At 48.3% G+C, this 137,640-nt stretch overlaps 8 protein-coding genes, 1 long non-coding RNA gene and 1 other non-coding gene across 58 annotated transcripts; 4 read left to right on the forward strand and 6 right to left on the reverse strand.

Moving 5' to 3' along the window:
• Positions 1-11,439: 11,439 nt before the first annotated feature.
• LOC106145515 (uncharacterized) lies at positions 11,440-22,728 on the reverse strand. Of its 5 annotated transcripts, XR_013431127.1 has the most exons (8): positions 22,201-22,728; positions 21,691-21,956; positions 21,398-21,529; positions 16,092-19,919; positions 15,780-15,996; positions 15,372-15,509; positions 15,127-15,221; positions 11,440-14,981 (listed from the first exon to the last, which is right to left on the reverse strand). It is a non-coding gene; the product is annotated as an uncharacterized LOC106145515 (long non-coding RNA). The 5 variants fall into 5 exon arrangements; XR_013431128.1 differs by lacking the exon at positions 15,780-15,996 and having other exon boundaries at positions 19,689-19,919; XR_013431126.1 differs by having other exon boundaries at positions 15,780-19,919.
• On the forward strand, positions 14,671-20,387 carry LOC144370981 (uncharacterized). The gene is made up of 4 exons (XM_078032965.1): positions 14,671-14,803; positions 16,114-16,240; positions 16,640-16,756; positions 17,564-20,387. Exons 1-4 carry the CDS (start codon positions 14,768-14,770, stop codon positions 18,976-18,978), a joined length of 1,695 nt encoding a protein of 564 aa, XP_077889091.1. The 5' UTR covers positions 14,671-14,767; the 3' UTR covers positions 18,979-20,387.
• Positions 22,526-33,991, forward strand: Znf446 (zinc finger protein 446). Of its 19 annotated transcripts, none has more exons than XM_078032991.1 (9): positions 22,526-22,582; positions 23,858-24,239; positions 24,312-24,557; positions 25,044-25,138; positions 27,280-27,364; positions 27,530-27,621; positions 29,140-29,267; positions 31,514-31,588; positions 31,886-33,128. In XM_078032991.1, the coding sequence occupies exons 1-9, from the start codon at positions 22,545-22,547 to the stop codon at positions 31,909-31,911; spliced, it is 1,167 nt and encodes a 388-aa protein (XP_077889117.1). In that variant the 5' UTR covers positions 22,526-22,544; the 3' UTR covers positions 31,912-33,128. The 19 variants fall into 19 exon arrangements, 14 of the variants coding, with proteins under 14 accessions (XP_077889117.1, XP_077889120.1, XP_077889118.1 ...); XM_078032994.1 differs by having other exon boundaries at positions 24,312-24,509; positions 27,527-27,621; XM_078032992.1 differs by lacking the exon at positions 31,886-33,128 and adding an exon at positions 33,376-33,517 and having other exon boundaries at positions 22,527-22,582; positions 27,527-27,621.
• Positions 33,992-40,901: 6,910 nt separating this feature from the next.
• Slc27a5 (solute carrier family 27 member 5) lies at positions 40,902-50,385 on the reverse strand. Of its 10 annotated transcripts, none has more exons than XM_040290844.2 (10): positions 48,207-50,385; positions 47,650-47,859; positions 47,117-47,275; positions 44,770-44,894; positions 42,687-42,881; positions 42,514-42,604; positions 41,778-41,976; positions 41,584-41,653; positions 41,281-41,424; positions 40,902-41,198 (listed from the first exon to the last, which is right to left on the reverse strand). In XM_040290844.2, exons 1-10 carry the CDS (start codon positions 48,892-48,894, stop codon positions 41,022-41,024), a joined length of 2,058 nt encoding a protein of 685 aa, XP_040146778.2. In that variant the 5' UTR covers positions 48,895-50,385; the 3' UTR covers positions 40,902-41,021. The 10 variants fall into 10 exon arrangements, with proteins under 10 accessions (XP_040146778.2, XP_005342457.2, XP_040146780.2 ...); XM_005342400.5 differs by having other exon boundaries at positions 41,281-41,411; positions 41,556-41,653; XM_040290846.2 differs by having other exon boundaries at positions 41,556-41,653.
• Positions 50,386-50,532: 147 nt separating this feature from the next.
• Zbtb45 (zinc finger and BTB domain containing 45) lies at positions 50,533-77,770 on the reverse strand. Of its 7 annotated transcripts, none has more exons than XM_040290848.2 (4): positions 77,632-77,770; positions 75,396-75,451; positions 53,356-54,622; positions 50,533-51,307 (listed from the first exon to the last, which is right to left on the reverse strand). In XM_040290848.2, the coding sequence occupies exons 2-4, from the start codon at positions 75,438-75,440 to the stop codon at positions 51,051-51,053; spliced, it is 1,569 nt and encodes a 522-aa protein (XP_040146782.2). In that variant the 5' UTR covers positions 75,441-75,451; positions 77,632-77,770; the 3' UTR covers positions 50,533-51,050. The 7 variants fall into 7 exon arrangements, with proteins under 7 accessions (XP_040146782.2, XP_040146783.2, XP_077889102.1 ...); XM_040290849.2 differs by lacking the exon at positions 77,632-77,770 and adding an exon at positions 77,333-77,488; XM_078032976.1 differs by lacking the exons at positions 75,396-75,451; positions 77,632-77,770 and adding an exon at positions 56,931-57,014.
• Positions 77,771-77,976: 206 nt separating this feature from the next.
• Positions 77,977-83,761, forward strand: Trim28 (tripartite motif containing 28). The gene is made up of 17 exons (XM_005342402.4): positions 77,977-78,319; positions 78,593-78,705; positions 78,891-79,023; positions 80,595-80,730; positions 80,808-80,924; positions 80,998-81,112; positions 81,188-81,334; positions 81,428-81,542; positions 81,622-81,728; positions 81,812-81,848; positions 81,939-81,984; positions 82,057-82,309; positions 82,401-82,720; positions 82,801-82,924; positions 83,010-83,096; positions 83,187-83,324; positions 83,416-83,761. Exons 1-17 carry the CDS (start codon positions 77,977-77,979, stop codon positions 83,590-83,592), a joined length of 2,508 nt encoding a protein of 835 aa, XP_005342459.2. The 3' UTR covers positions 83,593-83,761.
• Positions 83,762-84,233: 472 nt separating this feature from the next.
• Chmp2a (charged multivesicular body protein 2A) lies at positions 84,234-87,223 on the reverse strand. 4 transcript variants are annotated; one of them, XM_005342403.5, is made up of 6 exons: positions 87,065-87,223; positions 86,281-86,472; positions 84,870-85,049; positions 84,663-84,793; positions 84,514-84,575; positions 84,234-84,428 (listed from the first exon to the last, which is right to left on the reverse strand). In XM_005342403.5, the coding sequence occupies exons 1-6, from the start codon at positions 87,200-87,202 to the stop codon at positions 84,301-84,303; spliced, it is 831 nt and encodes a 276-aa protein (XP_005342460.2). In that variant the 5' UTR covers positions 87,203-87,223; the 3' UTR covers positions 84,234-84,300. The 4 variants fall into 4 exon arrangements, with proteins under 4 accessions (XP_005342460.2, XP_005342461.1, XP_077889144.1 ...); XM_005342404.4 differs by having other exon boundaries at positions 86,989-87,067; XM_078033018.1 differs by lacking the exon at positions 87,065-87,223 and adding an exon at positions 87,033-87,055.
• Positions 87,224-87,783: 560 nt separating this feature from the next.
• On the reverse strand, positions 87,784-91,002 carry Ube2m (ubiquitin conjugating enzyme E2 M). Of its 2 annotated transcripts, none has more exons than XM_005342406.3 (6): positions 90,290-91,002; positions 89,099-89,193; positions 88,952-88,990; positions 88,747-88,850; positions 88,384-88,447; positions 87,784-88,299 (listed from the first exon to the last, which is right to left on the reverse strand). In XM_005342406.3, exons 1-6 carry the CDS (start codon positions 90,396-90,398, stop codon positions 88,159-88,161), a joined length of 552 nt encoding a protein of 183 aa, XP_005342463.1. In that variant the 5' UTR covers positions 90,399-91,002; the 3' UTR covers positions 87,784-88,158. The 2 variants fall into 2 exon arrangements, with proteins under 2 accessions (XP_005342463.1, XP_040146793.1); XM_040290859.2 differs by lacking the exon at positions 90,290-91,002 and adding an exon at positions 90,106-90,236.
• A 3,759-nt stretch (positions 91,003-94,761) lies between these two features.
• Positions 94,762-106,278, reverse strand: Mzf1 (myeloid zinc finger 1). Of its 8 annotated transcripts, none has more exons than XM_078032929.1 (6): positions 106,259-106,278; positions 103,835-104,270; positions 103,228-103,411; positions 102,473-102,543; positions 102,237-102,357; positions 94,762-96,511 (listed from the first exon to the last, which is right to left on the reverse strand). In XM_078032929.1, the coding sequence occupies exons 2-6, from the start codon at positions 104,228-104,230 to the stop codon at positions 95,073-95,075; spliced, it is 2,211 nt and encodes a 736-aa protein (XP_077889055.1). In that variant the 5' UTR covers positions 104,231-104,270; positions 106,259-106,278; the 3' UTR covers positions 94,762-95,072. The 8 variants fall into 8 exon arrangements, with proteins under 8 accessions (XP_077889055.1, XP_021577113.1, XP_077889054.1 ...); XM_021721438.3 differs by lacking the exon at positions 106,259-106,278 and adding an exon at positions 105,792-106,242; XM_078032928.1 differs by lacking the exon at positions 106,259-106,278 and adding an exon at positions 105,206-105,781.
• Positions 99,314-99,417, forward strand: LOC120892143 (small nucleolar RNA U13). Its single transcript, XR_005736797.2, has one exon. It is a non-coding gene; the product is annotated as a small nucleolar RNA U13 (small nucleolar RNA).
• Positions 106,279-137,640: the final 31,362 nt, after the last annotated feature.

Genomic DNA, 137,640 nt, shown 5'->3' on the forward strand with positions numbered 1-137,640 from the left:
TTACTTATACATGGTGCTGAGAATTGAACCCAGTGCCTCATACATATCAGGCAAGCACTCTACCACTGAGCCACAATCCCAGCCCTGTTCTTTTAATTTTGAGTTGGCTATTCTGGGTATTTTCTCCCCACATAAACTTTAGATCAGAACATTGATATCCACGAGATAACTTGCTGAGGTGAGGCATGGTGGTGTACACCTGTAAGCCTAGTGATTTGGGAAGCTGAGGCAGGAGGATCACAAATTCCAGTCCAGCCTCAGCAACTTAGCAAAACCCTCTCTCAAAATAAAAGATAAAGCCAGGCAAGGCGGCACATGCCTGTAATCCCAGCAGCTCAGGAGGCTAAGGCAGGAGGATTGTGAGTTCAAAGCCAACCTCAATAAAAGCAAGGTGCTAAGCAACTCAATGAGAGCCTGTTTCTAAATAAAATACAAAATAGGGCTGGAGATGTGGCTCAGTGGTCAAGTGCCCCTGAGGTCAATCCCCAGCACTAAAAAAACAAAACAAAACAAAACAAACAAACAAACAAAAAACATGAAAAGGGCTTGGAATGTAGCTCAGTATCCCTGGGATCAAAACTTGTTGACATTTTTTATTGGGATTGCATTGACTCTATAGATCAAGCTTGGAATAACAATATCTTGACAATATCAAGTCTTTCTGTCTATACATAAACATGGAATGTCTCTTTTCATTCAATTCTTTGACTTTGTCCACCAGAACTTTGTAGTTTTTCTCATATATTTTATATGTTTTATCGATTTATACCTATTTCATCTTAGGATACTAATGTGACATTGTTTTTCAGTTTCAAATTGTACTTTGTTGGCACATAGGAAAGCAATAGACTTCTGTATATTTGTATCCTCCAACCTTGCTGTGATTGCTTATTAAATCCAGGAGTATTTTGCTGTTGTTTATTATTTCAGATTTTCTACATAAATGATCATGTCATCTGTAAACAAAAACAGTTTTATTTCTTTCTTCCCAACTTAGCAGTTATTATTTATTATCTCTAAATAAAAACAAAAAAGGTCAGGATATAATTCAGTAGTAGAGCATTTCTGGGTTCAATCTCCAGTGCCAAAAAAAAAAAAATACAATTAAAAATAAATTATTGGGCTAGGCAAGGTGGCGCATGCCTGTAATCCCAGCGGCTTACGAGGCTGAGGCAGGAGGATTGCAAGTTCAAAACCAGCCTCAGCAACAGTAAGGTGCTAAACAACTCAGTGAGGCTCTAACTCTAATTAAAAATATGAAATAACAGGGGCTGGTGTTATGGCTCGGTGGTACAGTGCTTGCCTAGCATGCAGGAGGCACTGGGTTCCATCCTCAGCACCACATAAAAATGAATAAATAAGGGCTGGGATTGTGACTCAGCTGTAGAGCAACCACCTAGCATGTGCAAGGCCCTGGGTTTGATACTCAGTCCCACATAAAAATGACTAAATAAAATAAAGGTATTGTGTCCAACTACAACTAAATATATATTGTAAATATGTCTACATATATATTTAATTCAAGGAACTGGAATAGCCAAAACAAATTTTAAAACTGAAGAACAAAGTTGAAGGACATCTGCCACCTGATTTCAATTATTTATTTATTTTATATTTTGGGGGTACCAGGGATTGAATTCAGGGACACTCAACCACTGAGCCTCATCCCCAGCCCTATTTTGTATTTTCTAAATATTTATATTTTTAGTTGTAGATAGACACAATACCTTTATTTTATATTTATTTTTTAGTTTTAGGTAGGCACAATATCTTTATTTTACATTTATGTGGTGCTGAGGATCGAACCCGGTGCCTTGTGCATGCTAGGCGAGTGCTGTATCACTGAGCCACAACCCCAGCCCTTATTTTTTTAATATTTTTTTTAGTTGTATTTGGACACAATACCTTTTATTTATTTTTTAAACATTTTTTTTTTTTAGGTGTAGATGGACACAACACAAAAAAACCTTTATTTCTTTGTGGTGCTGAGGATCGAACCTGGGTCCTGCCCATGCTCTACCACTGAGCCACAACCCCAGATCTCTTTTATTTATTTTTACGTGTTACTTAGGATCTAACCCAGGGCCTTGCATGTGCTACCCAAGCGCTCTACTACTGAGCTACAGCCCCAGCCCATGCCTTTATTTTATTATTATTTTTTTAATGTGGTGCTAAGAACCACATGTGCTAGGCAAGCACTCTGTCACTGAGCTACAGCCACAGCTCTGTTGTACAGCTTTCAGGTACAGGTGTTGTAGGTCTTGTGTGTGTGTGTGTGTGTGTGAAACATGCTGCTAAATATTCAAGTTTCATATTTTATTTTTGCGATATTGGGGTTTTAACCCAGTGGTGCTCTACCACTGAACAACATATTCAGCCCTTTTTTTTAGAGACAAGGCTAAATCGCTAAGGCTGACCTTGTGATCTTCCTGCCTCGGCCTCCCGAGTTGCTGGGTTTACAGACGTGCACCACTATGCCTGGTTTTATTTCATGCTACTTTAAATGACATATTTATTTCTGAATATAAATTTTTGATCATTCATTGATGGTAGTTAGGTATTCTGAGGTTTGCTTTCAAGCTGTTAGGGGGCACCTGAGCTGCCTTTCTCCACCAAGGCAGTATACATCTAACCCACAAATCACAAGCTTCCTTCCCTCCCTGATGAGAAAATGAAGAATCAAGTTCACACTCTGGAGACTGTCCCATCTGTCCCTCGTCACCTCACACGGACCTGCCAGCTCCTGGGCTCTGCGGCTCTCCTGCTGCAGCCGTCCACGGTGGGAATGAGGCTGCACGGCTTTCCTGGGCTCTCAGCCAGTCTCTTCAACTCCGCAGACCTCAGGTTCCATCTGCATCTTCTTCCTTATGCTGTGGCCTGAATGCTCTCTCTAGGCAGAAGCTAGAAGCCACCACAGAGCTCACTTCACCTCTTTTGTGAGGGATCATTGGTCTATGTTGTCTCCTATACAGTGTGTGGAAAACATTCTTATATCTCGTCTGGTTATTCCAGTGGAAGGGTAAGTCCTGCCTTTGCCACTTTTCCTGGACTGAAAGCGATGTGTATTTTGCGATTTCTTTTTTTAAAGGAATGCTTGTCTCTTTATTTCTTACAAGAGAAGGCATCTGTGTGTTTACTGCTCTACTAATGCAGTCCCCAGCACACAGTGGTTGCTTAGATGGCACTCATTAAATAAATGTCCTTAAGTGCCGAGGGATACAGTATGGGATATCATCAGGTGGCAAGGTACTCACTCTTTCTTTTCCTGTCATAATGCTCTTTCTCCCACTTTCCACAAAAAGCAATAGGTACGTTTGTAGGTGTGGAGGTGGCCGAAGCGGATTCTGTGGGGGGCCAACCAACCAATGTTTCCTGAACTGCTTCTGACTGCAGGCCCTTGGCTGGGGCCTGTGGTAAGCAGCTGAGGTGACGCAGTGGGTATGGTCTTCACTCCAGGTCCCTGAACGGAATGGGGAAAACAGAGATCTGACCAAGCAGAGAAGAAGCGAGGCGACTCCAGGCAGGGCTATTTCCATTAGAATTTTGAAGGAAAGGAAAGAGCCAGAAGTGACAGCAGGAATGAGCATCGTTTCAGACTGGGAATCAGAAAACCTTTCCCAGGAGGCAACTCCAGGCATAGTGTCCCACACAGAAGGAATCATGGTGTCCATGTCCTGTCAAGAATGAGCATGACGGGCTGGGGAGGTGGCTCAAGCGGTAGCGCGCTCGCCTGGCATGTGTGCGGCCCGGGTTCCATCCTCAGCACCACATACCAACAAAGATGTTGTGTCCACCGACAACTAAAAAAAAAAAAAAGTCTCTCTGTCTCTTGTGTGGTCATTCCGTGCAGCCCATTCCCCTGGAGTGACCCTGGGTGCTTTAGTCGTGAGGAACACAACAACAGAGGCCATCAGTCTGTCCCAGAAGGCCTCAGGCCTCAAGGAATTTGACTGCACTGAGAGCTGATGCTTACTGTGACGCTTCTTGAGCTAAATGAGCCACACGCCCCTAACAAAATCCTCCTCCTTTGCCCTGTTAGAGCCCAATTAACTTCAGTCTCTCCCCAAAGAGGGTGGAGCCTCCCAGATTAAACAAATGGTTTCAACAATAAGGACTTTATCACCACACTGTGAAGGATGGATGATACGGAGGCTGAACAAGTTTTTTTTTAAGACTTTTAAAAATACCTTTATTTTTATGTGGTGCTGAGGCTCGAATGCAGTGCCTTATACGTCCTAGGCAAGTGCTCTACCACTGAGCCGCAACCCCAGCCCCACAAAAGGAGTTTTGACCAGAACCAGGAAGGAAATTGCTCCTGGAGAGAACTAGGTCAGGGTGACGACTAAACACTGGGGACAGAAGAGATGGGAACTTTAGTGACCCTAAAGGGCCCCTATCATGCTCTTCAGGGATGGGAGCTCATGTTGCAGAGGCCGTCACCATCAAGGTGAGATGGTACCTGGTTGTGACATAAGCTGATGAAGAATCTGGACAGGTCACAGGGATCATAGCTCCTGAAACACTTCCCTAATATCTGACACTCATAAGCAATTTCTCCATGAGGGGCGTTGGGATACACAAATCTCAACTTTTGGTTGAGGGCTTCCTCACAGATTCTTCTCACAAATTTCACTGTTGTCCGTTATTGTTTGCTTATTTTATTTTTTATTGTGTGTGTGTGTGTGTGTGTGTGTGGTGCGGGGACTGAGCCCAGGGCCTTAGGCATGCAAGGCAAGCATTCTACTGACTGAGCTATATCCCCAGCCCCTGTTTGCTTAAATTTGAGATAAGGTCTCATTAAATTGCCAGACCTGCCTCAAACTTGTGATTTTCCTACTTTGTTCTGCCAAGAAGCTAGGATCACAGGAGAGTACCACCACACCCCGCTTCACAGAAATTTTTCGTTTGAGGCCATTTACAGTGAACAGGAAAGCCCGAGGTCAGTGCTTTCCCACACGGTCCACACCCCTAAGGCCTTTTTCTAGTGCTGAAAGAAACTGGAGCTTTAGCCGAAGGTATGCCCATGTCCACTGCACTTGGAAGGCTCTTTTTTTTTGGTACCAGGGATTGAACTAAGGGGCACTCAACCACTGAGCCACATCCCCAGCCCTATTTATGAGTTGCTAAATTGCTGAGGCTGACTTTGAACTTGCAATCCTCCTGCCTCAGCCTCCTGAGCTATTGGGATTGCAGGCATTGGCCACCACACCCAGCCTTGGAAGGTTCTTTTCTAGCATGATCTTTCTTGTACTTAGAAAAGTTAGAGCCAAAGCAGAAAACTTTTCCACATTTGTTGCACTCATAAGGCTTTTCTCCAGTGTGAATTCGCTGATGTGAAAGGAGATTGCAGAGGTGACTAAAGGCTTTTCCACACTGGGTACACTTAATAAGGTCTTTATCCAGTGTAAATCCTTTGATGCAGAACAAGTTGCAGGAAGGATTTCCCCTGCTCATTGCATTCAAAGGCCTTTCTGTGTTATGAACTTTCTGATGACGAAGAAGATGGGAGCTATTAATGAAGGCTTTCTTTTTTTTTTTCTTTTTTTTTTTTAAAGACAGAGAGAGAGAGAGAGAGAGAGAGAGAGAGAGAGAGAGAGAAGAACATTTTTCAACATTTATTATTCAGTTTCTGGCAGACACAACTTCTTTTGTATGTGGTGCTGAGGAACAAACCCGGGCCGCACGCATGCCAGGCGAGTGCGCTACCACTTGAGCCACATCCCCAGCCCTGATGTTACACTTTTTAATGTTATAAACTAACAAGGATTTTTCAGAAAATTTTTTACTTCTGTGAAATTTTCTTTCATTTCTCAGTTTTTTAACTGAGCCTTATGACTTTATTGATAGAGGTAACATTAAAGTATCTGGTGAATTTTTTTAAAAAAATTTTTTTAGTTCTAGATAGACACAAATCCTTTATTTATTTTTATGTGGTGCTGAGGATCAAACCCAGTGCTTCACACGTGCAAGGTGCGCACTCTACCACTGAGCCACAACTCCAGCCCAAGGATCTGGTGAATCTTTAAAAAAAAAAAAGGCATTGGCAATTGATTTTGATTTTACTTATAGGATGTAGCTAGAGTAGTTATATTCATAGACAAAAAAATGGAAAGGTGGTTGCCCGGGGTCGTCAGGGAGGAACAACAGAGAAGCAATGTTTAATTGGAACAGAGTTTCAGCGATGCAAGATAAAAAAGGTTCTGGAGATAGATAATTGCACAACAGTAGCAGTGTGAATGTACATAGTACATTAAATGGTACACCTTAAAATCACCAACATTCTAAATTTTATGTGTATTTTACCACAGTTAAAAATAGTTTTAAGGGCTGAGGCTGTGGCTCAGTGGTAGCACACTTGCCTGGCATATGAGAGGCACTGGGTTCGATTCTCAGCATTGCGTATAAATAAATAAAACAGGGCTGGGATGTGGCTGAAGCAGTAGCGCGCTCTCCTGGCATGCGTGCGGCCCGGGTTCGATCCTCAGCACCACATACAAACAAAGATGTTGTGTCCACAGATAACTAAAAAAAATAAATAAATATTAAAAATTCTCTAAAAAAAATAAAAATAAATAAAGGCATTGTGTTGTGTCCATCTATACCTAAAAAAAAATAAATATTTAAATAAATAAAATAAAGATCTTGGGGACTGGGGTTGTGACTAAACTGTAGAGCGCTCGACTAGTATGTGTGAGGCCCTGGGTTAGATCCTCAGCACCACATAAAATAAATAAATAAAGGTATTGTGTCCAACTACAACTAAAAAATAAATATATAAAAAATAAAGGTCTTTCAAGAACTAAAAAAATATTTAAAAAAAATAGTTTTAAAAATGCTTTGGCCAGGCACAGCAGTCCTGGCCTGTAATCTCAGGAGTGGCTCAGGGGTCGGAGGCAGCAGTATCAAAATAATTAGATAAAAAGAGCTGTGGTTTGCAATCTCCTCTCATGTATAACTAATTAGAACAAAGTTTTTCTAGGGGTATGGCTTAGTGGTACAGCACTCCTGGATTCAGCACCCAGTACCAAAAAAAAAAAAAAAAAACCACCAAATTTTTGAATGTTGAATGTTGATGAGAATGTGGAACCCTAGTGACTCATGCATTGCTGGTGGAAACATGAAGCAAGACAACTTAGGATACAACAATTTTACTTCTAGCTTTTACCTAAGAAAATTGAAAACCTAATTTTAAGCCTAACTTTTACACAGATGTTTACAGGGATTTCATTTAATGGCTAATATCTGATCATAACCCATTGTCCAACAGGAGGATGGAAAAATCAACTGTGCTGCATCCATACCATGGAATCACTCAACAATAAGCGCATGGATATAGACAAAATGGTGAGTGGAATGAGCCAGACACAGAAGAGGTTATACCACTATGATTCTGACAGAGAGAAGGGCCTAACCCTCCCAAGAGATACTTTTAATTTCATTTTTGCCCCTTTTCTTTCTTTCCTCCAGCTACTCCATACACCTTGAGCGATGCAGGGAGACCCAGCTCCAGCCACAGTACCACGGAGGCTCCACACTGGCTGGTAGAAACACCGGGAGGCCAGAATGGACCAAGCGTGCTTGGAAGCAGCCTGTCGGTAAGGCCAACTTTCCTTCCAGTCTGGGAGGAAGCACCCTTCAGTGTTTTTATCTCTAGAGCAGCTCTGCCCCTTGCTCTGATGGAAGGAGCTTGGAGTTACAATCTACAATTGGCTGATTTTATTAAATTGAGGCAAGCAGAGGGAAGGGCTGTAATTAAACGAGGCTATAATTGGATATTATAACCCAATTAAGGCTAAATACTATATTCTGAAAAGTGGACCACCGAACTTTCTATTTTTCACAAGTCTCCCTTTTTTTTTTCTTTTTATACCTTTTGGTCTCATTTTCATTTTTGTTCTTGTACCTTTTGGTATTGCCATCCATCTAGACATGTTTACTTTTTGAGGTGGAAACTGCCCACAGTCATGGATTCTCTCCTCTTCAGCAGTTTAGATAGCTATCCTGGTGATCAGGAACATTTGGTAAGCTTAGTCCTTTTCAGCTTCTCTTCTTTTTTTTCATATTTATTCTTAAGCTTTAGGTGGATACAATATCTTTATTTTACATTTATGTGGTGCTGAGGTTCGAACCTGGTGCCTTGTGCATGCTAAGCGAGCACTCTACCACTGAGCCACAACCCCAGCCCCAAAGCTTGTCTTCTTTTCAGGTCTTGATTGAAATCAAGTTGCCAAGCTTGAAGTGATGAACTGAGAACTCCAAAAGAAGAGTCTGAAGGCAGCTTATAATCGTGCTAGCAAAAAACAAAAAACAAAACAGAGACACAGGTCAAGTCTGCCTATGGAAGAGTTAGGAAGATTTGTAGGTCGCAAATTGACTTAGAAAAAACTTGTGACTCGGAGATTTTTGTGATATTTTATCAGGCACTCCTGTATAAAAATCCTCCCTTTATAACCTCACAGTTTTACTTAATTTCAGGAGGACTGATACGAATATGCATCTGAGGACAGTAATGGAACCATCGTCTTATTTTAAATGTCCATGTATGACTGGTGCAGTGGTGTATTCCTGTAATCCCACCAACTTGGGAGGTCGAGGCAGGAGGATTGAAAGTTCAAAGTCAACCTAAGCAGTTTATCGAGGCCCTAAAAAATTTAGTAAGATCCTTTCTCAAAATAAAAAATAAAGGGGCTGGGGCTGGGGCTGGGGTTCAGCGGTAGAGCGCTCACCTAGCACGTGTGAGGTGCTGGGTTCAATCCCCAGCATCACATAAAAATAAATAAATAAAGTAAAGATATTGTGTCCAGCTACAACTAAAAAAATAATAAAATAAAATAAAAAAGGACTGGTAGTGTGACTCAATTATTATGTACTCTTTGGCTCAGTCCCTAGTACAAAAACAACAAAAAAAAGCCCATGTATGGCTATGTTTTGGTTATATTCTCCTGCCAAATGTTTAAGACCAAGTTGGTCAAAATTGATTTTTTTTCCTACCAACTGTTGAGATTCGGTTCATTCTTGGGAACTAGTGAGAAGTTTATTGGCTCCTTTAGTTTTTCCTCTACTAATTGTAACATCTGCCAAATTGAGTTGGGGTCTTGCAGACCACATGTGGTTTCCCTCTCCAGTGACCCTATTCTTTGCAAATGTGCACTGGTTGGCTTCCTGTTCTCTCCACCTTGATCAGGATCTCAGGTGACACTGGAAACAGTGCCCTTAGAAGGAGTCCCTCGTTCCCTGGATCCTGGCTGACTCTAAAGAAAGCGCAAGAGCCAAATATTGGCTGCTTTTTCCTTGGCTTTTAGTTGCTTAACTGTGGTTTCTAAGTTTGGGTTTTAAACATCCAACAGATTGGGGCTGAGGTTGTGGCTCAGCAGTAAAGTGCTTGCCTAGCACGTGTGAGGCGCTGGGTTTGATCCTCAGCACCACATACAAATAAAGGCAACACTTATAAAATTCTATAAGGAAAATACAAAATGAAATGAATAGGACCAAAAAATAGTTTGTATAATAACTTTGAACCAAGAAATGTAATTTCTATAATACCACTAAAATATCTTTGTGGTCTATTTTACATCCACAAAGACTCACAGATTTATCAACTCAAATACATATAAAGAGGTGAGCACTCTACCACTGAATCACACCCTCAGCCCCTTTTTTGTGTGTTTTATTTAGAGACAGGGTCTCAATGAGTTGCTTAGCACGTCAATTTTGCTGAGGCTGGCTTTGATCTTGAGATCCTCCTGCCTCAGCCTCCCAAACCACTTTAGCTTTTTCAAAAATATTGTATTTAGAGACAGGGTCTCACTTTATCCCTTTTAAAAATATTTTATTTAGAGACAGGGTCTCACTAAGTTGCTTAGTGCCTTGCTAAGTTGCTGAAGCTGGCTTTGAACTTGAGATCCTCCTACCAAGCCACTAGGATTACAGGCGTCTTCCTCTGTGCCTGGCATACCTTTATAATAAGATGAAATACTTCACTCTTTACAGTACTTTAATCAAAATACAGCTGAAACTTTTTGTATGCATATAGAATTACACCTGAACAAGTGTAGGGCTGGGGCTGGGGCTCAGTAGTGGAGTGTTTGCCTGGCACATGTGAGGCACTGGGTTTAATCCTCAGTACCACATAAAAATAAAGTAAAAGTATTATGTCGGGGGAAACAAGGGAGAGAATTGAACAACAGCAGATGAGGTAGAGAGGGAAGATGGGAGGGGAGGGGAGGGGGGATAGTAGGGGATAGGAAAGATAGCAGAATACAACAGTCACTAATATGCCATTATGTAAAAATGTGAGTGTATAACTGATGTTATCCTGCAATTTGTATTTGGGGTAAAAATGGGAGTTCATAACCCACTTGAATCAAATGTATGAAAGATGATATATCATGAGCTTTGTAATGTTTTGAACAACCAATAAAAAAAGTATTATATCCATGTTCAACTAAAAAAAATTCATTAAAGAAAGAATTAGCAGGTGTAATAACTCATAGTAACCTTACTTTTAGTTTAAGACCCAGAAACAAGGAATATTACCATTTTTTAAAATTTACCAATGTATAAAAACACATTTAACAAAACCAAATATGTTACCTTATAAATTTAAAATGTAGGCTGGGGATGTGGCTCAAGCAGTAGCGTGCTCGCCTGGCATGCGTGCGGCCCGGGTTCAATCCTCAGCACCTCATACAAACAAAGATGTTGTGTCTGCCGAAAACTAAAAAATAAAATATTAAAATTCTCTCTCTCTCTCTTAAAAAAAATTCTCTCTCCCTCTCTCTTTAAAAAAATAAAATTAAATTAAAATGCAAAAGAACTTGAATTTATACTTAATTGATGTTTTAGTATTTTAACTTTGCAAATTAATCAGACATCTCCTCTAACCAACACATTTAGAAATGTTTATTCATTATGTTAAATCTAATTTATCCATGTTTAACTTAAGTTATTTCTATAATAACACTAAAATATCTTCCCATGAAAACCAAGGTATCAGACAAGTCTAATTAACACTTCAAATTATTTGTTTCTGCCAAAGGAAAAATCCTTAAAAGCAATGGACATTGCACTTTAAACATTGTATAGAAACTAATGTTTTCTTTGTTTTTAATTTTTAGTTGTAGATGACACAATATCTTTATTTTATTTATTTTTATGTGGTGCTGAGGATTGAACCCAGTGCCTTACCTGTGCGAGGCAAGTGCTCTACTACAAAAAAATAAAAAATAAAAATTTAAAAAAAGAAAAACAAAACAAGTAGTTTGTAATTTCAAAGACATCTTTTTTTTTTTAGTTGTCAATGGACCTTTATTTTATTTATTCATACACAGTGCTGAGAATTGAACCCCAAAATCTCACACATGCTAGGAAAGCACTCTGCCACTAAGCCACAACCCTAGCCCTCAAAGACATCTTTACTCTTACCAATTTAGATTGACCCTTGTTGTTAAAGTTTTATTTAAGTCAGGTCAACTGAAAGGCACTTGGATCCATTCATTACATGAGTGCTCATTTATCTATAAGCCAATTTTGATACTATGTACATAATTAGACACAAGCACATAGATAGGCACAGCGTACAATATCCAGGTATGCACAAGTATTCATAAAACAGACAAGAAACAAAGATTTGGTAGCTCTTTACCAGGTATTAAATTCATACAGGTAGAAGGCAAAAAAATAAAATTAACCCTTCAGAAATTAAAATAGAGCCAGTCACAGATTTTTACACGATGACTTTACACATGAAAAGAGCAGGTGGGAACATTAGGAATAGAGTCTGTCAGCCAGGATGGATTCTAAAATCAAATGTTCAGGTGGCCATTCATCCTGCATGGGGACAGGTTTACTCCCGCCATCACCACTGTTTATTTTCCCTACTTAGGACTCTTCAAAGGAAAAGAAGACTTCACATGGACTCTTTCCATTGTCCTTCCTTGTCTCTAGGCTTAGAATTTTTATTCCCTCTTTTCTTGTAGGTTCCTATAACAACCCCCCTTACTGGAGGTATCTTACACATCCCACCCCCCATTTGCTCAATCCCTTTTACTGGGGATCTCTTGCCCACCCCCATCCAGCTCCTTGGACTTGCATTCACATCTCAATCACACTCACACAGCCTCCAGGATGTCTGACCACTGAGGAGGTGCTTCTTCCTGGGGAACAGATTTTCCTACCTTGGTCACTGGAATGCTTGCTAGGGCCCTTTCTCTATGTTGTTAATCCACTTTGTTTGTTTGTTTGTTTGTTTTTTTAGTTGTAGACGGACAGCATGCCTTTATTTTATTTCTTTATTTTTATGTTGTGCTAAGGATCAAACCCAGCGCTCTTCCACTGAGCTACAGCCCCAACCTGCTGATCCACTTTTTTATTTTGAGTCCCCTATTGGCCTCAGGAATCTCAGGTTTCACCCCCCACTCTGAGGCCACAAGAAGATAGTAAGACATCTCCTCTAAGGAAGGAGTCCCTATGACTCCCTAGGTGATGAATGGAGCCCCACCTCGGGTGCCAAAATTGTTAGAAACACAGGATACTTAACCACCGAACCACATCCCCAGCTTTTATATTTTATTTAGAGAGAAGATCTGAGTTTCTAAGTGCCTTGCTATGTTGCTAAGGCTGGCTTTGAACTCACAATCCTGCTCAGCCTCCCAAGGTTATAGGCGTGCCCTACTGTGCCAGCCTTAATACTATATTTTGAAAATGGACAACCAAAAGTTTCCATTTCTCACACCTCCTGCAGACTTTACTTCCCCTTGCCCTAGGATGAAATCTAACTCCTCAGGGGTCTGTAGACTCCAGTACCTCACAGCACTCCCTTACCCAGGCTCCCTTTCTCACTCATGAAGCCCCCTTGGCCAGACCCAACCTTTCTCCCACTTTAAAAACCCAGGCTGGGGGCTGGGGATGTGGCTCAAGCGGTAGCCCGCTGGCCTGGCATGCATGGAGCGCTGGGCTCGATCCTCAGCACCACATACAAATAAAGACCTTGCGGGTGCACTGCCCTGTGCTGGGAACACCTTCCCCTGCCAGTGACACAAGAAGCCCTACTCATGCTTCAATCAAACCTATCTTGAACAGTAGTGAAGCAATAGCTAATACTTACTGAGAGCTTATTAAGTCCCCGACTTTGCAGTTTGCACACAACCATTTCTTTTATTTAAAGCTGAATTGAAAGTAAGTCCTGAGATGGTGAAGTGGTTAAAGGCATATATGTGTAGGCTGACATCTCACCCCAGCCAATGGTCAGCTCAGTACTCTGGAACATGTGGCTCATGTTCTCCAGTGTTAAAATGGGTGTGGTAATGGCAGGGTTTCCTCAGTGACAGATAAAGGACATAGAATCCTTCAGCATGGTGCCAGGGCTTGCAACTACTCTGTTTTTGTTGTTTTCTGTTATTGAAGATTGAACCCCCATGGGTGGTTTACCACCGAGTACAGCAACAGCCCTTTTTATTTTTTAAGACAGTCTCACCAAGTTTCTAAGGCTGGCCTTGAAATTTAGGTTCCTTTGCCTCAGCCTTCTGAGTCATTGGGATTATAGGCATGAGCCACCATGAGCCATCATGCCCAGACCGGAGAGCTCTCTCTCTTTTTTAAGCATTCTTTTTTTTTAACCTTCGTTTTATTCATTCATTCATTCATTTTTATGTGGTGCTGAGGATCCAACCCAGTGCCTCACACTGCGAGGCAAGCACTGTACCACTGAGCTGCAACCCTGACCCCTGTGGGGCTCTTTTATTCTCTGCCAGAAACAGTCTGCCTTGAGAGCATCCTGCCTTGGTGTTCAGTGCTGCCCTTGAATTGGTCTGAGAGAAGGGGAAGTCAACGTGTGATGTGTGGGGTAAGGCAAGCACTAGAGCGCCTAAGGACAAGTAAGACTGGGAAGGAACTTCTGAAATCCAAGTCTACACGGAAAATGGAGGGTAGAGGTGGCGAAACCGATAGGTCTCTTTCCAACACAGTCACGCACAAAGAAGTCCAAACCTCTCCTCAGGGCGCACAGCAGGAAATGGTCAGGGAAGGGTCGGATTTGAACTCCCAACTCTAGGCAGAGACTCCTCTGACTCCATTCTCTCCTTTGCGCCCCTTGCTGGTGGCTCCCCATGGACTCTCGGAACTTTTCCTCTGGCATCTTCAAGGCTGAGTCTCCGGGGCTGCTTCGCTGCGCTCTGGGACCGGGGATCCTCGGCACAGGTGGCCCAGCCAGCAGCCCAAGCTGCGCTGAGGGCCGGCGGGGTTCAGTAGAAGGCCTCGCGCCGACGCTCGCCGTTGCCATGAGAACAGACCCGCGGCTCCCGCGCGGCAAGGCCGTGGGAACTACAGCACCCAGAGGGCTCTGCGCGTGCGTCCGCCACGTGCGCCTGCCCCCGGGGGCCGGGGCCGACTTCCGGCGCTCGGGACTGTCACCCGGCTGCCTGGCGTCAGGCCACTGCGGCTCTCCGGAGGGTACCCTAGAGGCGGGGCCGGCTGTACCGGAGCCTCTGGGTCCCGAGACGAGAAGGCGAGGAAGGTCCTGGAGGAAGACCGGCCTCGTGCCGCCTGCGCACCGCCGCCGCCCGACTGCCAAGCCTCGGTTTCCCGGAGCGCGAGGGCGGTGCCGGAGCTTGGCGCTCCTCGGCCCCGGCCGCAGCGCTGCGGCGGCTTCCCAGGCGCCACCTGCCCTGGGCCGACCGCGAGACCGAGGCCCGGGAGGCTGCGCGAGGCTGCGGGCAGTTGGCGGGGCTGGTCGTGCACCCTTTCTGCCCCTTCTCGGCTGCAGACTCCGATGGCGGCGGCAGGGGGGCTGGCAGACCCGGCGCCGGTGAGTAGGGAGACCCCTTCCGAGGACCCCGAGCCTCAGGGACGAGAGGTCCTTGTGCCCTCTTGCTGCTCGGGCGGGAACCGGTGCCCTCCAAACCCGGTCGTCCAGGTCCGGGAGGCGTGCAGGTGTGAGAAGGTCCCACACGTGCGGAGACACCTGGGTTCTGGGGCACAGCGTCCTGGATGTGGAATACAGGGAGAGGAGTCTTGGGACTGAAATGGCAGGTAGAGGAGTGGGGACTGTATCCCAAGGGCGTGGGAGCCATGGGAAGTGTTGAAGAGAGACCAGACGTCCTCCCAGTTAGGATTTTGAAAGCATCTCACCTCGTGCTGAGTGGAGAACAGATGTGGAGAGGTGTGTCCGTATGAAGGGTGAAGGTTCCTACCACGGCCCAGGTGAGCAAAGGATGGCTCCTGGACTGGATGGGGAGATTTGTAGGGGAAAAGTTTCAATTATGTGTAGAGCTGCGTTTGTATCAGGTGTGTGGGGTATGAGCAAGTGTTGTGAGTGAAGCACAGTTGGAAGCTTGTCAGAAGCCTAAGTCCCCCCCACACACACACACACTCACAGAGGAAAGATCAGGAGTTTGCCATGTCTGACAGTGAAGTTGACATTGTAGGTGTCCTGAGCCAAAGCAGAGTTTGGGAAGTGGACTGAGGAGGGGGTGATCTCACAGACTCAGTGGAGGATGGTCAGTTTCAGTTTCCTAGAGAGAGGAAAATGGTTGGGAATAACTGGAGTTGTCAGGGCAAGAGTCTGGCAGGTGGCTGAAGGAGGGGAGGGTGGAAAAAGAGTGAAGAAATAGAGGGGACAATGCTAGGGGACAGTAGGGTATTGATTTCCTGTGTGTCCACCAGGCCCTTTGGACCACCCTCCTGTGGCAACTGATTTCCAGGACCAGCCTGGAAATGTCAGGGGCACAGCAGGGAGGATCCTAGAGTGGGCACACCCTGGGGTATCCACAGCTGGGACTTACACAGTTGCTTGTGCCGGCCTAGGAAGGACACATTTGGGTAGGGTCATGAGTGGTCTTGCTGGGTTGAGTGGATGCCAGCCAAGAACCATGAGGATGGCTGTCACTTGCTTGTGTAAACTAGCCAGGGGAGAGGCTGAGAGCGCTTCTGTGGCCTGAACAGGAAAGGTGGAAGGAAGGGGGCCCAGATGGGTGGAGGAAGTGCCACCTGAAGATAGCGCTGGAATAGAACCCCAGGAAGATCATGAATGTTCAGAAAGTGCCAAGGATGGTGACCATGGGGACAGGGATCTGAGTTCTGAGTCACAGCCATACCTTAGACTGCTTGCTGTCGTAGGGCCTGATTGCCTTTGAGGACATAGCTGTGTATTTCTCCCGGGAAGAGTGGATGCTCCTGGATACAGCCCAGAGGGCCCTGTACCGCCACGTGATGCTGGGGAACTTTGCGCTTGTGGCCTCACTGGGTAAGGCCCTGGGTCCTCCAAGTTGGTACCTGGCTGGGTCATCAGGACTATCATCTCACTTTCCCACCCACCCAAGAGTAGGACCTTCTGGCTAGATGCCACATGAGGCAAGGGTCAGGATCTGGAGATGTGCAGGCTGCTCCATCTTACCCTGTGGCCCCATCTGACTGAGTCTCCTGTGCCTGGGCTCAGTCCTCTTCCTGTGGTGCCCCAGCACATATGCTGCTTGCAGGGATCCTTGAGCTGTCCCACTGAGCCCCTGCCCTGTTGTGACCCCAGGTTTTCCTGATTGCACAGATAATATCGTCTATTTCCAGGAAGCCCTGACTCCTGCCATCTTCTGTGGGATGGGTGGTCCTGACTTGACGTGGCCTCTCACTTGAACCACCTTGTTCATAGGACTCTCTGCCTCCCGACCTCGTGTGGTCATCCAGCTGGAGCATGGTGAGGAGCCTTGGGTTCCCAGTGGGACAGATACAGCCCTGGGCAGGAATGCCCACAGAAAGTCCAGCCTTGGTGAGTTGGGGCTCAAGGTAGGGGTGAACTTGGGACCAACTGGTGGCCCAGCCTCTGTCTCCCCTCCTGTAGACATACTGTCTCCTCTGGCTGCCCATCTGCCTCTTTTCCCTTCTTTCATCATCCTGTCTTGGAGGCTGTGGCCTGGGTCTAAAAACATAGGATCTGATTTCACATAGGAAGTCACCTGACTGTGGTGAGATCTGTTCCGAGTCCTTCCTTCAACTGGGTGGTACAGCTTCAGACCTCCACATCTAGCTGTTAGATCTGTTGGGTATTCCTTCCTCCCTTCATTCATGTGTCCAGATGTTGCTTGAGTGCCTGCTCTGACCAGGCCTGTTCCAGGTCCTGGGAACACTACCTTGATGAGGACACTCCTTGTCCTGCTCTTTGGGGCTGATGCCAGGGGAGAGGCAGTGAGTAAACTGTTCATGAATTTTCTATAGCTTCAGAAACAAATCAGAGCAAGGAGAAAAAGCAGGCTGGGGAATGAACTGTGGGGAGGGATCTGTGGTAGGGATAGCCAGCAGAGGCTTAGGTGGTATGTAAGAGATGCCGAGTTCTCTGTACTCCCACATCTGGTTGTCTGGGGCTTTCCTCTTGACCATGGGGGTGCAGATACAGTGAATGCCATACCTGTCAGGGCAGATGCTTCTTCCACCCGCTTCCTGCAGGGCCCGCGTAGGCTTCCGCTTTTCTCCCTAGGCTTTTTCGTCCATCCCCTGGGTTCCCCCTGCCTTCCCAGCAGCCTGCTGTGGTCACATCCTGGCTAGATGCCCCAGGCAGCCATCATTCCTCTACCCTCAGGTTCCTGCTGTCTGGCAGAGGACAGAGATGTTTCTGGAGAACCGACACTGCCAGGGGCCTTCCTGCATAGCTCCCCTGAGACACCTACTGGTCCCAGCCTGGTGGGAAAACGGGATGCCTTCTCATCTGGAGAGAGAAAACCTACAGGTGTGTCAGTGATCTACTGGGAGAGGCTCCTGCTAGGCTCAGGCAGTGGTAAAGGCAGCATCAGCCTGCGACTGACCTCCCCACTGAGGGCTTCTGAGAGTGACCAGTCTAGAGAGAAAGTCCTTACAGACTGCCCCGCTCCAGGGAAGTTGCCACAGATGGCGGAGCTACAGAAGCCACATGTGCAGCAAGCTCACCCCAGAGCCTTCCCAAGCAATCCAGACCTCAGAACCATCTGCAGTGGGGGAGAACGGGGAATGGACACAAACTGGCATGAGCCTCAGAGACTCATGGGTACCCAAGAGGCCCCAACCTGGAAAGAGCTGGGCGAGGCGCTCCATGCTGCTCCCGGTCTGCTCCCTGGGGAGAAGCCCTTTGAATGCAGGGCATGCAGCAAAGTGTTTGTGAAGAGCTCAGACCTCCTCAAGCACCTGCGCACCCACACTGGTGAGCGTCCTTATGAGTGTGCACAGTGTGGCAAGGCCTTCAGCCAGACATCACACTTGACACAGCACCAGCGCATCCACAGTGGCGAGACGCCTTATGCATGCCCTGCCTGCGGCAAAGCCTTTCGGCACAGCTCCTCACTGGTGCGGCACCAACGTATCCACACAGCAGAGAAGTCCTTCCGCTGCAGCGAGTGTGGCAAGGCCTTCAGCCACGGCTCCAACCTCAGCCAGCACCGCAAGATCCATGCAGGCGGGAGGCCCTACGCCTGTGCCCAGTGTGGCCGCCGCTTCTGCCGCAACTCGCACCTGATCCAGCATGAGCGCACACACACGGGTGAGAAGCCCTATGCCTGTGCGCTCTGTGGTGCCGCCTTCAGCCAGGGCTCTTCGCTCTTTAAGCACCAGAGGGTGCACACGGGTGAGAAACCTTTCGCCTGCGCGCAGTGTGGCCGTGCCTTCAGCCACAGCTCCAATCTCACACAGCATCAGCTGCTCCACACAGGTGAGCGGCCCTTCCGTTGTGGGGACTGTGGCAAGGCCTTTGCCAAGGGAGCAGTGCTGCTTAGCCACCGGCGCATCCACACAGGAGAGAAGCCCTTTGTGTGCACACAGTGCGGCCGCGCTTTCCGTGAGCGCCCAGCCCTCTTCCACCACCAGAGGATCCATACTGGTGAGAAGGCCTTGAGGCGACCCAAGGCCGGGATGCGTGCCCAGGCCAGGTCTCCTTCGGAGACCTCCTCAGAAGGTGTACATGGGAAGGAATCCAAAGCCACTCCTTCCTCAGGTTCACCCACGGCCCTAACGCCTGCCGAGTCCTAAGGGCACACTTCTACCCTTCCCCAACCTTCTGTGAATCCCTTTCACAGCTAAAGGCCTGTGTCCACTGCAGGCCCACAATGGGGAGAAGCCCTATGCGTGCTAACCAGGCACCAGGAAGATTCTCTGGCGCACTTCCATTTGTACAAGTGACAAGATTTGCCAGTTCAGCTTTGGGATACACCTGTGTCCTCAAAGAGGTCATATGCAGAGACACCAGGAGGATGGACCTGGTGCCAAAAAGGCAGCCCTGCATGCTGATGCCTTTTCACTGTCTCATGACTCATGCTAAGGTGAGGAGGAGAAGTGCAGGCATGAAGAAATCTTCACAGAAACTGGCAGCTGGTGACATCTCCCTCTCCCACCCCCCGTGCCCAGGCCTCAGTTCCTCCAGAGCTGCTTTGGATCTGACCCAGCAAATAGGAGGCTACAGAGGAATGAGAGTTAGGATGTAGGACTTGGGCAAGTAGTTGGGCTCTAAGCCTCAACTACCTTCTCTGGGAAAAAGAGGAAAAAATTTGGGCCCCTAGAGGGTGCTCTTCAGGTGGGTACCAGCCCATTCTAGATGTGGGGAAGTTCCTCTTGTCAGCCCATGAACCCTGTGCTAGTTTGCTCACTTTAAAGACGAGTAAATTGAGACACAGAGAGGAAAAGCGAGTTGCCCACGACAGAGCTGATACTAGAAGCCGGGGGACTGGCTCAGTTTCACATACCTCAGCCCCCAGGCCTCAATGTAGTCAGCCAGGCCTGAGGGTCTGACCTGGCCACACAGCTGACTCACAGGCAGTGCAGCGCTGAGGGAGGGGATGTGGCTGTCAGCCTTGGAAAGACAGAGCAGGGATACTGGCTTCCCAGCAGCACGCATTCACATTCCCATCTTGGTTCTGTCACGAGCTCCTGTTACCAAAGTCCAGGAATCTTTACATCCAAAGCACTGATAAGAACTGCAGAGGAAACAAGACAGGGCTGCTTATTTTTGTTGGGTTTGGTGGCTACATGACCTGTTCTACCTTGGTTGGAAAGTGGACAAACAGCTGAACAAGAAGGACTTGTCATTACTTAAGCCTATGTAATGTTCAGCCTTCTTCTGAAGCCACGTTCCCCAGTATAATGCCCCTTAATGCTGAGGACAGATGGATGGAGTGGGGCCATTTGACTCCTATATGGTTAAGCAGACCAGTGCCTCTCCTGATCTGGGGCTTCACTGCCAGGGTAGGCAATAGTCTTTTTAACCCAGAGGAGAAAGGGGGGGTGGGACCCAAAACGATAGCATTTACAACTTGAAATGGATGTAAGTTATAATTTTGTGTACAGGCATGTGGAAGTCCATGGCCTCAGCCTCTTCTCTTGGCTCCAGGGGTGTTCAGATGTCTTCCTAGTAAAGGTTTCTTTTTAAACATTGTGAACAATAATAGCCTGGTGCTTGTTTCACTCTAATGCAATGCAGACAGTATTAAACACACATAACGCAGATGTGTCAGCAGGGTGTCTTCCTCACAGAGCTTCAACCCGAGTCCCCTGGAGAAAGTACAGGGTGAATATGCGGCTTGTCTGCAGCCCAGTGTGGGACTAAGACACCTGTGTCCCACTGGTGGTTGCAGGTTGGTGGAGGAAGCAAGGAGATCTGGGTGGGGTTGGCCTTCCCCTGAGCAGCAGCTCTCCTGGGAGATGAGCCTTTGGGGATGCAGTCAATGAGAGGGGGGGAAGTGGAGAAACTGGGACAGAATATGTACTCCTGCTAAGGCACAGCTGGGTCAGCCATATGTGGTATCCTAGCAAGGTTGACTCCAGCCCAGTAGGTACACCAGTCCCATCACCTTAAGACTTTGCAGTCATCTCCTATACTCAAAGAACATAAGACCCAGCTGTCCTGCTTACCCACAACTTGGGCCATATCCATCTTCTGCCCTGAAGCCTCTAGATACTCTGAAGGCCCCTATACTTGGGCCATACCCACCTACTGCCCCGAAGCCTCCTGATACTCTGTAGGCCCCTGTACTGTTGCCCACAGTATGAACTCACTCTGCAAAGCTGTGAAACATAGACAAACCCCACCCTGCCACAGAGGTACTTCTAGGGAACTCATGAGATTAAGGACCAAAGGCATCTGTTGAACAAGTGTGTGTCCACTCATGAAATATTTCCTGTGCCTTGGGCAGAATTTCCTGGATCACCCAGTTTATGTCCTAAGCCCTCCTGACCCCTTAGGCTGGATTCAGTGTCCTGTCTCCCCACCAGCCTCTCCTTGAGCTCTTTCTCACCTTTGGGCTGTGTTCTTGTTCCTCAGCTCCAACTTCCTTGAATCTACCTTTTCTGATAACCAGAACTGGCTCCTCCATCTGGCTTGCCTTTCTCCAACCCCTGTGGTCATGTTGGGCTGGTCTCTTTTAACCCCAGTCAAGTTGTAACTGTAAAAGTGTACCTGAACTTTCTGGGACAAAGGTCGACTCAAACATAGGCATCACGGCTAGCTCAAATCCAGAAGACTGGTGGTACAGCTTAATGGCAGAGTGCACCCTGAGCATGCCTGAGGCCCTGGTTTCAATCCTCAGCACTGAAAGAAAGAAAGAAAAAGAGAAAAAGATAAATGCACAAGTGTGAGGATGGGAAGGGTGTTAAGGGCAATGGCATTCTGAAGCTAGATGTAGGAACTGTCACTCATTGATGAGAAGCCAATTACTTAATTGGCATTTGGGTAAGTCCAACTAGGCTTACCCTGTAGCACAGCAGGAGGCTTGGTGAACAGCAATCCAGGGAGAAGGGTCTTCCTGTAAAGGTACCTGGAGAAGAGCTCTCCACCCATTGAAAAATTGTTCCCAGACAATCTGCAGTCCCAGAGAAACTACTGAAGCCCTTCAAAAAATAGCACCCTGATGAAGCCACTGGACAGGTAAGAGTTAACAAGCTCCACCCACACACTGCTCCAAGGTTCCAGTCAGCATTTAGGACTACTGCTCTTGTCCTGAATTGTTGGCAGGTACCTGAAAAACCAAAACACATGCAGATAAAGTTTAGTATTGAGTGAGTACGCGACAGTTCAGCTACTTGATAGGTGGAGGCTGAATGAACCCTACCCCACAGTTAAATAATAACAACGTTGCCTGTTGTGAAAAACAAGCCACGGTCTAGTTCTGTTTTGCAAAATAAACAGAAGGTTGAGCACATCCCACAGACTTGGACACCCTTCATTTGCATGTCAGACACTTCAGGGTAATACATAGTTACCTTCTCAGTAAATGTCTGCCCCCAAAAGTCCGCAGGGCACTTAACGAGGGTCTCCAGTACCTTCTTCCAAGGAGAAATCTTAGCGAGGTGGAAGCCTGCGAATTCACGGAGGTTGCCACGGAGCGCCATTTAGGGTCTCTTCGGGATCGGAGGAACGCTGGGGTCACGGCCATGGAAAAGCTGGAAGTGGGCAGCTGCGCTCCACCGGTCTCTGGGGGGGGGGGGGAGCTGGAGTGTCACCGAGCAGGCCGGGTGGCGGGGTGGGGAGAGCGTACGGAGGGCGTCCTCTGATTGGTCGGAGAGCACGCTGTCACTAGCCCATAGGCCGCGGGTCCGCCGCGCACATGCGCCAGACGTCTACGGCCGTCCTGCGGGCTCCGCGGTGGGTCAGCCTGGCGCTCGGGTGTGAGGACAGGGGAGGGGGCGCCGCCTGCTGAACTCCACGGCAGTCGCCAGGAGTTTGAAGATGCGCTCCTGGGCTCACGAGGCTCACGGGAAACGTAGTCCTCGGGGAGCAGGCGGTGCCTGAAGGGCCGGCGCGGGATTGGCCGGGCTGGGGTCGCCAGGGCAACGCGCGGGCGGGGCGAGCGGGGGTGTGCGCAGCCACTTCCGGGAAGTGGCCGCCGGCCGGAGCGGCTGCCGAGGTGAGCGCGTTGCTGACTGGCCCGGGCGCGGCTTCTTCCACCGCCAGGCTTTCTGCCACCCAGAACACCGTCCCCGGCGCCCAGGCCCGAACCCGGTTCTCCTGGCAGATCGGCTCCTTCCCTTCCCGTAACGGGGCGCAGACCCCAAATCCGAGGGTCTCTCGGGTAGGACAGGCCTGACAGACCCCCAGGTGGGCACGTTTCCCCCAGAACCTCTTCAGGGCTGAACCCGCAGCCTCGCGCCACGCGCAGCTCCGTTCTGTTGAGCTTCTGCTTTGGGGTTTTACTCGCATGGGCCCAGCCTGTTCGAGGCCTCTGCGGTTCGCAGTGGTCAGCAAGTACAGTGTCTGGGAACCCGTGTCCGCACTCGGGAGGGCACCTAGTATTGCACCTGCTTCGTCTGTCTCATGGCGAGGACAGGCCCGCTCCCCAGAGCCAGCTCTTCAGGCAGCAAGTCCCAGAGACCATGAGGACAGACACAAAGCCCGACCTTCCACACTCAGGGCTCCCAGTCCCCCAGGACCAGCTGGTCGATTGACCGTTCACTTCTGGGCTGGGGGAGCCACTTTCCTGTCTGTTATACCCAGGTGTTGGGTTTTTTGTTGTTATTGTTGTTGTTTTGTTTTTTGGTGGTGGTTGTTTGCTTTGAGACAGGAGCTCACTAAATTGCCAAGGCTGGCCTCGAACTTGCAATCCTGCCTTAGCCTCCCAGGTCGCTGGGATAACAGGTGTGGACCTGCTCCTGTCTTACCTGTATTTGATCGAACTGTTTTCCACTTTCCTGGCAGCTTCCTGGACTCCTTCCATCCAAGCGTTTATCCCCCAGGCATCCTCCTGATCTCAGCTCCTATGACCTTCTCCTTCCATGAAGCTTTCCTGGAGCCTCCACCCCTCACCTGCCCTTGGTCTCAGGGTCTCCTCTGCCCTGGCCTTGGCTCCTGGGCTGGGCCTTGTATCTGTCTCTCCTTAGCCAGGCCCTCTTGAATGACACTTTGATCCCTCCTTTTCTGTAGGTCCCTCTGGGTGATTCCAAAAAGACCCTCTGAAACGAGAATGCCATCCCCACTGGGGTCCCCACACCAGTCCCTCAGTAATCTTGAGACCACCCTTGAGGAGCCTGAGGCTGCACGACTAAAATTCCGTGGATTCTGCTACAAAGAGGTGGCAGGGCCCAGAGAGGCCTTGACCCGGCTGAGAGAGCTGTGTCGCCAATGGCTGCGGCCTGAGTCATGTTCCAAGGAACAGATGTTAGAGCTGTTGGTGCTGGAACAGTTTGTGGGCACACTGCCCCCTGAGATCCAGTCCTGGGTGCAAGGGCAGCGACCAGGCAGCCCTGAGGAAGCTGTAGCTCTAGTTGAAGGGCTACAACACGACCCTGGGCAGCTGTTGGGCTGGGTAAGTGTGGTGTCATTAACTTCTAAGGACAGATCAAACATAGAGCCCCTGTGACTTACCTCTTTTTCTCAGATCACAGCCCACATCCTGAAGCCAGAGGTGCTTCCTGCAGCCCAGAAGACAGAGGAGTCCTCAGCAAGCCCCTGCCCCTCAGGAACAGTGGAGTTCTCTGGGGCAGCCCCTGGAGAGGGTCCACATAATGCCAGGATGGAAGGGTCTACCCAGCTCAGCTGCAGTGTGAAGGAGGAGCCCAGTGCTGATGGGCAGCATGTGGGTGAGGGAGAGTGCCACACCAAGACTGTGGAGCTCCTGGAAAGGGTGTGCACATCCCTGGAGGGGAGTCCCAGGCAGCTTGTGTTTTGTTTTTTTTTTTTTTTTTTTTTTTTTTTTTTTTTTTTTGGTACTAGGGATTGAACCCATGGGCGCTTAACCTTTGGGCCACATCCCTAGTTCCTTTTTTTAAAAAAATTTATTTTGAGATTGGGTCTTGCTAAGTTATTAGGACCTCGCTAAATTGCTGGCACTGACTTTGAACTTGCAGTCCTCCCCCGGCCTCCAGAGCCGCTGGGATTATAGGAATATACCACAATATCTAGCTCCTCTTTATGCCAGGGCTTAGACTCTGGAAATGAGGGTGGATGTCCTTAGCTGGGATGGAAGCCCTGGAGAAGATCTGGGAATCAAAAGACAGGCCATACATAGGGCAGAGGTGGACCAAAACTTTGGCAGTAACACCAGATCCTCCTCCAGCCTGGCTTGTGTGGGTAACTCCTGACACCCATTCCCATCTACCTTACTTTTCAGCAACTCCCAGTCCACTGCTTCCAACCCAGTCTCCCAAGGGGCATCTTAGACACCAGGACACAGCCTCCACTTCCTTCCACCCACCCAGGATTCAGGTGAGCAGTCCCCAGTGGAAAGTACAGGTCCCAAGTATGGGAGGGAAATATCCCTGGTGCATGCCTCTGCCCTGTGGGGTTTTTCCAGTCTTGGCCAGTTGCTCTTATACTTTTTTTTTGTTTTTTGTTTTTATTTTTTGTACCAGGGATTGAACCTAGGGGCGCTTTGCCACAGAGCCACAACCCCAGCCCTTTTTTAAAAAAAAAAAAAAAAAAAAAAAGCTTTTTTAGTTGTAGATGGACACAATACTTTTATTTATTTATTTTTATGTGCTGCAGAGGTTTAAACCCAGTACCTCATACGTGCGAGGCAACCGCTCGGCCACTGAGCTACAATCCCAGCCCTCCCTAGTCCTTTTTATATTTTATTTAGAGATAGGGTCTCACTGAGTTACTTAAGGTCTCACAAGTTGCTAAGGCTGCCTTTGAACTCAATCCTCCTGCCTCAGCCTCCTGAGCTGATGGGATTACAGGTGTGCACCACTGCGCCTGGTTCTTAAGCTCTTTACTGCCCAAAAGTGGAGTAAGTAATGGGTGCCCCAGAAGTCCCAGGGGTAGAGGAACAGACTGTTGGCCTCTATTATTGGAAAATTTGAGCCTCAGATCATGGAAACCTGGTCAGAAGTGACCAGAACTGGTAGACTTGCCTTCTTCACCTCCAGAGAAGTCACTGGGGAGATTTGCAGCTCCTAGAGGTCTAGGGCCAGAACTTGGAGATTTAAACTTGTGTGTGCAGGTTGGGAGGAACCAGTGACAAACTGGCAGGACTTGAGCACCTGGGGTCAGAACAAACACTCTTCCTGAGAAATGCCTAAAGTCCCTTCTCTTGTAGGGTTTTTCTCAAAAGGCAATCAGCTGGGGGCTGGGAAAGTGGCTCAAGCAGTAACGCGTTCACCTGGCATGCTCGGGGCGCTGAGTTCAATCCTCAGCACCACATAAAAATAAAATAAAGATGTTGTGTCCACCGAAAACTAAAAAATAAATATTAAAAAAATTAAAAAAAAAAAAAAGGCAATCAGCTGGGCCTAGAAGCTTAATTCAAAGCTCCTGTCATCTTGAGCACCAAGTTCCCAAGTACGTAGAGTGGGGGACTGTTTTCTCCTAGTTCTTTTGCTTCTATCCCACTCTAGTTGGGAGCTTTCTCAGGAGAATTGTTGGTTGAGGTGTGCTTTGAGGCTGAGATTCCAGGTTCCTTCCATAGTCTGATGGCACGGTTAGAAATCTTAGGCTGAGTGGAAAAGTTGCAGGCTCCATGGGATCATCACTTCCAGCCTTTACCATCTCTATCTTGGTTATATATGGCCAGCTCCCTGCTCCCAGACTTGCTTTGGCTTGTCCCTCAGGATTATTTTTCCCAACCCAGCAAAGCCCCAGATGGCAGGACTCAAAGGCAGGAAGTATATTTCTCAGTAAAGCCATTGGGGCCTCTGCCACATGCCAGGTTCATCCTCTCTCAAGGTCTTGCCAGAAGCAGCACACAGGAGCCAACTGGCACCCACACTCTGAACTTTCTTTCTTTTTTTTTTTTTTTTTTTTTGGCGGGGGTGGTGGTGGTGGTGCTGGAGAGTAAACCCAGGGCCTTGTACTTGCGAGTCAAGCATTCTATCAACTGAGCTATATTCCCAGCCTCCCCACACTTTGAACTTTCTCCACTGCCACTCCTGCGTCCCCTGTTCACATCCCAAGGTGCAGTCAGGATCCTGGATCCTCCTTCCTCCCCACAGCCTCATTTCCATGTGCTGAAATGCTCCCAGCCTTTGAAGACTCCTGTAGTTAGAGGCTTGGCAGGTGGCTGAATCCCCAGCAGTCCCTGGGTCTCTTGCTCCCTTTAGCACCCTGTTAAGATACTTGAAAGGGCAAAGGTTGGGGGCAGCCATAATGGTCTTTACAAAGCTTAACCTGGATCCCACCCTGTTTCAATCTCTGACCAGAACAATGGGTGGGCAGCTAAGACAGGTGAGTACTGGCAGGCTGGCCAGATGATCTGAAGGAGGACCCAACATTCACAAGCCCCTTCTTGGCTTGTGCCTTATCCAGCCCATAGATGAAGCTTAGGTAGTCTTCTCCAGGTAATAGGTAAGGATGCAACACTAGCAGGCTGGGGTGGGACCACAATGATGAGCTGCATCCTCATCCTGCAGGAGGAGTGGGGGCTGCTGGACCCATCACAGAAGGAGCTGTACTGGGACGCGATGCTGGAGAAGTACGGCACGGTGGTCTCGCTGGGTGAGGACCACTGGTCCCTTCCCGCCTGGGCTTGGGTGCAGGCTGCTTGCCTGGGCTTTCGCACAGGCCTCCCAGGGCCCAGTCACAGCCTTCCCCCTTCCAGAAGGCACCCACCTGGGGTCTCGGGTGATCTCCCACCTGATCGTTCGTTGCCCACCCCAGCAGGGCTGCCACCCCCGCCAGCCAAAGAGCGGGCTGAATCCAAGTCAGAGCCTGACAGTGAGCCAGAGCTGGGGACACCATGCTCCGGACCCGAGGTTGGTGAGAGCCGCTGCCCAGGCGAGCGCAGCCTGAACCACCCAGAAGTCGGGGCTGAGGTAGACACTCCTGGGCGCAGCCAGGTCTGCACATCCCCACCACCAGCACTGCCACTCCCGTTCTCCCCCGCGCAGCCGAAGCCCTACGTGTGCCCGCAGTGTGGCAGGGGCTTCGACTGGAAGTCCGTGTTCGTCATCCACCACCGCTCACATGCAGGAGGCCCCTGTCCGGAGAGGCCACCACAGGCACCCCGGGAGCCAGTGGCACGACCCCCACGGCGCCCGGTGGGGCCTCGGAGCTATACCTGTGAGGAATGTGGGCGTAGCTTCAGCTGGAAGTCGCAGCTGGTCATCCACCGGAAGAGTCATGCTGGCCAGCGGCGCCACTTTTGTAGTGACTGCGGCCGCAGCTTCGACTGGAAGTCCCAGTTGGTCATCCACAGGAAGAGCCACCAGCCTGAGGCCCCTTGAGCAGGAGGGCTGCCCTCCTGGGGGGCGGTAGAGGGGGACACCTGTGGACCTCTGGGCCTAGATAGAGCACCCTGGGGGTCAACTCCAGCCTACTGGAGACTCAGGGGGACCTTCCCCCAAAAGTCCACCTGGGAGTGAGGGAAAGCTGCTCTGTTCTTCCTGCCCTGCCTTCTAGAGGAGGCCTGGGTTGGAATCCAAGCTGAGTGGTGACTGTGGGGTGATCACCAAGGCCTCCCTACCTGAGGTATAAAAGCCCAGGACACGCCCTCCTCCTGGGACCTCTTGCTCAAAAACTGCCTTGCTGCCCCTTCCTACAGAAGTCCCTGTGGAAGGTGGCAGTAAGCTCAGAAAAGCACAGCTGATGTCTGTCCTGCTGTGTGAGACCCCTGGGCCTCCATGTGCACGGTACACCCTTAACATAAATCATATGTTTTTAGCAGGTAAGTTTCTGAATAAGAACCCGATTTCTCACTTCTGTTGGTCAGATCAGCAATCTGCCTGGCAGCTGGAGGCTCAGGGCAAATCCTAGAATTGCCAACCCTACGGTCACAGCCCCAGATCCCCCAGCCTACTTTCATCCTCTGCCACCAGCCTTTAAACTCTTGAGCCTGGGTTTGGGTAGACAGGGCACTTCTTTTCAAAGCATAGATGGACAAGAGTGACCTCTGAAGGGTGACAGATGTCCCTGAGGCCATGCAAACCTTCACGCCAGGGCTGCATCCTCACATCCTTAGTTGGTCATGCAGCAGAAAGGCAGAGGATCCCATTGCCCCAGGAGACCTGTCTGGCTTTCTGGACAGTCACTCAGGACTTCCTAATAACTGCTCCAACGAACTCAGGGGCATGAAACACTGTAGTTTTATTCTATGTTGGTTTTTAACATTTATTCTATGTGTGGTTTTTAAGGTCAGAACTCTGAGACATGTCTCAGTGAACAAAATCAGTTTATCAACAGGGCTGCTAGTTCCTCCTGCAGAATCTGGGAGAGAATCCACCTTCTAGAGGTGTCCTGAATTCTTGACTCACGGCCTCCTCCTTCATTTTCAGTGCCAGCAGTAGCCAGTCAAGTCTTTTTACATTACATCACCGCCACTCTTCTGCCCGTCTTCCACTTATAAGGAGGACCTTTGTGATGACTTTGGGCCCACTTGGATGCTTCCGTCTCCCATTTCAAGGTCAGATAATAGAACATGGAATTCTCTTTTTTTTTTTTTTTTTTTTGTTGATACCAGGGATTGAACCCAGGGGTACTTAACCACTGGGCAACATCCCCAGTCCATTTTTGTGTTTAGAGGCAGGGTCTCACTTGTTTGCTTAGGGCCTTGCTAAGTTGCTGTGACTAGCTTTGAACTCTCTCAGCCTTCCCAGCTGCTGGGATTATAGGTATGTGCCACCACCTGGCTGGGATTTTTTTTCCCTCTTTTTAAATTTTTTTTATTGATTTTTAAAAACATAAATGATGGTGGAATGCATTACAATTCTTTTTTTTTTTTTTTCAAAGAAAGAGTGAAAGAGGGAGACAGAGAGAGAGAGAGAATTTTAACATTTATTTATTTTAGTTCTCGGCGGACACAACATCTTTGTTGGTATGTGGTGCTGCTGAGGATCGAACCCGGGCCGCACGCATGCTAGGCGAGCGTGCTACCGCTTGAGCCACATCCCAGCCCCCCATTACAATTCTTATTATACATATATACCCAATTTTTCATATCTCTGTTTATATATACAATAGGTTGACACCCAATTTGGTGTCTTCTTACATGTACTTTGGATAATGTTGTCCATCACATTTTACTATCCTTGCTAATCCCCTGACCCCTCCCATTCCCTCCCACCCCTCTGCCCCAATAAGATAGGATTTTAACAAAAGTGAATTGATGGGAAGAGCACAATGGCTCCATCAAGCAGTACCTGTGAAGAACCCATAGACCTTGAATCCTTGACAGGGACAGCAACAGTGGCAGAAAATGAGAGATGTTTAAAGATGTCTAAAAAACCCAATTCAACTCAGTTTCCAAAGTGGGACAGACTGTCAACCAGTTGGGCTTTGGGTTCAGTTTTGGGCTCAAGAAATATTTATCCCATGTTCTGATCACAGTCTGGGCTTTTCTAAGGCTGTGGTGCATTCTCTTCCCTTTCTTCATCACTGTCAATAGAAAATGAGTTCTTGGTTACTTATATGAAATGAAATAAAATTAGATTCCTGTCTTGGGCTGGCCAGCACCTTGCCAGGGAATTCTTGTCTGCTCAGAGGGATAAGTCTCCTTAGAAATTAAAGTCTGGAATAATTAGTGAAGAACAAAAGACAAAGAAAGATTTTTTTCAAAGTTGGAGCCCCTGATAGGTCCAGTCCACACAAGAGCTGGACTCATGTGGCTTATTTAAGGGGGTAGACAAAAGGCAGGGATAAGGTTTCAAGGGTGGAGTCTTGCTTCTTGATGTCTTGCATTCAGCAGGTTGATTGCATCTTGCCAGGTTACACCCATCTCAGAGGGGTTGTGAGGCTGGGTGGTTAGCAGGTCACCCCATGTCTGGTGCTGTGTGGGACCAGGCAGAGTGGAATAAGGCTCACAGTGCATCTAGGCAGTCTCACACAGAGGAAATGTCCACTGGAAGTTCCCAGACACCAGATAATCCCATTCACTAGGCTGCAGTGAGCCCATGGACGGCTCTCAACAAATTCCTATTTCACATTACAGACAGGTTAAAGATCTGAATACAGAAAGAAAATTAAAACATCTAGAATATAATATAGAACAGTTTCAGATGACTTTGAATCAAGAAATGCTTTTTTGGTTTTGGTTTTGGTTTTGATTTTTGGTCCTAGGGATTGAACCCAGGGGCGCTTAACTACTGCGCCACATCCCCAGCTGTTTTTAAGTTTTATTTTGAGACAGGGTCTCACTAAGTTGCTTACGGCCTAAGTTGCTGAGGCTGGCTTTGAACTCATGATCTTCCTGCCTCAGTCTCTTGAGCTGTTGGGATTCCAGGCATGCACCATTGTACTTAGCTGAGAAATGCTTTTTAAAACAAGGCATTTATTGAATATTGTTCATCTGGGTGAAATTAAATAATTTACTAAAATATATTATTTTTCTGTATTATCTGTAGTATTAGTTTAAGTCAAAGATAGCATGCATACATTAATAGATTAATGTTTAATACTGACTTCTCAAATTTAAAAAGTTTTTTGAATTTAAAAATCTAGAAAATTGGGCTGGAGTTGGCTGGGATTTTTGATTCTTTTTTTTTTTTTTTTTGGTTGTAGATGAACACAGTACCTTTATTTATTTATTTTTGTGTGGTGCTGAGGATCGATTCCAGTACCTCACATGTGTTAGGCAAGCGCTCTACCACTGAGCTACAACCCCAGCCAGGGATTTTTAAGTTCTTTTTTTTTTTTTTAATATTTATTTTTTAGGTGTAGATGGACACAACACAATGCCTTTATTTTTATGTGGTGCTGAGGATCGAACCCGGGTCCCACCTGTGCTAGGTGAGTGCTGCACCACAGAGCCACTATCTCAGCCCCAGATTTTTAAGTTCTTGATGGGCACATGAAAGTGTGTTCCACACTTGCTTGGGGTCAGTTTACTTTGCATCCCCAAGAGTTCCCAACAGTTTAACACTGTGGACTCTCATTATTTCCTTTTCAATTCTGTGGACAGAAGGTAATTAGTGTATGTCAATAGAGCCCACAGTTGCTCATATGTGCCACCCTGTGTGTCACTTTGTATACCTGGTTTGATTTCCATGCAGTTGATCCATTCATGTCTTCACTTCTTTTCTTCAGTCATTTATCCACTGCATTGGCCTTAGCTAACTCAGCAGCACTGTCAGCCTCCAGAGTGGGTTGTAGAATCTACATCATCTCATGAGAAACTAGGCCAGGCCAGGCCTGAAGTGGTGCCCACTCATCTGTTCCGTTCCCTGAGCTGCCTCTCCAGGGAGGGTGCTTTTCCATACCAACTCAAGCTGCTACTCCTCTACCAGGTTCCGCTGTAATTCATCTGATCTTCATGATGACTCCATGAGCCTTTCCTTCTCCCCACCCAGGTCTTCCCCCAAGACTCTTCACTTCCTGGGCTCTGGTTAAGCCCACTTGGGGCCCAGAAACACTCTCCACTGCCAGAGCTGACCCCATGATTGGCGAGCTGGGATTTGACCTGGGTCTGTCTCACTCTGGAAGCATCTGTGGTTGTGGTGCAAGAGCTAAAATTCAAGCCCAGTATTATGTTCTGCCTTGACATCTGAAACCAGTAAGGAAGTCCTTGGATGACAATTAGCACATTTCCTACCCCATGTGCTCCCATTGATAAGGGCCTAAGCAAACAAGTTGGTAAATGGGCCAGGCACAGTTCCTGCTTATGCCTGAGTAGCAGGTCTCCATTCCCTCTAGCCTGCAGGATTATTCAAACCAGTCCGGTCCTCCAACAGGAACCGGGAGCCACCTCAGCCTTTTATTAGGAAGACTGCTTCCTACAGCTCCTGGTCATTCACTCTATTCCCAGAGCACTTTTGAGGGAAATGTCTTGTCAAATAGTTAACTTTATTAGAGCTTCCTATTTGTAAATTTAATGGATTATGATCAGAAAAGTGGATCCTGGTTGGGTGTGGTGGCTGGGTTCCATCCCTGGTGGTGATGGAGGGGGTGAATCTGGGTCCTGTATAAACTCTTCATAACATTTCACACTCACTAATATGATTGTAATAAGAAAAAGACAATAACAAGTGTTGGAGAGGACGTGGAGAAATTAAAACTATCATACTGCTGGTGGGCATATAAAATGGTGCAGGTGTTTTAGACAACTTTCCCCAAAAGTTACATAGTAACACTATATTTCACTTTTTGATGGTCTTTCTAGTCATTATCTAATACATTTAGAAGTAAAATGACGGGCTGGGGATGTGGCTCAAGCAGTAGCGCGTTCGCCTGGCATGGGTTCGGCCGGGTTCGATCCTCAGCACCACATACAAAACAAAGATGTTGTGTCCGCCAAAAACTAAAACATAAATATTAAAAAGTTCTCTCTCTCTTTCTCTCTCTCTCTCTCTCTGTCTCTCTCTTTAAAAAAATACTCTCTTTCTACACTTAAAAAATATTTAAAAAAAAAAAGAAGTAAAATGACAAGTAAATTTAACAATTCAGATATTCTCCTGAAAAGAGCTCTGGATCAAAAAAGAACAGATATTTCTCTGCAAATTGTTCTCTGCTGCACTTAGCAGGCCAAGAATTAATTCCCAGACTGTGTCTTGCAGTAGAATCTATTTTCTGTTTTCCAGGTTCCTGACTGTAAAAAGAGAGGCAGGGAGTTCAGTGGCACATGCTTATAATTCCAGCTACTTGGAAGCTGAGAAAGGAGGATTGCAAGTTCAAGACCAGCCTGGACAACTTAGCAAGACCCTGAAAATCAACCAATCAAAAGTTTTGAGGACTGTAGAATTTGTTGTGAAATGCATAGAGCAGGCTGTGGGTATAACTTGATGATACAACACTTGCCTAGCATGCTTGAGGCCCTGGGTTCCATCCCCAGTACCATCACACACACACACACACACACACACACACAATTGCATAGGAGGCCCCTTAACCTGACTCAATTCCAGGGCTTGAGAGACCCTGTTTAGGGTAAAAGCCTAAAACCATGAAACAATGGGAGTGTGGAGATGAAGGCAGTTCATAACTTATGTTGCTGGTGCAAGTTTACAAGCCTTTTGTTTTCAGAGCAGACAAGGGCATCACAACCCTGAATAGGTTAGTCCTCCGGCCCGCCTCTCTCCAGGCTACAGAAGCTTGTTAAAGCAGAAATTCACATGATGGTAGACAACAAAGTTGTAGAACAAATAAATCCAAAAGCTAGCTCTTTGAAAAGACCAATAAATAAAATAGATTAAAGCATTTTGAACCTGAGTGCTAAACTATCAAAAAAGGAGACTTACTAAGGGGCTGGGGGCCGGTGTTTTGGCTCAGTGGTAGAGCACTTGCCTAGCATGTGTGAGGCACTAGGTTCGATCCCCGGCACCACATAAAAATGAGCAAATAAATGTGTTGTGTCCATCTATAACTTAAAGAATATTTTTAAAAAAATTTTTTAAAGGGGGCTGGTGTTGTGGCTCAGTGGTAGAGCGCTTGCCTAGCACATGTGAGGCACTGGGTTTGATCCTCAGCACCACATAAAAATAAATATTGTGTTCGTATACAACTAAAAAAGTTTAAAAATAAGTAAAGGTATTATGTCCATCTATGACTTAAAAAAACATTTTTTAAACAAGGAGATTAAACTGTATCCGGGCTAGGATATAGCTCAGTTGGTAGAGTGGCTGTCTTGCATACACAAGGCCCTGGGTTCAATCCCCCTCACCAAAAAAAAAATATATATATATATCCACTGAGAGACATCAAAATGAATATTGTGAATAACTCCTTGACAACACATTTAAAAATCTAATAGAAATAGGTTTTATTTCTTTCTTTTTCTTTCTTTCTTTCTTTTTTTTTTTTTTTTTTTTTTTTTTTGGTGGTGCTAGGGATTGAACCCAGGGGCCTTATGCATTCAAAGCAAGCACTCTATTAACTAAGCTATGTCCTCAACCCATAGAAAATAGATTTCCTACAAAAGCAAAATATTAGATAAAAGCATCTGCAACATAAACAACAACAATATTTTTGAGCCCCCAAAAAGAAAATGACTACAACATAATAAAATGTGGAGAAAGACTATGAAGCAGGAATTCACATCATCAGGAACTTTATTAGGTTGATAAACCAAAAATGAGGTGTATGCTTAGAAGTAACCAGAAGAACACCAGCAATATGTGGGTAGACCTGGTCTGCCTTTTTCTTTGCCACATATCCCATTCATCACTCTGCTGAGTATTAACAGCATTGTCAACAAATAAGACATAATTCAAAATAGTGGCTGGGTGTGGTGGTGCACACTTGTAATCCCAGCAGCTTGGGAAGCTGAGGCAGGAAGATCATGAGTTCAAAGCCAGCTTCAGCAATGGTGAGGCAGTAGGCAACTCAGTTAGACCCTGTCTCCAAGTGAAATCCAAAATAGGGCTGGGGATGTGGCCCAGTGGCTGAGTGCCCCTGAGTTCAATCCCCAGTACCAAATAATTAATAATAAAATAAATAAATCAAAATAATGTAATGGATTGCTTAGTCTTCAAAAATAGCAAATGAGACTCCAGACAATATGTGATCCTAGCTACTGAGTCAGGAGGACACAAGCTCAAGGTCAGCCTGTGTAACTTAGCAAGATCCTGTCTGCAGAATTAAAAGGGCTGAGGATGTGGCTAGGGTTGTAGCTCGGTGGTAGAATGCTTGCCTAGCATAAATATAAATCACTCAAGCTGGATGGGTCTGAGGATCCAGAATGAGATCTTGTTTATAACATTTATGCCCTTTGACCTGACACCTGCACTGATAGGGTTTGCTAAATAACTCATAACCTCTCTCAACTGCATACCTTCACCTTAAAGTGGAACACCATTACAACCTACCGTATGGGATGCGTTTGTAATGCCAGATTCATGGGACCTCAATAGACCTCCAGGAGCCAAATCCGATGCAATCACACGAGCCTTTATTGCAAGCTCAAGCCTGGACTCACAACCATTCCCGATGCAATGGTCCCGGTCCTTTGCCAGTGAGATTTTATAGGTTTTGGGGGATACTCTATGCATCACAACATCACACAGCAAATCATTCCATACTGTAGGACAGTCAAACAACAACTCTTAACATTGATTAACACATTCACTGGCAGGAACAAGTTGGGTAGGGGTGATTGGCTAGTACAAAAGGGGGGGTTCATTTGAACTGATTGGTTTAAGCCAAGAGGGGTGTTCATGCTGAACTACATGGTTTCCCATCATGTTATCAACCACCATAAACTACTGGGGGGTCACCTGGCATCCCAGGTATTTCCCTGTCTCATGCTGATTGGTGGTTGCTAGGGGGTTGCTATGGGTCCTCACCTAGCCTGCCTGAGTCAGGGACACCTGGCACCGCAGACCTCTCCTGTTATTTGTAGACAAACAACTCAGCAGGTGGGTATGTGCTTAGGAGTGCTCTGTGGGTTTTTCCAAGGACAAAGGTCACACCCCCTTTCTTTGTCAGGCTTTGTGCTGAGGTAGAGGCTGGTTTCTCAAAAATGGAGTCCCACTAGTTTCTCACATTAAAGGGTAAGATAAGGTGTCAATTGAAAAGTACCAGCCCTAGCTTGGCCCCAAGGCACCCCATGAGTGTTCTCAGACACAAGTTTATTCCTGTAGTTGTTTATGATGATTCTCTCAAGTGACAGGCAAGACAGACAACATGTCTGTCAGGAGCTGCCACATAGGAACCAAATGCCCCTTAGCGTGGAGCAATGAGAATGTGGAGATGTGACAAGCCAGCCACGGGCTACGTGTGTGTGTGTGTGTGTGTGTGTGTGTGTGTGTGTGTGTGAACTAGGAGCACTGAGTGCCAAAGTGGACTGAACCCACGTTGCCCCTGTTTGGATGGGCCTTGCTCTCGTCTTCTTGCTGGCTCTGCCTATGATCCCCACACAGCTCATGAGATGGGCATGACCTCCCTAGATGTCAGTCAATCTGCTGACAGTAGACATCACAAAGCTATAGACTCAACCCGCTGAAACCTGACCCCTGGCCTCATTTGAATAGCTTCTCCCCAGTAAAAGGGTTCAGCTCCTCTCTTTCCACAGACATCTAAGATCAGAGGAGCTGTCATGGGGCTGGGGATGTGGCTCAAGTGGTAGCGCGCTCGCCTGGCATGCATGTGGCCCAGGTTTGATCCTCAGCACCACATACCAACAAAGATGTTGTGTCCGCCGAAAACTAAAAAATAAATATTAAAAAAATTCTCTCTCTCTCTCTTCTCTCTCTCTCTCTCTTTAAAAAAGAAAGAAAAAGAAAACGGTATTTCTCTGTCTCTGTGTGATTGTTTCATGCCAGCCCAGTTCACCTGGAGTGACCTTAAGTGTTTAGTCGGATGTGATACATGTCCACTCTGCAGATGAAGAAACTGAGGCCCTGAGTGACATCAGAGCAAAGATGCCAAAAGCAAAGACACTAGTTAACCCTTATGGGAAAATCCCCTTTCACCTTTCTAGATAAACGTCCTTCAAGGTAACATCCTTTCAAACATCCTTCAAGGTAAACAGGGGGTAGACATCTGCCCCATTTTAAATTAGAGGAAACTGAGGCATGTGGGTGGGGGCAGGTGGTTCTAGGGACTTGCCCCAGGTCATGCAGCCAAAAAGTGGCTGCCTTTCTTCATGCTGCAAGTTTTGGGATCCAAAGACAGGTTCAAATCTACCACACATGCCCACTCTCCTCTGCATCTGGAACATATCACCTGGTAATCTGTTCACTGGTGGATTTCCTCAGTCACATTTCAGATGCTGGCTTTTTCTGATAGTAGGAAATACAATGACATGGCCTCACTGCCCAGGACTCCTCAAACTTCTTGCCACAGGAATGCAACATTACTTATTTGCAGACAACTAAAATTTAACACCCACTCACACTGCGGTACATGCAAAAATCCTGATACCTGGACAAAGGGTAGCACGAGATTAAGGGTAACTTTGTGCAGGAGCTCGGGGAAGCCTGGAGAGCAGGGCTTGTCAGATCTCAATGGATGGTCCTAAGTCATGACAGGCACAGGACCACAGTGGAGGTGGCCAGCACCCACCTCTGCTGTTTCATACATGCACTCCAACCTCCCCCTGGGCTGCTCTCTGCTTTCAGAGGGTACAAAGACCTTAATGTAACAATGACCTGCTAAGTTCATGGCAGGAGAGCCATCCAGAGGGCCAGCCTCTGTTGCTAGGTGCCCACTGTCAAATGACATCAGACCTTTTGTGTACCGGGGGAGCAAGCTGAGGCTGCAACAGTAATGGCCAGCTCCTGCTGCTGTGTTCATACAACTTCTAGCTCCCTTTTTGACCAGAGTCCTTCCTAAGAGAAATGGTGTCTGCAACAGGAGACAACCCTGGGCCCCAGTCGGTGGCAAAGTTTGAGCCTCTACTATTATATTCACACAGCTATAAATGCCTTCATTGCCAGGCTATTGACCTCCTGGGACAAACAGGAATGTGAATGAATGCAGGGGAGGAGAGCTGGACCCCAGTGGGCCCAGGTCTCAGACCAGTTGTGTAAAGGATCCGCAGTTCTGTGGGGAACACAAGCAACCTCATCAGCTGGGAAAGTCAGAGAAAGGGCAAATAACAACAATGGGAGTCAATCACAACGCCCAGCAGGCACAGATGAAAGAGTCTCAAAGCCAGACCCCAACTGACAGGACCAGAACCTTGGAGAGGTACAGTCGGTCCTCTCCCCAAGTTGACCCGCAAAGCTTCAATGTCTACCAGGGGGAAGTTTGTGGAGCTACTACCGGCTCTGCTGCTGGCTTCAAAGGCCGGTCAGGTCTCCTGTGGGCCCTTGGATCAGGAGGCCAAGGTTCCCTCAAGGGCTCAAAGGAACTTCAACCCAGTGTGCTGCCAGGGACAGCTGAATGCAGGTGTTACTGCTATGTCACCGTCCGCGCCCAGAGGTGAGAGCAGCATCACCCACAGAAGAACCAGCCTGAAGGCAAAGCCACAGCTGCTTCTGCGAAGGCGGGCTCACCCACAGCTCCCACCGCGCCAGATGGCACCTCTGCGCTCCAGATGGGAGGACCAGCCTGGGGACCTGGCACCTGGTCACCAAGCGCCTGAGGGGACTTCCGGGACCCTGAGGGCAACTCGCCCTGGAGGTGGCACCTACCGACCTCTGGCGGCACCGGAGGGCACTCGCGTTCTGGCACCTGGACCACAAGGCGCCTCCCGCCTGCAGTACCCACAACGCCCCAGGAAACACTTCCAGTCATTTTCTAAAGGCTTCAGATTGGGGTCTGGGACGTCTCCCAGGAGCCCAGGCTGGCGACCCTATGTCTGCTCCATGCCCTCCCCACCCCACCGGCCCAAAACTCCTCAGGGTTTTGCACCTGTTGCTGCTCCCTGCCTGGAACGGTCCACTCCCTTTTTGTCCTAGGCCAGTGCCCTCCACTCTTTTCTGATCACCTATTCACATTTCTCCCCACATCCTGCAGGCCGCAGGTCACAGGGCATCCTTCCCTTCTACTACACCAGCCCCACCCAGGCCCTGTAGCCTCAGGAAGCCCAAAAGACCCACAGATGGAGTCGAAACTCTCTTGGAGTAGCAGCTCTCATATCTTTGGCTTTGTCCGAACGGGACCTCCCCTCCTCCCCCAAATCAGGTCTCTGGTAGAGGACTCTGGAGTAAGGTCTTGGGGAACACTGGGGGATATGGCTTTTCTCTATTTTCTCCTTCTCCTCCTCTTTTTTTTTTTTCCATACCAGGGATAGAACCAGCAGCACTTAACCACTGAGTCACATCCCCAGCCCTTTAGAGACAGCGTATTGATGAGTTACTTAGCGCCTTGCCAAATTGCTGAGCGCCTTGCCAAATTGCTGAGGCTGGCTTTGAACTTGCAGTCCTCCTGCTGCTAGGATTACAGGCATGTGCCATCAGCCTGGCTGCTTCTCTGCTTCCTTACCCGGCTAGACACAGACTTCTATGTTCACAGTCGAATTTATTCTCGCTGCGGCAAAACCCGGAGTCATGGCCAGCCCTGCTGGGATAACAACAGCTTTATGCAGGTCCAAGATGGAGATGGGTGGAAGTGAGGGTGGCCTGAGGCCTGAACCTAAGAGCCCCAATTTATTTTTTACCTTTATTTTATTTATTTATTTTTATGTGGTGCTGAGAATCGAACTCAGGGCCTCACACGCGCTAGGCGAGCTCTCTACTGCTGAGCCACAACTCCAGTCCCAGCAACTCCATTTTAAAACCCAAGTTTGAATCATGAAGTCTCACCAGGCACACCTAAAGGAGCCCTCCAGTATGGCCCTCAGCCACAAACAAGTCACTTCTTCCCACCCTAATAAACTCAGAGTGAAGTCTCTGGCAGGCTGTCCTCACTGATTACAGGGAAAAGGGCTTGATAAGAGAGAAAGGTGGAAAGATTAGCTTGGGGACCACCAGACCAGTTGTCACTGAGAGATCCCAGTGGCAGTTGATAAGGATTGAAAGGGGGGTCAAAAGCCCCCAAATTTGGTATAAATAATAGAGCAAATGAACAGACATTCAGCCATCCAGCCAACAAGGATGTCCTCACTCTAAGAGCCTGATGAGGACCTGGACTGACACCCTGACACTTTTTGTCATTTGCTGACCCTCTGCAGTTTCCTCACCACTCTCAAACTCTACAACCACATCTTGACCCTGGTGAGAGCCACAACTTGTCCCTAGGACCCTCTCCTTAACTGGCCATCAGCTCCACCCCAGAAGCCCAGTTCCTGATCGGATCACCACAGTCTGAGAGAGTGTTCCTCTGCTGGACTTGCTTGAGAGGGTTTGTTTGTTTGTTTGTTTTTTGTAGTTATAGATGAACACAATGCCTTTATTTTGTTTATTTTTATGCGGTGCTGAGGATCGAACCCAATGCCTCATGCATGCTAGGCAAGTGCTCTGCCGCTGAGCTAGGTAGCCCTAGCCCAAGGCTTGAGACTTTGGATCTGACACTTGAACTTAGCACATCATGATTAAGTGTGTTTGCACTGCTTAGAATCAATCTAGAATTGTTTGCTGTGAATTAATTAATCTAGAATTGTTTGCTGTGAATTGATTATGTCTGTTGCAGTGCCTAGAATTAAGGATTGTTGTTTTCTTGATTAAGAACGGATAGAGTGAAATTGTAGTGAGTGATTTGAGTGAAAAAATCATTTACCAGGGCAGAAGCGTGGGCACATTCTTTATTTCTCCCCGTGGACTGCAGGAGTCGCATCTTTCGCCCACAGTGACAGTGGGTTGGTATTGGTCTCTGCCCCCTCGTACTTCCAGTGCTGGCCAGGTGGTCAGAGCTTCCAGGTTCCTTCGCACACCGCCTGGTGTATGTCCGCTGTCAGGGGCCGGAAGGCCTGGACCCGGTTGTCCAGTATGAACACGGGGTCACCGATGACACTCACATCAAAGCCCTCACGCACCAAACGGGGCTTCACCAATTTGAACGTGCTGGTGATCTCCAGTACCTCCTACGGGGCGGAGATGGTGACGACAACTGTGAAACTCCTCTGTGGAGCCCTGGGCCGCGATCCCTCGGCCGCCCGGGCTCACCTGGATACGGATGAAATGCGGGACGGCGTACGCCGGGAGCCAAGCACGGACATGCCGATACAGCTTCTGCCCATCGAAAGTCTGGCCCGGAGCCAGCTGCACGGCAGCCATGCCCACCTTCCCCTCGCACCCTGGGAAGCACACCTGTCACTCTCTCAGTGGCTGTGACACTGGACAGTAAACCACTGGGTCACCGCGGTTCCCCTGGCAGAATCGAAATAACCACCTCCGCCCACAAAGCTTTTGGAGGTTTAAAACAAGCAAACTCCTCGCACCTGGCACACACACGCCGTAGACATTCACCTCCTGCAGGAAGTCCACCTGCGACAGCACGCCCTCCACTTCCCTGGTGGAAACGTTCTCACCCTTCCATCTGCAGGGGCGGGAGGCAGGGCTTGGGACCACGCCCCCGGGGGCGGGAAGCCCCGCCTCCCCCTCAGCGCCGTCTCCTCGGGGTCCCTGGGCCCCAGAGGCCCCGCCCCCAGCCCGGCCCCGACCGGAAGGTGTCTCCCAGGCGGTCCCGGAAGTAGAGGAAGCCGGCGCCGTCCAGGGCCAGGACGTCCCCGGTGTTGTAGTAGACGTCGCCCCGGCGCCGCACGTCCGACACCAGCTTCCGCTTCGACTGCTCTCGGGGCCCGCGGTAGCCCAGAAAAGGGTGGCGGCCTAGGACCCGCGTCAGCAAGAGACCGGCCTCCCCTGCAGGAGGAGGAGTAGAAAGAGGGAACCGAACCTCGGCCGCCCCAGCCCCGCCTCGGTTTCCCCAGGGTGGTGGGCTCTTCGCCTGGCACGGGGAGGGGAGAGAAGGAGTAAGGACCCCGAGGAGACAGGCGCCGGGGCGTCAGGGAGCCCGTGAGAAACAGGAAAAGGGTGACAAGGAATGGGCAAGAAAAAATGGCGGTGGGAAGAAAGACAGGGCCAGGTCCTTGCAAGGCCCCAGGAGAGAAGACAAGAAGGTACAGGACAAGGGACTGATGCCCAAGAGACTCTGACCCCCGCAGAAAACAACTCAGACACCTAGAGACCCCACAGTGAGAGCAAGAGACTGAGGCAGGGGAGCTGGCCCCAGGTGGTAGTCAGACAACCCAGGGCCTGGAGATCGGATGGGGGCTGCAGACACCCCAGTTGGCACCCATCTCAAGGCTTTGGGCCGCTTGTTCCAGAGGTGGAGAAGGAGACTACAAGTGTCCACAAGGGTGTCCACTCCTCCAACACCAGAGAAAACTACCTCCATACCTGGCTCCACAGGGATACAGAAGCCCTGCTTGTCCCTCACAGGTTCCGCTGCCTCTGTGTCAAACTGCACAAGCTCAAAGGGAGACAGGACCTGGGTGGAGGGTAGGGGGCGTTGCAGAGGTCCTTGGGGTCAGCCTCAAGGCCACTGTAACATGGGTGCCCTACCCACTCACTCGAAGGAGGCAATTTGTCTTGCCCACAGCCCCACAGTGCCCCGGATAGTTCACAAAGCCCATGTTGCCCTCCGTGGAGCCATAGAATTCCCAAATCCGAATGGGACCGAAACGCTGCTGGAAGGTTTCCCACACATCTGCCCGTAGTCCATTGCCCATTGCAAGACGGACTGTATGTGTTTGGTCCTCTGGTCGCTGCAAAGACATCACAAGAAGAGTGAGGAGGAGACAGTATGTCCAGGAACCTTTTCCCAGGGGAGGGGGGCTATGTTGGGTCCTTATCTTAGGAGTTATCCTGGGGGATGACCTATAACTAGATCTACTTGGGGTTCTTTATTATTATTATTATTATTTTTTTTAGTTGTCAATGGACCTTTATTTTATTCATTTATATGTAGTTCTGAGAATCAAACCAGTGCCTCACATGTACTAGGCAAGTGCTCTACCACTGCACTTTGACCCCAGCCCCTACTTGAGGTTCTTAAGGATATTAATTGCAGGTAACCTGTAGAAGTTACCTGAGAGCTTTGCCTCGGGAAAGTTAACTGGAGGTCACTCCTAGGTTGACTGGAGACCACATCCATCTGGGGGTCTTACTGGGGAGGAATATGTGGGGTCTCACCTGGGGGTAGTTACCTGGAACTCTGACCTGGCAGGGGTTACCTAAGGTAATCTAGAAGGGAGCCTTACCTAGAAGGCTTACTCGGGAACCTTTATTTGAAGGTAACCAGGGGAGTGACGTATAGCCTCATCTTGAGCAGTTACCTGAAGCCTTTCTCTGAGTTACCTTGAAACTTAACTGGGAAGGATACCTGGGGACCTTGCCTAGAGATAGTTACCTGGGAACCATACCTTATTGCTCTGTATGAGGATGTGAGTCTACCCTTGAGCTACACCCTGTCTGGGCACTTTACATATATTTAATTCATTTAATTTTGACAATACTCCCTCAGGGAGGGGCTATTCTTGTCTATATTTTTCAAATGATGACACTGGTAAACTCACCTGCCCAAGCTAATCATCAAAAGTTCCCCAACCTTGTGTATAATTCATTATCTGGGCATTTGCCCAGATAATGTTTTACCTGAGGAACCTTGCTGAGTTCAACACTTGAATTTTCTCAGGGTGCTGGAGATTGAACCCAGGGCTTCACACATGCTAAATGCATGCTCTACCTTTGAGCTACACCCCATAGGACCAAAGGTGCCACCACCAACTGTCGGGAGCTGCCAAGTAGGAACCAAGAGCCCCTTAGCCTTGAGCGATGAGAATGTGGAGATAGGGCAAGCCAGCCATGGGCTGTATGTGTGAACTATGAGCCCCGAGCACACAAAGTGGACTGAACCCACGTTGCCCCTCTGTTTGGGCAAGCTTCCGCTCTGGTCTTTTCGCTTGCTCTGCTTGTGATTCCTACATAGCTCATGAGATGGGCATGGCCTTCCTAGATGTCAGTCAGCCTGCTGACAGTAGACAACACAAAGCTAAACTCAACCCCCTGAAAGCTGACCCCTTGCCTCATTTGAATGGCTTCTCCCCAATAAAGGGTTCAGCATGTGCCTCTCTCTCTTTCCACAGACCCCTAAGGTCAGAGGAGCCAAATGGCTTCTCCCCAATAAAGGGTTCAACATGTGCCTCTGTCTCTTTCCACAGACCCCTAAGGTCAGAGGAGCCATCACAAGACCCAAAGAAAAAGGTATTTCTCTGTCTCTGTGCGATTATTTCATGCAGCCCAGTTCACCTGGAGTGACCTTGAGTGTTTAGTTGTGGGACGAAACAACCAACCCCTACCAGTACCTGAATCTTTTTTTTTTTTTTTTTTTTTTTAGAGAGAGTGAGAGAGGGGGGAGAGAGAGAGAGAGAATCTTTAATATTTATTTTTTAATTCTCGGCAGACACAACATCTTTGTTGGTATGTGGTGCTGAGGATCGAACCCGGGACGCACGCATGCCAGGCGACCGCGCTACCGCTTGAGCCACATCCCCAGCCCCAGTACCTGAATCTTATCTAAGAATTCTACTTGGGATATTATCTGGGATTTCATGCCTGGAGTATTCAACTTGAAACCTCATCCTAGAACCTCACCTGGGGAACATTACACAGGTACCGCAGGATCTCGCCTACATACAGGATCACCGTCACACCATGCTGCCGGCAATCATTCCAGAAGCGGGAGGCAGAAAATTTGGGGGCCAGGACACAGGTGGCTCCTGGGAGGAAGAGAAGGAGTGAGTTTCAAATCATGCTTGCAAGTAACTGTGAGAAACTGCTTTGAATGTGTGATTGTGGCATGTTAGAAAATGGGACAATGTCAATCTCATTTCTGTGCCCAGCAGGACTACTCCCATGAGAAGAGTATAGGGAGGCCTGGATTCAAGTCTTGTTTCCAGAAGTATGCAAAGCTCACTACCTGGTATAAGGTAAACATTGCCAAATAAGGGCTGGCGATTAATTATTCTCAAATTTGATAAGTGAATGACTAGTAAAATAGAAGGGTAAGTGGGAGGATGGGTATGGTGGATGGGTGGAAAGGTGACTTGGTGGGTAGATAGATTGGATGGGGAATGCATGGATGGATGGGTGAGTGGTGGCAGGGGTGGGTGGGTACATGGATAGATGGGTGAATAGAAAGATGGATGGATAGGTGTGAGGGTGGATGAATGGACAGGTAAGTAGGTAGAGAGATGAATGGGAGAATAGGTGAGGAGGAAGGTGAGTAATTGGGAGGTTTGGTAGGAGGGCATATAGTATTGGCTGATGGCACATAGATTAGTGATAATATTTAGGGCCATTATGTTCACTCCAGAAAAGTGATTCTTCCCTCCTGATCCCTGCATGACATCTGGTTCATCATCCTACACCCAAGGGGTAGCTGCTTGTGTGCCTGGTGAGGTAACAAATGTGTCTTCTCTGAGACTGTTTTTTTTTGGGAAAAGTAACAATGCTCTCTGTGAAAACACAACCCAGGTCACTGAAATTGGCAGTTTTGCTTCCAATCCCTAAGGAAACATCTGAATTGCAAAAGAAGCAACTAGGGAACCTTGATGGAGAGACTTCCCAGTCCATCTCAACCTCTCTAAGGCAGGTAACAGACATAAGTGCCCCCGGTGTGACAAATGAGGAATCAGCAAGATTCTTGGGGTGTAGTTCGGGTGTGGTTCAGTGGTAGAGAATTTGTTTAGTATATATGAGTCCCTAGATTCAAGCCCCAGCATGTGAACAAATAGCAAAACAAAGCAGAAACTGAACCTAAAACGCCTTTAGAAGGCCTTTCATTCAATCTTACAGGAAATCCTGGAGGAAAGAGGAATGGACACCTAACAAGTAAAGGAAACACAGAGACTTTAACTGAACAAAAGCAATTGGGGAGGGCTGTGGTTGTGGCTCAGTGCCAGAGTGCGTGTCTAATGTGTGTGAGGCACTGGGTTCAATCTCAGCACCATATAAAAATAAATAAAGTATTATGTCCATCTACAACTAAAAAAAAAAGGCAATTGGGGAAATTTGAATATGGACTTGACACAAAATAGTACTAAATGGTTGTGTTTTTTTTTTTTTTTTTAATTTAGAGACGGGGTCTGGCTAAGTTACTTAGGGCCTCACTGAGTTGCTGAGGATGGCTAAGTTGCTGAGCCCTGGTACCATAAAACAAACAAAAATTCTAGAATTTCCTCTAAAATAATCTGGAAAGAAGAGTACATATAGAAATAAAACTGGCACCATGTTGACAACTGTTGAAGGTGGGCAAGGATATATATAAGACACCAGCAAACTATCTGTACTTTTGTGTGTTTGAAATTTTCCACAAGAAGCTGGGCATCATGGCACACACCTATAGTCCCAGCTGCTCAGGAGGCTGAAACAAGATATTCTCCTGAATCCAGGAGTTCAAGACAAGTCTGAGTGACTTAGCAAGCAAGATTTCTCAAAAATACACATATTTAGGGGCTAGAGTTGTGGCTCAGTGGTAGAGCGCTCGCCTAGCACATGCAAGGCCCTAGGTTCAGTCCTCAGCACTGCACCACATAAAAATAAATAAAATAAAGATATTGTGTCCACCTAAAACTAAAAAGTAAATATTTTTTAAAAATATTTATATATAAGCTAGACACAGGGGAACATGCCTATAGTCTCAGCGACTGGGGAAACTAAGCTTGGAGGATTGTGAGTTTGAGGCCTACATCAGCAAATTAGTGAGAATGTGTCTCAAAAGCAAAAATAAAAAGGATTGGAGTATAGCTCAGTGAATTTAATCCCCAAGCAACACACACACACACACACACACACACACACACACACACACACACGCACGCGCGCGCGCGCAAGAACCTGGGGTACTGGGTAACCTATGAGATTGTCGCCTGGACCACCCCACCCTGACACCCACTCCAAAGGTTCCACTGATTGGAGGGATTTTCAGAGAAGGGCTTACCAAGCTCTAAGCAGCTGAGGATCCCAACAACAAGCCCCATCACATGGTACAAAGGCAGGACAGTGTAGACCACATCATCAGCTGTGGCCCCACAAAAGGGCAGCATCTTGGTCATCTGTAGTACACGCTCATGTGAGAGGATGGCTGGCTTTGGGAGCCCTGGGGAAGGAAGGAGTGGGAGGTGAGTGGTGAAAGGATAGCACAGCAGAGCCATAACAGAGGGGCAGCTCTGCAGTCAGGCACTGGGCTTAAGGCCTCAGAGGGGTCAAGTAGGAATCTGTGGCTGTATTCTGAGGCTGAATTCCAATAGGGAGTAATAGGTAAAGACTAATGGTCAGTAGGGTTTCAGTTCTATTTATTGGACAGAGGCAGGATTTCTGCGTTGACCACCCAAATCACACTGGGAATCAGAGTCAAGACCAGATGTCTGAATCAGAAGGCAGGTGTCAGAGGACAAGTGGCAGGCACAGGACATGTCAGGGTGGTGTCAGGTGAGAGTTCAGAGGCGGGCTGGGGCTGCGGGGTACCCTCACCGGTGGTCCCTGAGGTGTAGATGAACAGGGCAGGGCTTTGCCATGTGACCTCAGCACGCAGGTCAGCAGGCACGGGGTCAGAAGGAGCAGCCTCCAGGGCAGCCCCCAGAGCCCCCACACCTGGCGTAGGGGAGACATGACTGAGGTAGAAGCAGCGGATGTTCTCAGCCTGCAGCTCAGGAAGGACTTCTTCCAGGTTCTCCTTAAGATCTGCAGGAATGGCCAGAGGCAAACTGAGGCAGAGCTTACCTGTGAGGTCAAGCGGGGTACCCGAGACCCAGAGGCAGACAGCAACTAGCATTCTTGGGCAAAGAATTCCATAATTAGTAATTTTATTTCTTTTTTTCAAAGAAGGATTGAAACAGTAATTTTGGAAAAATTACAACCATTGGCCCCAGGATTAGCTTCCAATTATGCCAACTTTTGACCCTAATTATCTGTGACATGAGCCCACGGGAGCAAAGGGCTCTCTTCCCACCCCCCACCAGAACTTCTGACCTTCAGTCCAACCCTTGCCCCTATCCCCTTCCCTCCTCCACTGGCCCTGGGGCCCTCACCTGTGTCCACTAACAGCAGCTGTGCCCCAGAGCTCAGCACAGAGTGCACCAGGGGTGTCCCCCGGACATGTGGGTTGATCCAAGCCACTGGGCAGCCCAGTTTGGCCAGCCCCAGCCATACAGTCAGAGCAGGAATGGCCTGGGAAGTCGGTACCAGGAGGGCAGCTGCCTTCCTGACACCCAGGCCTGTGGGGTTGCCCAGCTCATTCTTCAGGGCCCATGCTGCCTGGCAGGCCTGGGCATCTAGCTCACCAATGGTGACCGAGCAGGCCCTGTGCCCTGTCCACACCAAGGACACCCGACCAGGTTGTGCTCTTGCTTGTCGCTCGAAGGCATCCACAAAGGTGTCTGGAGGCTGTCGCCTCAACTGTGTCCTGATGTTCCATCCTAGGTAGAGGATCTTGGCCAAGTAGGCCATATCTGCAGGCAGCCAGCGTAGCCCTGGGGGGGGCCGTGCAGGTGATAGAATCAGTGTCAGAAGCACAGCCACCAGGCTCAGCCAGTGGGACATCCAGGAGCCGATCCAGGGCTGTGCCAATACCACCAGGCCAAGCAGCAAGAAGCATGTAGGGTCTCCCAGGAGCCATCGCAGGGTCAGTACCACAGCAGGTAGCCATATGGGCTGCTCTAGACCCCACAGCAGTAGCAGCAAGAACAGCAGAAAGGCCAGCCACTGCCTGATACCCATGGCACCAGCTCTGTCCTTGGAGAAGTGGCTGTGGAATGCACTCTCACCTCTGTCCCTGGGTTTCCTGGCCTTGGCCTCCTGCCCTCAGGGCAGCCTGTCCACCCCTCCCCCAGATGATGGCCCACTGACATCTGACAGTGGCTGCTCCGCCCTCAGCTCTGTTCCTCCTATTTGCTTTCTCCTCCTGGTCTTGTGTATAGTCCCAGCCCTTCTTGCCTGTTTACCAGGCCTATCCCCCTCTCTGCTGCAGGCCTCACGGCCCCCAGGTCTCTTCTTGAGCACAAATGCCAGTCTCCTTTCTGCTTGTCCTGCTTGTCTAGTTCTCTTTCCAGTGTGGGGACAAGTATATGGAGTACTGCATACATGGCGTACGTTAAGGGTGTTGAGTAGCAAACCACTTACCCCATAGGCACAGCCCTGGGTGTGAGGCCCTGTGTTGCAGTCCCTATGCTTGCTCCATGGCCCACTCCTAGATTGGTCACTGCAAGGACAGTTGGCAGAAATTGCATTGGTGGCTGCCTGTCATCTGCTTAGCTACTGCCTGACTACATATACATGGTAACTGTGCAATAAAATCAGACCTGCTTCCGGCTTGGTCTCCGGAGGTCTTGATTAGCAACTCTGCAGCCACCCTCTATTCTATCCTGTTCCATGGACCTCCTTGCTGGACGAAAGAGCCCACACATTCCAGGGCTGGGAACTGCCTCCTTCCCCTTCCATCCATGCTTACTATATTCCAGGCATTTGGGAGACAGAAATCCCAGCACTGGGAGTGTTTCACTCAAGTCAAATGGAAAAGCTTCAGGTACTCTGCTGACCTCACTGGGTGGTCCTCCTGAAGTCCTCACTAGCCCCTTGGGGAGATGAGGTTCTGCTGGGTTAAGCCTTTTGTTCCCAGTGATCAGGCGTCCCTAACCTCCTGCCAGGTGCACAGCAATATAGCTCAGAAAATAAACACCTGCAATGCCTGAATTCAAGCCTAGCTGTCCACCACAGGCCTGCACTGGGACTCTGCCTCACCTCCACATCAACAGGGATTGAGCTTGGGGTTCAGAAGTTTAATTCTTCTGGTGATGTGTGGTTTCCCCTTGCCTCTGGAGGCAGTGACAAGTAGGACTAGGGCATGGCCCTTCTGGCTGTAACTCCCCTCCACTGGATCCAAATCCTTAAAGCAGTGTACCCAATCCAAGAGCTGTCAGTGCACTGGAAGTGGGAGAAGGGGGACCCCTCTGGGTTGGCAGAGGTCTGATGCAAGGTCCTGAGACATCATCTTAACTTGGGTGGCCACCTTCATCCACCCAGCCCTAGGGTCTCTGGCTGCTCTTGCACCTTCCCCCAGGGCCAACTAATTCACACTGCACTCTAGTACTTGGCACCCAGTAACAAAGGGAACAAAAGTAGGTATCCTGGGCTCATATACCCTCAAGCAGCCTGGCTCCAAAGGACCCCCTGGGTGAGTTTTGCGGTCCCCCTCATTTCAGATGGAGGGCCTGGCCTACAGCTCTGAGTGAACTGACCTTCAGTCGTATATGCAACTCACTCTAGATACCCAGAACAGAATCCCACGGCAGGGTGCTGCCCAGAAACGTGGATGCCGAAGCCTGATGTTCCTAGCCCAGCCAGTCTACAATGGCAGTATGCACTGACCAGAGTCTTTTATTATAAAGTGAGAAGTGAGAGTTCCAAGGTCTGACCTATTCCATGATGGGTCCATCTGGGCTTTCTCAGGCCCTGGATGAGGAAGGGGTAGTGCCAAGTGGGGCCCAGGGACATCATTCAACCAATATTCAGACAGAGCTGTATCCCAACCCTACAGCTAATGGGAGGCGCGCGCAAATCAACACCAGAGATTTAAACCCTGGACCCAGTTCCTAGGGCCTGTGAGCCTACTTTCAGACTGGAAATGGTCCAGTTCTTAGTGGCCAGGTCTCTGACTGTCCCCTTTGTGGACCTTGCCCTACCTAGAGGGTCCAAGGACGTGGAAGAGAGGAGTGACGGAGCAGGCCCTGTGCCCTGTCTACACCAAGGCTGGGCCCCAGGTTCAGTCTGGAGAAAGGGATAGGGCAGGGAAGAGTGGAGTGGTGGTGAAGGAAGGCAGCAGTAGCCAACTGCTGTGGGGCGCAGTCGATTCTTGGTGGGTGTAGCCAGATCCCGCGTCAGGTGGCAGGGTGCGCAGCCAGATGGCGCTCCAGCAGCGCTCTGTGCGAGAAGACCTTGCCACAGGCGGGGCAGGGAGCGCGCTCCGGCCGGTGTGTGCGCATGTGCACATTGAGGGAGCTCTTCTGTGTGAAGCGCTTGGCGCAAACTGCACACTGGAAGGCGCGCACGCCAGTGTGTGTGACCATATGCTTGAGCAGGTAGTCGCGCAGCGAGAAGGATCGCCAGCACACTGCGCACTGGTGTGGCTTCTCACCTGGGGACAAGGAGGGCAGTACATATGCGTCAGACCACTCAGCTCTCCCGGCACCTGTTATGGCAGGGGCTCTGGTCCTCTCCCCTCCCTAAGTAGCCATTACCCCCCAGGATTAAGAGCCTGTCAGGGAAACTTCCCAATTCTGGAGTCCTGCTCCACAGGGAGCCCCTCTCCTGGACCCACACCTTCATCCAAGGGTGCCATTGTCTGGCAGGTATGCCCCAGCAGGGAACCCTGCCCTGGAATATCCACTTGTGTCTGGACTCCCCACTGGGAACTCCCCGGACTTTCAGGACCTTCCTCCCTAACACTGGGCCTATATAGGTAGAGCCTTCTGAACTCTCTGACTGCCAATCACTATTCTTTTTTCCTTTTATTTTTTTTTTAATTTTATTTTGTGGATTGAGTCCAGGTGCACTGTACGGCTGAGCTACATCTCCAGCTCTTTTTTTCTTGGGGTGGGGGGGTACCAGGGATTGAACTCAGGGACCCTAGGCCACTGAGCCACATCCCCAGCCCTATTTTGAATTTTATTTAGAGACAGGGTCTCACTGAGTTGCTTAGTGCCTCACCATTGCTGAGACTGTCTTTGAACTGGAGATCTTCCTGTTTCAGCCTCCCCAGCCATGAGAATTACAGATGTGCACCACGGTGCCCGGCTAACCTTTTTAATGTATTTGAGATAGTGCCTCACTAAGTGGCACAGACTAGCCTTGTAATTCTCCTGCCTCAGCCTCCTGAGTTGCTGAGATTAAAGAGGTGTGCCACTGCACCCCGCTTTGCCAGTTACTATTTTAAGGACAGTCTAGTAAGGCCCAGCATGCCTACACAAGGAGAGATCAGGACACATCTGCCCCTTCCTGCTGGAATCCCCAGTCAGAATCCTGACTGTTGCCACTACACTGTCCCCAGGGTGAGAGGCTGCACTCATCACCCTGGACTGCAGGGGAGGCAGACGGTTAGGCTCTCCAGTCATCATGCATTGACCAAGGGACTGCAGGGCAGCGCCTGCTGGGGTAGGGTGAGGGTGACTGTCTCCAGACCAACCAGGCTTGGGCACTTGGCTTAGGTCATACATGTCTTGCAAGGTTGTCACTACCTTGGAGTCCTGGCAGCATTCTGCATGCCCATCACCCAGCTCCCTTGTGTCGGGCAGGATAGCAACCAGATGGAGATTTTGATCTGTGACATCTATGTCACTCCCCAACTGAGACAACACCGACGGCTTTCCCACACCTCAAAGTCAAATCCCAAGTTCTGGCCCCTGAAGAGCCTCTGGATTCAGTCCCACTGTAATGGTTTTGGTTTTCCTGACAATGGTCAGCTCTGCCGGCTGGCCAGCTTCTGCTTTTCATACTCCTGTCCCAACCCAGTCCCCGAGAAACAACCTTACCCAGGACCTACCCACCACCACCACAGGCCACCTTCCTGCTCTACTGCTCCCTGGCCCTGGGGAGACACCTTCCTGGCCAAGATCAGAAGGAAGTTCCCCATGGTCTTTGAGGCCTGGTTCCCCTCGGGGCCTGTGCGGTTCACATACTGTGGCCATGTCTTCTCCTAAAACTCCAGCCCACAGGGCTACTCCTCAGCCTTCACTCAGCTGCCCCTCTGCCAGCTTCCCCCACTCTTCCTAGGTCAGGGAACACACCTGACTGTACCTCAAGCCCCAACCACCTAGTGAACAGCTGGAGAGATGTGGGAGACTACCTGGAGCTCTACCCCCATACCCCAATTCCTGCTCCATCTCTCCTGCCCCCCTCCAGGCCCCACCACAAACTTTTCAAAGGCCTGGATTTATAGGTGTGCACCCTAATCCAGGCTCAGGATTCCCCATCCCCCAAAACAGGAGGGGAAGACACAGGCAAGAGTACCTATTACTCATGAGACTCCCCCCCCACATGCCTCATATTTGGAGGGTTCAATTTCCAGCCCCCCTGGAGTAACACAAAAGCAATAAAACCACATCAGTGCCCAACTGCCCCTAGGGCTTGAATCTCCAGTGACCAGGGGGCTGAGAAAGGTGGTCCTCCCGGATCCCCTTGGCTCACCAGAATGGATGAACATATGCTTGGTGTAGTTTTTCCGAGAGCTGAACGTCTTACGGCAGTGACTACACTCGTAGGCAGGCTGCTCTGCTCCGGGAACACGAACAGGGGGACCTGAAGGGGCACTGGCAGGCACCACAGGCGGGGCCAGGGCTTCCCCAAGCTGAGTGCTGGGGGCGGCCTCAGGCTGGAGTGCAGGGTAGAAGGTAGATGTGGGTGCAGGAGCTGGCCCTGATGGTGCAGGAGGGGTTGGCTGGGGTGGCCCTGGCGTGCCCAGGTGAAAGGGGAAAAGTGCTACAGGCATTCCTGAGGTTTTCACGCCAGGCACCCGGGGTCCTGCCAGGGAGCAGTCAGGTGGAGCAGGGGTCTCAGCAGGACAGCCTTCTGTGGCAGTGCCACCCTCCTCGTGCCAAGCAGATACATAGCTTTCTGGAAACACGTCCTCGGCCACCACAGCCCCGCGAAGGAAATCTCTGCCTGCACTGCCATAGTCAGTGAGGCCAGCAGAGGCAGGTGGGTCCTCTCGAGCGCTGTCCGCAGCAGCAGTGAGGAAGCCAGTTGCACAGTCAGGGAAAGAAGGGGGCGCCTGGCCCTCACCTGGGCCACCACCGTCACCATCCTCGCCGTCGGTTTCGCCATCGGTGTCCTCCTCATCCTCACCTCTATCCTCGGGAACTGGAAGTACTGGGTCTGCATCAGGACCCTCTATCTTGGCTGGGAGTGCAGGTAGCTGAAGACGTGCAGGCTGGCGTTGCTTGCGGCTATGTGCTACACCAGGGTGCCCCAGGGGTCGTGCAGCCAACAAGTGACGCAGGCGGTGGCGCAGCTGTGCAGGTGCCAGCGGTGGGGGCACAGGTGCTGGCAGGGGGGCTGGTGCAGGGGTTCCTGGGGCACGAGCACGTGCGATAATCTGTGTGCACTCATCTATTACTGTCTGGATGCGAAGCACGGATGCAGCTGTGAGCACCTGCAGAGCCTCACCCTGTGCCACCACAAGGGAGCCGCTATAGAGGAACTCAACCAGCTGGCGCACAGTCTGTGCAGGCACCACTGGTGGTACGCGGATCTCCGAGTGGCCAAGCAGCAGCTTGTCCTGAAAGAAGGGGGAGCCTGCAGCCAGCACGCAGCGGTGTGCTCGCAAGGAAGCCTCACGGATGCGCACAGTTACATCACAGAAGTGCCCACCAAGCCTCTGTCCATTGAGGGTCTCAAGCAGTGATCGAGAAAAGTTCTGCAGGTGGATATGGTGCACTGCCTCCGCAGCCGCCATCTACATAGGACAAAAGAACCAGGAGAGGAGGTCAGCCCAGGACTCTCCTCTCCCAGTGTTCAGGGCAGGGCCAAGGGTGCACTGCACTCTAGACCTTGCCCACCCCATAGCTCCCCAGCAGCCCCTCACAGTCCTGGTTCACAACACACAGGACTCAGCCACCTCAAGTCTTCTTCTGCAATGCCCTCTGCCTCCACAGCCCCCAACATCCCTCTGGAAAAGGGTTAGGCATATCAGTTCCCAGGTGCTCCCCCATCCCTGAAGGTGCAGGGTTTACCTCCTCCTCTTCTTGGCCCACTCCACCCCAATTAAAATATCCTTAAGTAGCCAGGTGCGGCGGTGCATACCTGTAATCCCAGCCACTGGGGAGGCTGAGGTAGGAAGACCTCAAATTCAAAGCCGCCTCGGCAACTTAGCAAGGCCCTAAGCAACTCAAGGAGATCCCATATCTACATAAAATATGAAAAGGGCTGGGGATGTGGGTCAGTGGTTAAGTGCCCCTGGGTTCAACCCCCAGTTCTAAATATATATATCTCCATCCTTAAGTAGCCTCCCTCTGAATGTGTAGCTCTGTGTAGAGGAGCTAGAAACCCCCATTTAGGACCAGCTGCCCTGCCTCACTTAGCAGATCCTCATACAGAAACACTAGCCGTGTTCATTCAGCTAGTTGTGGCCCCCACTCTGCCTGTTTTTCTTTTTTTGATCTTCCCTTTCCTACTTCTCAATCTTACTGCAGCTAATTTCCTGTGCTGACCCAGGAATGCTGCACCAGAATGGGGTTACATTAACTGGAATATGCAGGTCTTCACAGGTGGCACATCTGCCTCCTGGTCAGATCCATCTGGAGTATGCCTGGTCACATAGGAGTGAAGGTAGAAAGCTGGTCAACAGCTAGGCAGGTGCCCCAGGGTGTGTGACATAGAGAGGCGTTATATATGGACCTTGTGACTGAATGGGTAAGGGTGAAGCACCAGCAGGCCACAGCCGGTGTGAAGCCATGTAAGGAGCATGGCTGAGCAATCCTCATGCTTCTTGTGAACTGTGACCCTATGATCCAGGCACTGCCCAGCCTCAGTCACCAGAAGGGGGGGTACCCCCAGGGGATTCTGAGAAATTGCTACTTCACCCATCAAGGAGGTGTCCAGAGGGCCTGTTTTTCTGTCTATGGAATGGGATAGTTTACTCTGGTCATCTTACACCCAGAATGTACAGATTTCTGGTCTAAGAGGGAGAATCGACAAACCCTGAGACTGTCTACTCTCCACCAACTTGTCTCTCCAGGGTCACCACCCCGGAGTGGAGCCCCACTTAATCCTGCCCCTGTACCCTAAAGATCGGTTGGGGGTCTCAGTCTCAACTCTTCCCTCCCCATCTGCAAAAACCATCTTCCAGCAAGACCCCCAGCCACTAGGCACCAGTCACCGATGAAGTAACATTGCTGGTTCCCTCCACATCCTCCACCTCCAGGTTTATTCCCCAACACATCAGCCAGAGGGAGCCCGTACGGACCTAACAGACCAGGGCCCTTCTGATCTCAGAACCCTCCATGGCCTTGCATTAATTCCTCAGAGCCAAGCCTTTGCATCCACAAAGGCTCGTCTCCGCCAGCCGCACCGTTCTTCAGGGTATCGGAAAGGAGGGCGGGGCACAAATCTGAGCACCAACCCGCGAGGCCTGAACCCTCTTTTTCCAGCCCGCCCCGCCCTGCTCCCCGAAGGGCTGATTCCCCAGCCCAGAGGCAGCGGGGCGCTCCTGGGTTCCTCCCCACAAAGGCCCACCCTCCTGGGACTGGCGTCGCACACTCGTAGCCAGTCTTGGCCCACGCGCTGGACTCCAGGAGCCCGGTCCCGCACCGGGCACCACTGCTGGCGCCCGACCGTGCGCGCTGAGCCGCCTCTCCGACCCGCGGCGACCGCACGCGCTGCGGCCCCCGCCACCCAGGTCCCCCGCCGCACCCTGGCCTGCGAGGAGCTCCGGTCCTGCAGCGCCCCCTCGCGTTCGCAGCGTGCGCTCCGAGCCCAGCCAGGGGCCCCTCCCCTAGCACGTCCCGGCCTCCTGCCGACCCTGCGGCAGGGGGATGCCCGCCCGACCCCACCTCCGACTCCTGGCCCTGCAGTGGCCGCCTCCTGCTCACCAACTCCCAGGCCGCACTTCCGGGCCAGAACGCCGGCGGAACCCCAGGCCGCGGCCGTGGCGGTGCAGGCGGAGCGCTAGGCCGCAGCACGTTTCCTGAGTTTTCGTGGCTATCTGCCGCCGCCGCCAGGCCGCACTTCCGGCTCTCGTCAGAGATGGAAATAAACAAACCAACCGAACATCGCTGGAGCCGGGGCGGCTGCGACGCGAGGGATCTGGGACCCGGGCACGCTTCCGGCGTCGCCCTGGTGACGGGTGGGGGCGGGGCCAGAACTGTCACTCAGCTGCACCGGGAAACCGGAGGTGGGGCCTAGCTCTGCGGTGCAGCCTGTAACCCCAGCCACGTGGGACTGCAAGTTCGAAGCCAGTTGGGCAGTTTAGTGAAACCCTAGCTCAAAATAAAAGTAAAAAGGTGGGGGATGCCACTCGGTGGAACCACGCCCTCCACACTGCACAGCAGGCATGCAAACCCCAGAGACAACAACAAGTCTGGGCCTGGTCTCATTGTTCAGACTCTGCACCCTCCAATTTGGCCTGCCCCCCCCACACACACACACTGGACACTGCACAGCAGGCATGCAAACCCCAGAGACAACAACAGGTCTAGGCCTGGCTCATTGTTCAGACTCTGCACCCTCCAATTGGCCTGTCCCCCCCCCCCCACACACACACACACTGGACACTGCACAGCAGGCATGCAAACCCCAGAGACAACCACAGGTCTAGGCCTGGCTCATTGTTCAGACTCTGCACCCTCCAATTGGCCTGTCCCCACACACACACACACTGGACACTGCACAGCAGGCATGCAAACCCCAGAGACAACAACAAGTCTGGGCCTGGTCTCATTGTTCAGACTCTGCACCCTCCAATTTGGCCTGCCCCCCACACACACACACACTGGACACTGCACAGCAGGCATGCAAACCCCAGAGACAACAACAGGTCTAGGCCTGGCTCATTGTTCAGACTCTGCACCCTCCAATTGGCCTGTCCCCCCCCACACACACACACACTGGACACTGCACAGCAGGCATGCAAACCCCAGAGACAACCACAGGTCTAGGCCTGGTCTCATTGTTCAGACTCTGCACCCTCCAATTGGCCTGTCCCCCCCACACACACACTGGACACTGCACAGCAGGCATGCAAACCCCAGAGACAACCACAGGTCTAGGCCTGGCTCATTGTTCAGACTCTGCACCCTCCAATTGGCCTGTCCCCACACACACACACACTGGACACTGCACAGCAGGCATGCAAACCCCAGAGACAACAACAGGTCTGGGCCTGGTCTCATTGTTCAGACTCTGCACCCTCCAATTGGCCTGTCCCCCACACACACACACACACTGGACACTGCACAGCAGGCATGCAAACCCCAGAGACAACAACAGGTCTGGGCCTGGTCTCATTGTTCAGACTCTGCACCCTCCAATTGGCCTGTCCCCCCCACACACACACTGGACACTGCACAGCAGGCATGCAAACCCCAGAGACAACAACAGGTCTAGGCCTGGTCTCATTGTTCAGACTCTGCACCCTCCAATTGGCCTGTCCCCCCACACACACACACTGGATCTGTTCCTATTACTTTGAAAACCCCTCTCATCTCAGGTCATTCCTCTTCATCCTCTGGTCCCTTGCTGGAGCCCACCTGGAGGTGGGCTCAAGTCATTTTCTCCATCTGTAGCACCCTTTCACACAGCTTAGATGTCCTCAGCGTCCTCCCTGACTTCGAACCAACCCGCATCTTTTGTCCAGGGGGTTTGCCAGGGTGAAAGATCATCTATGTCTTTCAACTTGGTGCCTTCTGCTCTAACACAGGAACAGGCAGATGCTTCACCGTTCCCTGGCTTTCACTTAGCTTGACCCTGCAGGATTCTCCACGATTTTGTACCTAAATACCCAGAAACTGTAACAGTGATCATATTATCTGAGTAATTACACTGCATGGTGAGAGGGGCTGTGTAGTTGTAATTAAGGTTATTAATCAGCTGATCTTAAAATAGAGGCTGAACCTTAATTATTTAGGTAGTTCCCAGGTACTTTCCGGGGTTCTGAAAGTCAAAAGAGAAAGAGCCTTTGAAGGTAAAGACTGCCAGATGACGGAACGCAAGACTGGAAGTCTGAGAAGAGCCCTGGACAACAGCCAGCAGGAAAACAAAGCCCCCAGTCCCGCAGCAGCATGGAACTGGATTCTGCCAACATCTGAATGAGCTGGAGTAAGCAGATTCTTCCCCAGAGCCTCCAAGTAAGAGCCCCCTGGCCAACACCTCAGTTGCAGCTTGTGAGACCCAGAGCAGACAACCTGTGGTATGGTGAACTGAAAAAAGACAATGCTTTCAGCCACTGAGTTTGTGGTCCTATGTTACAGTAGCAGTAGAAAATAAGTACCCTCGGGAGACCCAGGGCCTCCACACAGGAAGAATCTGTTTGTTCTCCTGTCTGATGAACACAAACCCACCCTTCACCTCCCTCTTATCAAATGCTTCATTTCTGCCTTTCCAACAGTCATCAGGCACCTCACAGAGGAGCTGTCACTACTCCATCCTACAAGCACTGGGCCTTGGGGTCAAAGTGAGAGGCTTGACTGGAGGAGGCCCAGCTGAGTTTGGGAAGGGCAACTTCAAGGGTGGTGGAAGGAAGGTAGTTCTCCCCTGGGCAAGGCAGGTCGAGGAACTATGGGCTGAGTTGCAGAATGGTAGTGTGGAGAAGGCAGGTCCCACCAGCATGTAAAAGGGACTACAGGGAAGACAAAGGACCTACCTAGGCAGCAAACTCAGAAGGTCTGCCCAATCGACTCAAGGTAAGGAGGAGAAAACCCAAGTAGCTTCAGCCAAGGTCTCAGCCCTGAAGGAAGAGGTCTGATGATTGAGAAAGATGTGAAGATGGAGGACCTGGCCCAGGAGGTCAGGAGAGGTCTGGATGGGAAGAACCAAACACTGACCACTCTCAGGCAGTCAAGGGCACCCAAGAACTGTGGCCTCCAGGGTCACAAGCCTGAAGCAGATATTTATTTTGCTTCTTTTTCCCAAGACCTTATTGTAGTGGTTGTACTTTCTTGCTTTGCACTAGATACTGGAAATTGAATTGGGGTGCTCAACCACTAAGCCACATCCCCAGTCCTTTTTTTATTTTTATGAGACAGGGTCTCACTAATTTTCTGAGGCTGGCCTCAAACTTGTGATCCTCCTGCCTCAGTCTCCCTAGGATTACAGACATGTGCCACTGAGCCCAGCTCATGTGAGTGTTCTGAGGAATGAATGAGTGCAGTAGACGACACCAGTTTAAGGAAACAGGGAAGAGCTATGTGGCCTGTAAATATTGAAAATCTGAGGCCAGGCCCAAGATGGGAGAAGTAGGTACCAAACAGATCTGAAAGGAGCAGAAGAAATTGAGCTCCAGTGTGACTGGGCTCCCTGAGCTGATGTTAGACCAGGACACAAGAAAAGACCAGTGACTCCAATTAAAATCAAATTAAAGCAAGCTTATTATTTCGACTGGCCGGGTTGCCTCTCCCACCCCAAACCGCGGGAAACAAGACAGCAACAGCAGCTTTCCTGCAGCTCAGCTTTATAGCCCAGAAAGTTACACAAAGCGGGGTTACAGATAACAGAACTCTGACAAGCATCACACTAATGGTAGTTTACATTTTTTGCTGGCTCCAACATCAGAATTTATGAAGACCATTAGAGCCTCAGAGAGGGTCGTTGTCTGGCCAGGGAAGGCCAATATTTATGAGGTGTCACTAAAGTTTCAGAGAGGGCTGCTCTCTGGTCAGAGAGCCAGGCAGGGGTGAGTTCAAGGCCCGGGCAGGCATTCCAAGCAGGTTCAGAATTTGCAGTAATTTACAGTAAAGCCAAAATTATCTTTTCATGGCTTTGTGGCAAGATGGCTCCCAATTTTTAAGAAAAGATCAGGTTGGGGCTGGGGATGTGGCTCAAGTGGTAGCACGCTCGTCTGGCATGCATGCCGCCCGGGTTCGATCCTCAGCACCACATACAAACAAAGATGTTGTGTCTGCCAAAAACTAAAAAAAATAAACATTAAAAAATTCTCTCTTTCTCTCTCCTCTCTCTTTAAAAAAAAGAAAAGATCAGAGTTGGGTCTATCACTGACTGAGGCATGGATCAGTGGACAAAGGCATCCTCCAGGGCCCCTTAGCTGTGTCTGTTCACAGCCTCTCTCCATCCTGCGTCACTACCAGGCGAGCTCATCATCCAGAGTCACCCTCTCTGGCTATTACTGTCTAGAAGAAAAAACTAATACCCAAGTCCCATTCTGTGAGCCTGGTTTGTGCCAGATGTGGGATGCAGGTCCCAGGATTCAGGATTCATGGAGCATGCTAATCATGCTCCATGGAAACTCCTCCCCATAAGAGGCAGATGGGGGTAGATTCTGAAAGGGGACTCTGGCAAGGCAAGTAGCAGCAGAGGAGGGTTGAGCCACAGAGGAAATAAATGGGAACCTCAAGACTTGAGTTGACATTCCCTACGGGCCTCCTAATAATGTAGTTTGGAGTCCCAGGAGAGTTCTGTGGAGGTGGTAGAAGCAATGGGTGGGACTAGGCTTGGTGCCTGTAGCATTTACCAGAAAAGTAAAGGCATCCAGAGATTAAGAGTCTACTGATGGGCTGGGGATGTGGCTCAAGCGGTAGCGCGCTCGCCTGACATGCATGCGGCCCGGGTTCAATCCTCAGCACCACATACCAACAAAGATGTTATGTCCGCCGAGAACTAAACAATAAACATTAAAAATTCTCTCTCTCTCTCTCTCTCTCTCCTCTCTCACTCTCTCTTAAAAAAAAAAAAAAAAAAGAGTCTACTGAGAGGGGTGGAGGCAAAGAAGGTCTGAAAGTTAGAAAAGGTTTAAAGAGCTTTCATATGTAAAAGAGCAACTCAGGAAGGACCTTCACTGGATGCCCAGGGGCTAGGAATTCCCTGCCCCTAGGATGTGGGCCTCAAGCCTTCACACCCTTAGATGCTACCTTTGCTCTACCTTTGCTCTTTCAGTTCAAGTGAATAATTCAACCATCCTTGGTGAAATTTACCCTGTGGTGTAACCTCACCACCCTCCATTTCCATCCTTCTGGTGGGCTCCCTTGACCCATTTACTGTGAGTCGCTGTCCCAATTCCTGTTCCCCACTAATATGACTTCACTACCACTTTGCACATTGTGGGCAGTTCACATCAATCACACAATACAGTCTTGGTCCCTGCCCTTGCTGTCTCAGTATTTTCCTCTGGGCTCCTGGGCCACCTAGGTGTTGTTAATCTTGTCAGCTTACACTATTCCATTCAGGAGCATCTGGTCTGAGAAGTGGTTCACTACCAAGGTGAGCAACTGAGCAGCCACAACCAGCACAGGAGGAAGAGCCACCTGTACCACACCTGACCTCAGTCACTCCCTCTCTGCCCATTGTGTTGAAGGTGGTGGTTAAGTCTCTTCTTTTAACCAAAAAACATCTATAATAAACAAGGATTGGTTCCTAGAGGCCCGTCTCCAGGAACTTCCTCACTACTTAGCATACCTGGTACACATGCCCATGGACCCTGACAGGTAGGGGGCTTTGGCCCTGCCAGGCCTTCTCCCAGGCTGCTCAGGCCCTTGCCTCTGGTGGACCCTCAGGCCCTGGTGGACCCACAGGCCTTGTCCCAGCTTTTTTCCTCCCTCCCCTCCCTTCCCCTCCTCCTCCCTTCCCCCTCCCCCTCCCCCTCCCTTCCCCCTCCTCCTCCTCCTCCTGTTATTCTTTTTTTTTTTTTAAGGAGAGAGAGAGAGAGAGAGAGAGAATTTTTTTTTTAATATTTATTTCTTAGTTCTCAGCAGACACAACATTTTTGTTGGTATGTGGTGCTGAGGATCGAACCAGGGCCGAAGGCATGCCAGGCGAGCGCGCTACCGCTTGAGCCACATCCCCAGCCCCTCCTGTTATTCTTGTTGCTGTGCTAGGGATTTAATCAAGTTGCATCCTGACCACCAAGCTACATCCTCAGGCCTTGATTTTTTTTTTTTTAAAGAGAGAGGGAGAGAGATAGAGAGAGATAAAGAGATAGAGAGAGAGAAAGAGAGAGAGAGAGAGAGAGAGAATTTTAATATTTATTTTTGCTCTCTCTCTTCCCCCCTCCTCTCTCTCTTCCCCCCTCCTCTCCTCTCTCTCCTCCTCTCTCCCTCTCCCTCTCTCTCCCTCTCCCTCTCCCTCTCCCTTCACCCCCTTATCTTCTGCGACTGGCCTCTATGTCCTGCTAATAAAATCTCCTCCGACACGTAAAGGATTGTTTCGGCTTGTTGAGTTTATGGAGCTTTTCCCGTCGTTCCTACATATATGGGCTGGAGAAGCCATAGAATGTTGTAGGCAGAGCTTAATGGGCAATTCTGGTGGGAGCTCAGAAGACCAGAATGCTGTTAGAAATGTGGTCAGTAAAGACTGTACTCATGAGTTTTCAGAGGGGAATGGGGACTCTATTGGGAATCAGACTAGAGAATATTCATGTGACATTCCAGCAAAGAAGTTGTCTACATTTTGCCCATGTCCTGACACTTTCTGTGAAGGTGAATTTAAAGGCAATGGACTAATAATCTGGTGGAAGAAATTTCAAGGAAGCACAGCATTCAGGCCTGGGTGTTGCTGGCAGACTTTAGCTAGGTCTACAGTGAGAATTGGAAGCAGAGAGATTTGAAAAACTTTGTTGGTCAAAGAATCCCAGGTAAAATTGGGGCCAAGGAATTTACTGTAAAGAGGGTCATCAATAAAGAGAAGTTAAGTACTTTGCTGAGACAAAGGAAAGATACCCTGAGGGCATCTCAGGAGTCAGCAAAACCACACCCATTGCAGGCTTAAGGGTGTAGAAATGAAAACTTGTTTGAGAGACCTTGGACCTATGCTTGCATAGGGTGGCCTAGAAAGAAGTTTCCCCAGGATTCACTTCACTGTGTTTGTCCAGGCATTCAGAGGTCACTGCAGTAATGGTCTAAGGGGGCCAGGCTACAGTTTGAGCTGGCTTCAGACCTCAGCATCATTCACAGGGTGCTAGTTCTGCATGGATGCAGGACGCTGGAATTAAGGGGTGATGGAAGTTTACACGAAATTTCAGAGAAAGGCCTGGGAGGCCAGGGAAAGTGCAGCAGCTTAGAATCCAGCCCCTGAAAGATCAATGCAGAGGCTCTGAGAAGGAAGCCAAAGATGCACTGCAGACACTCTGGATTAAGAGATGCCAACAACATGGAACATCTGCTGGGGGAAGAGGCTGGCTGTGGACAGAGCCAGCTTAAGAGAAAGGCCATTTGGACTGCAACTGGCAAGACCACAGGGTGGAGCTGCACAAGCCCTTTGAAGATCAGATTTTGCCCTTATGCGCACTGAATACAGAACTTGGAGCTACAGGACTTGTTTACCTAGCTGGATTTTGGTCTTGTGTTGGACCCATCACTTTTTTCTATGCCCCCATTTCTTCCTTTTGGAATAGGGATGCTTACTTTGTGCCAATATATATTAGATATATGCAACTTGCCTTTGATCTTTACAGGGGCTCATAATCAAAAGTTTGCCTTGAAATCAAAACTACCCTAAGATACCACCTCACTCCAGTAAGATTGGCAGCCATTAGGAAGTCAAACAACAATAAGTGCTGGAGAGGATGCGGGGAAAAGGGCACTCTTGTTCATTGCTGGTGGGACTGCAAATTGGTGCAGCCAATTTGGAAAGCAGTATGGAGATTTCTTGGAAAGCTGGGAATGGAACCACCATTTGACCCAGCTATTCCCCTTCTCGGTCTATTCCCTAAAGACCTAATAAGAGCATGTTACAGAGACACTGCTACAACGATGTTCATAGCAGCACAATTCACTATAGCAAGATTATGGAATCAGCCTAGATGCCCTTCAATAGATGAATGGATAAAAAAAATGTGGCATTTATACACAATGGAGTATTACTCTGCATTAAGGAACGACAAAATCATAGAATTTGGAGGGAAATGGATGGCATTAGAGCAGATTATGCTAAGTGAAGCTAGTCAATCGTTAAAAAACAAATACCAAATGACCCCTTTGATATAAGGGGAGTAAACAAGGACAGGGTAAGGACGAAGAGCTTGAGAAGAAGATTTACATTAAACAGGGATGAGAAAAGGGGAGGGGAGGGGAGGGGAGGGGAGGGGGGATAGTAGAGAATAGGACAGACAGCAGAATACATCAGACACTAGAAAGGCAATATGTCAATCAATGGAAGGGTAACTGATGTGAAATAGCAATCTGTATACGGGGTAAAGTTGGGAGTTCATAACCCACTTGAATCAAACTGTGAAAGATGATGTATTAAGAACTGTGTAATGTTTTGAACGACCAACAATAAAAAAAAAAAAAAATAAAAAAATAAAAAAAAAAAAAAAAAAAGTTTGCCTTGAGCCTCAGATGAGACTTTGGACTTGGACTTTTGGGCAAAACTGGAGCTGTTAAGACTATGGGGACTCTTGAAAATGGACACATGCATTTTGCATTATGAAATGGACATGAGTTTTGGGGACCCAGAGGTGGAATGTTGTGGTTTGGATGAGCTATCCCCCAAACTGTATGTTAATACAGGAGTTGAAATGATTAGGTTATAAGAACTATAACATAATCTGTGGGTTAATTCATTTGATGGATTACTAATTTGAAAGTACTTCTTTACTGGGTGACTTCAGTTACTGTGGTGTGGCTAGAGGAGGTAGGTTACTAGGGATGTGGTTTGAGGATTATACATTTTTGTCCCTGGCTCCTCCCTCTCTCTCTGTTTCCTGGTCACCCTGGTCCTTGAGCTGAGGAATTTTCCTCCGCCATGCCCTTCTGCTGTGATGTTCTACTTTACCCTAAGCCCAGAGCAATGGAGCCTGCTGACTATGGTCTGAACCTCTTAAATCATAAGCCAAAATAAACTTTTCCTCCTCTTAAAAAAATATATATATTCATTTTTTAGTTCTCGGCGGACACAACATCTTTGTTGGTATGTGGTGCTGAGGATCAAACCTGGGCCGCATGCATGCCAGGCGAGCGCGCTACTGCTTGAGCCACATCCCCAGCCCCTCCCTGGGCTTTGATTATTTTTTCAGTACTGGGTATTAAACCCAGCACCTTGTGCATGCCAGGCAAGTACTCTATCATTGAATCACATCCTCCACCTTTTTATTTTTATTTTGAGACAGGGTCTCACTGATTTGCTCAGGTTTTCCTTGAACTTGTGATCCTCCTGCTTTAGCCTCCAGAGTGGCTGGGGGGAAAGTAACCATTTTATTTTTATTTATTTATTTACTTTACTTATTTATTTTGGTACAAGGAATTGAACCCCGGGATGCTTAACCACTAAGCCACATCCCCAGCCTTGTTTATATTTTAGAGACAGGATCTGCTGAGTTCCTTAGGGCCTCGCTGAGTTGCAGAGGCTGGCTTTGAACTCACAATCCTCCTGCTAGGATTACCCAAACTGCTAGGATTATAATCCTGTACCATCGTGCCCAGCTGCAAGGATTCATAAATTTAAATTGAATGTCATTATGAGTAGTGGGATAAAATTCCAGCTGTCCTGCTTGGGACATGAATTGTTCCTTAGTCTGACATTTAGCAATGTACACATCCTGCCCCTTAGTTATCCATAGCTATCTTGGTTATCACTGTGCTTGTGTTCACATAATTTTGTTTTGTGTAAAAATTGCCCCAAAGCTCAAGATTAGTGATGCTGGTGCTGGCCTGTCATCCCAGTAGCTTGGGAGGCTAAGGCAGGAGGACCACAAGTTTGAGGCCAGCCTTAGCAACTTAGTGGGGTCCTAAGCAACTTAACTTAAAAAAGTCTAAAATATAAACAAAAATACAGACTGGGGTTGTGGCTTGGTGTTAGAGTTCTTGCCTAGAATGTGTGAGGCACTGGATTCAATCCTCAGTACCACATTAAAATAATATATAAAATAAAATAAAGGAATTGTGTCCATCTATAACTAAAATAAATAAATAAAAATAAATTAAAAATAAAGAGCTGAGGATGTGGCTCAGTGTTTAAATGCCCCTGAGTTCAATCCTCAATACCAAAAAAAAAGTATTAATGCTGACAATTTTATTACAGAATATTATTATAATTGTTATTTTTGGGGGGGCTGGGGATGTGGCTCAGGTAGGGCACTTGCCTGGCAGGCACGGGGTGCTGGATTCGATCCTCAGCACCACATAAAAAAAAAAATAAATAAAATAAAGATGTTGTGTCCACCGAAAACTAAAAAATAAATATTAAAAAAATTCTCTCTCTCTCTCTCTCAAAAAAAGTATAATTGTTCTTTTTTATTAATTTCTGCCCAATGGATAAATTAAATTTTATGATAGGTATGTACATCTGAGTATGCTCTGCCTGCTCAGGTACCCAAGGCAGCCATATTAATACCAGGAGCCTCCTGTGTAAACATAAGTAGATAATTCAGGCATGCCCTGGGGGATTTGGCTTGAGAAATTATGTTTTTCATATTTTAGCATCTAATTTCAGGATGCATTCTTCTATAAGCAAGAGCTGGGGCCATGTGTTCCCCTGAAATAGAGTTCCCTTCGGAAAGGCAAGCTTGATGCCAAGTTCTCAGAATGAGGAGTAGCTAAAAGGCAGCATCATATGGTAGCAGATGGGTATATGTTTCAGACTCTTTCTCTCTGTTTTGCAGTGCTGGGGCTCAAACACATGGCCCTGAACATGCTAGACAAAAGCTCTACCACTGAGCCATATCCCCAGCCCTTTTTGTTTTTTATTTTGAGACAGAGTCTCACTAAATTGCCTAGACTCTCCTTGAACTTGCAGTTTTCCTGCTTCAGCCTCCAAGAACCTGAGATTACAGGTGTGCCCATGGCTCCCAGCTTGGGCACAATTCTTTCTGATGTGAAGTTGTATCCTCAAATTTCGCTTCTGTGTCCTTTTAACATATCCCTACCATTTTGAGGCATGTCTTAACTTTATTTCGTATCAAGGTATTTCAGATTCGCCTCAGACATTGCCTGGAATCCTCGAATATGTCTTCTCTCCCAGGTGCCCTGCTTCCTCTCTGCAGGGGAAAGTAGGAAACTCAGTGTCTGCTGTCCCTTTCTATCCTTGCCCTTCATGGAAGACATAGCTTCTTTGGGAAGGCAGTAGACAGAAGAGGTGAAGACACCCCATAGGTCCAGGAGTGGGTTGGATTCATACAGGCTAAGGCGCTCTGATGGACCACTTTTCCTCTCTAGAATTGGGTTTCCCATTTGTGATACAGCAATTGCACTAAACTGAAAATGACTCTAATTCCTGAAACCTTTAAGTGTTACTTTATTAGAAATAATGGTCTTTGTAATAATGATTAAGTATCTTGAAAAGGGGACATCATCAGAATTATTTGGTGGGCCCTAAATGTAAATTGACATGCATTCTTATAATAGAGAGGCTGTGGAAATATAGACTCACATTTCTAGAAGTGAAATCTAAAATCAAGGTGGTGGCAAGGTAGGTTTGATTTTGAGGATTCTTCTTGCATATTGCAGTGGGAGGTGAGAGCTCTCAGATCTTTTTTTTTTTTTTTTTTTTTTTTTTTTTTTTTTTTTAGAGAGAGAGAGAGGGAGGAGAGAAACAATTTTTTAATATTTAGTTTTTAGTTCTCGGCAGACACAACATCTTTGTTTGTATGTGGTGCTGAGGATCGAACCCAAGCTGCACGCATGCCAGGTGAGTGCACTACCGCTTGAGCCACATCCCCAGCCCTCAGATCTTCTTCTTATAAAGACATTAATCTCATCATGAGGCCCCCACCCACTTGACTTTATCTAACCCAATTATTACAAATACTATCACATTAGGAATTAGGGCTTTACCATATGAATGACTGGGGACATAATTTAGTCCATACCACTGACACGCAGAAGAAGATGCATTTGGAGTCAGAACCCAGATTTGAAGATGGTGGTATTAAAGATCAGAGTGAAGCAATCACAAGCCCAGGAATGCCTAAAGCTACCAGAAGCTGCAAGAGGCAGAGATAATCTTCTTTTGGCTTCCAGAAGTGTGAGAGACCAATTTTTTGTTTCAAGCTATCAAGTTTGTGGTAGTATTAGAGAAGCCACAAGAGATTCCAAAGAGTAAATGAAAAGAGCCAGTGCTTTCTCCAACGACCTACAGGGACAATAATCTTTTGTTTTCCACCTTACTCCCACCTATATATTACCAACATGAAACCTTGAAATGGCAATCAGATATGCCTCCCTCTGCTAAAACCTGCCAGCTCCTCATTACATCTTGAGAAATACTCAGTCAAAAACTGTGTATGGTACTGCACATAGTAACTGCATTTATATCAATACAAGCAGGAGGGAAACCCAAATGCAGTCAAAGGAAGTGCAGGCTGGGCCTGCTTGTATCCCTAGCTACTTGGGAGGCTGAAGCCAGAAGACTGCTTGAGCCCAGGAGTTCACGTCCAGGCTGGGCAACACATTAAGAGACAGTTTCAAAACAAAAATATTTTTTAAAATGTAAAGTGCAGGGTGTTTATATAATGAGACATGGGCCACATGGATGTGCATTTAGGGTAGAAGCCAGGCAGAGAAGTGAAAACCCCATGTGTGTTCATGAATGGGCACATTTTTCTAGGAGGTCAGGATGACAGCTATAGGGGAACCAAGGGCTCATGATAGCCAGTAATGTTTTTGATATCAAAGCTGGTTTTCTGGGGTACTCACTATATGTATTTCTACATATCATAAACCTCCATCAAAAGGTTAAACAATTGCCAGGCATGGTGGCCCATGCCTGGACTCCTAGCAATTCTTTATTTTTATTTTTCAATTAAAAAAATGTATTTTTATGTAGTTGTATATAGATAGAATGCATTTTTTTATTTATTTAAGAATTTTTTTAGGGGCTGGGGATGTGGCTCAAGCGGTAGCGCGCCCGCCTGGCATGCGTGCGGCCCGGGTTCGAACCTCAGCACCACATACCAACAAAGATGTTGTGTCCGCCGAGAACTAAAAAATAAATATTAAAAATTCTCTATCTCTCTCTCTCTCCCTCCTCTCTCACTCTCTCTTTAAAAAAAAAAAAAAGAATTTTTTTAGTTGTAGATGGACACAATATCTTTATTTTATTTATTTATGTATTTATGTGGTGCTGCGGATTGAACCGAACCCAGTGCCTCATGCATGCCAGGCAAGCGCTCAACCACTGAGCTACAACCCCAGCCCCTATTTTATTTATTTTTATGTGGTGCTAAGGATTGAACCCAGTGCCTCACATGTGCTAGGCAAGCGCTCTACCACTGAGCCACAGTCCCCCTGGAATTCTTAAGACTAAGGCTGGAGGATTGTAAGTTTAAGTCCAGCCTTGGCAACTTAACAAGACTCTCTCATAAAATAAGAAATAAAAAGGAGAGTTATGGCCAGGCCTGGTGGTGCAAGCCTGTATTTCTGGTGACTCAGGAGGCTGAGACAGAAGGATCATGAGTTTAAAGCCAACCTCAGCAGTTTAGCAAGGTCCTAAGCAACTGTAAGACCCGGAATTAAAAATGGCTGGGGATGTGGCTCAGGTGTTAAATGCCCTGAGTTCAATCCTTGGTGGTACCAAAAAAAAAAAAAAAAAAAAAAAAGGAAAAGGAAAAAAAACAAACCCAGGGATGTAGCTCACTAGTAGAGCACAAGGTTTTAGTCCCTAGTCCTGTGGCAGAAGATGAAGCCAAAGCAGCTGTGTGTGTGGTGGGGTTGGGGTAGGGGAGGTGTTCAAAAACACCAGTTCTTGTGGTCCCCTAGGAAGAATTCAACAGAGGTGCACAAAGTATAGACATGAATTTATTAGAAAAATGAGAAATGCGGATCAGGAACACTGCAGGGCACTGCACAGACAGCCTCTGAAGAGAATGGAGTGGTTTTTTTTTTTTTTTTTTTAAAGAGAGAGAGAGATGAGAGAGAGAGAGAGAGAGAGAGAGAGAGAGAGAGAGAGAGAGAGAGAGAGAGAGAGAGAATTTTTTAATATTTATTTTTTAGTTTTCGGTGGACACAACATCTTTGTTTGTATGTGGTGCTGAGGATCGAACCCGGGCCGCACCATGCCAGGCGAGCAAGCTACCACTTGAGCCACATCCCCAGCCCAAGGGTTTTGGTTTCTTACCTTAGTTTCTCATTCCCTCTTTAAGTGTGTTTTTTACCCTTTTTATTTTGTGAGGTACCAGGGATTGACCTCAGGGGCACTTGACAACTGAGCTACATCCTCAGACCTATTTTGTATTCATTTTAGAGACAAGGTTTCATGGAGTTACTTAGTGCCTCATCTGCTGACACTGATTCTCCTGCCTCAGCCTCCAGAGCCAGGGTGAGCCACCTGGCTTTTCTTACCCTTTGTATAGCCTTCAGCCAATTTCCTTGGTGAGGGTTCAGATGACCTGGTCACAATGTGAGGGTTGTGAGGATCTGATCACAAGGGGTTGGTGTTACATGACCTTGAAACAATCCTTTCCTTAAAGGCGAGGTTTGGCTCACCAATTTCCATTTTCCAGATGTTTGCCTTTTGTGATAAAGTTCCCTGTGATTCCCAGTCCTGTGACTTATGAACTCTCTTTGATATATATATATATATATATATATATATATATATATATATATATATATATATATATATATATATATATATGTTGTACTGCCCGTAAAACACAGTACAACATACATATATGTCCATCCCCTACCCCTAATCACCTGCTCAAGGTTAAACCATCTACCTACAGTAGGAAGAAAAAAATTAAATAAATAAAAGAAAGAAAAAGTCCATAGACTCAGGTTGGAGATATAGCTCAATGATAGAGTTTGTTTAGCATATGCCCTGGGTTGATCCCTGATACTACAAACAAAACAAAACAAAACAAGCCTAGAAACAAAATTAACTCTTCCAAAAAGAACCTAAAGAACCAGAAAACAACACTCTCCACCCCAAAGTCCAGCAGAGACAGAAAGCACAGTAGTATTTGCCAGGGGTTAATGAGAGAGTAGAATGGGGAGTAATTGCTGACAGGTATGGAATTTCCCCCCACTTTTCTTAAGTTGTACATGGACACAATATACCTTTATTTTTTTAAATTTATTTTTATGTGGTGCTGAGGCAAGTGCTCTCTACCCTAGCCCCTGGAGTTTCTCTCTGGAATGATGAAAATATTTTAAAACTGGATAGTTGGTGGTTGCACGATATTGTGAATGTATTTATTTTTTTTATTTTTGGTACTCAGAATTGAATCTATGGGTGCTTAACCATTGAGCTACATCCCAGCCCACCCTTCTTTCTTTCTTCCCTCCCTTCCTCCCTCCTTCCTTCCTTCCTTTCTTCAACAGAAGTCAGGGGCACTTAACCACTGAGCCACATTTCCAGCTCTTTTTATTTTTTATTTTGAGACAGGGTCTTGCTAAGTTGCTTATGACCTCACTAAATTGTTGAGGCTGGCCTTAAATTTGTGATCCTTCTGCCCCAACCCGAATTGCTGGGATTACATGGTTATGCTCCACCATGTGCTACCAGTGTATATTTTATTTATTTATTTTGGTACCAGAAATTGAACCTAGGGAGGGATTAACCCCTGAACCACATCCCCAGCTCTTCTTATTTTTTATTTTGAGACAGATCTCACTAAATTACTTAGGGACTGGCTGAACTGCTGAGACTGACTTTGAACTTGTGATTCTCTAGCTTCAGACTAGATGTAGACTTTAAAGTGAGCTGGGCATGGTGGCACATACCTGTATGGGAGGATCGCAAGTTCCAGGGCAGCTTCAACCGTGTTTCTCCTTTGCTACCAAAGCAATAACAGTGGTCTACTTTATGCTTTAAAATTGCAATCTGTTTATTTACTTATTTAGTAGTGCTGAGGATTTAACCCAGGGACTTGGGCTTGCAAGGCAAGCACTGTATCAACTGAGCTATATATCCCCAGCCCTGCTGGGGATAAATAGGTTTAAAAAACCTATTTTTTAAAAAAATAATTATTATTAAGTTGTAGTTACACAAAAATATATTTATTTTATTTATATGTGGTGCAGAGAATTGAACCTATAGCCTCACAGGTGCTAGGCAAGCTAGCTCTAAAACTGAGCCACAACCCCAGCCCCCCCCCCAAACTTACTTTTAAAGTGCACACATTTCTTTCTTTTCCTCCGTCCCTGCTCCTCCCTAATTACTCCCCACTCCCTAACCTCCGGGAAAATTACCTTTCTTTCCCAACCTAGGCAGAATTATCTGTCCTTGAGTACACACACCCATCACCGGAACAAAGTAATACAGACTTTGGGGATGGTACAGGAAGATCACAGAAACCAATACCTCCCAAATTAACAAGTGAATTAACAACTCTAGACTGAGAACCTCTTTAACACACACACACATACACGTTTCTCCTTTTCTAGCAAAGCAATAAACCATTTTCCTTTTACTCAAAACCATGTCCTTGTTATTGGATTGGCATCGGGAACAAGGATGGAGCGTTTGGCAACAAGAAGCTGTCTCAAAAAATAAAAGTACTCAATAACTCTGGGTTCAATCCCCAGCACCACAAACAAAACCAAATAGCACAAACAAAAAATACCAAACAAAAACACCCCAAACCAAAAATATCTAGAATAGTATTTGACTAAATACTTGGGGACCACCTTGGCCTAGTCAAACTGACATATACAATTCCCTTTCTAGGTATAAGCCCAGAGAGATGCCAGCAAGGGTATCCTGTCTGTGTAAGGCTGTATATCATAGTATCACAGGGAGCACAGGTGGAGAGTGGCTGCCTGGAGTCTTCACTGGGCAATGAGTCCACCAGAAAGGCCTGTGATGGAGCCTCCCTGATGGGTAGCAGTGGGTAGTCTAAGCCATGCCATTCAGAGGTTTCCATGCATCAATCCTGCCAGAGGACTCTCAGGAGTCCAGAAAGAAAGGATGAGGAAAAGGAGGCAGTAGGGACAGTATGGGCAATTAAGGAAGGAAAATGGCATAATAAAGTATAGGTGGGGGACTGGGGCTGTGGCTCAGTGGTAAGTGCCCTAAACAACTAAAAATATTGAAGAAAAATAAAGGTCTATTGACAACTAAAAAAATATTTTTTTAAAAACAGTACAAGCTGGGCGTGGCGGTGCATGCCTGTAATCCCTGCAGCTCAGGAGGCTGAGGCAGGAGGATCATGAGTTCAAAGTTAGCCTCGGCAAAAGTGAGGCACTAAGTAATTCAGTGAGACCCTGTCTCTAAATAAAATTCAAAATAAGGCTGGGGATGTGATTCAGTGGCTGAGTATAGCTTAGAGGTTCAATCCCTAGTATGAAAACAACACCAACACCAAAAACAAAACAAAACGAAAAAAAAGTGTGTGTGGGGGAACAGCAATAACAGCAATGAATTTTTTAAAAATGAAAAGAAAAAATATTCATAGGGGAATCTCTCGAAAAGGCAAATCCATAGTGAACAGTGAGTGTCAGTGACTGAGAGGAGAGGCTGTGAGTTTCCTAGGGTTCCCAAAACAAAATACTACAAACTGCGTTTTTAAAAACAACAAAAATTTATTCTCTCAGAGTTCCACAGGCCAGAAATCTGAATTATAGTTTTTGGTAGTGTTGGTTTCTTTGGGAATTTATGGGGGGAGATTGTGTCCCATGCCTGTCTGATGGTTTCTGAATACTCTTGGCCAACATTTCTTTGCCTCCAAACACATAATTCCAATCTCTGTCTGCTCCCCTTTTCACTACTGGATACTGAAGATTGAACCCAGGGGTGCTCTACCACTGAACCACATCCCCAGCTCTTTACTATTATTGTTATTTTTGTACTGAGGATTGAACCCATGGATATTTTTTTTTTAAAGAGAGAGTGAGAGAGGGGAGAGAGAGAGAGAATTTTTAATATTTATTTTTAGTTCTCGGCGGACACAACATCTTTGTTGGTATGTGGTGCTGAGGATCGAACCCGGGCCGCACGCATGCCAAGCGAGCGCGCTACTGCTTGAGCCACATCCCCAGCCCCCCATGGATATTTTTGATTGAGCTACATCCCCAGTCCTTTTTATTTTGACCCAGGCTTTCACTAAATTGCTGAGGCTAGCCTTGAACTTGCCATCCTCCTGTCTCATTCTCCCAAGTAGCTAGGATTACATGCCCAGGATTTTGCTTCTATCTTTTTACAAATGTTTTCCCTGTGTACACATATCTTCTTCTAAAGGTACCAGTCATATTAGATTAAGATTTACTCTATTCCAATTGGATTCAGTGGCATATGCTGGTAACCCAAGAGACTTGGGAGGCTGAGGCAGGAGGATCACAAATTCAAAGCCAGCCTCTGCAACACAGTGAGGCCCTATCTCTAAATAAAATATAAAAAGGGCTGGGGCTGGACTGGGGATGTGGCTCAGTGCTTAAGTGCCCCTGGGTTCAATTCCAGGTACAAATAAAAAAAATTTAGCCTACTTCAGTGTGACCTCATTGTTACTTAAAATCTGCAAAGGCCCTATTTCTAAATAACTTCATATTCACAAGTACTTCAAAATATCTTTTTGGAGATACAAATAAGCACAAGATAGGGGCATAGTGAGTTAAATTTTGTACCCCGCAAGAAGATACACCTGTAATATAAACTTTAGAAAGAGTCTTTGCAGATAAAATTCAACATACCAAGATTAGATCATTTTGGTTTATCCAGATAGGCCCGAAATCCATGATGAGCGTTCCTGTAAAAAACAGAGACACATTCAGTGATGCATGGGTTTGGGGTGATGCCTAAGGGTAGAAGGGAGAACCAGACACAGGTGTGGAGTTTAGGGAAGGAAGAGAGGTGAGGTGGCTATCCGTGGCCAGGTCTTCAACTGGGGTGGTGGGCAGTCATCAGCTGCTCTGGATGCAGTCTGAACAGCCCCTGCACATTGTTTCCCCCCCTTGAAGCCCTGTCTGCAAGGCCAGATTATTCCTGGTGGACCAAGGAGTGAGTCTTTTTAGAGGGTGAGCAAGGAGTACAGAGGGCAAGGGCTTGGTTCCCTGGGGAAAGAGCCAAGGCAAACTCCTGTCCTGTCATATACCTCTGGGCCTCTGGCTGTCCAGCTTTTCCCAGAGAAGACCTGAGGAAAGGTCTTGCCCTGGCCCTGTTTGGCCCATCCCTGGACTATTCTTGGGACTGCCTGCTCTCCCTTCCTCCAGTGCTGTCCTAGCACTTTCCAAAGCTTCATTTTCCTCATCTGGATAATACAGAGACAGCAGCCTGGTGCCTGGTGGTGAGGGGATGGTCCAAGGCCTGCTATTGATACTGCATGTCACCAGCTTGTGTGGTTGCCCCACACTGGAGATGAAGGTTCACACTGGGGACCTAGGAGATGGGAATGGGGGGCTCTGCCAGGGGAAGGCCTGTAAAGGGACAGCCAACATAGGGTGCCAGGGGCCCCAACCTCTCTCTAGGACCTGCTGGATGTACAGTCACCTCTCTGGGCAATTCCTACAGACCCCTCACTTCACTGCTTTTCACTTTACCAGTTGCTTATCCTAGTCTGCCTCAGAATCTTTGCATTTGTTTTTGCCTGAACTGTTCTTCCTGTGCAGATGTTTGGGGGCAGCTCCAGGGCTAGCCACTACCATCTTCCACTCTTTTTTGGGCTACAGGATCTCGCTGGTTTGCTCAGGCTGGCCTGGAACTTTGGATGCTCCTGCCTCAGCCGCCCAAGTGGCTGCTCTGCGACTGTCCAAGTCTCCAGCCAGGGTCCCTGCCGGGTCGTGGCGGCGGGGCAGCACTGGGGAGGGCACTGAGCGGCCCAGCAGGGCCAGAACAAAGGCAGGGGCGGGGACAAGCCCGCGGTCCCCGGCTTCGCCGCGATAAAGGCCACGTTGGCCTGGCGGCCAGCCCCGGAGACCTTGTCTCCAGCGCTCTGCAGAAAGCCGCAGACCATGGCGTTTCTTCCTGCGAGTTCCTGCAGGGTCCCCCTTCCTCGGGTCCCGCTGCTCCCCAGATAGCTTTAGTCGCAAGCTCGCGCCTTGACCCGGAATCTTCCCTGCCAGATCCTGCTCCCCTCTGTGGGATTGCTCTCCTCCAGACCCTTTTTTCTCCCAAGAAAGTAATCGACGCAGAACCTGCTTCTCTACCCACTCTATTTTTTTGGTACTAGGAAATGACCCAGGGGCGCTTAACCCCTCAGTCACATCCCCAGCCCTTTTTGCATTTTATTTAGAAATAGAGTCTCACTGAGTTGCTTAGGGCCTCCCTAAATTGCTGAGGCTGGCTTTTAACTCGGATCCTCCTGCCTCAGCCTCCAGAGCCGCTGGGATTACAGGACCACCGCACCGGGCCCTCTCCTCACTTTAGAGGTTTAGTTCGCCCACATGGGAAAAAAAGACATAGGGCTGGCTAAAACACAAGGAGTCTTTGGGGTTTGGGCAGAACTTTACGAACTGGCCTGCATATGACTTAGTGGATCTCTAGTTTCCAAAATTCAACAATACGGAGGTTACCATAGCCTCCACCTCGAGGCAGAACCTAGCCAAACGCCCCTCCACCTGCGCCACACCCACTGCATGTTGGGCCCGCCCCCTCTCCAGAAGCAGTGGGGACGTAGCGGCAGACGTCTCACCCCCAACCGAAGGGCGGGGATTGAGTGGAGGTATGCAATGCCCAAGCTCGAGAACGCAGCCCACCACCGCGCGTTCGGTGGGGACGTGGAGCTAGGCAGAAATCACGCTCCGCTAACGGTGCAGACGCCCAGCTCGCGAATTCAGTTGCGGCGGTGACGTCAAAGAAACCACGCCCCCTTCCAGGTCGTGCCGAAGTGGGGTTGGCCGTGGTGGGCCGACCCCGCTCGGGCGCGTGCGTACTCGCGGGCTTGCCCCCGGCGCCCGGCTTGAGCCCCGCCCCCGGGCGTTCGGCGCTCACCGCGCGTGCGCGTCGGCGTCGGCGCCAGTTATTTCTGTCCCGCCCCCAAACCGCGGCTCTTTCTGCGAGCGGGCGCGCGGTCGAGCGGTTGTTCGCGGAGCTTGTGGCGCGTGTCTCGGCGGTGGCTGAGGACGCTTGAGTGGCGCCGTTGTGAGGTGATCAGGCAGCAGCCGGCCCTGCCTCAGCAGCGCCCCGCACGCGGCCAGCGGCAGCCCCCAGAGACGCGTGGCGGCGCTCGGCCTCGCGGCGTCGGCGGCGGCCCAGCCGTTGGCGGCGAGTGGGTCTGCGCCTGCGCGGCGGGCCCCGCGCCCCTCCTCCCCCCTGGGCGCCCCCGGCGGCGTGTGAATGGCGGCCTCGGCGGCGGCGGCGGCCTCAGCGGCCGCGGCCTCGGCTGCCTCGGGCAGTCCTGGCCCAGGCGAAGGCTCGGCGGGCGGCGAGAAGCGCTCCTCCGCCTCTTCGGCCGCGGCCTCGGCCTCGGCCTCGGCCTCTGCGTCCTCGCCTGCGGGGGGCGGTGGCGAAGCTCTGGAGCTGCTGGAGCACTGCGGCGTGTGCCGGGAGCGCCTGCGGCCGGAGAGGGAGCCGCGACTGCTCCCCTGCTTGCACTCGGCCTGTAGTGCCTGCCTCGGGCCCGCAGCGCCGGCCGCTCCCAATAGCTCGGGGGATGGCGGCGCAGCGGGCGACGGCGCCGGTGAGTACCGGGTGGCGGGGCGCCCCTCCCCCTCCCCGCCACCCCTGATCCGGACGCGCCGCCGAGACCCTGGACTGCGCCTGTGCGAGCGCACCGGGGCCGCGGCAGGGTTGTGGGCCTTCGTGGTAACGGTGGGCCCTGAGATGGGCGTCTGACTGAAGTTGGAGGAGATCTGGCTCGGGGAGTGGAGGGTCGCTTCCGCTGGAGAATGGGGGTTCAGCCTAGGTGCAAGCGAGCGTCGTTCTCAAATCCCTGCCTCTCCGCCTTTCACAGTGGTGGACTGTCCGGTGTGCAAGCAACAATGCTTCTCCAAAGACATCGTGGAGAATTACTTCATGCGGGATAGTGGCAGCAAGGCTTCCTCCGATGCCCAGGATGCGAACCAGGTGCGTTCTGCTTTACAGGAACCTAGTGCCAGCCCCAGTTGTTACTTTCTAGGTAATATCACAGCCCTGGTGGGTTGCCTAGGTTGAGGAACAGACCCACCATATTCTCGCGATGTATTTCCTGGGAGGTAAACCCGGATCTAGCAGGTTGTCCTGCCTTTGTGATCCTGTCTTTTCCCTGACAGTGCTGCACTAGCTGTGAGGATAATGCTCCAGCCACCAGCTACTGTGTGGAGTGCTCGGAGCCACTATGTGAGACATGTGTGGAGGCTCACCAGCGGGTGAAGTACACCAAGGACCACACTGTGCGCTCTACTGGTATGTGGTGGGGTTGTAGCTGGAGCTGCCCTGTGTATGTCTTTAGTTGCTTATAGTGCTGGTTTTCATCTGGAGGTGGGTTCTAGGGTGGTACCTTCCAAAAAGCCCCAGGGCAGAACTCCCTAGGCTCTGATTTGCAATCTCTCTGGGGGCCTAGGTGGAAGGAAAATAAAAGGCCATGGGTAGGGGAGGCGTAGGGGCCCTCAGCTACAGGGGTACCAGGATTCAAGAAGGTCTTCTTGGAAGCACTCTGTCAGAGAGGGCCCAGGTTGGTGAAGGGCTGAACATAGGGTTTTGGGCTCCCTGGCACTTAGCTTTCGACTTGCACTGGGGAAAGTGGGGTTTCTGGACCATCATTGATGGTAGTACTGGAATATGTCAGCTGTTGAGGCTGACGGATCCTACCTAAAGCTTAGTCATGTATTTGTAGGTTTTTGTGAGTATGTGGGTTTGGGTTGGAAAGGGGTTTGTGTGATAGTGGAGTTTGATAGCTGTGGATCCTGAGGAGCTGAACTGGGAGGAATGGGCAAGGATCTGCAGAGGTCCCAGCTTTCAGGTTCTTGGCCAATGTTGAGGAGGTGGGCTGCATAGAAGCCTAGGTCTGATTGATCTCTGTTATGTGCTACATAATTTAGGCCTGATCAGTATAGTTAGGACTTGATTAGTGTTGAGCAGGAAAGAGACTGATGTGTGCCTGATTTTGTAATGGGGAGACTGGTGCGGGAGTTATTGGCTTGTTGGTTTTTAGTGGTATTACTCTTAACACCAGGACCCTGCCCCACATTCTGAGAGTCCCAGTGTAACATTTTATCTTTGAGAAGTCTCAGCTGGGTATCCTAAGGGTCTTTCATTTGTAAGGAATTCTTTTTGTTAGGGAAGAGGGAGGACAACAATGAAAGAGGAGAAAGGTAGCCAATTGGAAGATGGTTTGTAGGTGGGCAGAACACTGAACAATCACCCGGGTAAGTTTCAAGTAGAGAGAGTAATGAGATCTCTATTGATGAGCTGTCATCTTTTTTTTTTTAACTTGTTAATTTGTGGTACTGAGAATGAACCCAGTGCCCCACACATGCCAGGCAAGTGCACTGCCGCTGAGCCCCATCCCCAGCCACTTATTTGTTTGCAAATAAATACGTAAAATAATAAATATTTAATTTTGAGTTGTAGATGGACTCAATGCCTTTATTTTTACGTGGTGCTGATGATCGAATCTAATGCCCCATGCATGCCAGGCATGAGCTCTACCTCTGAGTCACAATCTCGGCCTTTATTTATTTTAATGTGCTGAGAATTGAACCCAGTGCATCACATCACTCTACCACTGAGCCACAACCCCAGCCCTGACAGGCTGTCATCATTAATCTTTTATTGTCACTCATGGAAGCTAATAGAAATGGAGTATTTTCTTGAGCAAGCTGGGGGAGATTGTTTGGGGAGCAAGGAGCAGCCACTGCCATGTGCCATCTAGGCTTTCTCAATAGAATAGACAGGAAATATCCCAAGCTCTGTCTACTGGCCCAGTTAGAATTGGCCAAGAGTAGGGTCCAGCCTCATGGTTCTTAACTTCTCAGGGCCGGCCAAGTCTCGGGATGGTGAACGTACTGTGTATTGCAATGTGCATAAGCATGAACCCCTTGTGCTGTTCTGTGAGAGCTGTGATACCCTCACCTGCCGGGACTGCCAGCTCAACGCCCACAAGGACCACCAGTGAGTCCCAGAGCACAGCGGGTGGGAGGATGCCACTTCTTGGGCTCAGCATTCAGGTAAACCTTTTTTGCTCTCAGGTACCAGTTCCTGGAGGATGCAGTGAGGAACCAGCGCAAGCTCCTGGCCTCATTGGTGAAGCGCCTTGGGGACAAACATGCCACATTGCAGAAGAGCACCAAGGAGGTTCGCAGCTCGTAAGTGTGGATGTGAGAGGTGTGGGGAACCCTGGGTAAGACACTTCCCAGCTTGACCTACCTTGTCCTCTAGGATCCGCCAGGTATCTGATGTGCAGAAGCGTGTGCAGGTGGATGTCAAGATGGCCATCCTGCAGATCATGAAGGAGCTTAACAAGCGTGGCCGTGTGCTGGTCAATGATGCCCAGGTAAACCTTGTGCAGGTGGAGGAGTACCTGGGTACCCACTGCTTTCCTTGCTGACCTTGTTCCCTTTACCCACAGAAAGTGACTGAAGGTCAGCAGGAACGTCTGGAGAGGCAACACTGGACCATGACCAAGATCCAGAAGCATCAGGAGCATATCCTGCGCTTTGCCTCTTGGGCTTTGGAAAGTGACAACAACACAGCTCTACTGCTTTCTAAGAAGCTGGTGTGTGGTGGTGGGCTACAGTTGGGTGGGCCCCTGCACTCTGGGGTTCTATTTGTTGTTCAATGTTAATGTCCCACATACTTGTCCCACCAGATCTATTTTCAGTTGCACCGAGCCCTCAAGATGATTGTGGATCCCGTGGAGCCACACGGTGAGATGAAGTTTCAGTGGGACCTCAACGCCTGGACCAAGAGTGCCGAGGCATTTGGTGGGTTCCAGTTTTTGCCCTTGTTCTACTTTGGTGCCACCCTAGAGACTGTACCTACTTAGCTTTTTCTTTTCTTCAGGCAAGATTGTGGCTGAGCGTCCTGGTAGCAATTCCACGGGCCCTGCGCCCATGGCTCCTCCAAGAGCTCCAGGGCCTCTGAGCAAGCAAGGCTCTGGTAGCGGCCAGGTGAGCAGGGGAGAGGACCCAGGGAGAGGCAGGGCATAGGGTCGAACTGAGACTGAGGTCCTCTTGCTCTGCTCTGTTTGCAGCCAATGGAGGTACAGGAAGGTTATGGCTTTGGGTCAGGTGAGTGCATCTTTCTGGGGGCAGGGTGAGAGGACACGATAATGCCCTGTGTCTACCCCTTTGTCATCTTCATATTTGTGTTCTCAATAGATGATCCCTATTCAAGCGCAGAACCACATGTATCAGGCATGAAGCGGTGAGTGGCTGTCCTTAGGGGTGGGGTGAGGGATAGGGACAAGTGGATGCTTAAGCCAAGGTCTACTTATAGAGCCCGCTCAGGTGAGGGTGAGGTGAGCGGCCTCATGCGGAAGGTGCCACGGGTGAGCCTCGAACGCCTGGACCTGGACCTTACAGCTGATAGCCAGCCACCCGTCTTCAAGGTCTTTCCAGGCAGCACCACTGAGGACTACAACCTCATAGTTATTGAACGTGGTGCTGCTGCAGCGGCTGCTGGTCAGCCAGGGAGCATGCCTCCGGGAGCCCCTGGTGCACCGCCCCTGCCTGGCATGGCTATTGTTAAGGTGAGCTTGTCCCAAGGGACCATTGGAAGGTGGCATTTGGTCACCAGGGTCTGACTGGCTTCTCTCTTGAACACCCTTCACTGCCTTGTAGGAAGAAGAGACGGAGGCTGCTATTGGAGCCCCTCCTGCTGCCACTGAGGGCCCTGAGACCAAGCCTGTGCTGATGGCTCTGGCTGAGGGCTCTGGCACTGAAGGTCCCCGCTTGGCCTCACCTAGTGGCAGCACCAGCTCAGGCCTAGAGGTGGTGGCTCCAGAGGGTACTTCAGCCCCAGCTGGTGGCCCAGGTACTCTGGATGACAGTGCTACCATTTGCCGTGTATGCCAGAAGCCAGGTGACTTGGTCATGTGCAACCAGTGCGAGTTTTGCTTCCATCTGGACTGCCACCTGCCTGCCTTGCAGGATGTGCCAGGGTGTGTATGAGGCTGGGTGGGGTCTGGGTAAGGCATGATAACTGGGCAGGTTCCTGTGCATTTCCTCCTTTTCACCCCAGGGAGGAGTGGAGTTGCTCCCTCTGCCATGTGCTCCCTGACCTGAAGGAGGAGGATGGCAGCCTTAGCCTGGATGGTGCCGACAACACTGGTGTGGTTGCTAAGCTTTCACCAGCCAACCAGAGGGTAAGGGCTGAGCTGCTGAGCTATGGTTGGCATAGTGGGTTTGATCTTCCTGTGTTCTATATTATAGCTCTGACTTCTATTGTAGAAATGTGAGCGTGTCCTCCTGGCACTATTCTGCCATGAGCCCTGCCGCCCCCTGCACCAGCTGGCTACCGATTCTACTTTCTCTCTGGTATGTTGATTCCTAAGGTCTGAGTAGAGGTGGAGTATGCTGGATTTCCACTGTCAAAGGTCAGAGGTGTATGTTGTCTCTTGCCTGTAGGAGCAACCTGGTGGCACCCTGGACCTGACCTTGATTCGTGCTCGCCTCCAGGAGAAATTGTCACCCCCTTACAGCTCCCCCCAAGAGTTTGCCCAGGATGTGGGCCGCATGTTCAAGCAGTTCAACAAGTTGACAGAGGTGAGCCTGTAGAATGAGGGCATGGGTGTGGGGGAAGTGGGAGGAGGAAGTCAGGGACTACCCACCCATTGTGCACTCTTGCCTGTCCCAGGACAAGGCGGATGTGCAGTCCATCATCGGCCTGCAGCGCTTCTTCGAGACGCGCATGAATGAGGCCTTCGGTGACACCAAGTTTTCTGCTGTGCTGGTGGAGCCCCCGCCGCTGAGCCTGCCCAGTGCTGGCCTAAGTTCCCAGGAGCTGTCTGGAGGCCCTGGTGATGGCCCCTGAAGCTGGGGCCCTTATGGCCTGGCCAGCCCAGCTCTGATCTGTCCTGTTAACCCCATCCCTATCCCAACCCTGGTGGCCTAACTCCTACTCCTTGGTGGCCCCATCCCCAGTCCCTCACAAAAATGGTTTTTACTTCTATGGATTTAATAAAAACTTCACCAGTTCCTCAGGCCTTGGCTGGTTGGGGGCTATAGTCCTGGGGCCTGGTCTCTGCCTGCATATACTCCTTACTTCCATCAAGCACTTTGCTCCCAGGGCCTGAATTGGGTGTGGTGAAGAACATCCCTCAGGCTTTTCTTGGCATTGGCTGAAGAGGTCATAAGTGCATGGTGTGGATATACACTAGTGTCTGACAAGGGCTGCAGGCCCTGGGGCAGCTTGCTTCTGAGTACTTTTGAGCTTATAGCCATTGTCAATTGGGGTTCCACTGTCTATAGTTCTCATCAAGCCACTTCCAGGTCAAACCTTGTTGGGTGTTACACTGTTTAGGGAGTTTGCCATTGGGTCAGAGACAGCAGGGCCCCCAAGTCCCTGAGTATGCCAGGTCAGCTGCTTGTCCAACCTTGTGCCAAACCCCAACCAGTATGGAATTTGGGTCCCAAGGACATAGGCCTAACCCCATGTGAGGCTACTCACACAGGTTTGGGATTAAGTGTCCAATTTTATTACAGGGGGCATGGTGAAGACCCTGGGTGTCTGTTCTGGACGTCAGTCCCTTCTTAGGTTCTTGAGCCTCTCTTCCAGATCTGCGTCTGCATCAGCCAGGGCTGAAGCTGTGGCCTCTGCCTTCTTCCCACCAGCAGCCACACTCAGTGAGCCTCCAGTGGAGGGGAGATCTGAAAAGGGGGAAGAGTTAGGGTTAGAGTAGGGAGAATGGCCAAGGGCTGTGGGTGGGAAATCTTGAGGGCTTGCAGCACTCACTTGACAGTTCATCTGTCAGGCTTAGTCCCAGCTCATCCAGGACCTGGGACACAACAGCATCACTAGGGGAAGAGGAGGAACTTGTTGAGAACCACACACAGTTTGAGGATCAGGAAAACATCCCCACCTTAACCACCCAGTTCCCCTACCTCTCCTCTTCATCCTCCTCGTCCCCCATGGCATCATCAATGGCATCATTCATCATCTCCTCCTTCATGTCCATGATCTCTGCCTGCCGCTCAAACTCCATCATGATCTTCTGGATCTGGGGCAATTTCAGCTGGAAGTAGGTAGGGTGACTGGGGTTAGTGGGGTCAGTGGGGGTGGGGTGGAAAGAGAAATTGGGAAAGAAATACCTGTCTGTTCATGGTGCCCATGGCCTTGGTAACGCCCTTCATGGCTTGTGCCATTGAGTTGTTGGACTTCAATGTCTGTATCTTGAGGGACACAGCCTGGATATTGGCGCGCATCAACACAAACTTGCGTACATAGCGCCTGGTACGCACCAAGTCTTTTGCCATGATGCGCACAGCATCCTGTGGAATAGGGGAGTATCAAAGATGAGGTCAAGAAATTATGTTTTAATATTGGGGTCTCCAAAGATCTTTATGTGGCTAATAGAAGGGTCACTTTTTTAACTAGGGATTTAAACCTGGGGGCCTTTATCACTGAGGTACATCCCTAGCCCTCTTTAATTTTTTTTTTAAAAGCAGGGCTAGATATCAGGGATTGAACTGGGAGGCGAGGTACGGAGCCAATGCTCACTTTTGCTGAGGCTGGCTTTGAACTCATGATCCACCTACCTCAGCCTCTTGAGCTGCTGGGATTATAGGCATGCACTACCACGCCCAGTTTACCTTCTATCATGTAAGGTCTTCCTGATCCCTAAATGTTGGAAGGCAGGCCCAGACTTCCTTTAATTCACTCTACACAAAGAATCTGCCTCATTGCTGGGGACTAGCAGGCACAGAGTGCTTGCCTACTAGCACACACAAGGCTTGGATCCCTACCAGGGCAAAAATAACCTGCATAGCCAATTGTAGTGGTGCACAACTGTAATCCCAGCACTAAGTAGGCTGAGGCAGTAGGATTGCAAGTTTGAGGCCAACTGCAGTAATTTGACAAGACCCTCTCTCAAAGGACTGGGGATGTAGCAGCTCAGTGATCAAAGTGACCCTGGGTTTAATTCCCAGTGCACAACAAAACCTCTTGCCTCTTTCACTTAAAGCCTACAGTGAAGGCTGTGTCCTGAAATATACCAAGCCAAACATAGTGGTGCACATCTGTAATCCCATTGACTTGGAAGGTCAAAGCTGAAGGATCCCAAATTTGAGGCTAGCCTCAGCAAGTTAGCAAGAACCATCTCAAAACACCTCTAAGTTTGATTCCCAAGTACTACAAAACTAAAACTAAACGTGCTTCCCAGGAAACAGCTGCTTTACAGCTGCTCAGAAACAGTCACCCCTCAAAGGCTCTGCTCCCTTCTTAGTGCTCTCCCTACTAGTTAACTTTCTTTCTTTTGGCCAAATATTACTCTTGTGCTCTACCCTTCATAGAGTTAATTCTGAGCAGTCTGGCCCCCAGTTTGCTAAGGCTCTCCAATGTGTGCTGGATACACTCCCTTGCCAGATCTGAAGACCTACTCTCATTGTTCACACTTTGGCTGACAACACTTGCATAGATAAGACTTTTCCAGATCCCCAAACTAAGGGAGCCCTCTTCATCCTTTACTCAGCTGGCACTTTGCCCCTGATCATTGGCACTTACCATCTGGCCCTGCTTGGCCATCTTTTTGATATCCGCAATGATTTTCTTCTCCTGGGTCTCTAGTTTCTGTCTCTCCCGGTCCAGCTCCCGCATGGCGCGGTTCAGGGCCCGCTGGTTCTGCCGCAGTAGCTCCTCTGGTGTCTTCCGGCGCCCAAACAACAGGTCCATGGTGGCTGGAGCCCGCTGGCAGGCCTGGGACAGATGTGAGGGGCAGCTGTAGGGTGTTGTGCCCAAAAGGAGGGCAAGAGGCAGAACAGGCTCACATAGGGAGACTGGAGTGAGGACAGGAGGTGTGAACAAAGCCTCAGAGATAGGAGCTTTAGAATGCCCCTCAGGGACAGTCAGCAATTCAGGGTGTGGAAGTTTGGGCTCCCCTTTCAGACGCAGGGGTGTGGCCCTGGGGTTTTCCACGGACTGAGACTGGAAATGGGTGAATAGGTATGCCGGGATAAGACAGACGCTGAGCACCAGAGGGCAGGATGGGTGAAAGCCCCGAACAAGGTGGATCTGGAGGCTCTGAGGGTGGACAATGGCACCAGGATTGGGGTCCCCGACTGCTGAGGAAACCCCGGAGGGCAGTCGGAAGCACTGGCACCCTGTACACCGAGGGCTGGGTCTGGAACGTCGGGGGGCCCGTCGCAAGGAGGGCAAGGCGGTGTGTGTGGGGGGCCCAGATGACGAGGACTGGGTCCCAGGGAGGAGCCTGACCTGGATACCTAAGCCTAGAGAAACCTTCGTACACCGCCACCCACCCGGGACCTGCGGCCCAGCAGGAGCCACTCACCGGAGCTGGCACAGGAACTTGCTTCCGCTTCCGGGTCACGCGCCACTTGCTCAGATCCCTGGCGTACCCACTAACGAAGGCCTCTCGGTTCTGTCGTCTCCGCCGCCGCCGTTTCCGGATTAAACGACTTGACGTCATAGGCCCCACCCACACCCGGAATGCTGGGAAGTAGCTGGCGCGCACGCGCATTAAGACAGGCCGGCGCCCAAGCGCCTGCGCACCAGTTCCCGTGTCTGCCAAAGGTCTGAGGGCGTTCCCTGGGTCAGAGTCCCGCCCTAGTGAACCGAGGTAGGGCGCGGGTTGCGTCGGCAGCCGAGAAGTCCATCTCTGGGTGCCTTCAGTCTAGACATTCTGGAGGGCCCTCGTGCCACCGCTTAGGGCACAGTTCATTCGTGCAACCCTGACTTCTGCCTGAGGCCTCGGACAGCGCCAAACAAGAGCCCCCTCTGTGTCCCGCACATGGCAAAAAGGGGCAAAGCTGGGGATGCTATGCGCTGACAGGTGCCAGGAAGCCACAGATTAGAGGCCTGCCCTCCTCACCCCAGAGCAAGCGTCATCCCACCCAACCCAAGACCATTCCAGGTATCAGCCAGTCTTTGTAGGGTGACCAAATGCCACCTCACCTGCGACCATCCATTTTCCACTGCCCTCACCCCCTTCAGACCCCTGAAGGACCTTACCTGCCCCTCCCATCCCACAGAAGGAAGAGGCAGAGGCCATGCAGTAACATTCCCCTTTAATAGCCTGGTGGGACCTCCGGTGGTGGAGAGGTGGGTTGCCTGGGCCCAGTTACCGGGGCCCCTTGCCCACCCACCCCACAGCCCAGAGTGGGGGGCTGGACAGCACCCAGCGGGGGGGCTAGACAAGCCAATTCATTTCCCATCGCTGAGCAGGTCGGGGGGAGACAGCGCCGACCATAATCACGTGATGGTTAAAAAAAAATAACTAGAGGCAGGTAGCAGAGAGGGGAGGCAAGGCCAAGGCAGAGGATTCCCCCCACCGGTTGCCCCCACCCCCCACCCCGTGGCCCCCAATAAATATTTGCAGGGAATGCCTGGGCTGGTGGCCCTGGCAGGGGCAGGTATACGCCAACCCTATTTCAGGCAGCGCTCGAAATAGGTGGAGCCGATGTAGCCACCTCTCATGGAGCGCTGCACATTCTGTTCAAACAGCCGCCGGTTGTTCTGCAGGACTTCCGCAGCCTCCTTGTTCAGTGGGTCTTCAGGGTTGGGCTCCTGTGACCAGTACAAGTGGGGGTCAACAGGCCAGAGGGGAAGAAAGCCAACCTCCCCAAGTCCCAAATGCCCACTCCTACTCACCAAGAAGAGATACTGCAGGCCATAAATTATGGAGTTTATCGTAAGGACTGGCTTCCAGTCCTCTCTGTGGACAGAGAGCATCAGGGTCAGGCTGGTGAGTGGGAGGCCACTACAGGCTCTGGTGGTACTGAATAGGTCAGGGTCAGGGCATGCAGGAGTGAGGATTTGAGAAACTAGGGAGGCAGGGAGCAGGACAGGCCATGGAAAAAGTCGGGTTGGGCCACTAGGAAGATGACTTGGAGATAACGGGACAGAGGGATGCAGGCCATAATGGGGAGAGAAGGGACGCAGAGTGATGCAGTAAGCTATAAGGGGGACTGGCAGGTAGGGCTGGGGAAGGAAGTGGAGGGCCAGTGACCTTACCTGAGGATGTTGAGGCAGACGTTTCCCTCGAGGTCAATATTGGGGTGATAAACCATCGTCTCACACTTCACCTTGGGGGGATCATGTGGGTAACCCTGGCCCACCTGGCTCCAGGAAAAGAAAAAGGAGGTGGGTAGGTGCCTGACAGGGCTTCAGATGCTGCCTCCTCAGTCCATGGAGCTACCTCTGCCCATTTGGGACTCACCTTAAAACTGAACACAAACTTCCCACTCTTGTAGAAGCCCTGGGAGGGAAGAGAGAAGGTGGTAGGGCCCCATCCTGCAGAGCCAAAGTATCCCTGCTCTTGCTCTGTTCTTGGGAGTCTGGCCAGTACAAGTTGGGCCACACTTACCTCATCAGGACAGATAACCAGCTTGAAGTTGAGGAGGTCGTCTGGGTCTGAGAAGCTGATGTCACAGGTTTTGGGCAGGTTCAGCTCGTTTATGTCTGCATTTGGGCAGCAGAGAAAAAGGCCAGAAGAGGGAGGAAGAGGCTCATGAGAGAAAGGAGGGAGCTCTGCACAGGTGTCAGAAAAGTCCTGATGGATTCATCACAGACTCTATGGGCTCTGTCTTGCGCTGTTTCCACACCTCACCTCTAACCCATCCTGTATTCTCTGCTTTCTGTTCCAGTCTCTAGGTGGGCTCTTCTGGATACACAGCACACCAAAAATATGCATCTTTAATTGTCCCACCTCTGCTAAATTCTACTAAATTCACAGCCCTAAATACCCCCAAACTCAGTTCCCCAAGTGACTCCACTCTCATGTGGCCCCCATTCTAAAAGTCCTGGCATCTAACAGCCTCTGAACATCCTAATCCCAGGCTCCCCAGTCATGACTTCCACTCTCCACAGTGTTTATTCATCCATTCAAACTCAACGACCCTGGCTCACCATACCCTAAATCATCCCCTCCTCCTCATCTCAAACCCAGGTTCCCGTCTGACCCTCACACTTTCAAGTGCTCACCTTCCCACTCCCTGTGACTCTTGAGATTCTCAGCATGATAGCCTAAATTTCCCCTCTTCAGCCTCTGACACCCACTATCCCTTCCAGCTCCACAAACTCCAAACTGCTGTCTAACCCCCAAACCCATGAGTCTGGGCCCTTTTCTGACTCAGATTCCCAGCATCATATACTAAACTGTGTCTTACTCATTTCCCCAATTCTCGGTGCTCGCTATCCCTCTGGACCTTCACCCCAAAGCCAAGTTCTGGTCTGACCTCCAGACTCTCGAGCCCCCGCACCCCCACCTTATACTCAGATTCAAGGGCCCTAATACCAGGCGTCAGGCCTTCAGAATATCCCAAGCCCCCGCTACCGGGTCTCTTCTGTGACCCTCCCTAGTGGCCGCCTTACCCTAACCCCGCTTTCGGCATCACAGTCCTCAAGTTCTGACCTCCGACACGCCACATCCGCGGCCCACCATCCCTGACCCTCGGTGACCACATTTCCCCATTCCTGACTCCCTCATTGCCCTCCCCTGGGCCCTGTCCTCCGACTCCCCCCTCCCCGGCCCCAACCCCCATCCCCCGACCAATACCCTTCTGGATTCGCAGCTGCGCCGCCGACGCCTTCTTGCTGCTGCCCTTGGTGCCGCCGGCCGACTCCTCCTCCTTCTTCTGCTGCTTCAGCGAGAACAGCTTGATCATCCTGCCGCCGCCGCCGCTGCCGCCGCCGCTGCGGGGCCCGGGACCCCGGCCACCCGGCCCCCCGCTGCCGTCCGCGCCTCTTCCGCTCCTTGGACCCGCTGCCGCGGCCTCCTCCGCTGCTGCTGCCGCCGCCCGCCCGGCCTGCCGCGCTGCTCCGCGCCCACCGCGCGGCCCGCCTCGGCTCCCGTAGTCCGGCTCTGGCCTGGCCCAGCGCCTCGGTCTCGCTCGGCAGCGTTCGGGCAGATTCGGCTATTCTCGGGCCCGATCGGCCCCGCCCCACCTTCTCCCGGCCGCTCCCTCCTCCCCCTCGCCCGCTCAGGTCTTCCGAGGCCCAGCTAAGGCTGCAGATGCCGGGCTTCCTGGTCCCCGCGGGTCAGAGCTCACTCGCTCCCTCTGCAAAGGGTTGAGGCTCGGGATGGAACGAGGAAGCGGCAGCCACGGTGGTGGTAGCCGTGTACCGGTGGAGGCTCGGCTTCCGCGGTAGCAGCGGCTTTGGCGCAGAGATTGGCAACGGCCTCCGGCGCCCCACGGCTTCGGATGTTTCCGCCGCCTGCCCGCTTCGGCTCTTCTTGCCGGGCCTGCGCTGTGCGCGTGCGCAGTTCCGCAGCCCTCGTTGCTCAGCGTTGGGGTTTGGGGTTCGGGCTTTTCCGGCTGGGCTCGGGTATTTCCGTTCGTGCAGGTGACGATTAAGCGGTCCCGGGCTCACTTCCGGGAACCCTCTCCCGGCCGTACAGGAAGTGATGCTTGTAGCCAACTTTGAGTGGGGCAGATGCTCTCCCCTGGCTCTTCCTGAGTTCCTTTAATGTTGCGTTCAAGTGGAGCGAAGTAGTGGTGGGTCAGACTAGATCCTTGCCCCCAAAGGGTCACAGACAAAGGTAGAACATGGGCGAGGACAGGGTCGAGCACCCTCAGTGTCCTAAGGCAAATCCAAAGGTCTCCTCATGGAAATTCGATTGAGGTAAATTAACAGAAAGTTCGTATTGTTCGGGGGCTGAAGCAGGAGGATCTCTTGAGCCCAGGAGTTACGGGCGATAAAAGCAACAGCCCGTCTCTTAAAGACAAACATTGTGCCACAAAGCGGTGGTTACTGTGCAGGTTTACAGGCCAGAGTGGACCTTGGGGGATGGGGCACCCTTCGCTCGCCGGGACTCGCCAAAGGGCGCCGCCCCCTTGGTACCTCCCCACCGCCTTCGGGGTTCCGCAGGCGTGGTTATCTCTGACCCAATCACAGCTCCGCCTGCCAGGAGGGCGGGAGGAAATGGTGCGCGCCAGTCAGGGACTTACGGCCGTCACCAAGGAAACCGGGGGCGGCGCCGCGTGGGGGATCTCAGGCTAGAGTGCTTCTTAGCCCTCTGCCAAAGGGCAGCAGCACTAGCCTGCCGGACTGGCCCGCAGCGCTCACCTCGGCGGATTCTCCTTCAGCCTACTAGTTGACCCGGTCATAAACCCCCGGCATCCTCTTTTGCCTTTCCCTTGAGAGCTGAGTCTTGGAAAGGATTGGGGGGCAAGGATGGACTCTCAGACAGCTTGGGTGTGGTGCCAGCAGGACTTGTCCATCTCAGTTTCCTCAGGCTTCTCGTGGCTAGTTCTGGGACTCACAAGGCCCTTCCAGACTCTCCCTACCCTTTTCCCTCCCCTCCCCTCTTCCTCCCCCTTCCTTTCCCCTTTCTCTCTCTCTCACTGTCCCCTGCTCTTCCTTCATACTCACCATTCTTAGCCACACCGCTCTGTGGCTGATTGTTTTCATAGAGATCATTTCCTCAAGAGAGTTGATGACTGTTTAAGTACAGTCTCTGGGTGGTTCTTACTGGCCAGCCTGGTTCATGTGTCCATCCTCCAGTTAGTTGCTGAAGCCCATCTACTGATGATCCACCTAGGAATGGGGTATTGGTCCCCTAGAGAGTTGATGCTGAATTAGCCAAAGCTGGACTTGTATGGACTGTGACCTCACATGTCACCATCCAGTGAAGGACCATCAGTCCTGCAACAACACCGGAAGAATTGGGTCCTGGAGTGCAGACTAGGGAGAAGGGGATGGTTGAACTGAAGCCAGGAGCTGGGCTGTGTGTGCAACTGTGGGTGTTTACTGTAGCTTCTGGGAGGTTGGAAGACAGGTTTGTTTTGGAGAAGAAGGGGCAGGAGTAGGCAGGGAAGGGAGGCTGTAGGTTCTAGATCAGAGATGAAGCTAGAATCAGCAATGCTAAGGAGTGTAGAAGATGTATAGAAGGGCTGGGGTGAGAATAACTGCATGAATCAGCATTGAGAGGAGAGTGCTGGGCTTGGGAGTGAACAGTATGGCCAGCCACTGGCTCAGGGACAGGCAGGCCAGACATTTTTTCGCTGTTCCCGCTTGCTAGGGCTTTCTGGACTTCTTTGCCAGATTTCTTTTATGGCTATGACTGTGTCTGGCTGAGCTGTTCTGTTCAGGCCCTTGTCCCTGCTGACAGTATGGCAACACTTGCCTGCTGAGGGTCCAGTGACCACTCTTCTGATTTGGATTCTGCCCAGTTTCTGGGGGTCAGAAGGGATAGTGAATGTCATCATAGGGATGGATGACCCCTCTTGTGTCACAGGAGTGGCCTCTGGCTCAGGTTGGCTTATACGCTTATAGGCCAGAGCCCCAGTTTTGAAGGTTGAAATGACTTCAAGTGGAAGGGAAAGGTACAGCTATGCCCCTGCAAAAGCTTGGACACACAGGCCCAAGTTGCTCTTCCTGGAAGTGCCAGGTCAAGGCCAGGCTGACTCATGCCCTGACTTGGACTTAGGACTCAAACTGGATCATACTATACCAGAACCCCCCCCCCTTTTTTTTGAGAGAGAGAGAGAGAGAGAGAGAATTTTTCAATATTTATGTTTTAGTTCTCGGTGGACACAACATCTTTATTTTTATGTGGTGCTGAGGATCGAACCCAGCGTCCCATGCATGTCAGGCAAGCGCGATACTGCTTGAGCCACATCTCCAGCCCAAGAACCCTTTTTTAAAAAAACATTTGTTAATTGTTGGTGGATCCAATACTTTTATTTTATTATGTGATGCTGAGGATTGAACTCAGTGCCTCACGCATGCTAGGCAAGCACTCTTCCTGAGCCACAACCCCACCCCTGCACCTGAATCCTTTAATCCGTGTTACCTGAACCCAAGGCACCCACCAGTGGGGTTAGGGAGGAGGGGCTCTATCAAGGGCTTGGTCAATATGTGGAAGCAGAAGATGGCTAGGTTAACAGAGCCAACGGCACAGTGTCCTGGAAACATCAGGTCTGAAATCTGCAGGGTTCTGAATGTGCACCTGCACGTGTAAGCTGCTGTCAGCTACATTTTCTGTGACTTGTCACTGAATGCATTGTTTTATTTTTCTTCCCCTCCCTCCTTTTCTTTCTTTGGGTTTAATCCAAGGCTTTGTGCATGCTAGTAAGTGGCCTACTACTGGGCTACATCCCCAATCCCCACTGAATGCATTCCTGATGGGAGCTTCCCAGTGTTGAGGAGTCTTGTCAGGCTGTGCACAGGGCCAGAGTGGGAGGAACTACTCCTGTGGCTGGAATGATGGGAACATTATGACCAGAGGATGGAGGAACTGGACCTGGGCCTGTAGTCTGTGCTTTCCAACTAGTTGGAGTCCCGTCTATAGAATCCTCCACTCGGTACTATGGTTGTAAACACATGGGAATAGGGAAGTCTTGAAATATGTGAATTTCTGGGTAAAACTTTCCAGCTTTCAAACTTAGGAAAGGGCTTCCCAAGTATAAAGGAGTCTCACAAATGTGTCTTCAGGCAGTATGTGGCCTGCCAGTGGCCAGTTTTGCTGCATCTGATGATCTTGGGTGTACTGGTGTCAGGCATCACAATCCAGGCTCAGTACCACCTACCAACACGGGAGGGATCCTGGTGGGCTCAAGTGGGATGAATCTTGGGCTTATAGCTGTCAGAAGTGCTGGGACTCTACTAAGGGAGTCTGAGAAGCCCCACAAGGACGGTCTCTCCTTGAGCTTGACTACCTGCAATAATCACTAATCACTTCATACCTATTAGCAGCTCTGTTAAAATATCTGCTGTGACTATTTCTGCACTAGACCCTGATTGATGGTCAGGAACTGTGTGGCAGATACAGATAACATTTTCTCCTCTGTGGGTCTGGAAGACTAAGAACTTCTGCCCGACCTGCTGGGTGTTTCTTCTGTGTAGCCAGAGGCATATAAAAGGGCTGTCCCACAGAGGGGATGGGTATGTTTGCAGCCACCTCAGGGCTAGGGGTGGCAGGGCCTTCACAGGGACATGCAGAGGCACAGGGAGTGTACCAGCGTAGGAATGGAGGTGGGCAGAGGGGAATGAGCAGGCGCAGAGGCACTGAGTGGGCAGACCCAATGGCTGTCTACTGTTTATTATTTACTTATTTGGTACTGGGGATTAAACTCAGGGGCTCTTTACTATTGAACTACATCACAGCCCTTTTTGAGACAGGGTCCTACCCAGGCAAGCCTTGAACTTGATCCTAATGCCTCCGTCTCCCAAGTAACTAGATTATAGGTGTGCACCATCATGCTTGGCAGTCCACTTTTTCTTAAGCACCTACTGGGGGCCAGGCCCTGGTGGGGCCCTCTTGCTCCTATGCCACCGCCAGCCTCAACAACACTGTGAGGTAGGTGTTTTACTAAGTAGTGAGTGCATGGCTGGAGCTACTCAGCGCTGTGGACACGCTGGTGCTGGATGAGCTTGGTGCTTTGGTGGAAGCGCCGGCCGCAGTCCTGGCAAGCAAAGGGCTTCTCTCGCCGGTGGGTGCGAAGGTGCTGTGTGAGTGTGGGCCGCTGGCGGAAGGCCTTGCCACACTCGGGGCACGCATAGGGTCGCTCCCCTGTGTGGATGCGCCGGTGCTGGGTGAGGTTGGCGTGCTGCCGGAAGCTCTGGCCACACTCGGGGCAGGCGAAAGGCCGCTCGCCCGTGTGGATGCGCTGGTGCTCAGTGAGCCGTGAGACTTGCGTGAAACCCAGGCCGCACTCGCCGCAGTGGTAGGGTTTCTCGCCAGTGTGTGTCCTCTGGTGGCGTGTGAGCTTTAGACGCTGGCTGAAGCGCTGGCCACACTCCGGACAGCCAAAGGGCTTCTCACCTGTGTGCACGCGCAAGTGCTGTGTGAGCGTGGGCCTCTGGCGGAAAGTCTTGCCGCACTCCGCGCAGGCGAAGGGCCGCTCTCCGGTGTGGATGCGCCGATGCTGCGTGAGATTGGAGCGCTGTCGGAAGCTCTGGCCACACTCAGTGCAGGCAAAGGGCCGCTCTCCGCTGTGCACGCGCCGGTGCTGCAGCAGCACCGAGCGGCGGCCAAAGCGTTCGCCGCACTCTACGCAGCCAAAGGATTTATCACCTGTGTGCACTGCCTGGTGCTCTAGTAGCACCGCGCGCCGTGTGAAACTCTCACAACATTCACTGCACGGAAAAGGACCCGGTGGCTCTGGTGCGCCAGGAGGGGCGGGGGGTGCAGAGCCTGGGCCTGGGGGGTCACCATGGATGCGCTGGTGCTGCAGCAGGTTGGAGCGCTGTCGGAAGCTTTGGCCGCACTCGTCACAGCGAAAGGGCTGCTCCCCAGTGTGCACTCGCCGGTGCTCCTCCAGCCGCGCGCTGCGCACGAAGCCCTGGCCACAGTCACAGCACACGAATGGCCGCTCCTCGGTGTGCGTGAGTTGGTGGCGGAGCAGGTGCGAACTGCGACTGAAGCTTCTGCCACACTCGCCACACACAAATGGTCGCTCGCCTGTGTGGATCTTCTGGTGCCTCAGTAGGTTGCTGCGCTGGCTGAATACCTTGCCGCACATGTCGCAACGGCCGCCCCGCGCTGCCCCAGCCCCAGTGCTGGGGCGGCCTCGGCCCCGGCTGCGGCCCCTTGGGGTGCGCCAGCGGGCAGCAACTAGTGCAGGTCCCATGCCGGGGCGGACAGCCTCTATAGTGGGGTCCAGCTCACTTCCTGGGTCACTGGGGAGCACAACTGCATGCACAAAGCCACCTTCGTGGGAGGGAGAGTCTATTCGGCTGGAGAGACTGGCCACGCCCATATCCCAGGGGACACGGAGGTGGTTGCTCACAGTACCTGGCTCTGTGGAGAGGCTGTCCATCTGGAGCGCAAACCCTGCACAAGAGGGACCCACTCATTCATGAGAGTGCCCTCTGTGCCCTGACCCACTTCAGCCCTGGGTATACAGTATGAATTAGAAGAGGCTTGAAACAGACCAAAGGAGCAGATAGGTGGCAAGGCGGGAGCAGGGATTCTATCCGTGTAGGTTTCCCCTAGGTGACAATGGGACAGAGCCCAGAATGAGAAGAGACTGGGCTATGTGAAAAGGCTTTCGTGGCTTGACTTAAGCAGGAAAAAAACCAGCCTGGTTCTGGAAGGGCTCTAGGGCAACAGTGGGCAGGCAGCCTTTGCACTGTTTCGGTAGACAGTAATGGGCTCTGCCATGCAGAGATTGGGTGGGTCTGAGGAAGGCTGGAGGCGGAGCCCATAGGAAAGGATGGGGGGCGGTGCAGGAAAGACAAGCTTTTTGGTCCTGGAATTGGATGTGTCTGACTTGAGTTGCCTGTGGCACACAGGAGGAATAGACTTCATGCAGGCTTTGGTGAAACATGAGCCTGGTGTATACACAGGTCATATAGAGCCCTGTGCCTGCATTTGATTAACAGAGGCCTGTCTCTTGGAGGAGAGAAGTAGCCAGGCTGTGAACAATCCAGAGATAAGACACTGAGTGAGGAAGGAGATGTCAGCAAAGGCAACTGAGAAGCATGAGCTGGAAAGAGGGGAATCCTGGAGGTTAAATAAAGAAGACTGAGAGTGGTGAGCATTATAGTGTGTGATGGAAAATCAATAAGCCCTCAAATAAACATCAGTTATATTAGAATGTATCAAAGGAAATTAACAAAAAACAATACGGAGTCAAAATAATGGGAAACTGAAAAACTCTCCAGAGGCAAAGGGCTAATTAATTTCTTCGGTAAAGAGCTTCAATAAATCAACAAAAAAGACTAATGACTTGACACATGGTCAAAGGATGTGAAGAAACCCCATAAAACAAGTTGTATCCTCTAAGAAAAATGCACAGTAGGGCTGAACTCATTCACCATTCCCACATTCTCAATGCAGGGGCTCAAGTGTTCACATGCATGACTGGTGAGCATAAATGGGAAGCCACTAAAAAACGGCATCAAAACAGTAAATGTACCACTTTTTGCCCTAGTAATTCCATTTTCAGACATTTCTCCAACAGTTGCATTCCTGCCTGTGTTGGCTAGTCTCTCCAGCCTAAGGTTTTTCAGAGTTAATGAAAAGCAGCCCAAAGGAATGCCAGTAAGAACCTGGATGGTGTGTCCACAGTAAGACATAGCGCATACTTCTATGTGCATTCAAAGTCCAAGGGTGCCCCCTGCTGTTTGTTGAAGTGGGCAATGCCAGGTGTGGAACAGGTGGAAATAAGCCATATGTGAGTTTTTTCTTCTCTCTCTTCCCTTTCCCTTTCTTTTTTTCTTTTGTACTATGGATTGAATCCTGGGACACTTTAAAACTGAGCTACATCTCCAGACCTTTTTTTTTTTTTGGTACCAGGGATTGAACTCAGGGGCATTTGACCATTGAGCCACATCCCCCGAGCCTTATTTTATGTTTTATTTAGAGACAAGGTCTCACTGAGTTGCTTAGTGCCTCACTTTTGCAGAGGCTGACTTTGAACTTGTGATCCTCCTGCCTCAGCCTCTCGAGCTGCTTGGATTACAGACATGTGACACTGTGCTTGGCCATCCCCAGACCTTTTTGAGTCAGGGTTTCACTAAATTGCCCAGGTTGTTCTTGAACTTGCAATCCTCTAGTCTCCCAAGTCAGTGAGATTATAGGTGTGTTCCACCACAACTGGTCATATGTTTTTAAATTTTTTTCTTTTTCCCACGTGTGTTTTAAAGAAGGAAAATGAACATATGTCTGTATAGTCATGTGTTGCTTAACTATGTTTCTCAGATTGGTTCTGAGAAGTATTGCGTGGTTTTGTTGTGTAAATATCAGAGTGATGGCTATGATGTCAGTAGGCAATATAATATATATATATATATTTTCTGTGTGTGTGTGCTTGCATTTTGGGGGTTGAATTGAGGGCATCACGCATGCTAAGCACATGCTCTACCACTGAGCTACTTCCCTAACTCCAGTAAGCAATATAGCGTTATAAGACCACCACTGGATTTGTGGACCAGATTGCCCAAGATCACTATGTGGCACATGACTATGTATGTGTCCTACACATACAGAAACTTTCTGGAAGAAACTGGTAATGTTGGCTGTTGGGAAGCAGTCTTCTGAATGTTCTATTGGACCTTTTGAATTTTCTAATACGTGACTGCATTATCTATTCAAAGTATTCTCATGATGATAACATTAAAAAGAAGACTAGCTAAGGGGATAAATCAGTGGTAGACTTCATGCTTAGCATGGGCAAGACCCAGGGTTTAATCTTCACCATCAAAGGAAAAAGAAGAAAAAAAGAAAAAGAACTCTCTGGCTGCCAGAAGAGGCATAATTGGGGGACAAGAGAAGCAGCTGAGAGGTCTGAGAGGAGTACCAAAGAGGCACTAACTGAAGAATCAATGAGTGCTGCTAAGAGCTGGTTGTCTGCATGCAGCCTGAGGAGAACGGGCTACAGAGAAGGAACTAGCCAAGGAGTCTGAGGCAGTGCCGAGTCAGAGTCTGAGATGAGAGAGACTGTGGGGTTGTGAATTAAGAGAAACAGGTTCAAGCTAGAGGAAGTGGTCAGCCATGTAGCATAGGCCAGCCCTAGGTAGGCCAGCTAAAGGCTGGAATAGCAGAAGTGGCATGTGCTGGATGCTACTTTCTTCTCCAATGTGCAAAAATGCAGACAAAATGAAAGAAGGGCTTTAAAACTATTTTGGGAAGAGCTTTCTGTGGTTTATAAATTTGTTGATGGGGTTTTCATGCCATTACATGAAATAGGCCTCCCTCAAACCTATTTATGATGTTGGCATATTTCCCTTCTGGCATGGAAAAAAAATATCTTGGGCAGCTCTGAAGTAAGAAAGGGCAGTTGGTGAGATTCAGGAATCAAGAGCCTGGTTCAGTTGGGCACAGTGGTGTATCCATGTGGTCCCAACTACTTGGGAGGCTGAGGCAGGAAGATTGCCTGAGCCCAGAGTTTGAGGTCAGCTGGGCAATATAGTGTGACTTAAACAACAATGACAACAAAAAAACAAAAACAAAAAACCCAGCCTAGAGCAGTTAATTCTAAAGCAGCTCTTAGGCTGTGGAGACCTTTGGACTGAAGCCAGGCTTCCTCATGCAGCTGGGGTTGTGGAAATGGGTTGGATTAGTTGTCTACTCACCAACCTGGCCAAGAATGAGCTGCTTGCTTCTGGCTGGGTTGCAGGCAGAGGTGTCTGTACTGAATGGTCCAGGTCCCAGATGATCCTTCTACTTCAAGGTTATGATGGGCCCTTTATCAGCCCCACACCTACATGAGGCTTTCAGTAGGGGAAACAAGAAGCTCCCAGAACTTGAGAGGCCAGGCTGTCAATAACCCAGCCAGTGGGAGACTTCACACCTGAAGATATAGCTAACTGGCCTGTCTGCAAAGGATACTATGAGTATTTCCAAATCCTCAAAAGGAGGGATCAGCATCCATGACACAAGGACATTATAAATAAAGAGTGAGTTAGAATCCTTATGTATTGATTTATTTTCTGATTCTGGGGATTGAACCCAGGGGTGCTTAACCTCTGAGCCACATCCTAGACTTTTTAATTTTTTAAAATTTTGATACAGGGTCCCACTAAATTGCTAAGGGCCTTGCCAAGTTGCTGAGGATGGCCTTGAAATTTTGATCCTCCTGCCTGTAATCATTGGGATGATAGGCATGCACCACCATGCCCAGCTAGAATCCTAGCTAATAAAAAAAATAAAAAATAAAATAACAGCAGAAGCTGGGCACAGTGGTACATGCCTCTAATTCCAGACACTAGGGAGGCTGAGGCAGGAAGATCACAAGTCTTGGCAACTTAAGTTCTTTTTGTTTTAGCTTTATTTATCCCAATTTGGTACTGGGGATTGAACCCAGGGCACTTAATCCCTAAGCCACATTCCCCAGCCCTTTTTTTATATTTTATTTAGAGACAGGGTCTTTCTAAGTTGTTAAGTGCTTTGCTAAATTGCTGAGGCTGGCTTTGAACTTGTGATCCTCCTGCCTCAGCCTTAGAGTTTTTAAAAAAATTTTGAGAAGGCAATTTTAAGTTGACAAGGCTGTCCTCAAACTTAGCTTCTGAGTTGCTAGGATTACAAGCACATGCCACCACTATGCCTGCCTATTTTAGCTGTATTTTATTTTATTTATTTTAAAAAAAATATTTATTTTTGAGTTGTAGTTGGACACAATACCTTTATTTCACTTATTTACTTTTATGTGGTGCTGAGGATTGAACCCAGGTCTCACACATGCGAGGAGAGTGCTCTACCACTGAGCCACAATCCCAACCTTATTTTTTTTAAAGACAAGAGAGAAGTAAACAAACATTTGACATTTTCTGCTCTGGAAAAATGGGCAAATGGTAACTGCTACAGACTGGAAAAGGTAAACACTAAACTAGCAGTGAAAAAGATGAGATGTTGGAAAAAAGCACACTGGTTTACTCCAAAGAAGCTTCTAAAAGTTCTGGAGTTGGAGATACCAGGTACTTATGGCTACAGGTGAATGAGTGGGGCAATCATGTTGCTGCTATGGACTGTCTGCACAGATTCTGGCCAACAGTATGCACTGCTGTGACTATTTACTGTAAAGTGGGAGGACCACACTGAGAAAGGCAGAAGGATTAAGTGCTAGGACATCATCTTCTCCACAAGCATGTAGGCAGGAGGCTGAATAGGGACTCAGGAAGAAACTAAGGATGCTCATAGCAGACTGTCCTGTGGATTTCTCAATGCATCTACTCCTACTCCAGTCACTTAATCATACCCCCAAAAGGTGGATCTTCTTGGTGGAGTAAGTCCCCATGTTCCTCTCAGTCCTGTTCGCTACAACCCATAAGTCTCTCACCCTCTTGCTCAGAGCTCCTGGCTAAATCTGGGTCCTCCCTATCTTATATGTAAACACACAATTTGGAAGGGAAAGAGACTATATTGAGAAAAGAAAGCTTTAAAAAATAAGTTATTGCTGTCCTCACAGAAATAAAGGAAGATGTTACAACTGATGGAACAATAGGAAGAAACTATAAAAATGAACAATTCAGAGAATGAAAACACTTTTAGAGATTAAAAGTTTTCTAACAGAAATGAAAATGTAACAGAATATATAGAAGACATAAGTAAGAAAATTTCACAGGTAGAGTGGAAATACACAAGGATGGAAAACTGGAGTGAAGAAAAGAATATCACACAAGGAAGCAAATCAAGGAAAAGGGAGACTTGGGTGACTGGGAAGGCTCCTGGTCCGTCCTTGCTGGATCCCTGTACCGTGTGAAGGTCTCTCCTGCCCTGTCTGCTAGCCTGCTATTCGCCCTGATGCTAGGACAGCAGGAGGCAAGCTTTGAGTCTGCAACTCTCCTAGGATGCCAGGACTGGAAGGGGATGTGGGTGGGGGAACACAGACTCCACTCTCAGCAGGTTTCCTGGTGTTAAGGAGCAGAAGTTAGAGGAACTGTGGGGTTGGTGAGGGCAGAAGATGCTATAGGAGGTTGAACACTGGAGAGGACAGTCTAGAGAATGGGGAAGGGAAGACATTGGAGAGGGCTGCCTGACTATGGCAAGGAGTGGGGCTGATGGATATGGGGGACCATGAGGAGGACCCAGCCCCACCATGTCTTGTCTCACTTACCTGGGGAGAAGATGCTCCCAGTTTCATCATGCCACAGAGCCCCAGGGTGCTCCCTCCATGAGGGCCCTTCAGGCCCAGTCTCACTCTGAGGATAGGCATGGTCCAGCGCTGTCCCATAGGCCTGAAACCACAGTTTTCACTGTTCATCTGTGCCCACTGGGCTTGGGGAGGGACCTGACACCCACCCACTGAGGCTTCTAGGGCAGAGAATGGGTCATGTCCTGTGCAGGGCTCACCTGAGCCTCCTTAGGTAAGAGGGCGGGTACAGCCTTTTGGGCAGCAGGTAGAGGCCCAGACTCCAGGTACTCTAGGGAGAAAGAGTGGGGTGAGGTAGCCTAAGGGATTTCCCACCCTGCTGCCCTTCTTGACGGTATGACAGGTGCCAGGATCTAGGCAGAGGAGGGCCTAGACATGGGCTTGGGTTGGGGAGGGCAGGGCAGCTGAGGGCTTGCTTGGGAGTAGGGTAAACAGGGCACCCTAGAAAGCCATGGTGGAGCTGCAGTGGGATAAGGTGGGCTCAGGTCTGTGACTTTGTACCCCTGTGTGAGCCAGGGGTAGGACGGTCATGTGTGTGTGAGGGGGTGCTGTACAAGGTCCACATAGGAATGGTGGAGTGTAGGTGGCTGGCTCAAGTACTCTCCCTGGGAGGCACATCATTATATATCAGCACACTCACCTATATGTCAGCCTGATCCCCAGCCACCCTCAGTGGGCCTCACTGGGAGTGAATCCACATTTTCTCACAAAGGGAAACCCCAAAAGTCTGCTCCATGCTGGGGGACAGTTGTGGAAATGAGCTATGGCAGTCAGGCTTGGCTTGTTAGATAGTAACAGTGCTGGCTAAGCTGGAGGGGAACTTGATTTGCTGGGAGGTGGGGGCCAGTGGCATATGGGAACCACTCCATCTAGTAGAGACCTGGCCAAGTAGACTTCAGACTGCTCAGGCCAGGAACAACCCCACACCCCGTTTGTCCACCCTGCCTGGCCTCACCTGGGTTCTCGGTAACCTCTGGCTCCTCTTTCACTTGAAGGCCCAGTGGCAATTCCTGCACTGTTCCAGGGGGCATCTCAGGCCCAGGTTCTGGAGGTTGAGGCTTGGTTTGAGGTAGAGGCTGGAAACTGGGGGCCTCCATCTTCTCTGATAGGACCTCCTGGCCCTGCACCTGGACTGTGACCTGGGGAGATGCCCCTATTAAGTAGAGTGGGATTGGGCACAACCTGGGGTTCATGGGCACCCACTGCATTACAGGACCCCCAGAGGTCTGTCTAGTCTATATATACTGACTAGATCCTCCAAGGGTCTACCTCCCCTAGGACCTGAGCAGGGAGAGCACAATGGACAGAGGCTCTCTTAATACACTCAGGGCTGCCTGGTACCCTCTCTCTCTTCCTTTACCCTGCAGCCCATGTAGCCAAGTGACTCCAGGTGATGCAGGAATGACCTGATGAGAATACACCCTGTCCTGAGCAGCCTCCCCCAGGTGGCCACTTCCTTACCATGAGGGGCGGGGTGTGTCTGGACAAGCATAGCACCCTAAGATGAAGTAGAGCTGGACAGTGCTTTAACCCTGACCCTCCATTCAAGGTCACTGACTCACCCATCTCCGAGGCCCGCCCAGTTCCCAGCGAAGCCTGTCGACCAAGGTGGCAGCCTCTTCAGGGTTACCTGGCCGCTGTTCCTGTACATGGGCCTGGATCTCAGGGGGCAGTGCACCCAGGAACTGTTCCAGCACCAAGAGCTCCAGCATCTGCTCCTTAGAGTGCACTTCTGGCTGCAACCACTGGCGACACAGCTCGCGGAGCTGGGCCAGGGCTTCTTGTGGACCCATTGCCTCCTCATAGCGGAAGCACCGGAAGCGTAGGTGTGCAGCCTCAGGGCCTGGATCCCACAAGGTAGCTTCCCCCTCCTCCTCAGAGTCCTCTAGCTTCACCATGACAGGCTCCTCGTCTTCTCGGGGGGTGTTCCCTGGGGAGCCCAGCACAGTGGGTCTCATCAGGAGTACCAGGTCACGTCTCCCAGGCCAGTATCTGTCCCTAGGGAAGTAAGAGGATGAGCCTGGTGCAATAACAGACAGTGGCAGTGGACACTTATTGAGTACCTACTGTATGCTGGGTTGTTTGATCCTCAGACCTGCTCCACCTGGAAGGCAGATGAGGAAACTGAGGCACAATAGGCAGATCACTCTCCAGGGACCCGTAGGGCTGGAAGCCCTGGTGAGCCACTTGTTTCCCAGGCCCTCTCTCTTGTTGGGCCTGTGCAGAACCTCTGGTAGCCCCCCTCCCCAAACAGCCTGCTTCTTAAGCCTAGAAAACACCTCCTCTCTACCCAAATTGTGCCTTTCTTCTTCATTTTATTTTAGTTGTTGGTACTGGGAATTGAACCCAGGATTGCTCACTGAGCTACCTCCCAAGTCCTTTTTAAAATTTTCTTGAGAAAGGATCTTGCTAAGTTGCAAAGACTGTCCTTGCACTTGCAGTCTCTCAGCTTCAGGAGTCACTGGGATTTCAGGTATACACCACTGTGCCAAATAACCCTGCTCTCCTTCTACACAATCAACCCTTTCCTGCCTGCAGTTCTCCCTCTACGTGGTGGATGGCCTGTATGCCATCTGCCACCTAGGCATCAACACCACTCCTTCCTACTCCACTTGACCCAAAGCCAGCCCCTCACTACTGTCTACTCTCCCACTCAGCCTCTCTCAGATTTGGCCCTTCACTAGGACCCCAACATCATTCCTCTTTTGTTTGATCCCAGGCGGCAGCCTTGCTTCACCTGGTCCCCTATCTCAATCTATTCAGTCACTTTTGTGTGTCACAGCTCCCAGGCAGCACCCTTCTCCTATTCAGCCCTATCATCTGAGCCCAACTCAGCATAAAACACAATACTCCATTTTCAGCACCCTGATTTAAGTGGGGTTGGAGGTGATGGGGGAATTTAGGAAGGCCGCAAAAGCCCCCAGGCCACGGACCAGGAGAATGAAAGGATGGACCAAGATTCTGATTTCGCCCATTTCAAGTCGCTGTGCCTCTCAGAACCGCAGTCTCCCCATCTGCAAATGGGGCTGGCCTCCCTGCTCGAGATGCTCCTTTTGCAGCTGGGGTTCTGTGAAAATCTGAGTTTATTAATGGGTTGTTGTCCCAGCCATGCCCTGTGGGTGGCATAGATTTCGAGGATCGCCTGATCCGGTGGGCCAAATCTCTGCTTCTTAAGAGTTCCAAGTAAACCTGGGACCCTCACAGAAACTTGGGTCTTCTGGGAGCCGGTAAGTCCCTGGGAGGCTCCGGAAATACATTTCCCAGCAGTCTAGGCGGGCAGCATCCTCTCTGGGATGCCCAGGCAGGTCCTGGCGCCGCCATGGCAACCGGGAGCGAGGCTCCCAGAGCCTGTCGCAATGAACGGTGATTGACAGGCCTCCGCGTAGGGGCCGTCCGAGGGAGTGGTCGGACGTCTGCCCCGCACTCCCGGTCTCGGTAGACGTCTAGGACCCCCGAGTCCAGGCCACCGCCCCGGTCTCCTCCCGAGCCTTCCAGGTTGAGAGACCCCACCCCCCTCACCTCAGCGCTCAGCGGGCCGCTCCCGCGTTCCTGAGCATGCGCACTTGCCGTCCACCCCGTCCCCGGCGAGACTACGTCTCCCAGAATGCTCCGCGCACAGCTCGAGCCTTCCTTGCCCTTCCTCCACCCTCGCCTCCGTTTCTACTCCCTCTTCCCGTCCCCTGGGGATAGTGGTGGCCGCAATAATGAAGTCGCACTCCTGGCCGTCTCTTCCCACACTCTCCGCCTCGAATCCAGGCGTCCGGCCTCCGTTGACGTGCGTAAGCTTCTCTGGGGGCAACGGACGGCAGTACCGCCTTCCAGATCGCGCATGCCCCCTACCACATTTTCGTCAATTCTCTAGGGGCCCTCCCTGGATTTGCAGGGTTCTGCACCAATCACGGCCTCTCCAGGACGCCGTCAGCCTCTCCGTTTCCCAGGCAACCCCTGGCCGGGAGGGCCTTCCCGCCGCCCCCCCCACCCCGGACCTCTGAATGGAGAAAGGCTCCGTCGGATGTTTTCTGGGAGATGTAGTTGGCAGGGCCCCGTGTGCGCGTGCGCGGCGTCAGGAGGCTCCTTTGTACTCTTGGGTGGGTGGGCCTGAGCGTCTCCATAGTAACCAGGGATCCACCTGGCCGTCTCCAGGGCAACAGCCCGAGCAGCAGGCTTTTGAAAGGCCTTGAGGCTGGTGGGATGAGAATTTAGGGGCCGGGAGATGACGCGGGTGAGAGAAGAGAGACAGACACACAGAAGCAGGGACAGGGAAGAGAGACCCAGGACTGTGCGGACAGATTCTTGACTTGAGGAGGGACAGTGAAAATAAGTGAACAGCAAAATCGATGTGATTAAAAGAGGGATTTCACCTAATTAGAGAGGGTCAGAGAATCAGAACTGTTGCCTAGAGGCAGAAAGATGAGAGAGAGAGAGAGAGAGAGAGAGAGAGAGAGAGAGAGAGAGAGAGAGAGAAGGAAGGAGACAAGAATAACGGACTGTAAGAAACACGCTCGCTCACCTGTTCAAGCCCAAAGAAAGGACTAAGAGACACAAGATATAGCAAAAAGCGACAATTTTGCAAGGTCGGGTATCTGTGGGAGCAGGCACACCCCAGAGCCATTACAATTGGTATTTTATCCTGTAGAGCTCAAAGTTCTTTCTCCCACTTCCTCAGTGGCTGAATACTATGGGGTACACAATCTTCCAGAACTTTGCCTAGGTTTTACTGTCGTCTATTGGGTTATTTAAATAAAAATACCTTTAGTTGTTCTTCCCACCTGGCTTTCTGGGATTGAGTGCATTTTGGCACCTATGAAGTTTATCTTTGTTGGCCAGCCAGGCCCCTTACTTCACACCTCCTGTTTGTCAAGGGGCTGTGAATTTTTCATTCTGGTGTTGCCTGCTGGTAACTTTCTACTCCCCCCTTCAACTGCCTTATATCCCAATTTTATATTTAACGCTAAATGCTATATTCTGAAAATTGGACCACTGGACTTTCTCTTTTACATCCTGGGGAAGGGGGTGGGGAGAAACAGTGATTGAAATCAAATTCCATTGCATGTATGATTTTTGTCAAAATGAACTCGACTACCATGTATAAATATAATGCTCTAAAAAAAAAGTGCAGACATCCAGACTCAAGAGATGTACAGGAGTACAGAGGTAAGAAAGAAGACATGGGAAGAAATTAGAGATACAGTAAGATGGATTGACAGTTTTCGAAGACTGGGAAAAAGATGATAGCAAGAAGAGAGAGAGAAGTCTGGTACTGCAGGAAGCTGAGGCAGGAGGATCACAAGTTTGAGGCCAGCCTCAGCAATTTACTGAGGCCCTAAGCAGTTTAAGGAGATCCTGTATCAAAAAACAAAATAAAAAGGGCTGTTTGGGGCTGGGGATGTGGCTCAAGCGGTAGCGCGCTCGCCTGGCATGCGCGGCCTGGGTTCGATCCTCAACACCACATACAAAACAACGATGGTGTGTCCGCCAAAAACTGAAAAATAAATATTAAAATTCTCTCTCTCCTCTCTCTCTCTTTAAAAGAAAAAATAAAAGAGGGCTGTGGATATACCTCAGTGGTAAAGCGCCTCTGGGTTCAATCCCCAGTACAAAACAAACAGAAAAAAAAAAAAGGAGAGTTGGTTTTTAGGAAAATTTATCTAAAACTTGATAATAAGGCAAAAAGCTGACTGGAAGCCGTAAATTCCCTGGCATTGACTACTTAGCCCACTTTTAGACTCCCTAAACACAGCAACCCTTCACTTAACTACTTTTGGTCAAGGTCCAGAGGTGGTTTATTAGAGACTAACTTGTAAAAGGCTGAAAGACTGCTGATGCTTTCTGACCAGTGTATTGATGGCTAGGTCACTAAGAAGTTTTGCATCTGACTTTGGGCTTTTATGTCAATATTGGGACCCCTGGTTCCTCTGTGGGTACATGAGTTTCTGACACATGCTTCCTGAGAGTTGTTTGTAATTTTTAAAAATTACCATGGGGAAGTAGGGGTGGGGCAGGGGTGTTGAGACCTTGCCTTTTGGCTGTCTTGCCTCCTTCCCTCTAGAAACAAAAAAGCCCCTTCTCCCAGAGTATATACACACATTGACATTCTGAAGGGAGCCCATTCTGGAAGGACAGCCAGAGAGGAGAAACAGGCAAAAGCCAGAGGGGAAGGAGGCAGGAAGGCCAGAGTGGCTGGCTGCGCCACCCAGTCCTCCTGGGCTGATGGCTCACCTGCTCAGCCACCACTGCAGGTATCTTCCTGGTGGCTGTGGGCTCCTGGGTCCTGGGAGATGCCGTTTCCACTCAGATCTAGCATGTCAAGAGGGCCTGGGAAGCCACTCCGGAGAGGGAGAGTGGAAATGAGCAAAATTAAAATTGTGGGTGAGCAGGTCAAGGCATGGATACAGGAGACAGAAGGACTGGGGCCCCTTTCAGGTGTTACTGAAAACTCTATCCTAGTCCCTAAAACCAATCCAATAATGAGGACACGGTTTTGAGAAAAAAGGAAAAATAAGTTTTATTGATTTTCTAGCAAAGGCAAAACATAGGAACTCCTGTTCCAGATGCTTGATTCTGCCTCTTGGGAAAGAGATGGCATTATATATATGCCAGATATTGAATGTAGGGTCACTTAATCACTGAGCCACATCCTAACCCTTTAAAAAATGTATTAATTTTATTTTGAGACAGGATCTCATTAAGTTGCTTAGGGCCTTGCTAAATTGCTGAGACTGGCTTTAATGATCTTTCTGCCTTAGCCTTCCAAATTGCTGGATTGCAGACATGCACCATGAAGTACTGCAACAGAGGGATTTTTAAAGAGATGATTCAAAGGCTACATTCTAGGTGTGCCCTGTTAGGGGTTGTAATTCACTTGTAGACTTGGGAGACTTTTTTTTTTTTTTTTTTTTTTTGTACTGGAGATTGAACTCAGGAGCATTCAACTGCCGAGCCACATCCCCAGCCCTATTTTGTATTTTATTTAGAGACAGGTCTCACTGAGTTTCTTAATGCCTCACTGTTGCTGAAGGAGACAGTCACTTTTTAGATCTTCTGGTGCCATCCTTGAAGTCTGAATCACTCCATTCCTGTGGTACAGGTTTGCTCAAGAACAGATAATGTGGCCTAGTATGGGAAGAAGTTTAGGGAGAGGGAGAGGGAATCAGTTTAAAAGTAAGCCACAGAGACAGAAGCAGCAAGGGTTATGTCCTAAGCATGAAACGGACCCCTGTTACACAGGCAGGAGCCTTTCCCTGCCTTCCCAGGCTCCTGACCCTGGGAATTTGTCCTTGGCACCCTAGCCAGTCCACCAACAGACCAATCAAGCACTCCTTTAAGTTTGTAATGGTGATTGTGGCAAATTCCTGTAATCCCAATGTGATTCTGCAATCTGTATTTGGGGTAAAAATGGGAGTTCATAACCCACTTGAATCTAATGTATGAAATATGATATGTCAAGAGCTTTGTAATGTTTTGAACAACCAATAAAAAAAAAATTTAAGTTAAAAAAAAAAAAGTCCCCCCAATGAGCAGCTCTGTGGTCTGAAAGGGCGGGGAAACAGCCCAGTGAGCATCACCACAGAGGAGCCAATCAGTTGGCAGCTAGAAGTTTGCTGGGGCCGCTGTGAGCCAATCATCAGCTGGCAGCTGGAAGTTTGCTGGGGCCCCTTTGGCTGTGGCTCTCAACAGTGCCTGTTGTATAAACATTGGCATCCTTCATTGGATGAAATACCTTAACCGTAAAATGAATTTAGGAAACTCACTTCTTTCTCCTTTCTTTTCTGTATATCATGAATATTTGAAATTAGAATTTGTTAAAGGTCAGGTGACACTCAACTGTGAGCCCTGGTAATCCTGGGCTCTTGTCCAGAGGGAGATCCTCTAAGCACTAGTCCAAGTTTTTCTATGCTAATTGATTGATTTACAGTTTTCTTATTTTAGAGTCATGTTGCAGTGTCTGTATTTACTAGGAAATCCCCCATGTCCTCTGGGTTTCTAGTTCTTTGCAGTAGAACTTGTCCAACTTTAAAAAAAATTTTGGTAGTTGTAGATGGACATACACTTTTCATTTTTTTTTTTAAAGAGAGAGTGAGAGAGGGGAGAGAGAGAGAGAGAGAATTTTTAATATTTATTCCTTTCTAGCTCTCGGCGGACACAACATCTTTGTTGGTATGTGGTGCTGAGGATCGAACCCGGCCGCACGCATGCCAGGCAAGCGCGCTACCGCTTGAGCCACATCCCCAGCCCCATACACTTTTCATTTTATTTAAAGGGTTATCATGTGAATTTATAGAATAAGAAATTTGACATATTAGTATTGTGAGCTGAACAAAGAGCAGGTTTAGTTTAATTATTTTGGGGAGGTTGACGTGGTTGTCTTTGATCAGATGTCTGGCCTGGAGAATTTTTTGGCATTGAGGATTGAACCCAGAGTTGTACACATATGCACTAAACTATATACATCCCCATCCCTTTAATAAATTTTATTTTGAATCAGGGTCTTGTTAAATTGCTAGGTGGGCTTCATATTTGGGATCCTCTTGCCTTAGCCTCCAAAGTAACTGGGATGACAGGCATGTATCAAAGCGCCTGTAGTGTCCTGGGGGATCTTGATGTCAGTATCACATGTTTCTAATGTGTTTATAATTTCCTAACTATATTATGTCCATTTTTCTTCTCAGCAGTAAATAAAGCCTTTTTTGTTGTTTTGTTCTGTGCTTAATGTGAATATGCTTTGTGAAGCGACACTGCTGTTCATGATGGTTTGGCTGTGCAAGCCACCATAAGGAGATTATTTTGATTCTGATAATTTCAGCTGTGTTTCAGGTCCAACATATTATCCTAGAAACAGTGATTATTCATTTTCTGTTTGATTACACAAATAAGGCACAAATTCTTTTTTGTTCCTTTTGTGGTGCTGGGGGTTGAACTCAAGGCCTCCTGCATGCTGGGCAAGCATTCTTCCATTGCACTGTATCCCCAGTCCCATAGATCCTTTAGTTATCATTAGCTTCATGACTAGCTTGAGTGATAATAAAATCACTTAGAAATTTAGCTGAATTTCGAAGCATTCAAGAGTTTGGGCGGGGCTGGGGATGTGGCTCAAGCGGTAGCGCGCTCGCCTGGCATGCGTGCGGCCCAGGTTCGATCCTCAGCACCACATACAAACAAAGATGTTGTGTCTGCCAAGAACTGAAAAATAAATATTAAAAAATTCCCTCTCTCTCTCTCTCTCTGTCTCTCTCTCTCTCAAAAAAAAAAAAAGTTTGGGCACCCAGTAATTCTTTGTGATTATCTAAAAGAGAAAGTATTTTCCTATAATATAGCAGCATCTAAGGTCACTCCTGAGCTGAGCTGCTACCTCTGGGCTCACTACTTCCTGCAGGGCACCATGGAGGAGATGGATGTTTGTGTCCTTTTGTAGTCTTTTTTTTTTTTTTTTTTTTTTAAGAGAGAGGGAGAGAGAGAGAGAGAATTTTTAAAATATTTATTTATTTTTTTTAGTTATCGGCAGATACAACATCGTTGTTGGCATGTGTGCTGAGGGTGGAACCCTGAGCCGCCCGCATGCCAGGCCAGCGCCCTACCGCTTGAGCCCCCTCCCCAGCCCCCCTTTTATAGTCTTTTGCTCAGAAGGAGTCACTCTTTATGGTCACCAGTCTGCTTTCTCCTTCTGTTTTCTTTGACTTTTTGTCCCAGTGGCAGATATTTGATTCTATTACTGCTAAAGGTTATGTATAGAAACAAAATAAAGACAAACTCTTTGGGATAAGTAATTCAATCACAGTGAGTCACTATGCCATTGGACTTTTCTCTCTCTCTCTCTCTCTCTCTCTTTACAAAGTGACTCTTTTGAGAAAGTTCAGCCATGAATTGAAATAGAGTCTCTAAAATGTTATTTTTTTCTTTAAAATGATCAAGTTTTTAGAAGCCAAATCAAGGACCTAGAGACAGCATGAAAATATAATGTTTACATATATGTTATTACTTCAACATATACATGTAAAAGTGGCCCATATCTTGAATATGTGTTAGTTTGAATTATTTAATTTTTGTGTTATAAATGTATATAATAAAGGCTGGGGTTATGGCTTAGTGGTAGAGCATTTGCCTGGCACATGTGAGACATGGAGTTTGATCCTTAGCTCCACATGAAAAATAAATAAAATAAAGTTATGTCCATCTGTAACTAAAACTAAAAAAAAAATTAAAAATCTTATGATAAAATATAGAATTAGCTAAGAATTTCAGTTATAAGTGATTAACTGTATAAATAATTAAACAAGCAGGTGTTTGACAAAAAAAACATGTCTTAAGGTTTTACTTTAGAGTATTTTTATCTTTTTTTAAAAAATATGTATTTTTTAGTTGTAGTTGGACACAATACTTTTATTTTATTTATTTAGAGAGCCAGTGCCCTCTGAAACTATTTTTCTGAAGATCCAAATAAACAAAAGTCATCTATATATTGATGTAACACTGTTTCAGGGTTAGTATCCATGAGATCTTGTGCCAATGTTTGTGTAACTTTAAATTCCCGAGGAAGGACTGTTCATGTAATTTGTACAGACTTATAAGTAGCATCCTCAAAGGCAAATAGAGGTTGGCTACTTGGATATAGAGGAATCCATAAAAAAGTCATCCTTTAGGAAGAGGACAGTATAATAAGCAGTTCCTTTGGGAATCTGGGTAAGGAGAGTATATAGAATTGGAACCACTGGATGCAAAGGGACTATTGCTTCATTTTTTATACAAAGGTCTTGAACTAATCTCCATTTGTTGGGAAATTTGAGACCCCAAATATAGGAGTATTCTTGATGCTATATCAAAAGTCCTTGTCATTTCAAATTTAGCATAATAGGTATTAATCCCTCCTTGAATTCTAGTTTAAGGATATTGCTTCTGATGAGGGAAGTATAAGGGGACCTTAAGCTATGTTTTAACAAGAGTTGCAATTTGTGTTCTTTCCACTATATTATTGTCTGATCAGACTGTAGGAATTATATCAATTTCCATTAGAGGCACACAATTATATAATTGTGGAAAATTATGGCAATGGGAAGAGACAAGCAGCACTTGGAGATGTAGAAGGTCACAGTTTATTTAGCACCAGTGAAGGCTTAGTGGAGTGTTCTTCAAAAGATGAACACTGATTGATTGATGTATGTACATTCCATATATGTATTATATGTCAAAATACATTCTGCTGTCATGTGTGACTAAAAAAATAAAAATTTAATTAAAAAAAAAAGAAAGAGAAAAACTGGTAAAAAATGCTCAAATTTCCATAGTATGAAGAAGAAACTAAGACCAAAGTGTTATTGTTGAAATACTGTTGAAGAAAAGAAACAAAATTAACTAAAACAAATTTTTAAGCTCAAATGTGCATAAACAAAAATTTGGTAGATGTGTTTTTTTTCATATTTGTGCATTTTATGTCTTTCTGTGTCCGTTATAATAAGTTGATTTATATAAAATGCTACTGAAAGAAAAAAAAAGTTGAACACTGTCTTTTGTTCTCAGTATCTTTTACACAGTACAGACATCTGGGTTTTAAGACTTTCTCATATGTAGACTTGATGTCTCCCCCTCTCTCCAGGCAGCTCTGGTTCCTGCCATAGCTGCTGAGCAAGCATGATTACAGAAGCAGAAACTAGCAGGTTGCAGATATTAACAGAGTTAAAAAGAAACATCTTAGGAAGAAGTTTTCGATTTAATATTTCCCAGGTAGTAACAGTAATTTGACCTTTAATTGAGATAATAAGTGAAAATAACCCCATGAATAAGCAGTAGGTCTAGTAAAATATTGCTCAAGGGGCTGGCTTGATATGCTCTGAACAGTTACTTTATCATGGGGCCAAGGTACAGGACAGAAGGATAGGAATGAAAATCAAGCTGCTGTGCCCAGAAGGAAGTTTATCTATTATCTATCCATAAGCAAGGTCACCTGGCACTTCTTGAGTTGCACTTCAGTCAGGGAGCCATGAAGGAAGCCCTAGAGACCCATAATGGGAACTCATAGGTGATGGCCTCACTTCTGATAGGTTCTGAAGACATCTATCCTGCCATTTGTTTTCCCCACACAGCGGACAATGTCCAGGAGGTGACCTGGGGGATATACACCTCTGGGGCCTTCCTTCCCCAAGAGAAACACAAAGCTGAGAAGTATCCTGGTACACCCACCTGCAGGGCTGCCACTAATTCTCCATGTCGTCTGTCCTTTTACTCTTTTTCTAGGTCCCTATTATAAAAGACTGTTGTAGCAACCTGGACTAATTGGTCCAAGGTTTTTCCTGGTTCTACAGCAAGTTTTTAGAGTTTTTTCTGCCTGTCTTGGGGTAGATTGGGTCAAGAATGTTTTTAAAATATTTTTTTAGTTGTCAATGGACTATAATTTATTTATTTATATGTGGTGCTGAGAGACAAACCCAATACCTCACACATGCTCCACAAGCACTCTACCACTGAGCTACAACCCCATCCCCTCAAGAATTTGTTTTTAAGGATAATTTTCTCTGACTGTTACTTTGGCTAACCATATCAATATGTTTAGTAATAGCCTCCTAGAGTCTCTGTAATAAGGTCACTTATGGCTCCCCTTCCCCCTAAACCACATTTGTTAATTGATCATAATTGAAAGGCTTAACTTGGGCCCTTCTTCATCCTTCCAACACAATATATATAAAGTGACATCTAGGGGCTGGGGATGTGGCTCAAGCGGTTAGCGCGCTCGCCTGGCATGCGTGCAGCCCCGGTTCAATCCTCAGCACCACATACAAACAAAGATGTTGTGTCTGCCAAAAAACTAAAAAACTAAAAAAATAAATAAATATGAAAAAAAAAGAATTCTAAAAAAAAATAAAGTGACATCTATTCCATTAATCTCTATCTCTTGTCAGTATTCCAATTTATGTTCAGTAAGGGGAACTGCCTGACTGACTCTCAGTGGGAATTCTCCAACTCTTGCCAGCCATGGTTACTTTCTCTGCTGTATAGTAGTTATTTCCTATAGTTATCTTCTGTTTTTAGAGCCTTCTCTAAGACCCTTTGTTTTTCTAGGGAAATTAATCTGATTCAAAAGCAATATAACATTCTTCCATGCTAACTCATGAAGATTTGATAACTGTTGGAAGGTCCAAAGATATTGCTCTGAGTTTTCAGTGTCATGCCATAGGTCTTTCTTCATGTCCTTTAATTCAGTTAATGAAAAAAGGACATGTACCATCTCAGGCCTAAATCCCCCCAGCATTGTCCTGAGTGGAAAAGTGCCCTGAGTAGCAGGTTTTATAGCAATTCTGGGACCATAGGTGAAGTTTGCCCCTAGATAAATAGGATTGGGCTCTAATCCTTTTCAATTAGGATATAAAGGGGAAGAGATCTTAGGATCTATTATCTTTTCTTAAGATAGGGGTGAGGGGATTTCCTGTTCCACTGGTAAATGTTCCTTTTTCTCTTTCTCTAGTTTTTCTTTTCTGGGGATTTGGTATCTGGTTTAGAGGAGCAGACTGTCACTAAGATCTGAATGTCAAGTTTGCAATCCTTTGCTAGTTCAGGATGATCTGGCCACAAGGAAGAAAGGTGATTTCACAAATGTCTCAAAAAAATTGGGAGTTCCTCTATGATAGGGCCTTTTGACCAGGGCCAGCTATCCAGACAAAAGGATAAAGTCTCTCATAGGAAAGAAAAATGAGGATTGACCTTGTCTCAATTGACAAACTATTGTCACATGGACAATGAGGCCTATTACTCATGTGTCTGGGAATTCAGCCATGCTAGTCGTTGCTGGGGGCTTACCTGGCCTTATAGAGCCACAGAAAAGCCAGATGATCCATGATCACTTTTCAGGTGTCATCAGCCATATAACATGACTGTTACTGACCTTTGAGTCAGTGGTTTTGATCCAGATGAGCCACCAGTTTTGCTACCGTCTATGGGTCTTGGGTTCATTGTCTTCACTCAGCAAAGAATTGAAGAGCAGGACACAGAGAAGGCAATAAACAGCAGGTTTACTTCAAAAGTGACAGTAACAGACTTCTCAGAAAAAAAAGAGACCCCAGAGCTAGAAGTCCAATGGGGAAGTTTTGGCTTGTTCTTTTTTTTGGTACTGGGGATTGAACCCAGGGGCACTTAACCACTGAGCCACATCCCCAGCCCTTTTTTGAATTTGTTTAGATACAGGGTCTCCCTGAGTTGCTTAGGGCCTCACTAAGTTGTTGAGGCTGGCTTTGAACTCATGATCCTCCTGTTACCCACTCATGTTTCTCTGTGACTTTTCACATCGAAAGCAGAGTGGTCCTGGGCATAGCCCACCAGGGCTGAGGCTCACATGCTCTATACCACTTACAGCACTGTGTGCACAAATTTACAAAAGGTCACCACCCTGCAGCAGCCACCAAGGGGCCTGAACCGGATTGAGCCCCTTATGAAACAGAGTCTTGTGAGGCTGCCCAGGATCACTTGGAACCTGCCATCCTCCCTTTTGCTAGCCTCAGCTTACACAGGTACCACAGGAAGTATGGGCTTTCTCTTGATGCTAGCTATATAAATTTTTGTGCCTCAGGCTGTATCTCTTGGTTTTAGTGGTGTTGGGGAAAAAAGGATTCTTCCAATTCTTTTTTTTTGTGTGTGTGTGATACCAGGGATTGAACCCAGGGGTGCTTAACCACTGAGTCACACCCCTAGCCATCTTGTATATTTTATTTAGAGACAAGGTCTCACTGAGTTGCTTAGTGTCTTGCTTTTTTGCTGAGGCTAGCTTTGAACTCAAGATTCTCCTGTCTAGCCTCCTGAGCCTGCTGGGATTACAGGTGTGTGCTACCATACCCAGTGGGATTCTTCCAATTCTTGAACTGCTCACCTCCCAGGGTTGTGCATGGACCTCAGTTGTGGAGCCTTACCCTAGAGTATGTGATGCCTGGGGTTGGATTCCCAGGATTGTGATATGCAGGAGTGAATGACAATCAAGAAACAAAATCAGGCTAAATGTAAATGTTTATGTGATGCTAGTAACCTACAAAGTTGTTTTTCTTTTCTTAAATTAATTAATTAACTAATTTTAATTAGATATATATGAGAGCAGAATGCATTTTGATTCATTTTACACAATTGCAGCACAACTTTTCACTTCTCTGGTTGTACATGGTGTAGCCTTGCGCTATATGTACAGTCATATATGTACTTGGGTAATGAAGTCCACCTCATTCCACCACCGTTTCTGCCCCCATGCTCCCTCTCCATCCCTACCTCTCCTTTGCCCAATTAAAGTTCCTTCATTTTTCCCATCCCCATCCCATATGGATCAACATCCACTTATCAAAGAGAACATTTGGCCTTTGTTTTTTTGGGATTGGCTTACTTCACTTAGCATGATATTCTGCAACTCCATCCATTTATCTGCAAATGCCATAATTTTATTTTCTTATAATGCTGAATATTATTCCATTTTGTATATATACCACAGTTTCTTTATCCATTCATCTATTGAAGGGCATCTAGGTTGCTTCCACAGTTTAGCTATTGTGAATTGAGTTACTATAAACATTGATGTGGCTGCATTACTATAGTATGCTGATTTTAGGTCCTTTGGGTATAGACTGAGGAGTGAAATAGTTGGGTCAAATGGTGGTTCCATTCCAAGTTTTCTAAGGAACCTCCATACTGCTTTCCAGATTGGTTGCACCAATTTGCAGTCCCACCAGCAATGTATGAGTGTGCCTCTTCCCCCAATTCCTCAACAACATTTATTGTTATCTGTATTCTTGATAACTGCCATTCAGACTGGCATGATATAAAATCTTAGAGTAGTTTTGATTTGATTTTTTTCTAATTAATTATCATGACAATTTTTGGGGAAAATGGACTAAAGTGCCTGCAGCTGACCCTTGAGTAGGATAGGACCTCCTGGGAAGGGGTAACTGTGCAGTGTCCAGAGGTCATCTGGATGGAGGCAGGAGGTCCCTACTTAGTCCCTGTGCTCAGCCCCTATGGGGAAAGGTGTCTACTCTCAGTATACTGACAGCCAGCTCCCCTTCCCTTCCACCCATCTGACTTTGTCCTGGACCACTCTTATGGGTGTGTCTCCCAGCCTGTTCTATGCTCACACCCTTAAAGGGCCATCTGGGCCCAGTGGGCACAGGTGAGACACCATGACCAAGTGGAGTATCCTCTTCTGTACATTCCTGAGGGATTCTCCCTGCTGAGATTAAAATAGATATTTGGTCTGTTCCAAGGTGTGGATGGCAAGAGAGGAGCTGAAAGAGAATATGAGGGGTGGTTTGTTCAGCCCTGGACTTTCTGGGTGCCAGGGCTTCGAGAACATAAAATATGGTTGGAAAATATTCAAACCATAGCACCATCCTTTTAGATCAAAACATGGGATGATGGACTATATTTTAGCTAAAATATGCAAACGTATGTTGAATAACCAGAACAGTGAATTTCAGTTTGTGCATCAGGACTAGGTAGTGGAACAGCTCTCTCTGCAACATTAAACAAGCTAATCAATCAACAGAATCCAAGCTTAGGATGCATTTGCTACCTGTGGAAAAGAGATGAAATTAAAAGTTGGGATGGGGGTATGAAGCTGTAGCATAATATCCTCTAAGCTAATCAGAAGTGGGTCACAGGGACCCTAATGGCAGCCACATCCAGGTTCTCCCCTAGATGTGGTTCTTTGGGGATCCTGGAGTTGCCTCCATATTTGTCTGTTGTATCCCTGGAAGCTCCTATGGATGGACAAAGATGCAGGCCTGGGTTGTTGTGCTTGCATTTTTCTGAGTTTACCACCCACATCCATAACTTTGAAATCTCTTTCGATAGGCAGCAACTGCATACTGAGTCTGAGTTTATCAGCTGCATATACATATGTTTCTATTCAGAATTCACTTTTCCTCTGTGAGGTGTACAAAGGTCAGGGCAGTCCAGGTTCCAGACCAGAGTAGAGACCTGGGGGAGCTCAGAGACACCAGGGCCTCCATGGCATAGATTCATAGCAGTTATGCTATTTGTTCACCCATTGAAGCACATCCTGATTGCTTAAGGTATTGGGGCATTGTGAATAGAACTACTATATGTAATTGCATGCTGTTATGTAGATATACATTTTTGAGGCAGTTGTCTATATTTTTAGGACCCTGTGGTGACACAATGTCTAACTTTGGGGAAAATGGCCAGTTTTTTTTGATAGTGGTGAGCTGTTGTGTGCTCTACCAGCAATGTACAAGAGTGCCTGTGGCTGCTCATCATCATCATGGTTGGTACTACACTTAGTAAAGACCTTAGCAGCTTAGCAATTGTGCAGTACACCTTGGGGTCTTAGTTTGTGCTTTCCTCATGACAGGTGATACTAAGAGTCATTTCTATGCTTCTTTGCCATCTTGTATCTTTCTTGTGCATTGTCTGATCAGATCTTTACCCATTATGTTGTGTTATTGTTGAGTGTGTTACTATATTTTGTACACAAGTTTGTTTTAGACATATACTTTCCAAAGTTTCCCCCAGTCTTTGACTTATCTTTTTATTTCCTTAATATAATTTTTACAGAGTAATTTAATATAGTCCACATTATCAGGTTTTTCTTTCATGGATTTGTTGTTGTTATTATTTGTTTGTTTGGTAGCAGGGATTGAACCCAGGGGTGCTTAACCACTGAGCCACATGCCCAGCTTTCATGGATTTTGTTTGGGGGGGAGCTGTATTTAGAACCTCATCATGAAACATGTGGTCATGCACATCTTCTTACAGTTTCCCATTTTAAATTCAACTCTAGAGAGTATTTTGTTAGGTTCTGGTGTCCATATGTGTGGCTTCTTGAAGTATGTCCTTTTGCAGTCAGTGCTTTCTAGTCTAGGTTTAAAAACAGCTTGTTTAGAATTTCTGGACTGCACTGAATCTTCAGGTCAGGTTTGAGATAATTTCATCTTAATTATATTGAGACCTGAACAAAGAATATCACTTCATTTATTTATATTTCATTTGATTTCTTTCTAAACATTTCAAGATTTTCTGAAAGTATGATTGTACTTTAAGACTTTCATGAAAGTAGTTTAATTTTGTGGTCTCTGTTTTAAATATTGATGCTTTAAAATTTTTCTTATTCCAGTTTACAAATTTCACTGTTTCCTCTACCTGATTGCTGAAATCAATGAAACTTTGTCTATGGGCCACGTACTTTGCTGCTTGCTATCTCCATCCATTCTAATCAAGACATAGGATGGTAGGCTCTATTGCTTTTCTATTTCCAAAATCATGACCTGGAATAGTCAGAACTATGAATTTCAGAGCTTCACTGTGCCTAGCACAAGGGGGTGCAGCTCTGAACAGTGAACACCCAGCATTCTGCACTGCCTACAGTGGCCAGCAGGGGGCACTCAGAACAACTTTCTCTTATCAACTGCTTTTGGGGGCTGTGTTCTGTGCCCTAATCAAACTTCCTTCTCCTGGGGACCCACCTGAGAGATGCCACATCAGGGACTCCTATGGGCTCTATCTATGGTGTAGACCAGAGGTTTGTTTGTTTTTTTACCTGGGGACACACCTGGAAAGATACCATGGCCTGGGGATGCCTGGTGGATACATCTATGGTGAGGACCAGAGCTTCCTTATCATTGGCACCTACCCATGGAGACTCCACTGTGGATTCAGGATGACTGAGGTCCATGTGAGGAAAACATGAGGAAGAAGCTTCCTGTGCACTGGTGTGCTGAGAAGGAAGTTCTGCCATGTTCTTTACTTTCTCAGGTAATATTTTAGGAGAACTTATTTTACAACAGTATTTCTTACTGAGGCTTTGGTGCTCATTATCATGGTATGTGGCTTGAGTGTCTGAGGACACAAATGCCCCCTCAAGATGGTGCAGGGAGGGCCCAGTGCCTGGAGTCTCACTGGGGCCTGAGGGTAAGGGCTCATAAAAATGCAGCAAGAAGCTCTCAGGAGCCTCTAGGGTGAGAGATGCAAAGATTATGATGGATTGCACTACCCTGAATCCTGGGTAACTGCAGAATCCTCATTGCAGTAACCAGAGCCTTCTGCAGTGAGGGCAGCATGGGTCAAATGACAGACTGTGCTATCCATAATTTTGGGGAATTGCAGCTTGCAGAGACCTCTGCAGAGAGGGCTGTACTGACAAAAAAATCAAACTATGCTACCAATTACCTTTGGGTGCCTGCTCTGCCCAGGAGCCAATGGGATGAGAATTGCAAGGGCAGAATACCAGACTTCAATGCTCAGAACTTCTGGGGATGCCTACATACCCTGTAACCCTGTAAGTCCCAGAGGTTTCTATGGTGATGGTTGTATTGGTAGATCACACTACCTAGGCTTTCCAGGGTACCAGGGAAAGCATGGGGTCTTCAGCTCCTGTGATCCGCAGCAGGACTGTGCAGGCCAAACACTAGAGTGCATTATTAGAACCCTCAGGGACTGAAGCTTCTAGAATCCTCTGTGGTGAGTGGGCAAACCATTGAACTGCATTATCCACAGTCCTAAGAGGGAATTTTAGTTTTAGAATTTTCTGCAGTGAGTAGGAAAAACACAGGACTATATTACCCACTAATCTTGGTGTCAGCAGCTCTCAGGATCCTCTGTTGTGAGGACTGTTGGACTGAGAGCTTAACTACAGTATCCAGAATCCTTGGTGGGGTGTGTTGCCCAGGTGAGTATGCAGACTACAACTCCCAGGGGCTTCCCAAGTGACTGTGTAGCCTATAATTTCTAGAGACCTCTGCAGAGGGGGCTGCATTGTAGAAGACTGGATTGCACTATCCAGAATCCTGGTTGGGGATATGAGGGCGAATGTGCTACTTGAAGTCCCCATAGGCTTCTGGAGTGAGGGCTGAATGGGCAGAATGCCATACTACACTGTTCATAATCACTAGGGGTGCCTGATTAGCCTGAAGCTCACAGAGACCTCTGCAGCTGGGCTGCATTATGGAATACAAGACTGCACTACCCAGAATCCTGGGGGTATGAGGGTAAATGTGCTATTTGCAGCCCCTATGCTTCTGGGGTGAGGGCTGCATGGGTAGAACACCAGATTCCACTGCCAGGGTCCTCCAAGGTACCTGGGCCAGCACATGGCACACAGCTTCCATGGTCCTGAATGGCAAAGACTGTGGGCAGAGCACCAGACTACACTGTCCAGAATCCCTGAGAACCCTGAATCTGTGTAGCCTGCAGCTCCCAGAGGCATCCATGGTGAGAGCTGGACAGGCAGGACAGACTGAATGACCTAGAATGCTCTCAGAGGCTACTGGGAATTTGGTCTGAGCTCAGGTTCTTCTACCCTCCTACAGTGGTCCCCCTGGGCTGGGAATTAACAGATTTTCCTAAAAACCCCTGATTCTAAAATGGAGCAGATGATTTAGTCCCTGGCTAAATCACTCTGTCTCAAAGACTACACATCCCAGAAGCCTCTGAGGTGGTCTGTTTCTGGCCTCTGCCCTTGGTCAGAGGGACTAGACTCCCTGAAACTGCCTACCTGTATGCCTCTGCCCACCTGTCTCAGGCTGCTGTAGAACTTGGCCTGGTGGAATGCAGGGAGGGAGTCTCCTGGACTCCATTTCTCCTCTCCTAAGATACTACTCCTCATGGTGCCACAGCCAGACCTAGTTAGAGCAGTGGGAACATGTTTTATTATGCAGTAACTGCTGAGGGTGGAAGAAGGCACTGACATTCACCTGGGAGCTGAGAGAGGCCCCGCCTCTGAGCCATGAGCAGCTCCTGCTGGCATAGTCAACCAGGGGCGGGGCCTCACCACCATTTTTACTGCCATCTCCTTGAGAGTGAGGAGCTGGCTTCCCCCTCAGGACCAATCCAGGAGAGCCTCAGTCCTGGGAGTTTGGGTCATTCCACAGAGAGGGGCAGAGCTCCCTTCTCAGAACAAATTGAGAGAGACACCGAGGTTGGGGACACTCGTGGGTCATGCCTCCAAGGACTCCAGATCTCCCTTCTTCTCAGAGCATCCTCAGCAGACTCTCGGCTTAGGGACTTTTGTGAGTCATGTCTCTAGGGATGCCTGGTGTTCCCTTCTCCTCAGCAGCCTGAGAGAGACACCTGGTGTCGGCACCCTCATGTGTCGTGTCTCTGGGGACGCCCCGAGATCCATTCTCCTCAGAGCAGCCTGAGGGAGACGCCTGGTGTGGGGACCCTTGTGGAGGTCTCCCTTTACAGTAGCCTGAGGGAGATGCCAGGCCTGTGGACGTTCCTGGGTCTCGTCTCTAAGTAGGCCTGTAGTTCCCTTCTACTCAGAGTGGGCTGGGGGACACGCCACTGTGGGGACCCTCCTGGTTCACTCTCTAGGGATGCTGGGGCTCCCTTCTCCTCAGCAGCCTGAGAGAGACACCTGGTGTCGGCACCCTCATGCGTCGTGTCTCTGGGGACGCCCCGAGATCCATTCTCCTCAGAGCAGCCTGAGGGAGACGCCTGGTGTGGGGACCCTTGTGGGGGACTCCTCCTTACAGCAGCCTGAGGGAGATGCCAGGCCTGGGGACCTTCCTGGGTCTCGTCTCTAAGTAGGCCTGTAGTTCCCTTCTACTCAGAGTGGGCTGGGGGACACGCCACTGTGGGGACCCTCCTGGTTCACTCTCTAGGGATGCCGGGGCTCCCTTCTCCTGAGTGGCCTGAGGGAGACACCTGGTGAGGGTACCCTCTTGGGTCATGTCTCCAGGGATGCCCAGGGTTCCCTTGTCATCAGAGCAGCCTGAGGAGGATGCCTGGTGTGGGCAGCCACGTGGGTCATATCTCTAGAAGGAGGGGCTTCTCACCTCCTAGCAGGTTGTCTCCAATCCAAGGGGCTAGCTCCACTCCCAGGGGTGTCTCCCCACCCAGCAAAGTACATCTCTATGCTGGGGGGTGGCCTCTGGGGTAATAGGAATGGGCATCTCTCCTTCCAGTAGCGTGTCTCCTCTCTTAGGGGGCATCTCCACTCCCCGCCAAGATTCAGTGAGTTCTTCAGGGGGAGGGGATGAGGACAGGCCTGGTCCCCATCTTGGATCCTGTGCCACCCTCAGGCCGAGGAGGGAGCTTTCTCCTCAGAGCTGAGCAGAGGAACCCTGTCTGCTGGACAAGGTGGGTCATTCCACAGGGAGGGCAGAGCTCACCTCTCCTCAGAGCAGCCAGAAAAGACGACAAGCCTGGACGTGGGCCACGTCGCTAAGGGCATCCCGGGGTACACACGGAGAGCAGCCTGGGGAGATGCCAGGCCTGGAGACTCATAGCTACATCTCTACAGATGCCTGGGGTTCCTTTCCTCAGACCAGCCTGAGGAAGATGCCTGGCTTGGGGACACTCTCGGCCGTGTCTCTAGTGACATGTGGGATTCCCTTTCCTCAGAGCAGCCTGGGGGAGACATCAGGACTAGGGACCCTGGTGGGCTACATCCGTGTCTTGGCACAGTTGAGGCAGGGGACAGGTTCAGCCTTCAGCTCCCAGAAGCTGCTGGGGCTTGGTCTGAGTTCAGGTTTCCCTACTCCTAGAGTGGACACCAGGGGCTGGGATTTCACTGCTTTTCCTCACACCCCTGATCCTGAAGTGAGTTTCTGTCACCCTGAGTCAAAGACCACTTCCAGAGACGTCTGTGGACATCCCTTTCTGGCCTGTGCCCTTGGGCGCAAGAGTGAAGAAGGGCTCACTTGGCTGCCTGGCCCCTGGCCGCAGCAGTCCTGACCTGGTGGGGGACAGGCTGGGGTGCAGGGAGGTGTCTCCTGGACTCCCTTTACTGCTCTCTAGAGATTTCACTCCTCTTGGTAAAATAGACAGCACAGACAGCACAGCCAGACCTAGTGACAGCAGTGGGAACACTCCTGGGGGGAGGAAGAAGCAGAGTCCCCAGGAAGCCCACATGCTCCCCTCCCAGTGGGAGCTTCTCCCCTCTGAGGAGGGTGTCTCCCCATCTCAGGGAGGTGTCTCCCCTAGAGTGGGAGCCTCTGCCCTCCCAGCAGGGTGTCTCCCCTCCCAGAAGGGTGTCTCCACTTCTAGGGGGTGGCTCCACACCCAGGGGTGTCTTCCCTCCTAGCAGAGTGTGCCTCTTCCCTAGGGGTTGTCTGGGTTGGTGGGGGCAAGCATCTCCCCTCCCAGCAGGGAATCTTTCCTCCCAGGGGTTGGCTTCCCTCTCAGCAGGTGTCTCTCCCCTAGAGGGGGGTGATTCCCCTAGAGGGGGTGTCTCCCGTAGCAGCAGGGTGTCTCCCCTCCTAGGGGGCATCTCCACTCCCAGCCAAGCTTCATGTGGGTAACATAGTGGGGGGCTGAGGGCGGGGCTTGGATGCTGTCTGGCCCTCAGGCTGAGGAGGGAGCTTTCTCCTCAGAGCTGAGCAGAGGAACCCTGACTGCTGGACCGCGTGGGTCCTTCCACAGGGAGGGCAGAGCTGCCCTCTCCTCAGAGTAACCCCAGGACATGGGCAACTCAGGCTGGGAAACCCTCGTGGACCTCATCTCTAGGTGTGCCCCTGGGTTCCCTCCCTGAGCAGCCTGGGAGAGATGCCAGGCCTGGGGACCCTGGTGGGCCACATCTTCAGGGCTGCCAGGGTTCCTCTCCTCAAAACAGCCTGGGGGATATGCCAGGCCTGGGGACACTGTTGGCCATGACTCTATTTACGCCCTGGGGTTCCCTCTCCTCAGAGCAGCAGGAGGAGATGCCAGGCTTTGGACCCTATTGATGATGTCTGTAGTGATGCCCAGTGTACTCTTTTCAGAGCAGCCTAGGGGAGATGCCAGGCCTGGGGACAATGGTGGCTATGTCTCTAGGGATGCCTGGGGTTCTCTCTCATCAGAGCAGTCTTGGAGGAGATGACAGGCCTGGCCACCCTGGTGGGCTACATCTGTAAGGATTCCCGAGGTTCCCTCTTTTCAGAGCAGCCTGGGGGAGTTTCCAGGCCTTAGGAACCTACTGGGATGTGTCTCTAGGGTCACTCCAGAGTTCCTACTCCTCACAGCAGTGTGGGGAGACGTCACACCTGGAGACCCTCTTGGCTATGTCTCTAGGGCCTCCCGGGGTTCCTCATCTCAGAGCAGCCTGAGGAAGATGACTAGCCTGGGGATTCTCTGTGCCATGTCTCTAGGGACACATGAGGTTCCCTTTCCTCAGAGAAGCCAGGAGGTGATGTCTGGCTTGGGGACCCTCTTCACCAGGGACACCTGGCTTCCCTTTCCCCAGAGCAGCCAGGGGGAGGCACCAGGTCTGCGTCCCAGGTGTCGGATCCCACTGACAATCTGTAGGTCCTGTTACAGCAGAGATGCTAAAGGAAGACACACACACACACACACACACACACACACACACACACATACACACATCCAGTAGAAATGAGCACCTCTTTATTTTTTCCCTTCTTTTATACAGCAAAAAAGAATCACATCCTCTCAGCAGCTTAATCTTTTCAAGCATGGATAAACATTCTCGGAATAACTTTGTTCATGGTCACATTGCCCCGTACTTCTTTTTATCTGACTTGTAGTTACTTATTTCCTGCTAAGCACACACACACACACACACACACACACACACACACACATATATTTTAAACTTGGCAGAACATTCTTTTATCTTCTTAAGACAGTAACAAGGACACAATTCAAAGAGTTCATACTTTCTCACAGAACCCCTTTTTTTGCTAAGCAGAGCAAAACTTAACTGTTTGTGTGCGTGAGCACACAGTTCCCCTTAAATAACAATGACGGCGATTGCGCCTGTCTTAGGTTGTGAACCATACTGCAACATTCTTACCCATCACGGATGACTTCCATTGATGGAAAATGAAAGCCTCTGTCTTAGGTTGATATGGGCAGTGATTCATCTTACCCGACACTGGCAACAATCATCCAAACCGGTGGGGGGGTGTATGAAGTCACCACAGGAGGACGAGGTAAGAGACAAGTGATCATACAATGACCAATGATACAAAGAAGTATAGACATGCCAATTATCAAAATCATACATATCATTAATTTTTAACCAGGAAATATTAGGAAGCCAAGATGTTAACCATGAAAATAATTCTCCATTTTCTTTATATTGTCTAATATTATCAATCATTTCTTTCAAATGATGAATTTCTATATCAATAGGAACACTGTTATCAGATTAAAGCAGCACATATTTTTTTACTTGAATACATATTTTAGGGTGTAACAATAGTAAATAATCTATAGCAGCTCTATTATCTGAAACTCCTTGTCGTAAAACCTGCTGTTCAACAAGGCTAGAGCAGTAGATGTACGATTAATGTTTTTTGCTATTACACATGCCAATTTCATAGCTGTCTTATAAGCTCCTACTGCCAATCCAGGGATCCCTACAAGGGCAAAAGTCAATGCATCAAACTCTGCTTTAGATAATAAGTTTTTATCATCCTTACAGTCTGATGTTAGCGTAGCCATTCTTTGTAAGCGATGAGAAGGATTTTCAGGAAGCAAATCACCAATGGAGGGAAGGAAAACTGTGAGATGACTAAGACAGCAACGTGTTCCATGAGTCATATTTGCCGGTATGTAGTTGAATGTATAAGTGCCACAGGGAAAAAACCAGCCTCTTGGAAGTGGCACATGTCCATAACTTGAAGGAACCGCAAGGAATTATTACATGCGAAGGAAGGTCCCATAGATCTACATTTAGTTGCACAATTGTGAAACTCAGTGCAGGTGTCATTATCTGTTACAATAACAGTAGTGGTTATAACCTGAACTGCATTTCAGGGTACGTGATAAGAAGGGGTGTCCCAATTAGAATAATCAGCATAAATAATAGTTTTGTCAAAATTGGAGGAAAATGTCATATTTTTATTTCTTCTGCTGGATGAAAGACAGATATTAAACAGGAACCCAATACTGCTCCCAGATGGACATCTTGTTTTAGGCAGATATTATCAGTCCCTGCAAATTGAGCCAATCTCAGCCATACACTTGTATGATTGAAAGAGGCAACTTCCATAGCTCTGAAAAGGTGAAAAAAATTTAGGGACACCATCTATAAAAATTAAACAAACCAAAGAGGTAAGAGCATTCAGGATGTAGTTTTAGAAGAGTGAAACTGTATCAAACAAGAAGGAATCCATCGAGGTCCGGGATCATTTTGCAGAAAAACACAGGCAGCTCCTTTTCCCCACATTAATACAGGATCAGGATCCATCCATTGTCCTGTTAAAACATCTTTCCACCTTACAAGTGGATGGGCTGTTTGTCCCTTAGCATTCCATAAGAGATCTGCAGCTGTCAGTTTTATAGCTGGGTCTACAGTTAAAAAATTTAAAATAAATAATAAATGTGCTAAACAAGAGCAGGGACTGCCACTACTCCCCCCTTTTGTTTTTTACATATATGCTTTAAGAGTTTGAAGAGCTCATTCTACTATACCTTGTCCTTGAGGGTTATAAGGAATACCTGTCGTGTGTTTTTCATCATAAGTGTGAAGAAATCTTGCAAATGATGTATTAGTATATGCTGGTCCATTATCTGTTTTAATATGTTTAGAGAGACCCATAATAGAAAAAGCTTCCATACAGTGAGCAATTACATCTTTGACCCTTTCCCCTGAATGAGGTGAAGCATAAATGAAATGAGAGTAAGTATCTATAAACACATGAACATATGCTAATTTGCCAAAAGAAGGATAATGAGTAACATCCATTTGCCATAAATGACCCAGTAAAAGGCCTATAGGATTAATGTCAAAATTAGTAGAGTGTAGTGTATCTGTGTAGAGCAGAGGGAACAATTGCAAATAATTTGAGAAGCCGCTTCATGAGGAATTTTACAATGATGAGCTAAAGAAGAAGCATTAAGTTGAAATTGAGAATGTAAAGTTTGGGGATCCATAGATAGAAAGGCAGACATTTTGGAGGCTAAATCAGCGGCAGCAATGTTTTTTTTTTTTTTTTTTACTAACTGGTCCTGATAAAGTTGAATGACCTTTGTGTCTAATAGAGAAACCTTTAATTCTGTTACTCAGTACTGGATAATCATACTAGCAAACACCAAGCCTACCTGTGTAGGTTAGGAATATCTGTAGGCCTTAAACTAAAAACTTCTGTCTCTGGAAGCTCCTCTTGATAGTCTCTTTTTATAGTTGTCAGACATTTCTCTCTGAAAATCCTTCTTTGTAGCCTCTAGTTACTTATCTTACTTATCTCAGGCTAACATAAGGTGTATACCTTAATAATAATAATAATAATAATAATAATAATAATAATAATAATAATAATTATTATTATTATTATTATTTAAAATGCCCAGGAATGGCTGTTTTGGTTTTAACTGTCTTTGCTGAGTGTTTAAGATGAAGCAGTTAAACTGACTTTTGTTTTTATCTATTATTAATAGTCTGCTGAGTTTTTATGGGAGTCATTCCTGGGGAAACTTTACAGCAGCTTCTCAGTTCTGCTAGTGCCATTTGCGCTAGGGTGGGTCCAGGTCTTGCTTGACCATGTGGCTTCCCTTGGAAGCACCAGGGATGTCTCCCTTCTCTGATGACTCTCCTCTTTATAGCAAATGCATGGATTGGCTTTTTGTTCTCCAGTGGTCCCATTAATCTCCCTGATCGGGAGGTTATGTGGCCCAGAGTTGCAAAGCTTTTTAGAGAAGTTTCCTTTTTCCTGGATTCAGACTGACTCAGAGGGCAAGAGCCAAATATTAGTTTTCTTGGCCCCTTTGATTTAAATTTAATTTTAAATCTTCATCTTAAACATGCAGTAAATAAATTTAACAGCGTTATATTAAGAGTACTTGCCGCAGTCCGGCTGCAGCATAATAACCGGGGGTGACGAATAAGTTGTGTACATTGATGCAGCAGGAATGGAAGCCGTTTATTGTAGGACAACAGAGCTATTTATACATTTTGCACAGCTTATCTTAATTAGCATAAACTAGATACATCAGTCAACCAATAAGGAATCTCCACACTTAATGGCTCACTTTTGTTACTTCTCAAACCACTCCCTCTGGCATTTTGCCAGGCACCATCCAGACTTGTTTATGAACTCTACATTCCCCTGGCAAAATACCACGTGTTATTTTGACTTGTCTACAGACCTTAACAAGTACTGGGCTTTAATGTCTATAACTTTACAATTATTTATCTTTTTTTATTAATTGGGGTCTGTATTATTCTGTCTTGTAGGTGATGGCTTATTATCTGAAATTAACCCAGGTTGTGTGTTTTTAAAGCAGTACCTCTGTAAAACATTAACAGGCAATCTTTAGATCATTTATAAGAAAACTACAAAATAAAATTAACAAGAGTGAAAACATTTATTTCGAGTAATAGCTACGTAGGATTTTGGCTGAGTTATACATTATATCCCCTGTTTGAGATCCTAGTAGTCTTTACAGAAAAAAAAAAAACAACAACTTTTGAACATAATTTTAAATGAACTAAAATCTGGCCTACTGCTTTTGTAGTCATTCTCATATGTAGTAAGATGGGACACAGAGCCTTATCTCAGGTAAGGAAGGGCTCTTCATAAATCTTAAGCACTGTATTCTGAAGCTGATCTTTGTATTTTAAATATCATTTTACAAAGTTTACATAAATTGTTTGAGGTCACATGAGCATTAGCTAACACCATATGATATCACATTTAAAACATAAATTAAATAAAAGCTGAAAATTTTTAACCATTTGTGGAAAGGTAGCAAAATATTTTGTGCTTATCAATATTAACCTTTACATAGATTAGGCTCTCATTAACTTAAAAATACATTTAAATTGTTCCCCAATGTAAAAAGTAATATAAAACTTTACATATGTTATTGATAACAGGTAAATAAATCCCCAATATGTTTTTTTAAGCTTAAAATTACCATACGACTTTAGAACACCAGCTTGATATAATGCTCTTTTAAAGCTTCTACCTTACAGACTTGTATATCTGGAAGATATGAGCACATTAATAGCCTCACAATTACATTGATGTTTTTATATTAACCAAGTTTATCTTTTAAAGAAATGACAGTACAATGCTCTAAAATAACAGTTCTTATTTAACCAGTTGTTTAATTTTTATGGTTAATTGCTCTAGAAAAAATAAAACTTAATGAACACAATGTTATGGGTAAATATGTTTTAAGAAATTTTTGTCTTTTTAACACATGACTAATTGGAAAACAAACTTATACAGACCTTAGTAAATCAATCAGATATGTAACAAAAGTACTCATGAATGAGTAATCCCATATTAAATTTACTTTACTGATTTTATCAAAATATTACACAAGTATATTGAACAATGTTAGTTATTTTTTTTTTAAGGAAAAGTCCTAGAACCAAGGCATATTAGACATTTTATAGACATTAATATTTTATTATTTTTTTTGAACACCTAGAAAAACTTGTAGACTTAAATTTAAAGGCATTTATTTTTATCTGTTTATTAAATTTAAATTGAACCATTTTAATCATGTGAATTAAAGATCTTTGGATCTATTTTTTAAAATTTTTATGAGTGCTCCTTATATATGTTAATTTGTATATCATATGTATGATATACAGGCATATGTACATATAGACATACAACACATAGCACAATAGTAAAGGCCTAGAAGCTTTTTGCAGGTGAAATCTCCATTGCAATGTTCAAAAAAACAAACAAACAAACAAACAAACAAACAAACAAACAAAAAACCTCCACAGTTGATTAAAAATAGAACTGATCAGAAAAAACATTAACCTAAGTCTGTAGGATCAAAATCGTGAGCTCAAAAAAATACAGAATCTAAGAAAAGGCAAGAGTCCTAGAAAAAATGACTGGCCAGTAATTAGTAAATACCAAACAATTTACTTTTTTTTAGGCCTCAGATCAGTCTCCTACTGAGCTTGCAGGCTTCTTTCATTTGCATTTTAATGTAAGTTCTGACTGAGGTCTGGAAGGAGCAGGCAAAACTGTTATTCTGAGCAGACACCTCATGTATATGGCATTTTAACCATAAGTCATAATTTTTAGGTTTGAATGTTGAAAATTATAATACAAGTTTAAGACACAATTCACAAAATTTTTTATATCTTTACATCTTGTCTTGTCAACAGATACCATTTAATATCCTTGTCCAAATTAATGCACTGGTACACATAGTGAAATCTTCCCAGTCTACCTAATTCAAAAATTGGTGAAAAAACTGAATGATTGGGAGTTACTTGCTGTAAGGGTCTGGCGGACCATCGGAGGGAGAGACCACACAAGAGACCAGCTTCATGCAATTGCAGGGGGAAGTTTTATTGAACCAGCATGCTGGGGCTCAAGGCTCACTCAGGAAGGGAGAGCAGCCCAGAGCCTAGAGCAGAGGTCAAGCAGAGCTTAAGTACACTTTTTGGAGAGGGTGGGGGGCTTTGCATACATCAGAACAAATCATCTTGAGGCACGGGAAAATTGAACAACAACTCTGAGCCATGATTAGTACATCTATTGGCGGGAACAGTCTGGGCAGAGGTGATTGGTCACCCCTGAGTGGGGTACACATTTAAACTGATTGGTTTTGTGGCCTGGATGCTTACATCTGAGCTATTTGGAGCCCTTAGCTAATAAACAACCAGGGAATCAATGGAAATATTCACTGGGCAGTTCAGGTATTGTTCTAACAGCTACAGAGATTACAGGTTCTGGGGTAGCAGAGGAATTTTAACAATACCTGGCCTATTATTATTATTTTTAGCCCAAGCCTTTCAATTTAGAAACCTTACAATCCCCAGTCTTTTACACTTTAACTCAGACTCTTGCAGCTTAGAGTCAGCTTAGAAATTTTACCTTTACATTGCCAACTTAGAAGTAGAGTTCTTTAGTTTTCCATCCTAAGTATTTAAGTTCTCTGGCATGAATTATTTGAAATCATAAACTAAACAATTACCTAAACCCAACTTTTAACTGCAAGATTGTGCAGTGCTTCAAAAACCCATTCAGATAAGTAGACAGAGGTAGCATATCCTTACAGTGCAGGGAAGGAAGGCGGGAGTTCCCTGAAGCAAAAAAGGTCTTCAGCAGCTGCTGGGAGTCCCTCAGTCCCTTCTTTTACTTACAGGATTAGCTCCTCTTTTGTAGGTGGATTCTCTGTTTTTAATTTAGAAGCATCATAAATGGGGGCCTCATCATCTGAGGAATCACTTTCACTCACTGAAACTATTGATTCCCTGTCCTGAACCTCCATCAAAGTTCCCTGCGTCTGCTGTAAAAATTCACGCACTTTAACATCTCGAGATAAAAGTGCATCATTCACCAAATTCCACAAAGGAAAAGTAGCTCAGGTAAACTGTCCGGACCCTTTTCCCTTAAATCTTCTTTTACATGTTCCCAATCAGGAACCATTAAATTTCCTGAGTGCAAAACCCAAGAAGATGCAGTTTCAATAGCATGCATAAAAGCAGAACTGTCCTTTTATTAATTGCAGTTTCTTGTTGCTTAAGCAAAGCCATAATTGCCTGTTGCATTTGACTTCTTGAGATTTTTAATCCCATGGTACCTCTCCCCTTCACTTATCTTTTCCAGTAAGGGGATTCTATGCTGCCCACCCAAGGACGCCACCTGTCAGATCCCGCTGACAATCTGTAGTTCATGTTACAGCAGAGATGCTAAAGAAAGACACATACATACACACACACACACACACACACACACACACACACACACACACATCCAGTAGAAATGAGCACCTGTTTATTTTTTCCCTTCTTCTTTTATACAGCAAAAAAGAAACACATCCTCTTGGCAGCTTAATCTTTTCAAGCATGAATAAAAATTCTCAGAATAACTTTGTTCATGGTCACAGTGCCCTGTACTTCTTTTTATCTGACTTGTAGTTAGTTATTTCCTGGCAAGTATATATATATATATATCTATATCTATCTATAGATATCTATAGATAGATAGATAGATATAGATATAGATAGATAGATAGATAGATATAGATATAGATAGATTTTAAACTCGGCAGAACATTCTTTTATCTTCTTAAGACAGCAACAAGACACAGTTCAAAGAGTTCATACTTTCTCACAGAACCCCTTGTTTTGCTAAGCACAGCCAAACTTAACTGTGTGCCTGAGCACACACCAGGTGGGCCACGTCTCTAGAGTCACTCTGGGCAGGAAGCTGCTGAGGCTTGGTGAGTTCAGGTTTTCCCAACCTTGAGAGTGGCTACCATGGGCTAGGATTTCACTGCTTTTCTTCAAACCTCTGTCCCACAAAGTTGGGTTATGTCACCCTGTGTCAAAGACCACTTCCCAGAGGCATCTGTGGTGGCCCAGTGCTGGCCTCTGCCCTTGGGCACAGGAGAGAAGCAGGGCTCCATGTGGGTGCCTGGCCCCTGGCCGCAACAGGCCAGATTGGGTGGAGGACTGGCTGGGGTGCAGGGAGGTGGCTCCTGGACTCCCTTTTTTTTCTCTCTAGAGATTCTACTCCTCTTGGTGCTAGAGACAACAGAGCCAGACCTACATACTGTAGTGGGAACAGTTTTCATCCAGTAACTCCTGAGGTGGAGGAAGAAGCAGAGTCCCCAGGAAGCCCAGGCAGCTCCCCTTCAAGTGGGAGCCTTTCCCCTCTCTGCAGGATGTCTTCCCATCCCAGGAAGGCATCTCCCCTAGGGTGGGGGCTTCTCCACTCATAGCAGGGTATCTCCAGTCCCAGGGGCTGGCTCCACTCCCAGGGGTGTCTCTCCTCCCAACAAGGTGTCTCTCTTTGCTGGGTGGGGGCATCTCTCCTCTCAGCGGTGTGTCTGCCTTCTTAAGGGGCATCTCCATTCCCAGCCAAGATTCAGGTGAGTTTTGTGAGCAGAGGGACTGAGGGCGGGAACTGGTTGCCATCTTGGAATCTGTGTCGCCTTCAGGCCGAGGAGGGAGCTTTCTCCTCAGAGCTGAGCAGAGGAACCCTGACTGCTGGACAAGGTGGGTCATTCCACAAGGAGGGCAGAGCTCCCCTCTCCTCAGAGCAGCCAGAAAAGTTGACAAGCCAGAAAAACCTCATGGGCCACGTCTCTAAGGGCATCCTGGGGTTACCTCCCGAGAGCAGTCTGGGGGAGATGCCAGGCCTGGAGACCCCTTGGCTACATCTCTAGGGATGCCTGAGGTTTCTCTCCTCAGACCAGCCTGAGGGAGATGCCTGGCCTGGGGACACTCTCGGCCATGTCTCTAGGGACACGAGGGTTCCCTTTCCTCAGAGCAGCCTGGGGGAGACATCAGGCCTGGGGACCCTGGTGGGCTATGTTTGTCTCTTGGGACACTCAAGGCAGGGGGAGATACAGCCTGCAGCTCCCAGAAGCTGCTGGGGCCTGGTCTGAATTCAGGTTTCCCAACCCCTAGAGTGGCCACCATGGCCTGGGATTTCACTGCTTTTCTTCACACCCCTGATCCTACAGTGGGATTCTGTCAAAGTCCACTTTCAGAGGCCTCTATGGTGGCCCCTTTCTGGCCTCTGCCCTTGGGCGCAAGAGTGAAGAAGGGCTCACTTGGCTGCCTGGCCCCTGGCTGCAGCAGGCCTGACCTGGTGGGGGACAGGCTGGGGTGCAGGGAGGTGTCTCCTGGACTCCCTTTACTGCTCTCTAGAGATTTTACTCCTCCTCTTACCTCAGACAGCACAGCCAGACCTAGTGACAGCAGTGGGAACACTCCTGGGGGGAGGAAGAAGCAGAGTCCCCAGGAAGCCCACATGCTCCCCTCCCAGCAGGAGCTTCTCTTCTTCCAACAGGGTGTCTCCCCATACCAGGGAGTTGTCTCCCCTAGAGTGGGGGCCTCTGCTCTGCTAGCAGAGTGTCTACGTTCATCTCTTGGGACACTTTTAGGGGGTGGCTCCAGTCCTAGGGGTGTCTTCCCTCCTAGCAGGGTGTCTCTGTTTCCTAGGGGGTTGTCTTGGTTAGTGGGGGCAAGCATCTCCCCTCCCAGGGGTTGGCTTCCCTCTCAGCAGATGTCTCTTCCTTAGGGGGAGGGTCTCCCCAGAGGGGATACCTCCCCTCCCAGCAGGGTGTCTCCCCTCTCAGGGGGCATCTCCACTTTCAGCCAAGCTTCAGGTGGGTAGCATAGTGGGAGGCTAAGTGCTGGGCCTGGGGGCCACCTTGGATGCTTTCTGGCCTTCAGGCTGAGGAGGGAACTTTCTCCTCAGAGCTGAGCAGAGGAACCCTGACTGCTGGACAGCGTGGGTCATTCCACAGGGAGGGCAGAGCTGCCCTCTCCTCAGACAGCCCTAGGATAGGCCATGCTGGGAAACCCTTGTGGTCCTCATCTTTAGGCGTGCCCCTGGGTTCCCTTCCAGAGCAGTCTAGTTGTCTAAGTGTCTAATTGTTTAGTTAATATATGTTTATATAATTGTTTTTCTTCAATATAAAACACATACTTTAGACATTTCTTATACATGCATTCATCTGATGCTCTGCTATTTAATTACAGATATTTGAGATAAATGTATTTTAATATATATTTGCTTTCAAGAGGTCAAACAACAATCAAGTAATCTCATATTATTATACAACCTGTATAAGATGATAAACAGATATAATTCTGTCTACAGAAATATCCAAGTACTTTAACTATAGTTTCATTAAGGTATTTCTTCTTATCAAGGTACGATAACTTGTTTTGATTGTAAAGTTTTCATAAATTATTCCAAAGTATAACCAGGAAATGTTTTAAAAGAAAAGAAGTTGCTTCAACAGAGAGGAAGCACACATTGGAGGTCCTCAGAAGAAGAAAAAAAAATGATCTTTGGGTAAAACAATGTCTTTCTATTCTAGATTTTAATGATAAATACATTTTCTTAAATAGAAAAATCTTTATATCATTATCTAGACAGACAGATCATATAGAAAGTTAAAACAATTGAGAAAAAGATTTATATGTACTGGACTGACTATAAAAATTTTTACTGATTAATTTAAGAATATTTCAGGCTATTTTCCTGATTTTACTATGCTGATGTGAGCTAAGATTTTGTCCATATTTAGACATGATTAAGATATATTAAAATGTTAAGTTTATTTTCTTTCAGGAAGGTCTTTATTGCCTAATGATTTCTACTGTTTAAGGCAAGTTTTAATTTTTTCAATGAATTCATATCCTTAATTAAACACTAAATATATTAAACTGCTGACTTAGATCCCAATTTTGACAAATCTTCTTGGTTACTAAATTTCATTGATTCAAAGACACTGCTTATTGATACATATTACTTTGTTTCTTGGAGAATTATGAGATTTGGGAGAACATTTTATTAGGACTGAGGTTTTCCAAATTAAAGTTGTATGTTAGTTTTGAGCAATAATGGTTACAAACCTTGTTGAAAATTCATTGGTACTTTATATGTTCTCTGACTGGACCTATTATCTGTAAAAAAAAATGATAAGATTTATATATCACTCTCTACACTGGGAAGTAACCTGAATCATATTTTCTAAAAGACAATTAAGAGACACCTAATTAAAG

Source organism: Ictidomys tridecemlineatus, chromosome 15, assembly GCF_052094955.1.
Source record: "Ictidomys tridecemlineatus isolate mIctTri1 chromosome 15, mIctTri1.hap1, whole genome shotgun sequence".
In the NCBI taxonomy this organism is placed as follows: domain Eukaryota; kingdom Metazoa; phylum Chordata; class Mammalia; order Rodentia; family Sciuridae; genus Ictidomys; species Ictidomys tridecemlineatus.

Bases quoted from the DNA above. Each gene is read 5' to 3' on its own strand.
- Trim28 (XM_005342402.4), top strand. From the start codon at position 77,977: ATGGCGGCCTCGGCGGCGGCGGCGGCCTCAGCGGCCGCGGCCTCGGCT. The intron at 79,024-80,594 runs GTATGTGGTGGG...TTAACTTCTCAG, and splicing joins CCACACTGTGCGCTCTACTG to GGCCGGCCAAGTCTCGGGAT. The intron at 81,985-82,056 runs GTGAGTGGCTGT...GTCTACTTATAG, and splicing joins CATGTATCAGGCATGAAGCG to AGCCCGCTCAGGTGAGGGTG.
- Mzf1 (XM_078032929.1), bottom strand. From the start codon at position 104,230: ATGAGACCCACTGTGCTGGGCTCCCCAGGGAACACCCCCCGAGAAGAC. The intron at 102,358-102,472 runs GTGAGCCCTGCA...CTGTGGTTTCAG, and splicing joins TCTTACCTAAGGAGGCTCAG to GCCTATGGGACAGCGCTGGA. The intron at 96,512-102,236 runs GTAAGTGAGACA...CCTCTTGTGCAG, and splicing joins TGGGAGCATCTTCTCCCCAG to GGTTTGCGCTCCAGATGGAC.
- Slc27a5 (XM_005342400.5), bottom strand. From the start codon at position 48,894: ATGGGTATCAGGCAGTGGCTGGCCTTTCTGCTGTTCTTGCTGCTACTG. The intron at 44,895-47,116 runs GTAAGCCCTTCT...TCTTCCTCCCAG, and splicing joins CCTCAGCTGCTTAGAGCTTG to GAGCCACCTGTGTCCTGGCC. The intron at 42,605-42,686 runs GTGAGTGGGTAG...CCCTCCACCCAG, and splicing joins AGACAAATTGCCTCCTTCGA to GTCCTGTCTCCCTTTGAGCT.
- LOC144370981 (XM_078032965.1), top strand. From the start codon at position 14,768: ATGGCGGCGGCAGGGGGGCTGGCAGACCCGGCGCCG. The intron at 14,804-16,113 runs GTGAGTAGGGAG...TTGCTGTCGTAG, and splicing joins GGCTGGCAGACCCGGCGCCG to GGCCTGATTGCCTTTGAGGA. The intron at 16,757-17,563 runs GTGAGTTGGGGC...CTCTACCCTCAG, and splicing joins CCACAGAAAGTCCAGCCTTG to GTTCCTGCTGTCTGGCAGAG.
- Znf446 (XM_040290851.2), top strand. From the start codon at position 22,545: ATGCGCCAGACGTCTACGGCCGTCCTGCGGGCTCCGCG. The intron at 22,583-23,857 runs GTGGGTCAGCCT...CCTTTTCTGTAG, and splicing joins GCCGTCCTGCGGGCTCCGCG to GTCCCTCTGGGTGATTCCAA. The intron at 24,514-25,043 runs GTGAGGGAGAGT...CTTACTTTTCAG, and splicing joins TGCTGATGGGCAGCATGTGG to CAACTCCCAGTCCACTGCTT.
- Chmp2a (XM_005342403.5), bottom strand. From the start codon at position 87,202: ATGACGTCAAGTCGTTTAATCCGGAAACGGCGGCGGCGGAGACGACAG. The intron at 86,473-87,064 runs GTGAGTGGCTCC...CATCTGTCCCAG, and splicing joins AAGTTCCTGTGCCAGCTCCG to GCCTGCCAGCGGGCTCCAGC. The intron at 84,429-84,513 runs GTGAGTGCTGCA...CCCCCTTTTCAG, and splicing joins CCTGACAGATGAACTGTCAA to ATCTCCCCTCCACTGGAGGC.
- Zbtb45 (XM_040290848.2), bottom strand. From the start codon at position 75,440: ATGGATTTCGGGCCTATCTGGATAAACCAAAATGATCTAATCTTG. The intron at 54,623-75,395 runs GTATGTTGAATT...TGTCCTATGTAG, and splicing joins ACCAAAATGATCTAATCTTG to ATGGCGGCTGCGGAGGCAGT. The intron at 51,308-53,355 runs GTGAGCCAAGGG...CCTTGTCCCCAG, and splicing joins GCATATGTTCATCCATTCTG to GTGAGAAGCCACACCAGTGC.
- Ube2m (XM_005342406.3), bottom strand. From the start codon at position 90,398: ATGATCAAGCTGTTCTCGCTGAAGCAGCAGAAGAAGGAGGAGGAGTCG. The intron at 89,194-90,289 runs GTATTGGTCGGG...GCCCAAATGCAG, and splicing joins GCAGCTGCGAATCCAGAAGG to ACATAAACGAGCTGAACCTG. The intron at 88,300-88,383 runs GTGAGTAGGAGT...TACTGGTCACAG, and splicing joins GCCTGCAGTATCTCTTCTTG to GAGCCCAACCCTGAAGACCC.